Source organism: Anabrus simplex, chromosome 4, assembly GCF_040414725.1.
Source record: "Anabrus simplex isolate iqAnaSimp1 chromosome 4, ASM4041472v1, whole genome shotgun sequence".
Taxonomy (NCBI): domain Eukaryota; kingdom Metazoa; phylum Arthropoda; class Insecta; order Orthoptera; family Tettigoniidae; genus Anabrus; species Anabrus simplex.
Window position 1 is genome coordinate 197467429 of NC_090268.1, and position 144179 is coordinate 197611607.

The 144179-nt window shown below is 40.1% G+C and overlaps 1 protein-coding gene across 1 annotated transcript; it reads right to left on the reverse strand.

Annotated features, from left to right (window-relative positions):
- Positions 1 to 25821: 25821 nt before the first annotated feature.
- LOC136872564 (protein FRA10AC1) lies at positions 25822 to 115601 on the reverse strand. Its single transcript, XM_067146364.2, has 6 exons — positions 115342 to 115601; positions 101385 to 101461; positions 60622 to 60751; positions 42947 to 43112; positions 38155 to 38314; positions 25822 to 26279 (listed from the first exon to the last, which is right to left on the reverse strand). Exons 1-6 carry the CDS (start codon positions 115599 to 115601, stop codon positions 25987 to 25989), a joined length of 1086 nt encoding a protein of 361 aa, XP_067002465.2. The 3' UTR covers positions 25822 to 25986.
- Positions 115602 to 144179: the final 28578 nt, after the last annotated feature.

A 144179-nucleotide genomic window follows, 5' to 3' on the forward strand; every position in this document is an offset into this window, starting at 1 on the left:
CTGAGTATTTAGAGTTCGACGATGAAATATCTTCTAACGGAAATGTTTCAAGCGATGACGAGGCAAGGTGTGGAACTCACGTAGCGCAGAACGAGTCGTAAGTTATATTTGTGTTACGGGTGTAAATATTCTAAATATTGTAAATAATGCAGTGTTTTATGACAACTGGGTTATGGACAACAGTGAACCTAGGTTAGAGGATTTTGAAGATGCTCCTGGTATAAAGGTATGGCCTAATGAATCTGGAAACATAGGACAAGTAGCAGGACTTATGTTTGGTGAGGAATTTTTTCAGTATGTAGCTGAAAAGACAAACTTACACTATGAGCAGAAATCACATTCTCATAACTTATTCCCTAAAACACTAAAGTGGACTAATGTCACTAGCAGGGATATTAAAATATCAATCCTCTGTGTATATTGATACGGCGGGTGAAGAAATTACTGGAAGATTACTGGCCAACCGATCCCCTAATAAAAAGACCAATATTTCCGAAAACTATGAGCCGAAATAGATTTCAAGAAATACCCTGCATTTCAACAATTATTCAGGAAGGCCAATAGAAAAATGCACAATAGTCCTTCAAAAGCTATTGAAGTTCTGACAGTTTATTTGTATGCATGCACTCCAGCTTAGAGGTAGTTAGAAAGTGGCCGGGAACAGGGCTGTGCATGGGGCGAACGGCATCCGGTCCGCAATGTGTTAAGAAGCCGTTTGCAGTGGTAAAGATGACACATGACATGTTTATCACTGCTTCGCCTTTACTGGATAAGATAACGAAAAGAACAGTCTCTGATTCGAAGCAAAAGGTATTATTAAGCAAGATTACATGTTGTAAAATCAGTAAAGACGATCCATTTAGGTTACTTTTCAAGTACTCATACTCTTCTATTGAAGAGTATAATTCTGTAGATCTCAGAACGTAGTAGTGATAAAAAGGGGACTCTGGGCCAGGGGCTAATGCGCAAGATGGCCGCCGCACGCATTCTACCTCTAGGGCTACCGCGCAAGATGGCCGCCACGCGCCATCTACCTCTAGGGCTACCGCGCAAGATGGCCGCCACGCGCAATCTACCTCTAGCTACGCGCTACGTCCTCGGACACCTTCAGAAAATAGGATGCCGTTATCTTATGGAATACTGTCGAAAGAGGCTACTAAAAGGGATACCTGACTTGGAAGAGAAAGTGTTAGCGAACTAGGGGTCATTAGCTGAGCCTAGGTATGATGTATGCTAAGCTGTTGTGTATAACCTCCCTTGGCCAACTCCTGTAGGTCACTTTATTCCGAGGGGGCGGGGGTTGATCAGAGTAAAGCTCCTCCAGGGGCACCGAGCAACCTGTGCTGTTGTTGTGTCTGCAATGGCAAACTTAGGTTTTTTACCTGAGTCTAGCTATGATGTGTCGTCTGTTTAACCTCCTTGGCTAACTCTTGTAGGACACTTCATTCTGATGTGGTAAGGTTCTAGCAGAGTAAAGCTCCTCCAGGGGCACCCTTGCCTTAGGTAGGAGCCGAGCAACCTGTGATGTTGTGCCTGCATTAGCGAACTCGGGTTTTTTAGCTGGGTGTAGGCATGTTGTGTGCTAAGCTATCGTCTATCCAACCTGCTTGGCCAACTCTTGTAGGGAGTACTTCCATTGCTTCCAATGCATGTAGTCCCGTTCAAGAAGAAGAATAAGAAGAAGAAGAAGAAGAAGAAGATCCACTTTTTTATATTCCTGATTATGATTAGGTTAAGGTACAGGATTAAGTACCTGTAGGCCAACCTCATTATTGCATTTGTTGATATATTATGTATTATTTGTTTGTAACAACACTTTCCTTATCTATATTATATAATTTATTGCTAGAATTATTTCTATTTCCCTTCCATTTATCACAAAGTCAGGTAGGTATGTTACAAAACTAACACATGTACATTGAGTATACAACTTTCCTTAAGTTCATTTAGCTACTGCATCGCTAGTCTGCAATAAAACAATTTAAAATTGCTATGAAAATATTTTCCTGAATGTATACTTTGATTTGATGTGCAATACACCAGGTAAAATTAATGCAGTATATTTTTTTTGTTCCATTTGCAAAACTTAAATTTTCTCCTTTCAAGCAAAGTGAGGGTTAGACTGTTTTTGCGAGCATGTCTTCAATTGTTCCAGTACTGGGCCTAGGTGGCCACTATTAGAACACAAGTGTGTTCTGTAATAGAATGTTTAGTTTTCAGCTTAAGTTCTGACAATACTTTCTGTATAACTCATTATGCAGTATTACAATCAGAACCAGTAGTGGGCCACTGTGGTTCACTATTGGGGCATTACTGACCCAGTACTAGGCACACAGATTCGTTTGTTGACCTGCTCATTTAATTAAATTTTAGGACAATGGAGGAAAGAAAAGAGCAAAGCTACACCGAAGATCAAATTAAAAAAAAGCAATAGCTGATGTTGAGAAAGGAACGAGTGTTCGCGCAGTTGCCAAAATGCATTGCACTCCGAGAGCAACTTTGCAAAGGAAAATCAAAGAAGGGGCCAAATTGGCGATACAGAAACGCCCAAGCACTGTGTTCTCAAAAGATCAGGAAACTGATATTACTGTGTGGATAAAAACCATGGCAAGTGCTGGCTTTCCCATTACAAGAGAAGCACTTATATACAGCATAGCGAATTTAGCTAAAGAATTAAAAGTAAGTTTCCCTGATGGAGGCACTCTGCCTGGGCAAAAGTGGTATGGAGGGTTTTTAAGACGCCACCCAGAAATTTTGCTGAGGACAAGCCAAAATCTTACCATAAGAAGACAAGATGTGTCTCAAGAAAAGTTATACAGTTGGTTCCAGGAGGTGGAGATTCACCTGAAAGACAATAAACTGGACAAAGTCCTAAACCTACATAGGGTTTTTAATTCTGAAGAAAGTTCATTCTTAAATCCAAAACCAGGAAAAGTCCTTGCTGAGAAAGGATCGAAGAAGGTTTATACAGCAGCTGGAGCATATGAAAAAGTGAATATGACTGTTCTGGTTACAGCTAATGCAGCCGGTGAAATCGCACCACCAATGATTGCTTACAGTTAAGTAAATAGGCTTACAGCAGAAATTAATGGCTATGTATGGTTGAACAGATTTGAATACACGTTACAGCATATGTCTCAAATCTGTTGTCTTTTCATGTTACAGATATACAAGAATCCCGCAACAAGTGGCAGTGGCCATGCCTGCTGACTGGGCTATTGGGAGGTCTGAAAAGTGGATGGATGACTCAGGAGACATTTTATGAATATATGACAAACATCTTTGAGCCCTATTTAAGACAGCAGAATATAGAGAAGCCGGTAGTGTTTTTCATTGCTGGACATACTCCCCTTTTATCTCTTGCACTAAGCTTCTTCTTCAAGGTCCACAGAATTGAGCTGGTGACCTTACTCCCGAATGCCACACATCTGATCCAGCCAATGGATGTTGCTGTCTTCCATACGCTCAAGTTCGCTTGGAAACAGGAAGTGGTGAACTTCAGAATGACACATGGAGGTCAGCAAGTACAGAAGCACGACTTTCCACGGGTACTTCAATTGGCATTGTCCCACTGATGATGATAATGCTGGTTGTTTAAAGGAGCCTAACATCGAGGTCATCAGCCCCTAATAGTACGAAATAACAAAAAATCAAAAACATCCACTGACCAAAATAAAAAAAACAGTCATGAAGAAGGAATGGATAGACATGAACCAAAAAACAACAAAAAAAATCGAGCAAACAAAAAAATACTGGATCCAACTCAAAAAAAGATCATAAATAATTTATTACTGACCAAGGGACCACTCATAAAGCACAATCCTGAATCGAGGATGCTTGATGTCTGAAGGGGTCCAAAATCCAGGTCTAAGGCCCCTCAGAATGGTACATGACGCGAGTAAAGTAGAACCATGGTATTTGTCATGTTGGGGTACTAATCAAAAGTAGCGAAGACTCACGGTGTTCCACACATGATGGTACTACTCACAAGTATTGCACTTCATACAGGGAACGCAGACCTATGGTGTTTCTCACACAATGGCGCCACTCATAGCCAACGCAAACCGATAAAGTTTCTCACCTGCGTGTACTAACCACAGGCACTCGTACTATCCCGTGGTGTTCCTCACAGTGGGAACTAATCACAGGCAACGCAGACCCACGGTGTCGCTCATATAGTGGTACAACTCACAGGCTACGCACAGACCCGCGGTGCTGCTCAAATGGGTACGATGCACGGGTACTGGAAACCCCCAGGCCAGCCTCTTTACTGCTACTACAGTCCAGCCGCTGGCTGTCCGGCCCTGACAGAGTGTGATGAAAAGAAAAAATAAGAGTACAGAAGAGTATTGCCAACCTGCGGCGATTTGAAACTATACATATAACCTTGAAAACACTATTATAAATTTACAATGTGCCGTATGATTTTAATATTAAATCATTGAAACCTACACCATATGTTAATTTTAAGGACACTTCCTCTAAAGCATTACTTTGTCAATTTTATACATTTTTCATCTAAACAGTGTTATGTGGCTGAAGATGTTGATAATATACGAAACATGTACCACTTTTGACCATTAAAAATTGCCTTAAGCAATCATTGTATCGACTAGGTGGAAAATAAATACTTAATTGTGAATCTATTGAAGTGCGATACGGACCATGAAGCTGATTTTATGTAAACCTACACCCCTCGTCGATTTGATATTATTGTTTTAATTAAAGTTATGTTACCAAAAAGAATACTAAGAGTTCTGCTAGTGGTAGAATAATCGTCACGGTTTGCAATGCCTGACGTCACTGGCGCGTCAGATTTAAGATTTAACAGCAAGCACCAATCACCGTTCATGTCGCCATGACTCTCTTGTACTGCTGATGCGGTGATGCCACTTCTTTGAAGAGAAACACGTGGCCTCAGTTGCTCGCTAGCCTGCATGAAGTGTATGCGTTCACTGTGTGTGTAAGCTGTTTGTTTTTGTTATTGTGACATGGCCAGTGGATCATCGGAAACGACTAAGAAAAAAATCAGTTGTTATAAAAGCCAAAGCCGTGAATTTATATACTGGCTATGTGAATATTTTGAGAAAGAGCGTGAAAACGGTGGGCCTCTTCTTCCTGTTACAAAAGTGGTGGATCGAGTTTGTGACGCTTTAAAAGTAGGTAGGACAACCGTGAAAAGTGTTACGAAAGAAAAGTGTCCAGTGGATCTTAATACACCTTCTGAAGTGCTGCGTACTCCTGAAAAACGAAGACCAAGACATTGTCCCAAGACATCACTAGATGCGTTTCAAAAGGATGCGATAAGGCAACATATTTATAGTTATTACAAGAGGAGGGACTTTCCCACGCGTGGTAAATTACTTGACTCTTTGAAAGAATCTCGCTTATTCAGTGGAGGAAAGACCAGTTTAAGTAAAATACTGAGAGAACTTGGCTTTCGTTGGAAGAAATTTTCAGGGAGAAAAGCTGCGATGGAGAGAAGTGAAATTGTAGCATGGCGAGGTAGATTTTTGAGGGAAATTCTGAAGATTACTCCTGATAGAGTGGTGTGGTTAGATGAAACGTGGGTAAATGCTGGACATTCTAAAACGGTGGCCTGGACAGATGAAACTGTAGCACCTATTGGGAAGGGAAGTAGGCTTATTTTGCTTCATGCAGGTGGCATTAATGGATTTGTTCAGGGAGCTATGCTTCTTTTCAGATCAAAGAGCACTCGTGATTATCACGAAGAAATGAATGGGATAACTTTCACAACGTGGTTTAAAAATTCTTTGCTGCCAAACATAAGTCCCAATTCCGTAATTGTTATGGACAATGCCCCCTATCACTCTGTGCAAGTAAACAAAGCACCGACAATGAAAGACAGAATAGATATCATTCTTCAGTGGTTGGTGGGAAATAATGGGCCGGGGATATCTGCAGAAATGACAAAGGCGGAGCTACTACAAAGTGTAAAACTCCATAAGCCTAGATTTTGCACCTACGAAGTGGACTCCATCGCTAAGGCTCAGGGTCATAGGGTAATTAGGCTTCCTCCTTACCACTGCCACTTTAATCCAATCGAATTAATTTGGGCACAAGTTAAAAGGATATGTTGCCGAAAATAACAAATCTTTCCGTCTGACTGATGTTAAATGCTTAGTGCATGAGGCAGTCAAACTTGTTACAGTGGATAAGTGGAAAAGTGTTGTGAGTCACACCTGGGAAGATTTACACAAGGCAAAAGAAGCTGATGGAATTGTTCAATGTCGAGTGGAAGAAATTATTTCCCTGGGTGAGGATGATAGCAGCGACTCCAGTGACATTAGTGAGAAGGACGAAGGCACAGATATTTTCGGAGAGTGTGGCTTATTCCCTTTGGATTAGTCCCTGTGAGTGCATAATTTGTTTCATTTCATTACAATATTTTATTATTTCGACACTACTATTCCATGAGCATGGTGAAGTTTTGTTGTAACAGCGACAGGTTTTTTTTGCCACGTTGATACTATTTTAAGTTTTTTTTTTAAATTCTGACTTATTAAAATTACGGTGATACTATTCACACAGTTCAGTTTTAATGTTGTTATTTTATATTACGTCTATAGCCTACTGTTTTTGAGTTACGGTTATTCCATTCTCTGAGTGTGCTTAATTTTGACTGCAGTGTTTTGTTATTATTTTTACGCTGTTCTTGGAATGTGCATAACTTCGACTGGAATGTTTTGTTATATTTACGCTGTTTTGGAGTGCAGTTAATTTTAATTGGAACGTTTTATTATTATGATTACACCAGTGTTGGTTTTCAATATATTAGAGGTAATTTTCGCACATTTCCGTCGCATTAACACAGAATCTGATCTACGTATACGTGAAATATTTTAGGTGTGGTGTTTGTTTATATCGTATGGTTCAAAATCGGCAACACTGTCTGAGAAACGTCAGGGCCGGACAGCCAGCGGCTCGACTGTAATCACAAACCTGTTTCGTACCTAATATAGTGGTACTACTCGCAAGTACAGGCAACCCATGGTGTTCCCCGTGTGATGGTCTGAATCAAAAGTAGTTTCATGGTTCTAATTCAATCATCCCTTGGTCGCCCCTCACGACAGGCAGGGGATATCGTGGGTGTATTATTCCTCTGCGTCCCCGACCCACACGGGGTGAAGAGAGAGAAAAGAAGAAGAAAGAAGGGATCCGTCACTTCAAAAGATGAAGGAATGGACGAAGAAAGGCAAGGGCCACGAAGGGTGAGAAAATGAAAGACTCCCTAGGCCTCGAGTGCTCCAATACCGTCGCGGTCGGAAAAGAACAAGAGTTGACCAAGGGATGTCGGACACGATAGACGAAAGTGAGGAGCCTGGCACAAGTAAGTGGAAGCAATGCCAAGACTCAGCTAAGGGCCCTGTGGTCACCAATCCACACTCCCAAGTTGAGAGCCCCTTGGGCCCCTTTTAGTCGCCTCTTACAACAGGCAGGGGATACCGGGGGTGTATTCTTCATCTGCGTCCCCCACCCACAGGAGGTCATTGTCCCACTTAACATCTGAAATTATTACTAACGGTTTCAAGTCATGTGCGCTAGTTCCATGGGACCCCAAGAAAGTAATTGTATCCAAAGGGCCAAAGTCTGTGAGAGAGCCAGCACTGCCATCACAGAATAGAGAAATGGCTTCCTTCTTCAAAATTATGGAAGAAAAAAATTGGAGAAGAGAAGTTAAAGAAATTCCAGGAGAATGAATGTGAATTGAAAGGTCCTGTAGAACGAACAGATCTCTACTATTTATGGCTGGGGAGTAAGGATACACAGAAGCCAGAATCAGTTTTCCAGGTAAATTAAACACATTTCGAGCTAAAATAACTTACATTTGTTCATTTTATATTTTATTTTATTTGACATACGCTTTATTTATTACAGGGTGTCGGAAACAGTCCCACTGAAGTAGGCCATGAACAGGAAAGAGTCGAGCCTGCAGGAAATGCAACATCTCCTGTACCACAGTACAATCCCATTCCTACTGCTGATACATCAAATGTACCATCTCCATTCAAGAGAGCTCTTTTCTGGCCAGAAGAGGAAGACAAAGATAAAATAAAGAGAAGAAAACGAGAAAAGCTTCCTGCTGTCGTCACATCTCCTCAGATGATAAAATATTATTTAAAAAAGGAGGACCTGAAAAGAAGTAAAACTGCAGAAATTGAAAGAAGAAAAATGGAAAGGGAGGAGAAGAAACGAGCAGCAGAACACAAGAAGAAAGAAAAACAGAATCCCTTAACGTCAACAGCCATTTCTTCGTCATCTGAAGATTCTGTGCTAGAAATGAGTCAATCAGGAGATTCGCCTTGGGAAGAAAGCGAGGATGCATGGAGTGAAGAAAAGGCAGGAGAACCTGTCAGAAAAGATTCTAACATTAAGGAAGGAACATTTGCCCTTGTGTCATTCCTGGGAGGAAAAAGAAATGCCACAAGATATGCATATCTTTTTGTAGTGCAGGAAGTCATAGGAAGAATGATACGTGTCCAAGGTTTGAGGTCAGCAGGGAACAGAAAGGACTTTGTAGAAAATGATGTGTCTGATATTTCTCTATGTGACATTGCATTGGTATCACAACCAGAACTCAGAATGCAGGACTGTCAATTAGTGTATACATTTCCTAAGAAATTATCTGTGAAAGAGAAACTGTAATTATGTGAGGTCTATGATCCACTTTTCAGATAGCAAGATTGTGTTTTATAGGGTCTAATTATATTTTAATAATATTTTGTAAACATTTTTCTTGATTGTAGCTTACATTTCTATGGCCTTGTATAGGGGGGCCCACTATACGTACGTATTCAATTTTGGGTGCCTAGTAATGGTACATGGTTCGGGTTCAAGTTTTTAATTTTTTAACTACTTTCAGTATGCTGTCTTGCAAAAAATGTTTGATCATTAGAATAAATGTGTGTTTAATTAAGGGAGAAAAAAATGCCTTCTTTGAATTCACGTAAGTTTCTGAGATAACTCACTGAATGTCCTTAAGTGGCTCACTACTGGTACTTCTACCTTACTGGAGTAATTTGCTTGTGTTTGGGCAAAAGGGTATAAGTAAAAAAATAATACAAGAACTGAGATTATGCAGTTGTTTTGTAGGGAATGGTCATAACTTTGTTTGTGTAAAAGGTTGTAAGTCTACTATGAATACTCTGCCCTTCATTCAAATGTACATTTTGGGTTACGAAGTAAAAATGCAAAAATATAATTGGGCAGAAGGATACAAGTGACATCCCTCTTTTGTTCATTTATTCAAATTTGGGCAGTAGGGTAGATGTCGACTTATACCCTTCTACACAAATTGAGATAGTACATTGCTTTAGATATAAGAGGAGATGTTTTGACTTCCATTGTTGGTTCTGCTGCAGTTCTGTTCCCGCCACATTCTGAGTAATAATATTGCATTATTAACCCCTTAAGTGGGTATGATGTCTTAAAGACGTTTTTGCACTGGGCTTCCACAGTGGGTATGACGACATTAGTCGATCGTAGAATTTATCGCGTATTTATCTTGAAGGCAAATGCATATGGTGTTACCATGGAATCTAGCACACTTAAAAAAAAAAAAAATTATATTTGTTCGTGGCGTCGACCTCTGCAGATCTTTTGCCACTACTTTAACCATATGATAAGAACCTGCATGTGAGTGTAATTGCGGGAGTGTAGAGTGTTGAATGTGAGGAAAGGAACGTTATGGACGACACAATGACCCAGTCCCCAGGCCAGGGATATTAATCATTTACAATTAAAAACCCCTGACCCAGCCGGGAATCGAACCCGGGGCCGCCAGGTGACAGACGGACGCATTGCCCCCCTACACCGCGGGGCCGAACATCTGTCGCATTAGTTGATATTTTTTCCACAAGATCACACTGTGTATTGTTTTTCAGAGCTGTCACAGCTTCGCGAAATGTATCTGTTTTGGCATAAGTTCCAGCGCAGCCATTTATGTCACGAAGCATGGCTTCCAAACGTAAAGTAAATCGGCTTGATTGTGCGGGTACTTCGACAGTTTTAGAAGCTGAGAGTGATGATGAGGTATCTTCTTTATCTGATGATGATGAATAGATTCATACTGATGAAGAGGACAGTGAAAGTAATCCTGAAAGTGAAAGTGAAGTTGTTCCAGACGAACCAAGTGACGTGGACGACGTTCATAATGTAACTCAGCCAGCTCACTTCGTTGCAAATGGTGCCCCAAGACCATGGTTTGCTCTTACAGGTGTAAGAAAGATAAATATAGACTTTAGTGATGGGCAGAATGTCGCAGAATACTTCAGTGCATTCGGAGGTGATGATATATTTCAGTTATTAGCTGAACAGACTAACTTGTATGCTAGCCAATTTTTAGCTGCTAACCCTAACCTAAAACCATGTTCTAGAGCGAGAAGCTGGAAAGACACAAATGCTGCTGAAATGAAAATTCTCCTTGGACTTCTCCTTCTACAGGGTGTCGTTCACAAACCAGAAAATGGTCTCTACTTCACAAAACGTGAAAGTATAGCTACCCCCCATTTTCCCAAAAATATGACCAAAAAAAATTTCCCCCTGCTTTTGAAATTCCCTCACTTTGTAGAAAATTCCAAGTTTGATCCTCAGATCCACAAGAGGAAACTGTAAAAAAAATACAGCCAATCCTCGACCATCTCCTAAACAAATTTTCTTCCATCTATACTCCTGAACAAAATGTTTGTGTTGATGAATCCCTTCTCCTCTGGAGAGGACGGCTAAGCTGGGTATAGTTCATACCCTTGAAACGCAGCAATGTTTGGAAATTTGCTGTGTACATGGTAAGGATACTCTATATGGTCAGAACCATCCAGGAGAGAGTACAACTGCAAGAATAGTTCTTGAACTCAATAATAATAATAATAATAATAATAATAATAATAATAATAATAATAATAATAATAATAATAATAATAATGCTATTTGTTTTACGTCCCACTAACTACTCTTTTACAGTTTTCGGAGACGCCGAGGTGCCGGAATTTAGTCCCGCAGGAGTTCTTTTATGTGCCCGTAAATCTACTGACACGAGGCTGACGTATTTGAGCACCTTCAAATACCACCGGACTGAGCCAGGATCGAACCTGCCAAGTTGGGGTCAGAAGGCCAACGCTTTAACCGTCTGAGCCACTCAGCCCGGCAGTTCTTGAACTCAGTGATGAGTTACTAGACAAGGGATATTGTTTGTACCTTGATAATTGATATACTAGCCCGACATTGGTAGATAAGCTTTGTGAAGGGAAAACCGATGTTGCAGGGACCATGAGGACTAATAAAAAGGAGTTTCCAGACTATGTGAAGAAGGCAAAATTACAGAAGGGCAAAACAGTTTCAGGTTATCGAAAGAATAGATGACAATGAAGTGGAAAGATAAGCGTGATGTCACTCTTGTAAGCACTTTCCATGGTGATTCCATGGAGAAGATGAACTCCAGAAAGGGAGTTATTGAGAAACCAGTGGTAGTCCTGGACTATAATAAGAATATGCGAGGGGTGGTTAAGAATGACAGTCACCTTCACAGCTATAAAAGTACTTGGGAATGTCTCAGGAAGTATTACCAAAAGATGTTCCGATACTTGACTGATATGGTTTGCCTAAATGCCTACGTCCTCCACAAGAAACAAGGCGGGAAACTTCAGAGATTCTATTTCCAATCGACACTTGGTGAGATACTGTTATCGTCTGGAGGGGTGGTGCAGCCAACAATGGTTCGACCTTCTAAATCACCAAGGCCATCTCGTCTCGTGATGATGATGATTGATGTTTGTTGTTTAAAGGGGCCTAACGAGGTCATTGGCCCCTAATGGTACGAAATGAGACAAAATGAAATTACAACTTAAAATTCAAAAATCCTCCACTGACCAGAATTCAAAGCATGAGGACGAAGAATGAATGGATGGAGATGAATTTAAAACGATCAGTCGATCCGACCCACAGTGCCTCACATGCACAGAAGCTGGCACAAAACAATCGTATTACCGACCAAGGGACTGCCTCTATAGTATGATGCTGAATCGATTGTGCGTATAGTCAAAACGTGTCCAAAATCCAAGTCATAAGCCCCTCATAATGGTATTTATCACTAGGAAATACTCGCGGTATTCCACACATTATGGTACTATTCACAGGTAGTGTAATGCGCACATGTAACACAGACCTATGGTGTTTCGCACATTGCGGCGCCATTTGCAGGCAACGCAAACTTACGGCGTTCCTCGCATAAGTGGACTAACCACAGCGACCCGCACTATCCTGTGGAATTCCTCACATAGTGGGAACTGAGCATAGGTAAGGCAGAACCATGGTGTCGCTCATATAGGGGTACGAATCACAGGTACTGCAGGACCCCCATCCTGATTCACACACTCACACACTGTCGCTACTAATCACAAACCTATTGCGTACCTAACATAGTAGTACTACGTGCAATTAAATGCAACCCATGGTATTCCCTGCATGATGGTACTAATTACAAGTAGTTTCATGGTTCTAATGGGATCATTCCTTGGTCGCTCCTTATAGTCGCCTCTTACGACAGGCAGGGGATACCGTGGGTGAATTCTTCGTCTGCCTCCCCCACCCACAGGGGGTGTGTGTTTGGTCCGCGAGAGGTATTTTATTTCCCTCAAGTCCGCCGGCAAGCCGGTTAGGACCCCTCTATCTGCCACCTGGGACGCGCCACGTGGGAGTATCACCTCTTCCCCTGCTACGCCTGCGTAGCAGGTTCATGGCCATCACATCTCCTCAGGCACTGTTTTCCGCAAGATATTCCCAGCAGAGTGTGAAGGATAAAACCTCTCCGAACTATGACGAAAAGGCTTTGTGTGCAACACCTTGTTTCCAACTGTATCACACAGATAACAATCTACAAAACCTACAATCATCTGGATTCATAACAATGTAAATAATGTACATAATGAAAAAATGAAATGGCGTATTGCTTTTAGTGCCGGGAGAGTCTGAGGACAAGTTCGGTTTGCCAGGTGTAGGTCTTTTGAAGTGACTCCCGTAGGCGACCTACGCATCGTGATGAGGATGAAATGATGATTAAGACGGCACATACACCCAGCCCCCGTGCCAGCGAAATTAACCAATGATGGTTAACCCTCAACCCGAAAGATCGGTCTGTCAGGCCGCTAGATAATTTCATTTCTACGATATTGGCAACAATGGTAAATGTTGTCCTTCGAGTTGTGTGTTCTTTGACCTTTCGTCTAATAAGCTACAGCGTGTTTGTTGTCTCAAAACTGTTTAGTGCATTGTTATCGGGGTTATTTGTCAAGTGTGTCATTGTTCCGTGCTAAGCTTGTCAGTCTTACAGACCGGTATGTCTTATAACGTAGTATTTATCAAATACAACATAGCTGTAAGTTCTATTTAAGAGATATTTCTCTTAGGTAATTGTACTTATTATATTCCACAGACATGAAAAATGTCTCTCGCCGTATTGCAATGGCAACGAGGCCAACTGATGTTGATTTTCGCGCATGATTGGGGGAATGGTTGGAAGACGATAACGATGAGGTGGAAGATTCGGAGACTGATGATTCTGACCAACATCCAGATTTCATCATCAGCAATACAGGTGAGTGTAACATCTGATTCCGACACCGAGGTGTTAGAAGAAGAAATGCTGAACCCTGACGAAGCCAGCCATGAAGATGAAAATATAACAACCACAACCGCTTCAACCGACACTGCTACAACCAATAATAACAATATTTTTTGTTGCTAGGGGCTTTACGTCGCACCGACACAGATAGGTCTTATGGCGACGAGATAATATTAATAATTATAATAATAATAATAATAATAATAATAATAATAATAATAATAATAATAATCGTATGGCCTCAGCTATCTAGGTAAAAATAAATTTGTTTGGTACAGTCAGCCGCAAACTCAATCTAGAAAAACACCTACACACAATATTATTCGAGGTCTGCCTGGTCTTACTGCCTCTGCTGAAGCCTTGGGTAATAAAGCAGCTCCTACAGATATCTGCAACCTTCTTTTGGATGATCATATGATTAATGAAACTGTTCTATGGACAAGCCAAAAACTATCAAACGTACGGGGTAAAATTCAAAATCCATCAAATCTTTCTAATTACAGGGACACCAATTCTGTTGAAATTAAAGCTCTTCTTGGATTACTGGCATTATCTTCCATTTTCAAGTCAGGCCGCGAGAATATGCACTCCTTGTTTTCTACTGAACCATCAGGATGTCCAATTTTTCGGTGTACAATGTCAGTGAAGAGGTTCGAGATCCTTCTACTCGCTCTGCGTTTCGACGACTCTAGAGAGAGAGAAAACAGGAGGAAGACAGATAGCGCGGTTCCAATCTCCACATTCTTCGAGAAATTTTTGGGCAACTGCCAAAAGTTGTTCGTCCTGGGGAGAAACGTTTGCGTCGACGAGATCAAAATCAAAATCTCTTTATTTGCAAATGAGGTGTCTACCTCGGTGGCAAATGGTACACTAAAATACATTATTGTCAAGCACAAAGATGCTTATACCATTCAGGGAGAGATGTTCATTTAAAGTATACATGTCAAAGAAACCAGGAAAATATGGAATAAAGGTAGTGTACTTAACAGATGCTAAGTGTTCGTACCTGTATAATGCCTATATTTATACAGGTAAAGATTGTGATGGGATAGGTCTTACAGGTGAAGAACGTAAATTAGGAAAGCCAACGCAGTGTGTCTTAATAGTTACAAAGGTTGTGCAGAAAAGCAATCGCAATATAACAGGAGACAATTGGTTTTCATCTGTGGAATTGGCAAACGTTTTTAAAAGAGAGATTCCTAAGGAATTCCAGCCATCACCTTCAAGAAATGTTAATTCTGCTATGTATGGATTATTAACATGGAATTATTGTTTAATAATGTAGCGTCTGTACTCCAGAGGAGCGGCTACGAAAGGCGTCTGTCTCCATGTTAGGGGCGGCCTAATTTTGAACCTGGCAGTAGGTATAAAATGCCTTTGGGTGTGGCGAGCCCATCGTAACAATAGCCTATATGGACAAAGCAAATATGGTGCCTCGGAAAAGGTTAGGGCGTCCCCTGCTAAAAGCGACGCGCAGCTCCTCAGGTGCTGGGGGAACTGTGAAAAATGGGCAACCAGCACCAAACTACATCAAAATTGCAACAGTTAACGTACTGACACTGACGGGAAAGACAGAAGAACTGGTGGACTTCATGATAGAAAAAGATATAGCCATACTTGGACTGTGCGAGACCAAGAAGAGAGGTACAGGGGAGATCCCTCTGAGAGAAGGATACAGGCTGTATTACAGCGGAGGACCTGAAGCAAAAAATGGAGTGGCCATCATACTTAGAAGAGAAATCCAAGAATATCTGGAATATACAAAGTACGTCAGCGATAGGATGATGATGATGAGACTCCAGTTTGAAAATGGCGTGAAAGATCTATTTCAGTTGTATGCCCCACAAACGGGTTGCATAGATGAACATCTAGAGGACTTCTTAGAGGAAGTGGAGAGACAGATAGAAGATAAGGAAGTACTATTGATGGGAGATCTAAATGCACAAGTTGGAATGGAAAGACAAGGAAAGGAAGATGTTGTAGGGCCCTTTGGATATGGAAATGTAAATCCAGAAGGCGAGTTGTTGGTGGATTTTTGCATGAGGAATCAAATGATTGTTGGAAACACCTGGTTTAGGAAGAAGAACAGTCAGAAGATTACAAGGTATGGCTGGGGAGACAGACGAACAAAGACCATGATTGATTATATAATCGTAGAGAAAGAACACCGGAAGAACCTTGTAGATGTAACAGCCATGCCTGAAGAAGCCTTTGGTGGAGATCATAGAGTTGTGATAGGAAAATTGAAAGTTGGAAAGATTGAAAAACCCCAATTAAGAAGAGAGAAAAGAATTAAAGTATGGAAGTTGAAGGAGAAAAGCGTACAAGAAGAATTTCAAAGGGAAATAATACCCTTGGTACCCAGGACAGAGGTGGGGAATGTTGAAGAGGAATGGAAAAGATTTAAGGAAGCACTAGTTGGATGTGCAGAAAAGGTGTGTGGTAGAACATCAGGAAATGTGAAAGACAAAGAAACACACTGGTGGAATGATAGGGTAAAGATTAAAGTGAAGGAAAAGAAAATGGCATGGAAGGCATGGAAAACATCTAAGACTGAAGAAAGTAGAAGAAAATATGTGGAGGCAAAGAATTTGGCCAAGAAAGTAGTGAAGGAAGAAAAGAGGAAAAGCTGGGCCTTATTCACACAGAAATTGAGAGATGATACGCAGGGCAGCAAGAAATTACTGTATGGTATCTTAAGAAACAAAAAGAGAGATCAAGTAAACACCAGATTTGTGAAGGATGAAGGTGGCATAATTTTAACAAAGCCAGAAGAAATAAGAAATAGATGGAGAGAGTATTTTCAGAAGCTGCTGAACATAAGAACGGATGACAGTCATTCAATGGACGACCAGGAAAGACAATTAGTTGACGAAGAAATGGATAAAGAAATTACAATGAATGAAATTGAAATGGCAGTAAGAAAGATGAAGAATGGAAAAACTGCTGGAATAGATGAAATTTCAGTGGAGATGATAAAGGCAGCTGGAGCTGTAGGCCTGCAGTGGACATATCGGGTTCTCAGGAATGTCTGGGAGAATAAGGAGGTCCCTGAGGATTGGCAAAAAGGAATAATCATCCCAATTTTCAAGAAAGGTGATAAGAAAGTTTTGAAGAACTACAGGGGAATTACTCTAATATCCCATGTTGCTAAGATAATGGAAAGAATACTGGAAAGTAGAATAAGGTTGAGGCTTGAGAAGCAGATACAGGAAAATCAGTTTGGTTTCAGAAGTGGAAGATCAACAATAGAGCCCATTTTCATTATGAGACAACTAATGGAAAAGCATTGGGAGTACGGGAAGGATATGGTGATGACATTCATTGATATTGAAAAGGCATATGACAGTGTCCCTAGGACGAAAGTTTGGGACAGTCTGGTGCAAAAAGTAATTGGACAGGGATTAATAAAAATGATCATGGCATTGTATAAGGAATGTTGTAGTTGCGTGCAAACACAAGTTGGCAGGACAAGTTGGTTCAAAATAACTAGTGGGCTGAGACAGGGAAGTGTTCTATCACCAATCCTGTTTACAATAGTAATGGATGACATCATGAGAACAGCAAAAGCAGCATATGGAGGAAGAGAAATGAACATGATGTTATTTGCAGATGATATTGTGATTTGGGGAGAAGACGACAGGAAGGTTCAAGAACAGTTGAATGTGGTGAATGGGAAGATTGAAGAATGTGGATTGAAAATAAGTGTAGAAAAGAGTAAAACTCTTGTTATGACGAGAGGGGAGAAAGAAGGGAAAGGTCAGATTAGACTTGCAGACAAGCCCCTGGAAGTAGTGGAAACGGTTAAATACCTGGGGAGTGAATTAATGGAGAATGCTCGACTGGATGCTGAGATTAGTAAAAGGATTCAAGCTGGAAGTTGTTTCTATCATAGTGTAAGAAATATGTTATGGGACAAAGATATGCCAATGGAAGCAAAGGATACTATGTACAAGATGTATTACGTACCCATAACAACTTACGGAGCAGAAACTTGGACAATGACAAAGAAGGATGAGAGTCGAATACAGGCAGCCGAAATGAAATTCTTGAGGAGTATGATACAGAAGAGTAGACGAGACAAAATAAGGAATGAGAAAATCCGGGAAGAAATTGGAGTGGAAAAAATGAATGATAGAATAGAGAAGAGCCGACTAAGATGGTTTGGGCACATAAAGCGAATGAGCGACGAAAGAATGCCAAAAAAGGTGATGGAAATGCAAATCCAAGGAAGGAGAGGCCGTGGACGACCTCGATTGAGATGGAAGGATACCATCCAACGCAGCATTATAGAAAGAAACCTGGACTGGGACACAGTGTTGGAGGAGGAGTGGTGGAAAGACCGAAGAAAGTGGAGAGGAACCATATTTGCCCCTACCCGGCTACAGCTGGATAAAGGGAAATGATGATGATGATGATGATGATGATGATGATGGATTAGCTAAGAACTTGACACTGTTGTTTATTGTTCCAAAGAAGAATAGAGCTGTAATCTTTATTTCATCAATACATCACAGCAGATGTGAAGACGAAAATGGAATGCAAGAAATCAACAGTTACTACAATGCAACTAAATCTGGTGTGGATACACTTCACATGAAGTGCACAAATTATTCATCTAACAGAAGAACCCGGCGATGGCCCATGGCAGTATTCTTTTCTTTGTTCAATATAGCAATGGTCAATAGCTATATTCTATACTTGTGCTACTCGGGGAACAAAATTGTGAAGAGATTTGACTTTGTTCATGAACTTGGGATGGAAATGGTGAAACCTCATCTTGCCGAACGAGTTTCCATGCCAAACTTCCCACTTAAATTGTGGAACATTATTCGAGAAGTCCTTAACCTCGAAGATGACCTGCCTATTGCAGAAGGCACTATAACTGACAGACTTGAGAAGAGGAAGACTTGCAGCACGTGTCCATACCAGAAGAAGAAGAAAACGGCATACAAGTGCATTAGAAGTGCAAAAGCAATATGTTTGGAATGTTCTTTCAAAATCTGCCGGTCTTGTTCATAAGATCTAGGTAACTTGTCAGCTGCAGTGCTAACTGTGAGTGAAAGGATAATATCTCCATAAAAATAATTTGTAAAATAACACTGTACTAATCCGGTAATCTTGAGCTTGAAGTTTGCAATTGTGACTATTTTCTCTACCTCTTAATACCCTTAGAGTGTACTAATTGATTGTAAAATGTGCTTTTTATGGTTTATAATATATATTCATCAACTAAACATACCTGGATTTTACAGGGTGTTAGTAGTTAAATAAGCCCGGTCTCCGAGACCGGTCTTACTCTAAGTATTGTCAAATACAGTACAGACAATACGCGACACTTACGGACTTAGCCTTGTTAAAATGGGAGACAATTCGGCGGTGGCGCTCCTAGTGACTTGACCTGAAAAGTCGCGCTAAATTCAAATATCAATGGAAATACATATATGAAAATGGACAAATAAATTATGTCTAGAAAAGAAGTATTACTGAGATATTAACTTCGAAGTTGCTAAAGCAGTTCTGGATAAGTGAATGAAGAATTATTTAAAAGGTTATTATTTAAAGACTGAAATTAGACATATAAACAAGACGTGAAATGGACTGCTGTGAAATGGTTTGATCTTTCATTTATGCATTACTATTTTTGCTTTAGTATTCCTGCCTGAACTTTTATGGTTAGATTTGTCTTTTTTCTCATTTAAAAAACATTGTATCATCACATTAAGACACTTGTCAATAAAAATATCAGTACATTCCTTTCACACACGATACAATGAATTAACATTCAAAAGCTGGACAATTTTCCTCTTAACACGAAGCCTACTAACAGAAAGAAAATCTATAAAATCTCGGCTTTAATCTGAGAAGAGGGATAAAAGAACGAAAAGTATGAAAATGTTGTCGACAGTGATGCTTTGAGGAATATTTACGTACAATTAGAGTAAAAATGTAACATACCCTTGGCTGTATAGTCGAGGATTTCTAAAGTCGCTGGCCTAGAAAAGATCTGAACAGATCTTATAATTCTTATATAAGCGTAAAGTCCCTTCTTTCTTGTACACCTTATCCAAATCACTTCTGTGACATTTCTAAACCCACAGATCACACCTACAACAACACATCAGTATTGAAGGTTAACTGCTGCACTATACAATAAAATATGTGTATTATATTTTGTTTGATCATCAGACTCAAATTTCCCTGTTTGCTTCCACTCTAATTTAGCCCTAATTTAGCATGCCCTCGCCAGAGGTCAGATGGACAGTGCTATTTGTATTGCCACCAGGATGCGGTAGACTACCTGCCACTTCCGGGGACGAGACTGGTCACTGGTGGGAGGGAGTGAGATGAAGCGGATACGGACAGGCTGTCGCGTAGTGAGGACGATGACATAGTAGTCAATGCAACTAGCACATTCGGAGTATAAGTATGTAAATATGTGTAGCGAGTGGTCTTGCATTGTGTATTTAAGTGTGTAAATATATCTTGTTAATAGTTCCACAGGAATCCAGTGATATGAACCGGCTACCTACCTCGTGTCCTATACCTACAGTCCACTACATTCCTCATGCTATCCTACCTAAACCTTGTTCATATCCTAATTCAGTCAATTTAACTCATCCACATTCCTATCCCACCTCAATTCATGGTCCTCCTAGACCGGATTTCTGTGGATTCTTCGTCAATGTACAATGCGTGTATTTGTGGCGGGATCGAAGTGTCATAGCAGCCATCTTGGCAAAGAATACAACTGCTCCTGATAGCAGCCATCCAGCCATATTTGCAAGGAATACTACAGCTCCAGTCAGTTCGTCCGCCATTGTGATTTCTACTTCAAACGTCGCCATCTTTGATGCAGTTTATGGCAACCAGTGATCTGTCAGCGCCAGAGGAAATACGACAGCCACGCAGACCAACTTCGATGCAGTACCCTACGCAGCTACTGTAAGTACATACTCAGTTCTGATTCCTATTCTTCCCCACTATGGATTCCAAAGAAAAACAACTCCTTGTTAAGACCAGAGGCCTAGCAAAAGCCAGTATTACACATGAGTACAACTTCGTAGTTAACTTTAAAGCAGGGTCAAGCATAAATGCAATCAAGGCAAGACTAGACGATCTACCCAGAATACGAGAAAGGTATGAAAATGCCCAAGATAAATTAGAACTGGAAGATGAAACTGAAGATCACAGTGAAGATCGTGATAATTTCAAATCGTTGTACTATGCCATAGTAGATCAAATTACAACATTAATAGAAGAGAGTACAGAAGCATGGTTGAAACAAGGCAACTTTTCCGGTGCAACAAATGACACTCACTCTGGTTCATTCAAGAAAGAACTAGCTCTTCCAACTATTAAATTGCCATCATTTGGGGGCAATATTATTGACTATCGTCATTTTTCTGATACTTTTACCAGTTTAGTTATAAACAATGACTCACTTGAAGATATACAAAGGTACCATTATTTGCTATCCTCACTTACAGGTGAAGCACATGACCAAATTAAGAATCTTCCCATAACCACCACAAATTTTAAGATTGCGTGGCAGTGTGTTAAAGATACAATAACCCTAAACTTATTGCAACATCTCATATTAAGAACCTGCTAAACCCTCCATCTGTAAGTAAAGAGTCATCAACAGATCTACGATCACTTCTAAATCAAGTTTCAAGTAATCTAAATGCACTTGAGGCACTTGAACTTGATATTCCTTTGCATGAAATTCTCATATCACAGTTGATTCTGCAACAAATTGATGAGACCAGCAAAAAACAATGGGAGCTGTCGTCATCAAAATTGAAATTTGCGAGACTAGACGAATTATGTCGATTCTTAGAAGACAGGTGCCATGCCCTTGAACTCATTAAATCAGATCAGACACCCAAACCAACTGTATCGTCTCATGGCATGCTACCGACATCAAATACACCAAGGCAGTAAGACAGGCTTATGTCTCTACTGGCAATAGTTGTTTATTTTGTGATGGTGTTCATCCTCCTTACAAATGTTTAGATTTTTCTAGCAGCAAAGAATGGATTTTGTCAAACAGCATAGATTGTGTTCAAATTGTCTTAGGCCTGGACACATCGTTAGTAACTGTTCTTCAGGCTCCTGTTATTCATGTGGCTTGAAACATCACACTCTACTTCATCGAGCCAATCAACCAGTCCCGCGAAGGCGAAGCCCCGCCTGGAAGACACAGCAGCGCTGATGTCAACTAGCAACAAACTGTTACAGAAACGTATTGTTCGTTAAAGGCAAAACATCAAACCCAGATATTACTTTCCACTGCACTGGTTAAAGTATGTGATGGATATGGAAGATTGCAAACTTGTAGAGCACTCCTAGATTCATGTAGCCAGTCACACTTCATTACAAATGCCTGTGCAGAACGTCTCAGCTTAAGGAAGGTTCGAAACCGAATACCAATACAAGTATAAGTAACGCTGCTACAGAATCTCGTCACAGCGCTACCGTTAATGTTCACTCCATGCTCAGCGATTACCAAGTGGAAATCAACTGTGCTGTGTTGCCAAGAATTTCGGCTGATCTCCCAGGATCGTATATTAACTTTGCTGACTGGTGTATACCGGAAGAGCTCCCTCTAGCCGACTCAAATTTCAACCAACGTGGGCGTATTGACATGCTAATTGGTGCAGCGGTATTCTTTAAGCTTTTTCGACTGGAGAGACGGGTGAGACGAGGTGACTATCCTGCTCTCCACAACACGGAACTTGGGTGGATACTTGCGGGGCGGTTTCAGATTAAACAGAATGGCTAAAGCACCTCCACAGACCATACAGACCTTCTTCACCGTGAGTGACAATTCGCTTGACCATCTGGTTCAACGTTTCTGTTTTGTTCCTGAAGGTAGCCTAGCACTGGCCCAACTACCTGCATAGTTGGTTTGTGATTGCACAAGCGTGTGTAAAATTGTGTTCTGAAGTGTAACCATGGCGTGTAGGGACAATATAAGTGTTGACGAAATTGCCGACATTCTTTTCAATGAAGACTCAGGTGGTGAACTGATTCCTGAACTAAATGAAACTGAAAGTGACAGTGATGACAGTGAAGACGATTCTCCTGGACACAGGACAGAAAACACAGTACCGGTACCTGAATGTTCGCATTTATATTTCGCCCCCCACCCCCACCCCCCAGCGATACCATTTCTTGCTAAACCAGGTATAAATATTGAAACAGAAAACACTAACGAGATGTCATTTGTAAATCTATTTCTTACAGCTGAACTTCTCGAATACCTATGTGAGCAAACAAATCTGTATGCCAGTTAGGTAATCAGTGCTGCACCGCGCCCCTTCTCTAAACACTCTCTTGCTCAAACGTGGAGTCCAGTGACTGTTTCAGAAATGAGACAGTTCCTGGGTTTGATGCTCGCTACCGGCATCATTAGTAAACCATTTCTCAGAATGTACTGGACAGAAGATCCAATTTTCTCCATTCCCATTTTCTCAAAGACAATGTCACGAAATTGCTTCGAAAATATCCTCTCATTTCTCCACTTTAGTGACAGCAGTGAATACGAGCAGAACACTGACAGATTGTATAAAATCAGACCCATTTTACAGAAACTTTCCAACAGATTTACAGAGCTTTATATCCCTAAACAGAAAATTGCTCTGGACGAAGGAATACTAGCCTGGAAAGGGTGCCTAAGATTCTGCGTATACAACCCCGGTAAAATAATAAAATATGGCATTTTAGTGAGGAGTGTTTGAGAGTCTGCTCTCTTGAAGTTTCCACCATCAAATAAAGTCAAGTTCCCCTCAAAAAGGTGCAAAGTGTGCTTCAAAAATTAAAAAAATTATTATTGAAACACGCTATTTTTGTGGAAAGTGTGACATTACCTACCACACCCTACAGAGATACTAGAGGACTTCATTAAGGTATGTGGAAAATTTTGTTTCCATATCTTGTTTAGTTTAGAACTTATTGTGAAATGAATTTGTTGTTTTTTGCTCTGCCACTAACAGCTGGAATAGCTGGGCCAACCCTTTAAATAGCCAGCTCAGATGATGGGCGTCAATGTGTTAAGGTTACAATCAGCTCACTGCAGATGAGATATTCAACATCATTAACAGTGGAGAGGTGTTAGGTTTTGATAGTGATCTGGAGCAGGATGACATTGTGGATAATTTAGTTGATTGTGATGAAGAAATGTGTGAAGCAGTGCAGGAATAATAATAATAATAATAATAATAATAATAATAATAATAATAATAATAAGAAGAAGAAGAAGAAGAAGAAGAAGAAGAAGGTGACGAGTGCCTGGAGATGAATGTAATGGAAAGAAGAAGGAAGAAGTGAACAATTGCAACAAGCAGAAAGTGAAATTGTTAACTCAGTTCTATCACCAGTAATGCCACTGAAAAGAAAGAAGTGGAGGAAAAGTGAATCATTTTCTTCTGAGATACCTATCCATGATGAACCCATTACAGAAGCCGAAATTCATAAGGATTGGAGACCACTACAGTACTTCTCACAATATGTAAGGGACTCAACCATTGATAATCTTACAGTTAATACAAACATAAGAAGTGTACACAAAAAGAGAAAAAGTTTGGCAGTAACAAACTCTGAAATGAAGAAGTTTATTGGAGTGGGGCTTATGATGGGAGGTTTACATTACCCAAGACTCAGTATACCTGTGTCTTACAAAGGACAGAAATTGCTTTGTTAACTTCCATTCCCAGAAACAGATGACTTACTTTACTTAATGCTAGTGCAATAGAACAATTTTTGTTGTTAATCTTCCAATAAGATGATTCTAAAACCATCTTGATAGACAAAACATTTTTGTAATAACTTGTGATCTAACGTGCTCCACTGAGGACATTACAAAAATGTTTATTACAATCTATTGAAATGTTATACTAATTTATAAGGTGGTGCTGTGGAACCTTCATAGATCAATAAAAGATAATTTAGTAAGTAACAATATATTTGTAACAAAAAAATTCCGGTCTCAGGTGGTTATATTAATCCCCAAAAAGCAGTAACAGAAAGAGAGGTTTTAAGTAATTTTTGTAAACCTCCATAAATCACTATCTTAATTTTGACAATGGTTAATATGCAGAATGTTAACCTTTAGAATGCCAATATTAATCCAAGAGAAAGATTTTTAAAAAACCTGCCACATACAGTCTTGTGGTACAATTAATTTTCTTAAGACTGCTCTCCTGTCACAAATCCGAGAATGCTGCAATGGTTTCATGGCCAACTACAAGGTCACGTTTACCTTCTTCTGACCATAGCTTGATTTGAGGGTCATGGAATAGGACAGAATATTCTTTGAAGCACTGTCAATAGTGAATGTATACAAGCAATGATATCCACCAGAAACCTAAGTAACAAAGATTACAGTTATTTGATTAAATCTAATGATGGTGAGCTACTGGAATTAAACATTACTGATGACTGTGGTTTGGATCATAAGAATGACAGTGAAGATCACAATATTTCTCATGTTGTGAATGTTTGTGAATCATATGAAAAATCTATGATTTTGAGGAAATAATAGGTGGTGATAAAGGCAATTTCTACTTTTTCACATTCTGAACCATCTGGGCTTTAAATATTGAACCCCATCAGTCACTTCAACCTGTTCCTTACACATCATCTTCTAAAAACAAATGAGAAGGAAGCTACTAATGTATGTCCAGCAAGTCATTCATTTCTATGGAACATGCTCACCATCTTCCAGACTCAAACAGTTGAAATCTACAAAAGTGACAAAAATGAGGGCATGTAGTTTTGAGGTCCTGAATATGGGAATAGACAGGAAGCTAAACATGAGTCATTATTGGTCTACATATCCCTTTGTGCGTTCACCATGATTTTCAGTGATATTTTCACCTTTAGGAACAGCTCATGTTTCACATGGTGGATAAGAGTTCTTGTTTGTAAAATAATCCTTCAGCTTCAAAATTAATAGAGATATACCCAGTAGTTCCTGACATATTTAAAATAAATGAAGAGAGTGCATTTTCAGATAAAATAGCATGGTAATTTATGCAGAGGAATCTGCAACACCAGCTGGCACTCAAAGGGTTAAATGAGTAATGGATAATCAAGGTTTTCTAAAGTAGGGTCTATCGAACTGACTGAATTGTATTATCATTACAAACAAGACAACTTCAAAAAAACAGTGACAGTACTCTCATACATTTTTTGTTATTTTAACAGAGTATGCATAAGAAGTGCAGTTATATACAATTAAATACATACAGTATTACTTTCCAAACTTGGACACAAGTTAGCACTTGCAGAATATTTCTATCTACCTGTATCCTTTCAGCACACCCAATATTCTCGGCAAGTTTTCACAAGAAGAGGTCTTCTAAATACTCTTCAAATTCTTCTTCCCTTGTCTTCTCCTCTGCATCCTGGCCAACCTTTCTCCATACTTTGCCTTCATCTTGCTCTTCACTTGGTTCTTCTTTAATGTTCACAATTTTTTCTTCAGCACTATTACTTTCATCAGTATCAGTCTTTTTCAACTTTCTATGCACCTCTGCATCAGCCTCACTTTTTGAAGAACTTTTTCTCTTTCCTCGGATAACCTCACGCTTTTTATGACTGTAGTTCAGCTTGTCTGAACACTCTGGACACAATCCTGTAATATACCAGAATATCAAATTAGCACAGAATAGAGAAAATTATAGAAGTTGAAAAAATAAGATGATGTTTTAGAGGCAGGGTTATACCAAAATTATATTCCAAGATTAAACATAATTATGTTCAAACTAGGATGAAAGAAAACAAGGGTATGAATATTGACTTTTCACGACCCACAACCACCTGATTTTTCTTCAGTTGATCTATTCGATTAAGCTATGGTGACCTAGATCATATTTGTTCTATTGGAAAGGATCTAAGCTACAGGTCTGGTACTACTGCCATCACACTGTACAATGCGTGCAAGTTGCCCATTGTGGGCCAACTCAATGAATAATTATTTTTAACTTCCAATATATTAGATCGTGTTCAGCACATAGAATAGATGTTAAGTACACAACAAAAATAGCCATTCCGACACCAGTGGGATCCAAACCCACAACCTCCAGGATCTAAGATACAGGTCTGATGCTACTGCCATCACGCTGTAGAGTGCGTGCAAGCTGCCTGTTGTCGGCCAAGTCAAGTCAATGAACATTGAATTTTCACAACCACATTGTACTCTAAATAAACTTTAAACATATTAGGTCGAGCCAAGTTATTTGCCAACCTTTTTATAATAAGAATGAACCCCATTTCCGGCTCTTCAACTCAACATTGCCCCACCCCCTCCCCTTCCACACCCTCTTTGCACTTCCCTCCCTTACTCCCACCATACAAACACAGCTGAACCGGCCACATCCACGACTAGCAGAAACGAGACCTCTAAACCAACAAAGTCAGGCCATTCGAGAGGGCAAATGTTTAATTTCTGTAAATCACATGTTACATTTCATTCTTGTTTCTTGTCTCTTAGTTCAAGCTTTTTATATACATTCATTCACCTTCTTTCCATTACAGATTACATCTGGACTTTATATGATACTGACGGATTCCATTATTTGAGTCACACAACGCCGTACCTGGCCTTTGTTTCACTTGTCCTATGTTCACTAGATTCTGTTGCCCTCCAGACTATGAACATGTGACACTGAAGATGGACTGTTCCAAATTTTTAATTTGTGATTTTATCCTAGTTTCAGAATAACATAAAAAACTTTGAGACATAGAGGTTTCCAACCTTGTAACAACCTTCTTTGTTTTAGATTTATAATCATGTCTCACTTGGCTTTTATATAATCTTTCTCAATGGTTTTAACGATACTCTCTCAACACCAATTCATGTAGCTTTTAATATATTTCTTCACTGAAGATGGTTCAAAATGAACCGAAACATGTTTGATTAAAAATCACTCCATCAAAAGATGGATACATGTATTGAACAGGAGGATATAACAAAAGCTTTTCTAATGTAAAGTGAAAAACTGTCAATAAGGAATGATACTAATATCTTATAACCAAATTCTGCATTCGGGAGACAAGAGGGTTCAAACCCTACCATCATTAGCTGTCTTCAGGAAGGTTTTCTGTGGTTTCCCCATTTTCAGTTCCAGGCAAACACCAGGACAGTCTGAAGATATGTTAAGTACAAAACAAAAAGAGCCAACCGAAAGCAGTGGGATCCAAACCCACAACCTCCCAATTTCATGTCCGTTGCTCTATCCAAATGAGCTACTCTATGGTGGCCTGGGTAATCCTGTACATAAAATCATCTTTCTGTCTGTATTTTTCAACATTAACTTGATATGTTTCTTCTTTACGACCGAGTGGAGCGACCACGCATGTTAACATGCTATGGTTATGGAGCCAAGTTCTGCATTCAGCAGACAAGAGGGTTCAAATCCCAACTTAGGCTGCCTTGAAAAAAAGTTTTCTGTGTTTTTCCCATTTTCACTTGCAGGTAAATGCCACGACAGTCTCTATTCATAGGCCACAGCCAATTCCTTCCAACTCCTTATCCAATTTTGTTCACCACCATCATTCATTTCATCTTCATTAGCTCTGCAACTGAAGTTGGCTTCATGAAGGGAATCTGGCTGTAAAAACATGCCATACAACATCATCTCACCTCATCCCAACCCAGTATCAGGAAAGAGGACTAAGGGATTGACATACATGGTTTTTATACCAGATACGACAAATAAGTAACAAAGTGGATCAGAACAAAGATCTAAGAAATACCCCAAAAGCAACGCTCATCTGTTGTTATCTCCATGGAGGTGCAAGAAGTTGATGGAGGCCAATGATCCATAGCTCGACACAGGAGCTCCCTGGATAAGGAAGATGGAAGAAGAAGAAGCCTGTCAGGTTCAGTTCAATTTTTGTCTGTTACAGCATCAAGGGAAAGCAGATAAGAGGGATTTTCATAAAGCTTTGGTATTTAAGTGTAGAACAAGAGCGTGTGGGATCTTAGCTTAACGTTGTACAAAAAATTCAACAGGAGAAACTTCAGAGGGGGCCTAAAGATAACATTCAATGTGTACTTCTTACGGTTGGTTTTACAGGAAAATTATTCATGACAAAATTGATTTAGAATACACTAGCAATTTCCCCGCCCGCAATGTACAAAGTATGGTGTTGTTCGTTACTATCCTCACAGATGTATTTGCAAAGTTTCGAGTTAATGAAATAAAGCACATGATCTGCTGTGGTAATAGAATGTAATATTATGTCAACAAAACACTTGAAAATACATCACACAAAGAAATTGAATTAAACGTTCCTTGGAACAACACTATGCGCTGAACTGTTGAAAAGTCCTTCAAAGATCTTCGTCATGGAGACAAATGTACTCATAACTTTTCTCAGAATCTATCAATTTGAACAGTTAAGAGCTGAAATGAAAGAGCTTGATCCACAGACTGTTCTTAGGCCAAAACGAACTCCGTGCCTCAATCAGAACCAAAGATATGATTGCTTCAAAGAGACAAAAATTGAAAAAAATAAAATACCGGTAATTTGAGAAAGGCAGAAGTTAAGTGATTTATAGTACCTCACGACAAATCTGTGCATGGATATCTTTCCATTAAAAAAGGAAGAATCGACCGGATAGAACGGCCGGACTGACTGACACTAGTTTTCGTTAATTTTGTTAATATATAGATTATGCAAACATCTTTGTTTTAACCTTCTCCGATACAGTAAAGATAGTGGCATATGTAGAAGTGACGCTAAGTGTTATGGGCAGTATTATAATATTTTTGGTGGTAACGAGTGCAGTGCAATACTCCAAAAGTGCTATAATTGCTCCAGATAAGCTTCCTGGAGACCTGGAAAACACAATTCTATCGGAAAAACTATTGGTGAGTGAAAAATGTACCCTTAATTGTTTGTCATGGTGCAGTGCTGAAAGTCTGTGACTGGCAGCCATAGGTTGGCCATGGCAAAGGGATGGAGCGGTGTTGTCAGACTGCCTGTAGCTGACCGGCCACTATTTTGCTTGGCACTTGCCCTAATTGGGGACATCGAACTGAACCCCATTCCTCAACAGTGCACAATTTGCAGAAATAGTGGTACGATGAACCAATTATTTGTCCATTGTAATAACTGCTCGCTAAATGGCCATAGAACCTGTGCAAACCTTATAATGTTTAACTTCAGCAAAATAAAGATCGGTTCCTGGACAGGGTTAGGTTGGCAGTGTAAAATGCTGCCGTTATCAAGCTAATTCTTTAGAGTTACCAGTGATACACCCAGTGACTTAGTGAATGATTCTAAATGAAAAAAATGTAAATAAAAATCTATCACTTTTCGCCTGCAATGCGAGCAGTATTATGCAACCTGAACAGTTACAAAATATAAACGCATCACCTGAAAGCCTTGACCGGACCATCGTATGTGTGAGACGTGGTAGTACAGCAAAATTAATGACTTGGAAGTGCTTCGTGAATCACTAATACTGTTAAGCAAGGACCGATCCCATGGCTGTGCAGGGGGAGTTCTAGTTGCAGCCAAGCCAGAATGACACCTAACTCTAGTTCATCACCTGGAGACAAAAGCTGAAGCACTGTGGGTAGAAGTGAGATGCTACAAACACAAATTCCTTATTGGATCAGTTTATCGCGCCCCTACATCACCCCCAGAGATGAATGATGAACTAATCCCCTCTCTCGAGCATGTGCAACATGTACAACAAAATTAAGATGCCATTCATATTGTCGATTTCAATCTAGAAATTATGTGGTTCAGACAATAGATTCCTTTCCACTTCCTAGGATTTATTCCTTCATCAGTTAATACTCTAAGCTAAGCATATTATGCAAACAACACACTCAACCCTTGATCCTTTCCGAAGTAACGTAACACAATCTGTCCAATCCCTTAATATTATTCTTGGATTCTGTGGCCATCAGGCAATTCTTGCAACACTGACCCAAAAAAAACCATCCCCCTAACTCCATACCAGAACAGCTTATAATTTTCCCCGAATAAACTGGAATAATCTTAAACTCTTTACTATCACACCACCTCCCTGTTCTCACCTCAAAATTCACTGGCAGTACAGTCATAAACAAGATATGGCAGGACTGGAAGAAAATTTTCTTCCAATGCCTTGAAGAAACCACACCAATAGTAAAAAAAACCCAGCAAATGAAAATCTCCATGGATCACCAAAGAGATAGTATGAGAGATTTTAGAAGGAGGGATCGCCTGTACCAAAAATGGAAAAGAAAGCAACCCAACTGTGAGTGGGAGAAGTACAGGCTTACTAGTAACAAGGCTAAACAATCTGTCAAAGATTCCTACGATTCTCATATTCATAGTCTCAACAGCAACTCCAAGGAACTGTGGGCTTTTCTCAGACGTAAAAGTGGCAACAGAGCTTGATGATGATGATGCTTGCTGTTTAGAGGGGCCTAACATTGAGGTCATCGGCCCCTAAAGGTACGAAATGAGATAACAAAAAAATGAATAGCATCCACTGACTAAAAAAATAAATAAAAAAATGTCATGAAGAATGAATGGATAGACATGAACACAACAAAAACAAAACAAAAAACAGTGGATCAGACTCAAAAAAGATTGTATATAATAGTATTAGTGACCAAGGGACCACTTATAAAGCACAATGATGCTAATGGCACTTATCGGTAGTAAAGGAGAACCATGATATTTCTCAAGCTGCGGTACTAATCAAAGGTAGCGTAAACTCACGGTGTTCCAAACATTAAGGTACTACTCACAAGTATTGTACGTCGTAAAGGTAACGCAGACCTATGGTGTTTCTCACACAATGGCGCCACTCATAGCCAACGCAAACCGATGAGGTTCCTCACCTAGGTGTACTAATCACGGGCGCCGGTATTCCCGTGGTGTTCCTACTGAGTGGGTACTAATCACTGGCAACGCAGACCTACGGTGTCGCTCGTATACTGCTACAACTCAAAGGCTACGCCCAGACGCGTGGTGTTGCTCACACGGGTACAACTCACAGGCAACGCCAGGCCTGTGGTGTTGCACACACGGGCACAACTCACGGGTACTGGAAACCCACACAGAACCCCACTCGAGTGCTACGAATCACAAAACTATGGAGTACCTAACAGAGTGGTACTACTCGCAAGTAAAAGCGACCAATGGTGTTCCGCGCGTGATGATACTAATCAAAAGTAGTTTCATGGTTCTAATACAAGCATTCCTTGGTCGCCCCTTTTAGTCGCCTCTCACGATAGGCAGGGGATACCGTGGGTGTATTATTCGTCAGCCTCCCCCACCCACAGGAGGGGTGTGTTTGGTCCGCGAGAGGTATTTTATTTCCCTCAAGTCCGCCGGCAAGCCGGTTAGGATCCCCCTATCCGCCACCTGGGACGCGCCACGTGGGAGTATCACCTCTCCGCCTGCTACGCATGCGTAGCAGGTTCGTGTCAACAGAGCTTCATCTGTATTTAAACATAATGGTACGGCATTCTCTTCCCCCCCCCCAAGAAACTGCATACACCTTCAACAGGAAATTTAAAAATAACTTTCTGCCCTTCCTGAGGAAGAGAACATGCTTTATTCAAGGACAACTCTTTTCCCTCTACACAACATGTATTTCTCAACAAGCAAGTCAAGGAGAGCATCCTCAAGAAAAGAAACCTGTTGGACTCAAACCAGCACAGCTTCATTCCTGGAAAATCCTACACAAAACTTTTAACAAAAGTCATTGATGACTGGCAGTTCTCTCTGGAGCAGACGGATGTCTCACAAATAGTTTCCTCTGATTTTCTGTTGTCGGGTGCCATGAAGGAAGACCCTGTAGTATGTGCCGCACCAGGGAAATATAAGCCATTCGTACTTCTCTGCGGTATAGCTCTGTGGTGTGATGTAAATAAAATGTGTATAAATGTTAAGAAATGTAAATATATAAGACTAAGCAGAGCTAGACAACCACTCCAGAACCAACCTGCTCTATGTGGAATCCAACTACCGCCTTCTAACTCCATCAAACTGCTCGGTATTCGTATCATGGACAATCTAAAATGGAATAAGCACCTAGAGGAAGTGAGGTGTAAGGCATACAGAGCACTAGGTTTTGTCCGTAGATGTCTCTCGGGAGGAAGAAGTACAAAGACTTATATTTTCCTGATGCAGCCCATACTACAGGGTTTTCCTTCCTGGCACCCGACGACAACAGGAAATAAGAGGAAACTAGGTGTCCAGTGATGAGCAGAACATATAATAAACAAACACATCCCTCTAAACACAGCCAGGTTATTGCCACCAGTGAACTCGTTATGTAAACAAATAGACGTAGCCTTCCTTAAGAAATCCCTGACAGACCACACACATCTCTCCCTTTTCCACTTCCTGCAGCTTAATTACTGCTCTGTTAAAGGAGGCCAAAGAGTTACTCTCGTTCCCCCCTTCACCGGAACAACCTCATATATAAATGGATTTTACGCACTGTCTGATCATCTCTGGAATCTTTTACCATCCATGTAGTAAAGAAAATAAATATGTAAATACAGTATAAGTCCACTATTGTGAGTCTCTTCAAAATTCCTATATTAAACAGTGCACTATCCTCCGGTGATTGTGAGAACCCATCACTGATACATCCGTTATTATGAGAGATTAAGCGTGCGTTATTTCCATTATCAATATTTATGCATTCCAGCGATTATACTGAATGCGATCGATCATCTTCGGTATAGTTCTCTTGCTGTGTGTACTACCGAGCTCTCTCGTCGACAAACTCTAAGGCAATGTCGGTGTCAATCAGTAATACTTGTCGACTGATGTTGTGCAAACACAATTTGAAATGAAAAGAGTAACAAATGCGTAAATAACGTGGCTGATAGCAGTAGTTAACTCGTTCGAAATAAAGGCTGAAGTAAATGATTGCTTAATTTTAATGCTATGTACCAAAATTAAGTAAGAATATAATACACCTCAAAATATGGCACACAGTGGATGACTGATTTCAGAGGTTAGTTCATTCAATAAAACCTCGTTAGGATGTTTCTGCATAGGATAACGAAAGGTAATGTGTTAAGTGAGAAAAACGTACTATTGAATACACAAAAACTACCCAACAGTTATATGTAAACGCTTGATATGTTTGCTTTTTTCCTCGATATGCATGCATTTTGCATTGTGTATGTACGGGTACAGTGAAAGATATAGGCTATCTACCGTTTCTAAAGATGAAATGAGAGTATTAAAAGAAGTGAAAAAGATGAGCACACAAATACAGAAACCTTTTGCACTGGGGATTATTAAATAACAGTGTAGTAAAAGGTGTGCAAAATTGCACTGGGGCCTATAAAAGTATCGATCAGCATAATTGCAGACCACACTCTCTTCCTAAAACAAATGTCAGCTGAAGCTTTATATTCAGACCAGTGGGTAAATAAACATGTTTTCTGGTCACACTCTTCGGGCATGAATTATTTGGAGGTTAAACTTAGCCATGTGCGAGAGAATAACCATCATCTTCAATACAACACTTCGATCAAAGATGCTATTATCAACATACGTGCCGCCGTTGAAACATGCGGATGCCTGTCAACTTCCTGAATTTTAATTTTGTCTTCACTAGTCAGCTATTTCACGACTTTTTCAGTAGCCATAACCATATCACAAAACAAATATACACCACGCTAGTCAACTTCACACGAATGTGTTCTGAATCCGTACATAGGCTATCACGCAACAAATATTCCTTACCCTTCACAGTATCACTCAACAATTTCTAATTTCTGAATGGAATGCAAAATACAAGCACATACAGGTTTACTGGATTATTCAGCAATACCAATGAAAACCAAAGAGTAAAATTAACTTTCCTGAGGTTAATGGCTTGCTTCCCGAAGGTGTAATTTACCCGGTAAAATTCAGGATTTCAAGACCATTTGCCGCTATCGTGCAACTTTTCCCGACCTGCCTCCTGTGGCGAGAGCTCTAATCTGTGTTGGAAATGACATTCCTTTCACAAGGGATGACTAAGAACATTTTTAAGGCTTGGAAAAATGTGATCATACAAAGCAGTAATAGCGAAAATTTGTGATGCGATAACCGACTTAATTTTGTATAGATTTAATACGATGTGAATGGGAGACTCGAATTTACGATGTGCTAAGCGAGAAATTGTCTTAATGAGGAACTCACTAATGAGATTTCACTGTATTTTCTCGTGCCTGGTTATAATTCCAGAAAGAGCCGATGACCTAGTTATGCGGCCCCTTTAAACAACAAGCATCATCATCACATTCCATAAAGGCTAGTTCCAAGTTACAGTAGGTGACGCTGTTTGAGATATGAAAAACTGAAACGTTTGCCACAGAACCCACTGGAGTGATACTACTCGACGTTTTCAGAATGAAACTGAACACGCACATTCATGCTGTCTCGGACTTGAGTAAACCGTAGAATGAAAATATGCGAAAACGGAAGTTTTAAACAAACTAATTGCCGTCTCGTATCTATTTTAATGTGTGGGAGATTTATCAGACTTTTACGAAAAATCAGATATAACGACAATCCGCTATACCAAATAAAATAACAGACTTCTACTGTATGTATATAACTTGTATAAATTAAAATTTCAATAGTGATCATGGAAAATATAAGTGGCCAAGAACACCCCCAGATAGGAAAGTATAAATAAAATATTTATTGCAGCTAATAGCCAAAAGAGAGAATGATACAGACAAGGTAAAAGTGAATATACAATACATTATAAGTGCTAGCAGGCTAGTCGTTACGACAGAAGGACGTCAACGATTCAAGTCTATGTGTACAGTGTGTCGCATGATACCTTTCACAATATTCGCCGCAGTGTTCGCACCAGGTGGTTCAGATTATAGAGGAAGTTGAAAGAAATCCAACAGAAAAAAAAAAAGTTGACATCGCGAAACGTTTAGGCTTACCTGCTTCGACACTGAATACAATAATGGCGAAAAAACAAGAGATACGTGAACAAGTAAAAAAATGTGGATCCTCCGCAAAGAATAGAAAAACGGGGAAGGAATCGAGATATTCCAAAATGGAAGCAGTTTTCTTTTCTTGGTATCAGCAAGCTCGGGCGTCGAGAATTCCTGTGGATGGTAACATTTTGCGCGTAAAAGCTCGAAGCATCGCTGCAAGAATGGGTGTCAAAAATTTTTCCGCTTCGAATGGATGGATTTCCCGGTTTAAGGAGCGTCACGGGCTGGTGTATAAAAAGCTCACCGGCGAGAGTGCTGCAGTTGACAGTTCGGCTGTGGAAGATTGAGGGAAAAATCCCCCAGAGCTGCTTGAAGGATACGAACCGAAGAACATATATAACGTGGATGAAACTGGCCTATTTTTCAACTGTTTACCGGATCGCACACTGGATTTTTAAAGGAGAATCTTGTCATGGAGACAAAAATTATAAGTTAAAAACATTTTCCCGTATTGAACTGAGATTTACAATTAGAATTAAGGAAGGTTCAACCTTTTCAATACAAAATGTGTTGTACAAGATGTTCACAACATATTATTTATTATATTATTAGTACCGGTTTTCGACGCTTATTGCGTCATCATCAGCTAAAAAATCACAAGTGGGCAAAGTACATATCACAAAATTTGTATAAATAATTCTTGCATGGCAAACTACAAATGATAGACTGCTTTTCTCCTTAAAGGCTAAAAGAAAAATTGGTAAAATATGATATAATATGACATATAAAAGCGTTATAGTCTAATGAAATGAGCGAGTATTATGCAATAAAATTGGTCTGATGATTGAACATAAAAGTCTGAATGTGATGACAAAACGATGTAGTAAAATTGTCCACTCTTCTGTTGATATTCAGTGGAGACACATAAGTCCGGGTCCGATGTTATGTGAGGTTGGCAAGACCATCAAAAGGTTTTTTGTCTAAGGCCGGGACACCTGATGTTAGGCGATTGAATAAGGTTGATCTTTAAGTTGTCTCAGCTCAACAAGGGTGGTGAATCTTGTTCAGCGTGCTGTGTGTGTAGTGTGAGAAGAGTTGTGGACAAGTGAGATGGGTGTGACAACTTAGTCACGGTAAAGCTTGGATGACCACAGACATTTTTTTTTGGAATTTCTTCATGGACTGGATGCTTCTATGGGTGCTCAAGCGAGAAAAATAGTTTTGTTTGTAGATAACTGTGCCGCCCACCCGCAGGAACTTTCTTTCTTACGAAATGTTAAAGTTATTTTCTATCCCCCGAACTGTACCAGTGTCCTTCAGCCTCTGGATGCAGGAGTGATAAAGTGCTTTAAAGGGTACTACTGCAAGCAGCTGGTGCAAAGGGCTGTGTGTATGTTGGACGCCGGGAAAGAAGTGAAGACAAAGTTCAGTATTCTACAGGCAATCCACTTTGTTGTGTCAGCATGGTTCCACGTTTCGCCCTCCACCATTCAAAATTGTTTTCATAAATGTGGCTTTGGCGAAAGCAGAGACACGAACGATACCAACACCAGCAGCGAAGAACAACTTATCAGTGAGGACTGGGAGAAGCTCGCGCCGAGAGAGGTTAACTTCGAGACATACTCTACAGTCGATAGTGAGCTCGCCACTTGTGGTGTAAAGAGCATAGAACAGCTGTGTGATAATGCTACTGCCACAGCCATTGCAAGTGCAGTGCATGAGATTGCGAGCGAGGGGGAAGACGAAGACGAAATTGAACCACTGCCAACGTTTGCAGAAGCATTAGCCGCCTTCGACAAAATTTGAGACTATATTACTGCGTATGACACAGACAGCAGCGAACTACAGAACGTTGTAAATACTGAGCACTGTACCGTGTTAAGGCACAACAAAATAAAAAACAACTGACGATTAAAGACTTTTTCACTACAAAGTGACTACTGTATTCTGTGACTGAAGAAATGACAATTTAAGTGTTTTGTGTGTGTGTTGTGTGTACAGTACGTAACCTATATGTGTGCGATGTGACACTTTATTTTTGTGAGTGCAAGTCTGTTTCATTACATCTTCTGGGAATTAATGTATTTTGGTATCATTTTTGTATTTGAGCGTTGTGATTAGCTTACTTGATTATGTGACCGGACCTGTTACAACCTATGCTTATTTACATGCTTTCAGCGATCTTTCCTAACTATAATACCACAGGTAGGTTCATGCGAACTGCACCAGTAATTATGCCTATCATGCAAGCCACATTTCTCGCCTGTTTATTGGTCAAAAAAATCATTAATGGAAAGTACTGAGGCCTAAAACATGGGCGAACTCGAAGTTAAATTTCGCGCCGTAATCTGAAGAGGGTAGCATGAAAATGGTTTGACAAAGATCTAGAGGGAAAGTGACCTAGGGGCAGGCCGAGGACACGATGGATCTCCCAAATTAAAGATTTTCTGCAAAGACGAGGAGTGGAATTGTGTAAGTTTGAAGAAGAAGTGTACTTGCATAGGCAAAAGTGAAGAGCGCTCTTGCATCGCACCCGGGAAACTGGAGATGCTTAAATGATGATGACAATATAAAAATACTTACTAAGCTTAACAAGGGCATTTTTTTTCTCTCCTTTTTCAATATAACCAAAGTTGACTTCCCATGTGCTCAGTCCATCTGCTTCAGAGCACTGATTGGATGCACATGAAAACTGACCTTTGCCAGTAACCACTTCTTTCTCAGTTCTCCATCGCATCGCCACCTATTAATAAAATACATTGAATTATAAGGATTCAAATTAAACATTAAGAATGGTCAATATTACATTAACTAGATAAAACCACTACAGGATTGTCATTGCACAGAAACTGTCCAAAGTTATTAAAATAAAAGTCTATGCAAAGATAACCATACCTAACAGTCAGAAGCACACATTTCTATTTTTTTCAGAATTGGATTAAACATAGTTTTCTGAGAAGTTTAAAAAAAATCAGGATGCTAGGCCAAAAAAAATGAATTTTTAATGAATATTTGAAGTCTGGGCACATGAGAATCACACTACAGGCTAATAAGTGTAATACTTGGATGTTTTCAAATAAAATTAATATAATGAACCCAAAATGAAAGTAAAAAATACAATCAAATTTTATCCTTCTTCCACAGCTTACCACTTTTCCCAGATCTGATAGGGTCAATGGGTGCAAACTGTGTCGCACAAGTGGCGTTGGCTCTGTATGTTGGCCAAATGCCCTTGCTGACACCAACCCTATTCATATGTGTATATTAACATGTTATTTTACCTATATTTCAAACTCTGACTACGGCCATAAGCCATCAACTGTCACTTATGATAGCTCCATTTTTAAGTGTACCATCTAGAAACTACTATTGTAATATCATTTAAATGTACTGTATATCTTCATTGAAATGATTTTATATGATTTCCACTACATATTTAAAACCTAATATTTGCTAAGGCTTCGAGCCATCTAATGTCGTCCTATTCATTAAGTGTACTACACATTGTTCATCATTATATTAGATTCTTAGTTGTTTTATGAACATTTTTATAATAGCTGTAAAATGTTTGAAATGTTGTCTGACAAAAGTTAATAAGGTTTTGATTAATGACTGAAGATGCCTCACAATAAGGGACGAAACATGTCTCAATAAAATTAGAAAAATGTTTTGACCTAAATGTCAACATCTTGGATTGTATTGAATAAGTGGTAATAAATCTTAAATATTTTCCTACATATTTTCTGTCCTGATTATCAAGGAAATATTTTAACACCAAGGGCACTGCTACAGAAAATGTGCTGCAATATTTGTGAAGAGCGTTGCATGACAAATAAATGAACCGTATGTAATTATGATGTAAAATGTCTGATGGAAACTGACTGTGACTTTTCAAAGGAAGTTAAATGGAAACAGTGGATCAAGACCAATGGATGGGCAGCTGGTTGTTGAAGAGAGAACAAATCTAGAGGAGCTGGTTACAGAAATAAATACCTCTCTTCCCACATTCAAGATGCACATGTACGTAAAGAATGAGCACGCAAGCTATTTTGAGGACAAGAACAATAATTTGAAAAGGTGTGAAGCAGTGATGCAGGTGGACTATGCCGAGAATTACAGTGCTATTTCACAAGATGAAGTGCAGTCAGTTCACTGACAACACACTCAAGTTTCAATTTTCACCTGTTGCTTGCGGTCTGACGACAGAACAATTTCTTATGTGGTTGTAAGTGATTATCTGAGTCATTCTAAACAGTCAGCTTGGACTTTCATTAAGACAATAGTGTCTCATTTTCAGAGCAAGTACTTGAATGCCCCTTTATATAATCTGATTATATTTTCAGATAACTGTTCTTCCCAATTTAAGAGCAAGTATACAGCTTTCAATATGTGCCACTTGCCTGATGATCTCAACGTGGAAACTGTTGAGTGGAACTATTTTGCAGCTGGCCATGGCAAAGGAGCAGCAGATGCCATTGACGGGCAAGTTAAATGAAGGTCTGGACAGCAGTAAAATCACGATGTTGTACTGTTCAAATGCTGAAGAATTCTTCAAAGTCGCTGAAGCTCAATATAAGTCAATTGAGGTTATTTTTGTTACCAAGAAAGAGATAGAAGGAACTTCAATATTCTTGAACAAACGATGGGAGTACGTCCAAACGGCACCAGGAATACGAGAAATACATCATATCAAGAAAATTGATGATGTACGTGTAGCTGTTAGCTTAACATCAAAATTTGTCAAACAAGTACAAGTTGCCTTTCCAAAAATAGTGCCACAAAGTATGAACAGTACATTGTGGTGGCATGATGTGTATTCATCTGATTCTGGCAGTGGTTCTGAATCATATTCTAATTATGAAGAAGATTCCTCTGTTGAAAACAACATAAATGAACTTGGACATGATTCGAAATGAAATAGCGTATGACTTCTGGTGCCGGGAGTGTCTGAATTTATGATTTCAGAAGCAAAGTCTGCTTGTAGGAGTAGTATTTTTTAAGAGAAGTCTTTAAAGTCTTATTCAAATGTTATAATTACAAATTGGATAATGACCACCCATTAACCTTTTCTTTAATCCATGGTTTCTTACATCCAATAAATAAATGATTTGCACTGATTTCTAATTAGAAACCTAATAATGTATTACTGCATAACTGTGTTAACTATATAATGTACAGTAGAACCTCATAATTCGAAATCGGTTAATTCAAAATCCCGTCTAATTCGAAGAAGCTTTCGTTCCCGGAAACATGAGATACAGTTTTGCATGGTATTTAAATTGTTTAATTCGAAATACGGATATTTCGTAATTCGAAGTACAAAGTCTTATTCAAATGTTATAATTACAAATTGGATAATGACCACCCATTACCCTTTTCTTCAATCCATGGTTTCTTCCATCCAATAAATAAAATGATTTGCACTGATTTCTAATTAGAAACCTAATAATGTAATGTAATTGAGACATGTTTCGCCCCTTATTGTAATGTAATGTAATGTATGTAATGCATTATTTGAACGTTGTAAATGCACCTTGTTGGATACATTTCGGAAATAGTTTTTTCCATTGCATTTGAAAGGTGTAAACTGTGAATCGAGGTGATTGTATGTATTAATGGGTCTTAGAATACTTTGTGACGCGGCAAGTGTTTACAAGGATAGGCCCCATTACCGAAATTCAGACTTTTAATTCAAAACTGCCTTTACATTTTAAAACAATAGTATGTTACAGAGTAATTTCAACTCGAAATGTATCCGCTCCGCGTCATAATAGAATGCGTGTTCCGGAACGTGGAAGGGTAGCTTTCCGCACTTACACTCACTTCGGTGGATCTACAGTGCGCTTCATGATTGCTAAGTTGAATGAAATCGGAATTCTTTTGTATTCAACCTTTTAAGGAACGCCGTAATATCGCGCAACAGGCAGTCTGCAAAAAAACAGAATCCGTGAACACTGGTGATGCTGACAGTTGACGAAAAAGCGTAGCTCAGATAATAAATTCGTAGGCACCAAACAATATTGTCATTGCCGGTGAAACTGCATTGCTTTATTTTAATGCAAGCCCAAACGGTCTTACGGTTTTAAATGGGTCATAGTAGTACATATTTAAAACCTAATATTTGCTAAGGCTTCGAGCCATCTAATGTCGTTCATTAGCATTTACTGCATTTCATGTTTAAAAAGTTTGCAAAATGCATTTACATTTTAATGTTAAGGGCTTTAAATTAGTAAACACGTAACGTCCGTGACAACTAGAATGGCTGAGGGTCTCTCTTGCAAACCCAGACTGAGCGCACGGTGTTAGTACTCTGCGCTACAGCAGCTGCCTCAGCCCAACTTACGTCGCTCGCGGCCACCCTGCTTTAAGCGTGTATACAATCTTATATGAAATCTTAGCTTATAAAAGATGCTGGAAATGTCATCCTTCATAATGAGGGACTTCATAAACACCATTAGGATTTTCTACGCACCAACAGCGAGAGTTCTGACTATTCACACAACCATTAAGACGAAAGCAGGCCTCATCCGAAAAGAACACAAGCTGTGGGTCGAATAAACGATCATTCAATGATGCAAGATACTACTCACAATAACTCACTCTTGTGGCTGAATCAGCAGGTTTTAAACAATGGGCCCGTGTAAACCTGTACGGTTTGATGTGTAACAGCTTTGTAGCTCTGTATGCAGAAGAAACCGAAACCCCTACTTGTGCAAATTTTGTGAGTGATTTATTCGGTGACCATTCAAAATTCACACCCATGTCATCCAGCTTTTCCTCCGTTAAAACTGCTCGTGTGCGTGCATGTTTTTATTGAGCAGTGAGTCAGTAGTTTCAAATTTATTTACAATTACGTGAATCTGTGCTCGTGAAGGTGACACTTCACCAGGAAACTGCTGAACAAATGCATCGATTACATGTCGAGCCAACTCGTACTTAAAATAACTTTTACATATGAAAATACGGTGAGCGCGCGCCTCCCGTACAGCTGCTTAGGTCCCTGGGAGTAAAAACACTGCTGGACGGTCTGGGTTTGTAAGGGAGACCTTGTATACATTTCTTTTTACCAGAGAAGAATTGTTTTTTGTTCCTCCTGTAAAGTGAGGGAAAAAGTCACATGCGGTATTGTAGTCGCACTGATGATATGAACATAAATATTAAATGCTGGTGGGTAACCTGCAAATATGTTTAACTTATTTTGATGAGTGTATTTTTCTCTTCTCAAAGACAACATAACATAAATTATAATACTATGCAAGTATACATGTTGCAAAATAATCCATTCCATAAGTACCTTTACTAAGCAGATACTTCAGCTTGTAGATTAATATCCTGACTTGTTTTGACAGTACTAAGAGGAGGAATGATGCCTCACCTTGTTTTCCTTGTATTTCCGTAAATCACAGACACAGTATTCTTTGAAGAGTTTGTCATAGTATTTTTTAGCTAATCTCTCTTCCCATGTTCTAGGAGTGTCATCTTCATCCCAGAGGAAGCGATGATTATCACGAATTACATCAATGTCATGTTTGTCTCGGGACCTGCCAAAAAAAAAAAAGTAGTAGTTTGAAAAGGAAATTAAGGTTTATGCTGTGCAAAGGGATACAAACTGCATAAAAATAGACATTTCACATGCTCCATTTTCTCTGCAAAGTACTATCCTGCATTTACTGTTTTTTTAGAGACTGCTGGTATAACAGATGCTACAGTGTACACTTATAATGATCTTTGTTGGGGATTAAATTTTACCACCCTGCATCTTGCAAATTTAAGAATAGTCAAATGCCAACCAACTGTCCTGGGATTCAATCCCGAAACTTTAAACCCAACTACACTGATCAGTTTACTGTCCTGACAAATTTAGAAACAAATCTGAAGATATTATGAAGCGAATATAGAATCCATCATAGACACAAAGTACATTCATTACATAGCAGATAACTGGTTTACTTAAATATCCTCAGTGAATGATGAACCTGCCATTTTACTGCAAGTTAAGTATATTCTAAAACAGTAGGGTTGGGCACTATGTCCATGTTTCGGCACAAGGTGCCGGTGCACAGTTATGTTCCGCTGTTCCAGAACACCAAGTGTCAATTGTTCCGAAACATTCTCAAGCGAGCTGGAGACACTGACTCGCTGTCCCATCAGAAGCGCCACTATGCACTGCCCTCCGCCTACTAGCTGAACTGTGCAGCGGGCGCACGGGACGCGGGACTGTAACTGCGCAGTGTAGAGAGAACTTCGAGAGGCAACATTACATACTCCGCGCCAGTGGGAACTGGGAGTGTGCCTGTACGGAACGTACTGTGTGGTGTGTGCCTGTGTGTAGTTATGGCCATGGTCCAGCATAAAGCTGCAGGGAACGTGAACGAACAGTCGGAACACTGAAATTCGCGCCCAATAATCACGTTAAAGGCTGCTTTTAGGTTAAGATTTTTCCGGTCAATATAAAATACACATAACACGGTTACAGTGGCAGTGCAGGTGTTTAAAAGTAACCAATTCAAGAATATTTTCACCAGTTGAATGTATTGGCCTGTATTGTGAGTAATTAGTGAGTAATTAATATCTTGAAAATTTCTCTCAACACTTTCTCGGGGATTGACGTTAAACATTAATTTTGACTTTAAGGAAACTTTTAAGCCCAATAAAAATATGGGTCGTCGCTTTGGAATTAAAGATATAACTGGATGAAAAAATGTTGACACTCCAACACAGGGCGGCACACAGCCGGTATCGACAGGCAGACAGCCAAGGCCAACTAATCTATCTAGTGCGGCCTTGGCACAGCACGTTCGGTTCAGGCACATTCCAGCTGAAGCGGAGCATGTCCTGTTGCCTCTCAAAGTTCTCTCTAGGACGCAGTTGCAGTCCTGTGTCCCGTGTCTCGGCACTCTGTACCGAAACACTCCGCCTCAAGTTCCTAATGTTGCGGAACAAGTGAATGTTCCGGTCTGCCCAACCCTATAAAACAGTGCTTCTCTTCCTGCAGACATCTCAATCATTTGGTATATATCCTATTATATGTTGCTATTCAAATTTTTTTCTGTGTATGGCATGATTTGTCAGTTCATTTACAACATACACCAAACGGAATACAGTCCACTTGATTGGCTGAAATTTGTTTCATACCTATCCCCAAAAGGGTATATGTCAAGAGATGTAATCATTTCCAACTGATCACAGCCTAATGAGCCATATCCTCAAACTGTTTCTGAAAATATTGCACTACAGACTGCAAACCTCAACTATTGAAGAAGACAAATCAAATGAAAAATGTCTGGAATCTATGGCAGAAAATATACAGAAAATCTTAGATTTCATGGAAAATGGACTCGAGGAAAGAATAAGACAAGAGATAAGAGTCACATTAGAAAAAGAACTAGTAAGCAGAGTGCCTAGAAAATCTGTAATCATAGAGGGACCCACACCTCAAATTACAAGGCAAGATGTGAATACTGGAAAGTGACCAGCTCCAACTCCACCCGTCATTGTGAGTCCCCAACAATCTATAGTAGACCACAGCGAGAAATTCTAAAAGAAAGCAGTACAAATTATCCCACGAAAAAAGGAAACAAATTAGCTCCAGATTCAGCATCAGAAAATGAAGACAGTAGGATATGTGATACTCATGATGATGCAGGATCATGGACTACTTATCAAAGAAAGAGGAGATCAAAAGTTCAAGAAAATAATTATAATCATAAACAAGGGAACGTATTGATTGGTACCAAAAAGACCATGGAAATTCAACTATATGCAGCTCCTAGGAAAGCATGGTTATACATGGGTGGACTGCAAAAACGAAACCAGAGGCAATAATAAAATTCCTCCAAACAAACTGCATTGAAGAAGATACTGAGTATGAGATGCTCCCGACCCAAGGAACCAACAAAGCCTTCAAAATAGAAGTAGACTTTAGTTACATCAGCTCTCTACAAGACCCAAACTTCTGGCCTAAAGAAACAATAATAAGTCATTTTTCGAAGGTACAGATTGGATGTATCTTTATAACCCAGACTTCAGAACATCAAAGAATAAGTTTACGGCAAGGAATCTGGATATTATACTTTGGAACGTGGAAGGGTTGAGGTCACTTACCCTGCAAATACCAGATACATTCTGGCAACAGTTCAATATAATTATAGCCACAGAAACATTCTTAATAGATCATATAAGTTTACTTCACCTATACAGCAAACATGCCTTAGCCACCCTGAAAGAAGAAGGAAGACCGGAAGGTGGAGTAAGCATCTTTTACAAAAACAGCATAGAGATAATAAAGAAAGTAATTATAAGTATGCTAATTCAAAGAGAGAAATTAAATATCATAGGACTTTATATCAGCCCAGCTAGGAAAATAGACGATGCAGTTGAGAAGCTAGTAAAAGCGGTTACAACAGTGAGTGGTGACAGAATTATAATTCTAGGTGGTGATTTCAATTGTAGAATCAATAAACCTGATCATAAAGCTTAGTTTCATGATCAAGTTTTTACTAGACGAAGGCTTCACTTTGCTTAACATAGCTGAGAATGTAACTTACATAGCTCCTAACGGAAAAAGCAGAATTGATCTAATTTTTTCCGAAAGGCGACTGCTTCACAAATTACAGCCAAGAGGTCTTGTACTCAACCTAGTTGCTGCTCTGAGGAAACATATACAGTGAAACCTCGTTAGTGCATTCCTCATTAATACGTTTTCCCGCTTACTACATCGTAAATTTGAAGTCCCGACGCTCATATTAAATCTGTATAAAAAAATACCTCTCTTATCACGTCAAGATTTTTTGCCTTTACCACTTAGTACGATCATATATTCCCCGGAAATGAAAATGTTCTTTGTCATCCCTTGTGTACGGAATGTGATTTCCAACAGAGATAAGAACCCTTGCCACGAGTCGGTCGGAGAAAGTTGCACGATAAGAGGAAATGACCTTGAATTCTCGAACATCGAGTATATTGTGCCTTCAAGGGGCAAGCTGTTAGCTTCGCTAAAGTTGAGTTTTGCGTCATTGATTGACAACAAAGACTTTACACTAGAACAAGACAGGACAGTGCTAAATTAAAGCACAGTAATAGATTCCACTGCAGCTAGGAGCGCTGAATTCAGACAATAGCGCAGTCAACTTCAAAGCTCTCAGAGGAACGTTTTACAAAAATTGAAATTTGTATTTTTGTCAAAAGAAAATAATTACTACACCCTCAACAAGTGACATTTAATGAAAAATTACTACAAATGTGAATCTTTAACTGCCAAGTTCATCTCGTACTTGGGTTTAGAAATGTTATATGCATTTTTAAAAGTTTGTGTCTGTCGAACCCCAACTCATGTTTGTACTACGCTCGTCCTATGTGACATTTAATGAAAAAGTGACTACAAGTTTGAATCTTCAACTGCACATTCATCTCGAACTTACGAAAAATTTGAATGTGTTATATGTATTTAAAAGATAGTGTTTATTGAGTCCTAACTCGTGTTTGTTATAATTTTATTTCACCCTTGATAGACTGTTTTGAAGTGACATTTAATGAACAGTATCTACAAATTTGAATCTTTAACTGCCAAGTTCATCTCAATCCTAAGTTTTTAAAAATGTTATGTGCATTTTTTTGAGACGATTGTGTTTGTTGAATCCTAACTTATGTTTGTACTACACTCGTGGCAGGCGACATTTAATGGAAGAGTGTCTGCAAAATTTTGAATCTTTAACTGCCAAGTTTATCTCAAACTTCCGGGTGTTTTGTTGTGTTGTATGTTTTTTGGGGGATTGTGTTTTTGAGTCCTAACTCATGTTCGTACAATTTTGATTCACCCTTCATAGACTATTTTGATGACTGACAATTTCTGAACTTGTAATTCACTATTTTATGTCTCTTTTACTCTTAGTTAATGATAATGTTGTAATATTTTGTGTAATGTACATGTCTGCATGTATACGCCTATGCCTATTTCTCACATTTTGGCTGAAGATGACACTAAATAGCATTGAAACTAGTTCAAGTAAATATGATGTAACTTAAACATTATAACATTTATTTGTATTGAAAAGGTGGACCCGTTAAGTTACCTCTCTTACGTTCTCACTTCAATACGAACAAAAAATGAAATTCTTAGATTTAAAAGAATTCAGTTTTCATGCTTTTTTTTCCTTCTGTTGACATACATGGCTTATGGCTGGGAGTCATCCGAAATTATGCATCACGGAAGTTACCGCCACAAAATGTGTAACGGAAGTATAACTCTAGCAACTGTGCAGCCATTGGTGGATGGTCATGAAAGAGAGGCATATCTATGATCATTTGATTTTCTCAAGGGGAAAAGTGGTTTATTTTTTGTTCTTTGTTCTATGGAAAAGTCTTTGTTGTCAGTGAAATTGTTGAATAACCCAGTGCGCTTGATTATGCTTGTAGCCTATTTCGCATTCCAATCAGAAGTTAGAAATTTATTGTGTTGAGTGCTAAAAAGAAGTAAAGTGATTATTTGCCACGTGACAGCCTACTTACGAACTAATAGGATAATCGTGAGAAGTTCAGTAGTGCGGTACCCAGACTAGCTATGGATAAGAAAAGGGTCATGAAACCACTCACTAATGATGACAAAATTAAAATCCTTCAGGATGTAGATAGGAATCCACATTTTAAGCACGTAGAGTTGGCATGAATGTTAAAACTAGCACTTTGAACAGTATTGTGATAAACCGAGGTAAATTGAAAATGCGTATAAGCAAAACAGAAACGGAAAAAGAAAAAGAGTTCACGAAGGAAAGTTTCTGAAGTTGGAAAGAATGATTTTTAAGTGGTTCAACCAAGCACGTGCTGAGAATATCCCAGTAGATGGAACTATACTTCATGAAGTAATTGCCAACAAAATTGGACTGACAAAGTTCACTGTTTCCAACAGATGGATTGAGAGTTTTAAAAATAGACATGGTCTCGTTTACAAATGTGTGAGAGGAGAAGCAGCCAGTATTGATTGCAAGACTGTAGAAACATGGACTACAGTTACACTTCCGTCACTGCTGAAAGATTACGATTCCAACGACGTCTTCAATGCTGATGAAATGGGAGAATTTTTTTTGCCTACTTCCCAACAGGACTCTCGCACACAGAGGAGAGACCTGCCGTGGTGGGAAGCTAAGCAAGGAGAGATTAACTGTCCTGCTCTGCTGCAACGAGAGCAGCACAGAAAAGTTGCCACCACTTAGCATCGGCAAAACCATAAAGCCTCGATGTTCCAAAAATGTTAGGAGCTTGCCGTGCCAATATAAAGCCAACGGCAATGTTTGGATGACATCATCCCTTTTTGAAGAATTTTTTGCGTGCACTCAATGCCAAAAATGGGGACAAAAAAATCGTAAAATATTACTGCTAATCGATTGGTGTGCTGCTCATCCTGTAAATATACCTATCAGGAACGTAAAGGTGGTATTTCTCCCGGCAAACTGCACGAGCCGACTACAGCCCCTCGATCAGGGTATTATCCATTGTGTGAAAAAGAAGTACCGCAAAATGCTGGTACAGAAAAGGTTGGCAAATATCGACAGTGCTCGTATGAGGAAGATCACGATCCTAGATGCTATGCACTTTCTAAAATGTTCTTGGGACTCGGTTGATCAAACTACGATTAGTAACTGCTTCTGTAAGCAGCATTTCGAGTGGAAAACGAAACTGTTGATAGAGTGGAAAATTTCGTTGAAATCGCTGAAGAGCCTGAGGAATTTCACAGGTTTGTAGAGTGTGATAATGACGTTGCTATTTGTCAGCCTCAGACAATCAGCAATGTATTTGAAGAGCATGTGGAGGAAGAAGAAAAAGAAAAAGCAGCCACATCTACCCTAGCAAAGGCATTGGAAGCGATGGAAACAGAAGCTGTGTGTCGAGGTTTGAGGTTGACGAAAATGTCATGAACATCCTGTCACAATTGGACCCTGTATACTTTGGGACAAAGAAGCAGAAAACAAACCACATTGGATACGTTTTTTAAAAGTCAGTAAGACAACTTTGTGACTTCAGAGCCTAAGTTGTGTTTTATGTTTTTTAAACATCTGTTCGCTGTGGACAGTGACATAACGCCAAGTGTTCTGTATATAGTAATTATTATTATTTTATTACAGTACCATACTGTCAATAAATGTTCATGTGATGAAATGATATGAATCTGCAGACCATCGTGTTATTTCTCCTTGCAAAAAATTTTAAACGCCTATACAGCAAACTTCGTGGTTGAATTTTTTTCTTTTGAAATGCCAGTATGATGTGGAGAGTGACAAAAGCTGTGTGTTCTGTATGTAGTCATTATAAATATGCACTGTACTATGTTTATATAAGGTATTGCCAATAACTGTTCTTATGGTCAGGTGATTTAAATCTGTGTGGTACGACTGAAGTTAAAATGTCTTCTTCTTGCTTCCGAATTTGACTAACTGTGGACCGCGTGAAACTTAATGCTTTCTGGCCAGTCTTCTTCTTTTCTCTTCCCAGAACTTCTTAAATCGTCCACTCCTTATTTCTCTCTGCTCCTCAGATATTACAAATTTGGGCCTGTTCTTCCACTGCTCTTCATGGATTTTGTGGTAGTCTACTCGAGTTCTGAACTACTTTCTGTTGAGAATCAATTCTGGTGTTATTTTAATTTCTTCTGCATCCTTCTTAACCTCCTCCGCCCATTTCGTTGTCCTCCTCAATCCAATTATATATTTAAATATTCTTTTAGTCAGGCGGTTGTCATTCATTCTGACGAGATGTCCATAGAATTTCAGTCTGTTTTCGCATTGTGTCCGTGATCTTTCCGGAATACTTGTCGAGATCCTCATTTCTCCTTTTCCTCCATGTGCCATCCGCTGTTTTCTGAGGTCCAAGAATTTTCCTTTGCTTCTTCTCGATTTCTTTCAGTTCCCCTCTTTTATTTAAGGCATTCTGAACCGTACAGTCTCTCTGGTTTCACAACAATGTTGTAGTGTTTAATTTTGGCTGTGTAGGATATTGCCCTTTATTGTACCTGTCCTGTGTCAGTCTGTAGGCCAGTTCGAATTTTCTAGCTCTTGTTTGCGTCCTTGTCTAGTCCATTTGGGTTGGATCTGTTTCGCAAATACTTAAACTTTTCTACTCTTCTAATCTTTCCGCACTTCACTTCTATGCTTTTCTCTCCCTGATGTCGGTACTCCATGTACTTCGTCTTTTTGTAGGAGACTTTGAGACCTGTTTTCTTTGCAATGTCATGAAGAAGCTCCAGCATCCTTTGGGCATCCTCTTGTTTTGAGCTAAGAGAGCAAGATCATCAGCAAAAGCCAGACATTTAATTTCCAAGTTCTGTCCCTTGCATCCAAGATGAATTTCCTGTATGCCTTCTACTTTCAGGGAGTTTTCCCAGGTTCTTATGACTTTCTCCAATACAATGTTAAACAGGATGGGTGATAATCCATCTCCTTGTCTGACTCCTGTTTTTATTTGGAATGGATCAGAGATTTCTCCAGCAAATTTAATTTTTGAGCTGGTGTCTCTCAGGGTTTGTTTTATTATTTCTCTTGTTTTCCTGTCAATTCCAAACTCTTCTAGGACATTAAATAATGTCTGTCTATCAATTGAGTCATATGCTTTTTGGAAATCGACGAAGATTACCACTGTGTTCTGGCCCCTCAATTCTTTAGTCCTTAGAATACCCTTGAGGTTAAATATCTGTTCTGTACACGACCTCCCTTACCTGAAACCAGCTTGGTATTCTCCAATGAGGGAGTCTATTTGTTCTTCGACTCTGTTCAGTAACACTTTGGAAAATATTTTGTACGCAACTGAAAGTAAAGAGATACCTCTGTAGTTATTAATATCCATTTGGCTACCTTTCTTGTGGAGTGGGTGGATAAGCGCACATTTCCAATCGTTCGGAATCCTTTCACTTTTCCAAATCTGAGGTGATGTATTCATTCTGCAACCACTTCTCCTATCTTCCACATTTCTGCCACAATGTCAACTTCACCTGGTACTTTATTGTTTTTAAGCTCTCTCATCTAGACTTGGTGGTCTGGAATTTGGATTCTCATTGGATAGTTCCAGGGCAGGCAATCTTTCATGTGGTTCTTCACAGTTGAGCAGCGTTTGGAAGTAGTCAGCCAGGAGCTGGGAGTTATCTTTATCATTTGTTGCTATGCTACCGTCTGTTCGCCTGACACACAGATTCAGTTGTTCGTAGCCCTTTAGGTCTTCTTTGAAGGTTTTTTAGAACTCCCTGGTGTTGTTCTTTTTAAATTCCTCTTTTAGCTTCTCTATCCTATTCCTGTCATATTTTCTCTTCTCTCTTCTTATGATCCTAGCTGTTTTCTTCCTTGCTTCCTTGTCTCTATCCTATTCCTGTCATATTTTCTCTTCTCTCTTCTTATGATCCTAGCTGTTTTCTTCCTTGCTTCCTTGAAGTCTTCCAAGTTCTCCCTGTTGCTGTTCGAATGCCATCTCTTCCAGGCCTTTAGTCTGCTTTCTAATGCATCGTCACATTTTTCGTTCCACCATATATGTTTCCATTTCCTCGGAGGATTCCCCAAACCTCGAGCAGCTTTGTTCATGGAATCTGATTTCATCCCAGCTGGCCATCCGTAGTTTGGAGAGGTTCTGCTGGTATTCCAATTTAATCTGCTCCAGAGTCTCTACATTGATCCTGGGCTTCCTTTGCTGTCTCGGTTTAGATCTATTTGGCTGGAATCTTACTTCTATGTCAGAGAGATAGTGATCCGAATCAATGTTCAGGCTTTTCCTTACTTTGACATTTAGGACTTCTTTCTGATTTCGTGCTGTTATTGCGACATAGTCAATCTGAAATTCACCCAACATTGCATTAGGAGACACCCAAGTTTTCTTCTTTTTTTGGGAGAGCTTTGAAATATGTGGACATGAGTTTCCGGTTGAATTGTCTACATTGTAGTCAATCAGTCTTTCGCCATTTCTGTTTATTCTTCTGTGTGCCGAGTAATCTCCCATGACTTTTCTATATTTCTTTTCTTTGCCTATCTGACAGTTGAAGTCCCCAACCAAAACTTTTACATGATGTTGCAGAATTTTGGAAGTTATATCTTCAAGAGTTTCCCAAAAATCATCCACCTTTTCTGGACGTTTCCTGTTATCTTCATTTATAAGGGCATGTGCGTTGATGATTGTGTAAGCTTTGTTGCCAGATCTAAAGGAGAGAAGTGAGAGCCACTCTGTTGGTGAGATGAAGTTTATGATGGACTCACTAATTCTCCTTTTGACTACAAAGGTTGTTCCTAGAATTGGCACATTAGAGTTGTTTCTTACTGCAGGTTTTCCTTTATAGATTCTGAAACCATCTGACTCGAATGAATTTTTGTCCAGAAATCTTGTCTCTTGTACCGCTAATATGCAGATATCCCGTTCCTTTATAATACTGGTAAGTTGTTTTAATTTCCCGGCCTGTAGAAGAGTGTTAATGTTCACTGTTCCCAAAAAATGTTTTTTCTTGGGTCGAGTCTTCTGCATTGAAGTTCTGGGAAGCTCCGACTCTTCCCTACATGATGTTCCATGCTCTCCAGAATCCGACGGCCTGGTTGCACTGCTCTTGGCAGTGGGGGATTTCCATTTCTGGGTACCCCCTGGAATAGTTCTTCCTGAAGACATTTTCATCATGTCTTAAGTTGAAGTTTGGTGGGAGGGCAGGAACAGCCTGCTCCTCAGAGTGAAGCGTTATTTGGCAAAATACGCTAGTTATTGATATAATTTGCACAATCAACTGTCTATGCGACATATATTTAAATTGTGTCCCTTATCAGCACTTGTAATCTTTGGTGAATTATTGCATTCTGCTAATGGGACCTTGTATTCGCGGCCTAGTGCCTGTAAACTGAGATGATGATGATGATTGTTGTTTAAAGGGGCCTAACATAGAGGTCATCGGCCCCTAATGGTACGAAATGAAACGACAAAGTAAAAGTTCAAAATTATCCACTGACCAAAATAAAAAATGCCATGAAGAATAAATGAACGAATGAATGAATGAATGAATGAATGAATGAATGAACATGAATTTAAAACAATCAGTGGATCCGACTCAAAAAACTATCATAGTTAATAGTATTACTGACCAAGGGACCACTTGCAAGGCAAATCGAGGATGCTTGGTGTCTAAATGGGTCCAAAATACAAGTCAAAGGCCCCTCAGAATGGTAGTTCTCGCTAGTAATGTAGAACCATGGAATCTGTCCTGTTGCGGTACTAATCAATGGTAGCAGAGACTTGCGGTATTCCACACATTATTGTACTACTCAAAGCTTATGAAATTCGACATTAATACAGACCTATGTTTTTCTCACTCTGCGGCGCCATTCACAGGCAACGCAAACCTAAGATGTTCATCACATAAGAGTACTAACCACAGGGACCTCTCCCTATCCCGTGGTGTTCCTCATATAGTGGGTACTAATCACAGGTAAGGCAGGTCCATGGTAGCTATCATCCCATGGTCCCGCTCATATGGTGGTACTAATCACAGGTACTGCAAAAGCCGACCGCGCGGTGCTCCTGTGTGCTACTAATCACAAACCTATTTCGTACCTAATATAGTGGTACTACGCACAAGTAAAAGCGACCCTTGGTGTTCGCCGCGTGGTGGTACTAATCACATGTAGTTGTATGGTTCGAATACAACCATCCCTTGGTCGCCCCTTTTAGTCAGCTCTCACGACAGGCAGGGGATACCGTGGGTGTATTATTCGTCTGCCTCCCCCACCCACAGGGGGTGTGTGTTTGGTCCGCGAGAGGTATTTTATTTCCCTCAAGTCCGCCGGCAAGCCGGTTAGGACCCCCCTATCCGCCACCTGGGACGCGCCACGTGGGAGTATCACTTCTCCTGTAAACTGAGATGAGACTGGAATTCAACACTATTTGAAGTACTGGATGACTAAACTTTGTATCTGGTGGACTCTGATAATTTAGTGCTGCTCTTTTTTTCTTTTTTTTTTTTGGGGCTTTACGTCGCACCGACACAGATAGGTCTTATGGCGACGATGGGATAGGAAAGGCCTAGGAGTTGGAAGGAAGCAGCCATGGCATTAATTAAGGTACAGCCTGGTGTGAAAATGGGAAACCATGGAAAACCATCTTCAGGGCTGCCGATAGTGAGATTCGAACCTACTATCTCCCGGGTGCAAGCTCACAGCCGCGCGCCTCTACGCGCACGGCCAACTCACCCGGTAATTTAGTGCTGCTAATACTATGCGTTTGCCGACTGGTATAGGGTGATGCCCTAAAAGTCACCCCACCTGGGAAATGGGGTTTCGTTATCCTTTTAGTTTTGTATAATACGAGTTGTTCTTTTAGCGTAAATATGTAGTTTGGTTTTATTTTGTACTTGTGAAGAGGTAGTGTTGGGTCAAATACGAGGTAAGTTATTTAGGCATATGTCTTCCTTATAAATACGTTTAATGAATTATTTCTGTTACAATTATTTTACTGGTGTATGATTTATATTCTATTTGGTGTTTTTATATGGACGTGATGGACATCTCAGTTTGGTGATATGGAGTTCTGGCTTCGAGTGTGTGTGTGGTATGTAACGGATGGCCATTTTTGTGCTTAGATAATCTTTAAAATTCTCCGCTGCCTTGTTTTTAAATTTGTCGTTTTCTTCATCTGGCTTTATTATTCTGCATATTTGCGGGTGATTTTCTGTGCTATGTCTTTATGCGTGTGCCATTATCCTTTGAAATTTATTATATTATATATCTCCTCTATCGTTGATGTATTGTAGGCACATATTCATGTTCATTTTTGTGGTTACTCTCTTGTGTGTGATTCGTGCTTCTTGTCGGGTGTTTTGGCTTTCGTGTGCCCGTAATTGACCTAACATTATGCTTACACTTGTCTTTAAATTTTTAAAAATTTACATTATTATTATTATTTTGTAAAATTGTAAATTGTTTTATCTCTTAGGGAATAATTTATTTGCATTTGGTTAGTTTATTTTCATTCCTATTGCGTGCGTTTAATATAATATTACTGTATTATTAGTGTAATCCTTAAAAATATCCTCTATTTTACTCATTCTTTTCTCGTTTCAGACTCATTTCAATAATCTAACCACAACTCAACTTCAACTACGGTTGTTTTATCAAAAGTTCCCCCGATAAATATACACCAAGAAAATCTTGTATTTCTCCAATTTATCTTCAAGATTAACAAAATGTACACGTCTCAAACATGAAGAAGAACCTTATCGCCGATTTTACTTCGTCATTTGAACACTGACTTGTTGAATTTTTAACCAACAGGAATGAACTTTATTTCATCATCATAATTACATGTTTTAATCTTCGTGCCATTTTATCATATCTTTTAGCTTTTGTATCATCATAATATCAATGTGTTTTAATTGTCTTGCCATTTTGTCAAATTTTAGCTGAAGATGTTCCATAATCGGAACGAAACATGTACTAGAGATTAAGATGGTTTATATTATGTAATTAATAAACCTATTATACAGAAATTGATAAGTACTGGAAGGTGGGAACCTACTCATAACTTAACCTTAGTAGAATTTCACTTCCGGAAGGGACAGTAAAAAATGACACTTCCTTCCATCAAATTTTTGGTATTGTTTGTATTTATTCGTGAATATACATGTTCACTGCTTGGAGAAAATCTTCACACAGACATTTTTTTATCAATTACACCGAAAATGTCAGTTTTACTAATAGTAGATTGCATCTAAACGGTAAATATCATATTCCATACATGGACTTCATTGAGGTTCTGGATCTGCCCAGTGTTGCGTTTTTGCAACAAGTAATTCTGAACACATAGAGCTTTATTACTGTGTAATTTTGAGTTATTTATGTTTATTCTTAACCAAGTAGTCAAATTTGTAAAAATTATCAAAATAGTAAATAAAAAAAGTTCTGGCCACAAATGGGTTAAAGGGGCCTAACATCGAGGTCATCGGCTCCTAATGGTACGAAATGGAATGACAACAGAAAATTCAAAATCATCCACTGACCAAAATTTTTAAAAAATCATCATGAAGAAGGAATGGATGGATATGAACCAAAAAACAACAAAAAACGAGCAAACAAAAAAGGAGTGGATCCAACTCAAAAAAAAAAATCATAGATAATTCATTACTGACCAAGGGAGCACTCATGAAGCACTAACCTGAATAGAGGATGCTTAATGTCTAAAGGGGTCCAAAAGCCAGGTCTAAGGCCCCTCAGAGTGGTACATGTCATGAGTAAAGGAGAACCATGGTATTTGTCATGTTGGGGTACTAATCAAAAGTAGCAAAGACTCACAGTGTTCCACACAAAATGGTACTACTCACAAGTATTGTACTTCATATAGGTAACGCAAACCTACGGTGTTTCTCACACAATGGTGCCACTCATAGCCAACGTAAACCGATAAGGTTCCTCACCTAGTGGGTACTAATCACAGGCAACGCAGACCCACGGTGTCGCTCATATAGTGGTACAACTCACAGGCTACGCCCAGACCCGCGGTGTTGCTCACATGGGTAAGACGCGCGGGTACTGGAAACCCCCAGGCCAAGCTCATGACTGCTACTAATCACAAACCCATTTCGTACCGAATATAGTGGTAAAACTCGCAAGTACAGGCAACCCACGGTGTTCCCCGCGTGATGGTACGAATCAAAAGTAGTTTCATGGTTCTAATTCAATCATCCCTTGGTCGCCCCTTTTAGTCGCCTCTCAGGGGATACCGAAAGTGAGGAGTCTGGCACAAGTGGAAGCAATGCCAAGACTCAGCTAAGGGCCCCGTGGTCGCCAATCCACACTCCCAAGTTGAGAGCCCCTTGAACCCCTGTTAGTCGCCTCTTACGACAGGCAGGGAATACCGCGTGTGTATTCTACGTATGTGTCCCTCACCCGCAGGGGGTAGTGTGTTTGGTCCGCGAGAGGTATTTTATTTCCCTCAAGTCCACCAGCAAGCCGGTTAGGACCCTCCTATCCGCCACCTGGGACGCACCACGTGGGAGTATCACCTCTCTCCCTGCTACGCCAGCGTAGTAGGTTTGTGGAACCTATATTCTGATAAGATATTACATGATGAAGATGGCATCAAGGTTAATGGTAGGCACTGGTGACACTGTCATTCCTTCTTCCGTGGCTAATGGACAGAGTAACAGCTCAACTAGATGTTCTTGGTTTTGAAGTCAACCCTGAAAAACACTAAGAATATGGTCATCAGTCAAAACAATGACACTCGCACCTGTCTGAATATCTATGGCAAGAAAGTCTAGGAGATTTGGAAGCTTGGATATCTAGGCTGTTGGATGGTCAACAAACTAAATCCAAACTTACGAGATCAGAACTCTTGGAAACAAGATATAAACTTGTGAAGTGCTATATACAGTCCCTGGCCAAATTAATAGACTCAGTCACATTTTCTTTCATGTATACAGTTTGAAGCACCGTGGAAGCCTAGTACATGCTCAAAGAGGAGTAATTTTGATTCCATAGGTATTTACAGTTGGTAATATGACTTTAACATATGCGTTATGTTAGTCAGTTGTTTCTTGGGCTGCTGATGTGCAACTGTTGACAGCTTGGCAATATTTGGCGCCAAATATGTAACCCCTTACAAGTGTTTCCACAGTGTTTTTCATCACAATAACTGAGAGGGTAAGTTGTACTGCTCGGTTTACTTTATTCTCTATACAAGAGTTAATGATTTAGGAATATTAAACTTTAAAAACCAGAGAAACGTTGATAATATAATGACATTTTGATATTTTTAAGGTTACGATGTCTGGTGACATAACCCCTCGAAAGGGGGCACAGATAAAGATACTCACTGAGACAGGAACGTATTCCCAGCGTGAGATTGGTAACAAAGTTGGTGTTTCACAATCCACAGTGAAACGCATTGCTAAGAAACTGGCTTTTGGTGAGGACTTGAATGGGAAACGGAAAGGTCATTGTGGCAGGAAACCTCTCTTTACTCAGCGTAGTGAACGATGCCTTCCAAACTTTTGCAAAAGAAACCGACATTCTACGGTGAAAATGGTAAAAACTGAACTAGAAGCATCTGGGGTACATGTTTCAGAAAGAACAAAACGGCGGAAACTGAAGGAATTGGACTTCATGGCTCATACGCCATGTAAGAAACCATGGCTTACTCCCTGTGTGATGGCTAAGAGATTCAAATGGGCCAGGGAATACAAGGATCATGGTATAAACTACTGGAAATCGGTAGGTAATAACATATAATATTTAACAAAGGGTGCTGAAGAGGATTTTGAAGTTAGGTGAAGTATTTACAAATTTCTCTATTTATTTTCAGGTATGCTTCAGTGATGAGTCAACTTTCGAAGTTCTTTCCCAGAAGGCAGCATTTGTTCGTCGCAGGTCAGATGAGAAATACCATCCAGACTGTCTTTCTCTGACAGTCAAACACCCTGATAAGATAATGGTGTGCTCAGTAATTAGCGGGGAAGCAGTTGGAACTCTTTATTTTGTCGATGGTATAATGTGCCAGGACCAGTATAAGGAAGTTTTGCGTACTCAGCTACTACCACAGATACGCGAATGGTTCCCTGATGGAAAAAAATGTGACTTTTATGCAGGACAGAGCACACTGCCACACAGCTAAATCAAGACTTCCTGAAGAAAAAATTATCCTTATTGTCATGGCCAGAGCATTCTCCGGATATGAATCCTATTGAAAATGTATGGGAGGTGGTCAAAAGTGAAATAGCAAAAGAAATGATCACAACAAAAACCAGACTCATTGAAAAACTAAAAGAAGTTTGGCATCGTAATCCACTAATAAAAGAGACTGTTCAAAGCTGTATTGAAAGCATGCCCAGGAGGATTAAAGCACTAATAGATGCAAAAGGTGGACCTACAAAATATTGAAACTGTGTACATTTGAAGAAAAGTGTTACTTATCACCTAAAATTTTGTGAAAGAAAGGAAAAAGAATGTCTGTACATAGTCAATAAACATTCCTTCTGTAAATAACTGTAATAAATAAGTTGTAATTCTAAGAATGCTTCACATATCATGGGTTGATCATGCCACCAATAAAGAAGTCCTAAGTCGAATGCAGAAGGGTTGAGAACTGATTAACAGTCAAGAAACATAAAATGGCATAACTTGGGCACGTCATTAGGAATGACAAATATAACCTTCCAGAGACAATTTTAGAAGGCAAAATTAAGGTCACCATGTCCAAGGTCGTAAAAGGTATTCATGGATTATAAACTTACGAGACTGCTCAGGACTGAATTCCCATGCCCTTCTGCAGAGGACTGAGCTGATTTCACCAGGATTGTGGCCAACCTTCATTAATGGAGAAGGCACCTAAAGCAGGAGGAAAGTATTTGCTACAGAGTACCATTTATTTTGCTTATGGTTCAACAACTACAGAAAATTAACGCAGCCAAAAATGTACAACTCCCGACACAAAAGCTTAATGCACTTTCTCCTGTGCAATGATCTTTCGTAACAAAATATTTCTTGCCACACATTCAATTAAACATCTGCCCAAAACACACTTTGTCGATAAATTTGGCTAGTTCTATGTCAGGAAAGTGATAAGTAGATCAGATGTGGAGAAGAGAGGACACAAATGGGAGGATGTACTGGAATAGAAGATGTATGAAGACAGAAGGAGATGGCGAGCGCTTGTACACCACACCTGGGAAACTGGAGTTGGGAAATTATGACGAGTGTTTACGCAATTTGTAGTGAATATTACCATTTACACTCGTAAAGGCACAGAAGTGCACATTTTTATTGGTGAAGTGTGGATGAACCTTTGCACATTAATTAGCCAAGAAATATCCATGACAACGTGGTTCCTTGCTTAAAGTTGTTTTTGTACATAAATAATATTTCAAACACCTTCACAGTTCCAGATCAAGAACGTTCTTGAAAATAACCAGTAGCCCTAACATTTTCAGATATATTGCTAATGGAATTTTAGCTCATCTTTAGTCCTGTGATTTTAATCACAGAAACAATTTTTAAGATAAGAATTTTTCCAAGCAAAGAGATAATTCATCAATTGAGTAATTTTGAATCAACTCACGTATCTCTCTGCAGCTTTGCTGTTGCTCCTCGACGCCACAGAATGTATTCATTGATGAGAAGTTTGTGAGCATCATAAGCCGACAGAGATGAGAGTTTAGCCCGTAGAGAACCTGATGCAGACATTCTATCTGAAACAGATATAGAGATGTTATAGGTTTAAAAACCAGAATTACTAGTCTTAAACATAACCATGTTTTAATGTAAGCCTTTCCCCAGACAGGAATTAATTTATTATGAAATAATGAATAATGTTACCAGTCAGATTTAAAAAAATTTAAACGTCACCATTTCACCATCTGACGACAGAGTATAAACTCTGAAAAGTGATAATTTAAAAATTGTGACTGGTAACAGTATTACCTTAATACTAGAGCATGTCTTGGTGAGTTTCACTGCAATCTGATCCTAACTGTATTAAATTCAGATATGAATGAATTCATTCATGATATAAGTCACTAAAAAGCAGAAATATGCAGCCAGTTCACAAAACTTTTATAAAACCATCCAATGTAGGCAGAAATATAGACATGGTATGCTGCCTTCTTTAATAAATTCCAGGACAGGAAATACACAGCAAGTCTTCTTTCTGATCTTTTTCACAATTTATTGGGGTCAGCACTAGGCTGTTTACTTTTGTGTGGCTACCGTTGAGAAAACGATTGGACAATAGCACAGAGAGGAATTTTCTCTGAAAGCAGCAAGTTGTACATCAGCAAAAGAAACCCCAATGTGACTTACTGGCTGCCATTTTACTTTTAACCCTAGAACACAAGCCCTCGTAATTTTTACAATGCATACTTGGCAACATGGCTCTATCTGCTAGGCTTTTCACGTCACGTTGCTGTCCTACTCAGTACCTTCCTACAATACTGCGAGCTTCGTCAATGTGCATGCATTGGTATAGTGAATCCGTTGATTTCATATTTAAGACTGTTGCGTTGTAAAATTTACGACGATTTGTGACTACGTATGCTAAACTTAACAAGGTAAGTTCTGTAACAAAGTTACATTACAGCACTATTTTGAATGAAATAAGTATTTCGAACCACAGAACTTGTCATACACATACTGGTAAGTAACGCGTGCCGTTATTGTTATTGCAGATGAGTATTATACAAGGAGAAAACCCAAATTTCGGAAAAAAAGTTGTGTCATTAATTTTTGAAAACGAGGAAGAGTGTGATTCGTGTAATGATTCCAGTTCTGTTGAAGAGGTTGATAATGTACACATTGATGACATAACGCTGACAGATACAGATGAAGATATACAAGCACGGAATACGGAAATAATCCCAAGCAGTCATGACGACTCCCGTCACTGTGCAACGAGGCCGTAAGCGCAAAAGACTTGAATCTGAGAAGTCCACGAGTTCAACATCTGAAAATGAAGACTACCGAGATATTTACTCCCCACTGAGAAATGTAAATATCGTGATTGCCCCTAGGAAGATTCTAAAAGGAAGGAATAATCATCGCTGGTCTGCAAAACCTGGCAGTCGGTCACGAAGTCGCACTCCAAGAAGAAACATTTTGTTCAGACCCTATTGGAAATGCTAAGGAAGCAACAACTCCTCAGGATTCATTTTCTTTGTTCTTCACAGATGGTATGATAAACACAATAGTAGTCTATACAAATGAAGAAATAATTAGAAAGAGGTTGAGGTACAAGTCACCAACACACACACAAAACCATACTTGCATGGAAGAAGTAAAGGCACTCCTTGGAATCTTTGTACTAACTGCAGCTTTGAAAAATAATCACCTTTCAGTCCGAGAAATGTTCAATACAGATTTGTGTGGTACTAGGTACAAAGCCACCATGAGTTCGGAGAGGTTTGAATTCCTAGTATCGTGCTTGCGGTTTGACAAGGAAACTCATCAGGTAAGGAGGGAAAGTGATTATATTGCCCCAATACATGAAATTTGGGAACAGTTTGTTCACAATTTCAGAACGTGCTATAAAGCAGGCCCATTTGTAACAGTGGATGAGCAACTGGTGGGTTTTTGTGAAGATGCCCTTTCCGCATGTATATCCCGAGTAAGCCAAACAAATACGGCATCAAACTAGTAATGGCCTGTGACACAAAGACCAAGTACTTGATAGATGCTATGCCTTACTTAGGCAAATGTACAAAGACAGATGGAATGCCTCTCGGGGAATTCTATGTCAAGGAACTGACCAAGACTCTATGAGGATCAATTAGAAATGTCACAGTAGATAACTGGTTTACCTCAGTAAAGCTTGCAGATCTTTTAAAGGACAAAGTGACGTTAATTGGTACTATTCGCACCAATAAACCTGATATACCACCAGAACTACTGTCGACAAGAAACAGAAATGTTGGCACATCTATGTTGTGCTTTGACGGTTAAAAAACTCTGGTTTCATTCAAAGCAAAGCCAAATAAGGTAGTTGATTTATTGTCCACTGCTCATGACCAACCTACTATCAGTGACACTAGTTATAAACCACACATTGTACAGAATTACAATGCTACTAAGTATGGAATGGATGCTCACGATCAATAATGTGCAATTGCTATTGTTGTAGCCGGAAAACCAGGCGGTGGCCACTGTGTGTATTGTATGGGATGTTGAATAGCACGTGTGAATTCGTGGGTTATCTACTGTAAGAATAATGAGCGTCAAGGTGGCCGCAAGTTGCTGAGAAAAGACTTTCTCATATGTCTAAGTGAAGAACTCACCAAGCCATGGACAGCGAAGAGACTGGAATCACCGAGCTTACAAACACATCTACGAGAAATTATACAGGGTGTTCTAAGTGATAGTTCGTCTACCCAACGTAAAGGATTGGTTACTACTGGCAAGAGAACTATTTGTCACATCTGTCCTGCTCAGAAATGGCGAATGACGACAACATACTGCAGTGAATGTCACCGTGTGCATTGCAAGGAACATAGAGCAAATCTTTGCACTAACTGCTATAAATAAGACACCAGGGACTTGAAAAACTAGGAGTTAACACTCTGTAAAATAACTTACATGTTAATACATGCTTCTTACATTACATTTTGTATGCAATTACATTTTATCATCATGGAAATAAATAGTCGTAAATTTTACGAGGGTTTGTGTTTATGTACTACCAAATTAGGGTTTGTGTTCTAGGGTTAAGATTCCTCCAACTGATAAGAAGCAAAACCCAACGAGGATGTGCAGGATGGGTAGCAGTGTACACGATGCTAGAGGAAAGAAGGCACGAACGGAATCCAGATACTTGCGCAAGGAGTGCGATATAGCATCGTGCGTTGATCCTTGTTTCAGGGCATTTCAACACAGCCACCAACATATAAACAATATCTATCTAGTTCAGTATTGAATGTCATGATGTCTTAGTTGTCTACTGTTTTGTCTCTATTTTACATGAGCTTTCAAGAATAACCCATAAACAATATCACAAGTATACTCAGGATTTTAAAACAGGTTCTCAATAAATACAAAAAGTCAGGTAAAAGAGGATAACAATTTTGTAACTAAAACGGTATATTTAGAGGTTAAAAATGATTTGGTAGAATCTGAGGATGTTCTTGTTGGATGAAACATGTCATTCTGTTACTAACAGTCTTTTCTATAAGTACATTATAGTGCTGTATTTTGTGCTTAAACAGACTGGAAGAACCTAAGTTTATACTTCCTTATCAGGCAGCAGAAATGAGCAGCTTCAGGCCTTGCAGTATTCATTCTCCTGGCCTTATTGACGTCGATTACGTTCATGGCTGTAATTCTTATTCATTGAAGTTTTGTTTATATATTTATGAAACCACAGCCTGCTATTCGACCGGGTCTGGAATGGAATGAAGCCCCCATCTAGTGGCGAGGATAGGAATTGTGCCGGCTGCCGAAGCCTGTCGCACTCCTCTGGGGCAATGATTCATGAATGATAGATGAAATGACATGATATTGGAGAGTGTTGCTGGAATGAATTATGACATGGAAAACTGGAGTAAAACCTGCCCTGCCTCTGCTTTGTCCAGCACAAATCTCAAATGGAGTGACCGGGATTTGAACCACGGAACCAGCGATGAGAGGCCGGCGCACTGCCACCTGAGTCACAGAGGCATTTATATATTTAATATGTATACAATTGAAAGTTGACACTTTATGGTATTTTGTTCTCTAAGTTGCACTATCCTGAAGGGGATACAGACACCTAAATCAAGTTCTTAGTTGCAATTCTTGTCCTTTATAGCTCTGATTATAATTATTTTGTTGCTGATAAATACAGACATCTTCGCTTTCAAAAGCCAGAATCCACTGTTTTTGTCCATTACCCATTTTCTTATCGAAACAAATAACATATTGCTTGATGAACTGATGAGAATGGATTACTTTTAATAAAATACCAGCCATGAATCCACAAAACAATCCACCATATGAACTCGACTTTAAATTCAATTAGCTTGTATGCTAAAGAGAACTGCCTATTAATTAACCCGAAGAAAACGCAAGCAATCATAATAGGACAATCTAGACTTTTAAATACGCTAAACATCATACAACAGCCTAACCTCATGCTCTGTGGTGAAGCTATACCTTTTCAGAAGTCTGTAAAAAACCTAGGCGTTGTCATGAATGACACATTAAACTGGAATGACCATATAACAAGTGTCTGCAGAAAAGTATATGCATCTCTTCACCCCCTAAAAATGAAACAATACATTCTTCCACACAGCATGAAAATAAAACTTATTCAAACCCTCATTTTCCCAATAATTTATTACTGTGATGTCATATTAACCGATGCAACTGCAGAACAAACTATGAAACTTCAAAGGGCAATGAACTCTTGCATACGATTTATATTTTCTTTGAACTTTAGGACACATATTTCCCCTTATTATGAGAAGCTATCCTGGCTGAAAATTGATCAACTAAGGAATTTACATACTGCGACACTAATTTTTCGACTTCTGAATGAATCTACACCTGAATACCTATCCTCACATTTTAACTTCCTCTCATCTTTCCATGGACATAATACCAGATCGACTTCTACCCTTATGGTACCGGTTAATCATTCATCTGTATACAGCCACTCTTTCCAAGTGTCTGGGGCAAGGCTATGGAACACACTCCCTGTCAGTATACGTAATAGCACTTCAACAGTCTCATTTAAACGGTCTTGTCGAGATTTCCTCTTAAACACGTGACCAGCTTGTATGAATGTTAGTGTGTATGATTGCGTGATTTAGAACTATTGTTAGGTGATGTAGATGTAGATAGGCTAGATAATATTAATCATTAAAAATAACAATTATAATCTGTTATAATATTACTCCATAAATTGAAGTAGCTCCTAGGGTCTGCTAATGTTATTTTACCAAAGTATGTGATTATGTACTGTACGTAGTGGTTAAGTGTAAGAGAGGGCCGTGAGCCCTAACTTCGCCACATACAAAGGCATAAAATAAATAATAAATAAATACAAGCTTCATGCCAGAAAATGCATTTTTCATTAATAATTTTGAATTTGTTAGGCCAGTTATTAGACCACACATTCAAATTCTTAGGGGGAATCAACTCAAGTAGATACACACTAGATAAGTAGGCCTGGATAAGTGGTCAAGCCATTCATGTTTACACTGGTGTGCCATTGCATTATGACCACCCCAACCCAGGAACATTGAGCATGCCTTGAGCAGGGAAAGTAACACTTGACATGCTGGTAGCATTGTATAAATAGGGCAGGTCTACAGAGTTGCTGTTAGTAGCGTGTCGGGCATTGGTGGTGGTGGTGATTATTGTTTTAAGAGGAAGTACAACCAGGCAACCATCCTCTATATAACACTAATCAGAGAAAACAAATGGAAGAGATCAAATACTTCGAAAAATGAAGACATCGGCCATAGGGAGATAACAGCCACGAAGGGCGTGAAATGAAAGACTCCCTAGGACTCCATACATAATACCGTCGGATCAGATAGGATAGATGCAAGTGAGGATCCTGGCACAATAAGTGGAAGCAATGCCAAGACTCAGAATGTGAAAAGCAGCCGATCTCTCTGCATTTGATAGGGTTCAAACCTGTGTTGGCATAGCACCTTCGTACCAGCATCTCTGAAACGGCGCAGCTTGGCTGCTCTCATACCACTGTTGTGAGCATGTACCAAACGTGCATCGATGGGCAAACAAAGACACATTGTCGAGTCACTTATCTACAGCGACTCATTTATGGCAGAGGCCAGCCGAGGCTATCGCGCATTATTCAGAGCGACCGCGGGGCCACAGTTTGAGGTATCACAAACACGTACAACGGTGATGACCAGGCCAATATTTCCCAGCACAAAGTTCATCGAACGCTGCTGTGCATCAGAATGTGGAGTCTACATCCCAGTCTTACCCCAATGCAGACTGCACTTCACCAAAAGTAGCACAAGAGATGGGCATAAAATCATCACTACTGGACTGTGGATGACTGAAAAAAGATCACCTGGTCCAATGAATCCAAATTCCTGATTCATCATGTCGACGGCTAGTGGAGATGGTATGATGATCTCGTCGATGTTGCCACTGTGAAAGGTTCTAAAGCTCAAATGAGAAATCATCTGTGTCATTACATCTATCAGGTATCCAGACATTACTGGGAACAAAGTCCATTCCATTCAGCAAGGTAGGGGATGGTATCCTGGGGTAACTTGCCACAAGCACAACAGCAGGTCCTCCAGTTGGCGTACACTGCTGGGCCTTCAATGGATCAAATCCCACGCACCACACACTGTCATATGACAACTTCTAATGAGAGGAAGTTGAATAAAGATTTCTTCCTCCCCTGCCTTGGCATTTTAATTCTTCAAGTCAAAGTCAATCTTCAAAATTATCTTTTCTATAGCTTAACCCCCAAGCAGTCACGCTGTCATTTGTAATTTTCTTTCTACGATATTCAAAATGCTCATTGCTGTTCAACTGTTGGTTCTGTATCTTCAAACTGATTGTTTACACATGATCAGTGTTAATGATAGAGCTGGCAGAAGTCACACATTAATTTCATTGGTAAGTTATTGCAGGTCAGTTTAGTTAATGCTCACGTTGATAGACAGTATAATTTACCTCGAGCAAGTTATTTACAATATCAGTGTATCTGCAGATTTTCTGACAACACTATCAGCAGCTATTTCTCACTTCCGCTATAAGTTATTTGTGGGAACAAATTCAGAACACACATTAATGACGAACCAGGAAAGCTCCTAAATTACGTCGATTTGGTGGAAAATTCCAGAAGAACTAATGAAGAGGACCGACTCTGGTCCAATGGAGAGCAAGAGAAAATAGAAATTAGTGATCACAGTAGAGATTTAGAAATGAAATAAGATCTTTCAGAGGGGAATAAAAATGAACCTGGAAGAGATGATGAACATAGTTTCTACGTCGGTAAAATGGTAAAAGTAAATGGGCTGATGAGTTTGTGAAATTTGATGAAATCTCCTAATCAAAACATTTTCTTCAATAACTAGACCACCAGCTATCCATTGGCTATCTATCTTTTGCAGAATCAGGATCATTTGTATTGGAACCCTGAAGAAAAACAAAAAACAAACTAGAAATCCCACCAGATTTCCTGCCAATGATGCCCAAGAAAGCCGAGTCGTCGATGTTTGGGTATCATAAAAAAGTTGCAATAGTGTCATTCATACCAAAGAAAATAATTCTATTAACTTGCTAATGAAGGCACTGTTGATGGAGAGATCAAGAAACCACGCACAGTTTACGAAAAGGCTAGGAAAACAACAGATATGGAATCTGCCGCCTGCGCGACTGCCTTAAATGCAGATCAGTAGTGATTGATTGATCGCTGTTGTGCAGTATACTAAGTATCCTTCTTCTTGTAAAAACAACACAATGTCAAGTGCTTTTAGCAATCACAGAATCAAGGAAACAAGAAAATGGATATTGTAACTTACAATCAGAACAGGTAGCCTACTTATCACACCTCACTCTCCCGCTGTTCGGTCCAATGTCACCTTTACCAACACCATGCTGTGCTGGTCTAGTGCTCTCAAATAACTGCTCAATATACTCCTTCCAGAGTTTCAGTTTGTATATAATATCAGTCGCTAGTTCCTAGGTGATTGTGATTGTTGATCAGTCCATCCGCTTTGTCTTGTAGCGACCATCGAACTTCCATCCTGGCATCTTCCTGTTTGTTCTAAATGCAGCAGCATGTGACTCCAGCCACGTCATATCACCTGTTGATTTCTCGCCATTTCTAATGATGTGATACCTTCTCTGATTGGCCGGTTCTCTCTCCTCATGTTACATCTCACTGGTATAGTGAGCTATCAATTTGTCCACCGTCATCACTTCATCGCCCAGCAAACAAAGAGTGGAAAGGCTGTTGGACAGATCAGGTCCAAATTTAATTGATTGCAAACCTGTACCAACTGCTTTTGCGACATCAAAAACGCTACAGAAATCAGACATTTGGGAATTATTCTTCTGAAATGGGAATTAATCTGCAAAATATGTTTTTAGCCATATACACTGCAACTAAACATAGTGCAATATAAGACTATTCATCAGGGAACACAATAGTATGTAATATAGTTTGTTAGGCACCTAAATGACCAAATGACTTGGAGAGAGTAGTGATGGTGGTGAGTATTGTTTTAACAGGAAGTACAGCTAGGCAATCATCCTTTAATAACACTAATCAGAAGGAAAATTGAAGAGCTAGGGCAATTCAAAGAATGAAGGGTCAGTAAAAGGAAACAAAGGACCATGAAGGGCATGAAAGACTCCCTAGGCCTCGCAAACCTAATACCATCAGGATCGGAGAAGAACGAAGGTTGACCAAGGGAGGTCAGACATGAAAAATGAAGGCGAGGAGCCTGACACAAGTAAATGGAAACCATGCCATATTCAGCTTGTAGATCCAGGGTCACTAACCCACGCTCCTAAGATGAAAGCCCTTCGAACCCCTATCAATTGCCCCTTACGGAAGGCAGGGGATACCAAGGAATTACTCTACCATCGCCACCCACAGAGGTTTAATGTGGACAGATTTGGCGGTGTGAGGAATTACGAAGAAAACCATCTTGGTGTATTCATCATGTGAGGGAACAAACGAGAATGAAGTAGATAAGTTTTATGAAGCACTGAGTGACATCACTGTTAGAGTCAACTTCAAGGACAGAATACTGTTATACAACTGGGAGATTTCAATGCAAGAATTTGAAATACCGAACTGGAGATTCACAACTGAGGCAACCATCCTCTATTAACACTAATCTGAGGGACAAAATGGAAGAGGTCCAACACACTGAAAAATACAGGTATCAGCAAAATAAAGGGTCACGAAGTGCATGAAACTGAAAGTCTCCCTAGGCCTCGAAAATCTAATAACGTCGGGATTGGGAAAGAACAAGAGTTGACCAAGGGAGGTTGGAAAGATGAAGGTGAGGAGCCTGATGCAAGTAAGAGGAAACAATGCAAAACTCAGCTAGGCGAACTATGGCCGCCACTCCATACTCCCAAGTTGAAAGCCCCTGGTCTCCCCTTTGACTGCCCCTTACAACTAGCAGTGATACTGTGGGTTATTCTACTTATTTGCTCGCATATAACTTTCACTTTTTGACAAAATATAAATGTGAACATTTTTGGTGCATGGTATATACGGGGATTTGTGTGCGAAAGATCGCATTCCCAAAAAATACTTGCCAAAACTCTACCACAAATAACATAGGACTTGCGATGACTTCCTTCGGCACAGCGGCTACTTTTACAGATGATGGACAGACCAAGCACTCAGCACGGAAATTGCCTCTAAAACTTAATGCGTAAGAATACCCTATTTGCAACATTAGCAAAAAAGTGGCCAGGCAAAAGTGCTACAAACATACAAAATTATTGTGTGGAGTGAATGCACTGTGGCTCATAAGAAATTACTGGAAGCCATTGAAAGGACACTGCAGGACCTGAGGAAGAATGATGACTTACTGGGAGGTTCTCCACCGATTCTTTTTTTGCTAGTGGCTTTACGTCGCACCGACAGAGATAAGTCATGGTGACGATGGGATAGGCCTAGGAGTTGGAAGGAAGCGGCCGTGGCCTTAAGGTACAGCCCTAGTATTTGCCTGATGTGAAAATGAAAAATCACGGAAAACCATATTCAGGGCTGAAGACAGTGGGATTTGAACCCACTATCTCCCGAATGCAAGCTCACAGCCGCGCGCCCCTAACGATCTACCAATTCTTGCTGGCGACTTCTGACAAAATCTCCCAGTCATACCAAAATCGACTGTGACAGATATGAGCTCAATGCCTGCCTTAAAACGTTGCCCTTGTGGAAGTTTGTTAAAAGATTCACATCACAATCTAACATGAAGGTTCAGCTCTTTGGAGATGAGACAGCCAACATTTTGCACATAAACTCCAACAAATTGGTGAAGGCACATTACAAACGGAATCAAATTGTGAAATTACCTTTCCAGATGAATTTTGCACTCATGTTGCAACTGTTAAAGAATTTACTAACAAAACTTATCCAGGCAAAGTCAAAAAATTACAAAAATCATGAATGGTTATGTGAAAGAGACATTCTTGCAGCCTAAACCGATGCTGTCCATGACCTGAACAGATGAATTAAAGATACGATACCAGGTCCTATCACTAAGCATAGATCTGTAGTGTACCATTACGCTATAGTTAATGTGGAAATATAAAGGAGATCGGGAAAGACAAAATGACTGACAGCGACTTCAAGCAGAATAAATGAACGCAAAATGTCACCGAAACTCAGATTGATTTCATTATAGAACGCATGGAATCGTGAGGGCCATGTATAAAAACCTCGGGACATAATCTGGATTGTTTTAAAAAATAATTAAATTATAAATCATTCTTTACTGAGAGAAAAAAAAGATAGCACACAAAAACTGTGAAGAAGAAAATATCATATCAAATCGTCACTGAAGATCAAGAGAATTATTTGAAAGGAAGATTGAAGAAGAATTTTATTCCAAACAGCATATGAACAAAAGGAAATACGGAAAGAAAATCTGATATTTCAAAAAGAAATAATAATAGAAAGAGAGATCTGGACCATTGCATCGAGAAGAAACAAGGGGGCTATTTGCACCTCTAGGCTATCTACTACAAGAAGAGAAAGAACTGGAGTAACTACTTAAGACTCATATTAGCTGAGAGAAATTATAATTAATAATAATGTTATTTGCTTTACGTCCCACTAACTACTATTTTAAGGTCTTCGGAGACGCCGAGGTGCCGGAATTTAGTCCCGCGGGAGTTCTTTTACGTGCCAGTAAATCTACCGACACGAGGCTGGCGTATTTGAGCACCTTCAAATACTACCGGACTGAGCCAGGATCGAACCTGCCAAGTTGGGGTCAGAAAGCCAGCGCCTCAACCGTCTGAGCTACTCAGCCCGGCAAAATTATAATTAATAAGCAGAACCTACATCCATATACTTATAGATATACACGTCACAAGTAGTTCAAGAAATAACAATATAAGAGGCTAAATGAACAGTATAATTATGTATTCTGTAATTCGAATGTTGTTTTGTGATTTCATGAACGAGTGTGAGACCATGGAGTCTTTCTAAGACATGGTAGTGGATTGCCCAGGATTGCATAATGAGGTGCAAGATGACAATTCATTGTGACCAGGGATGACGTACAGAGGACCAGTTACCGGCCGCAAGGATCGCATGTAGCAGCTGAGAAGAAGCAGCCAACTCGGAGGGGTGACGGATGCAAGATAAGTTTCTTGTTTTCAATATTCTTTGTATCATTTGGTAGACAATGTTCTTTTTAACTTATTTAACATATTTAATCCAAGTGCCAAACATGACGAACAGAAACTAATTTATGTAATGTAAAATGACGAATGATATCTGTGCTAGTCGATATGTATATTGGTGTAGGAAGCGACATCATTTTAAGTAAACTCTAACCTCAGCCATGGTTGTGTTAATGCCATAAGAGAGTGTATTACATATAGATTAAGATCCCAATTTATATGGAAGGGCCATGCTGTCGTAATTCAGAAAATATTGGCAAGGATTCATGCTATTTGAGATTTTGATGGATTCTAGGAGGCAATAATATTGACAGACATGACTATGGTTATATAATGCAAAGAAGAGATAGATCCTATATGAATTATGGGCAAATGCTGAAGCAATATCATCGAGGGAAGGTTAATGTTATGATGAATGAGAGGTTATGAAGATGATTTAAGATGAGAAAAATAGTGACTACGATGAAATAGATTTGAATTGAATATTTATGGAAATGAAGAGATACAAATGTGTATGCGTCGAGAATTAGGAAGAAAGAAGAAGGTATTGCGAAATTAAATGGCACATGAGAATAGGATCGTAATGAATAATCATTGTATGGCAAGGTTTATGTCCAGAAGAGGGTATACGAGTAAGATCACAGCAGATTCCCATATAAAATAGAAACACACAGTAATGAACAATAGTGAGCTGATAGCCTCCATACTTGTGAGGTGTTGATGTATGGATTTATAGTAGGAATCATCGATATATTAAGAGTTTCTCCTTCCCAAATGTAGTTAAGACTGGGGTCATGCTGCAATTCAGTAAATATCTCAGCTGAATACTTATAGAGGTTAGTTTATAATTTACCAAAGAAGAAAGCACAATACATATTGGCAAATATACTTAGATTCTAATGGTAATTTATGGTTAATGGAAGATAGGCCTGACATATTTTAGTTTGCTAATGTGATATATGAATTTTAAAACGTAAAACAACAGGTGTGTATTAAATATATATTTATTTCATTTGGCAATGATCAAATTTATAACAGCAGATAGTGGCTGTGTACAAGAAACTTATCAAGCATCCCGAAACTCAAAAGTCAATGAAAGTCATAAGATTCCAGATAATAAAATACCAAATAATAAGGTCCCATATGATAAAATTGCAGATGATAGAGTTCCAGTTAGTAAAATTTCATATAGCCTAATAAAGATGATAAATAATGAGATTCAGATATAAACATCAGAATTATGTGATGCAGAACAATTCAGATGGGTCAATCTAAATAGATTATACTTTTTTTTGCTAGGGGCTTTACGTCGCGCCGACACAGATAGGTCTTATGGCGACGATGGGATAGGAAAGGCCTAGGAGTTGGAAGGAAGCGGCCGTGGCCTTAATTAAGGTACAGCCCCAGCATTTGCCTGGTGTGAAAATGGGAAACCACGGAAAACCATTTTCAGGGCTGCCGATAGTGGGATTCGAACCTACTATCTCCCGGATGCAAGCTCACAGCCGCGCGCCTCTACGCGCACGGCCAACTCGCCCGGTAGATTATACTTTAGGTAAGGCATTATACTACAGATGTTAACCCACTAATGCCCACCGTATCATATATCATATGCAAAACGTGCTTCCCAAATTGAGTTATATCTAAGTCACCGTGACTGTTTTGCAATTTTTAAAGGTATCATTTAGCGCATCAGGGATGCAAATAATGTTTCCTAGCTAATGGCATTGTTGTTTTCCTCCTTTTACGATGATAGTTGGCAAGAAAGTGCAGGTAGCGTAGCAGGCTGACAAAAATAACGCACCGGTGAGTATTTATAATTATTGTGGAATTGAGCTATGAAAAATTAATCATATTTCAGTATAGTTGTTACGGGAATAGTATGAGGATTTGACCTCATATGATAGTTACTATCTTCACTGATCGAGATGGCATTCAAACACAAATATCTTTTAACGTATGAAATATCATACGCTGGGCATTCACAAGATGAAATTTTTCAATTTCACATAAAATACAGTAACAGATGGGGAGGCCATTCTGAACATTCTGGATAGCTTAGAAAATGGTGATTGTGATAATGACCCATTTTCAGAAGCAGATGAAATATGATTAGTGCTTACGGGAGCTGTTGATGGCAATGACAGTGATCAAGACGATGGGCCTAGTGATGATGATGATGATTGTGCTACAGCTTGGGATGTAGGGAAGGGTGTACTTAGACAGGAAATCGAGATCAGAAGGTAAAGAAAGCTCCCTGTGGCTTAGAAGAGTGACTTGATGTATGCATTTTTGAAAATTCAGAGAGAGTATTTACTGCAGCTGATGAGAATCAAGTACCAATACAGAAGGCTCCTACAATTACAGAATCCATTGACGTATCTTCCGAATGGAATAGATCCAGGAATCCACAAAAGAAAGTAAGAAATTGGGTAAACAAGGAGCTTCAGAAGTCAGTGAAGTTTACAGAGAGAGATGTGCCAGAACCATCATGCGTTCATATTCAACAGGCAGCTACAAAGAATGCACGGTTCCAACACCTTACATACTGTACCTTGTTTTTACAACATATACGCTTCCATGATAAAATCAACGTGCATCAAGACGCATAATTTCAACACATTCTGACAAATGTCACCAACTTAAAACATCACGACATACGGATGGAAAAACATGCTCCATTAATATATTCAAGATTTCTAATAACTCCAACATTAGTAGCTGCCTAAAATATCTCCAGATATATAACTAAGTATTACCTGATCTGCAAAGCGGATTATTCAAATACTTACCTAACCGTTTTTTACATATAAATATTTTTACAGACCCATTTTATCAGAACACTATATCTAAGACTGTTGTGAAAAATTCGTCAACCCCATTTATTCCAAAACAATGTACATGTAGCACCACATATCAATAACATTAATGTAATGTGTTTTTAACCAGGCATAGATGGCATACATATACCACTGTTTTAGTTATATGTCTATTTTAACAGCATTATTTAATGCCTATACTAAGCAAATAGTTTTTATTTAAAAAATTTTAACCCTATTCCAAGACTCAATCAAGAATAACAGGCTTTATAAACTGATTTTAGTATCTCAGATATATGCCAGTAAGGTGTTACATTGATATTTCAGTCAAAAGTGTTCAAACCAATGTCCTACATTTTCATATGACTAATCAATAGCCAATTTGTGTAATTTATGAACCAACTTTAAATGTATATGTTAAACTTGCCACTGTTGATTTGCACAAATGTATGTATATTCCACATTGTATAACCCAAAAAATTGGATGGTAGTAGCATAAAAAATAACATGTGACTTCATGGATGATGCACACTAGTTAATCAACTACCTTCACACTGTGTGCTAAAAACTCAAAATAGACACATACAATAGCCCAAATGTATCAGACATACCAACATTTATGATCGGTTCAAATTAATTTAAGCTTTTACCACTACATGTGATGTTTTTGTAAAAAATACATTTTTAATGCATGTCAACTGAAGATGACCCCCTAGGGGTCGAAACTAGTCTTGACTATATTTACCAGCTCAATGTAAATTAATTTTGTATTGATAAGGTGGAGACTCATATTTATTTTGTTTTTGCAAGAGTGGAGTGTCAGTAAGTTCACTCCAGTGCTTTGTTCAATTCCATATGATGAAGTGATTCCTAAAGGGTGACGGAGAGAATCATGAAAACAAACAATACGATGTTTTCTGTGGTTACTGTTACTAATAAGTTTCTGTTGTATTACAAAAACAACAGTAGGCTTCAAAATTCACTTCAGATCATGCTAACACATCATAATTATGATAAGTGGGAATTAGGGACTTTCCCCACAAGTATTTCTTGCCCCAGAGGGTTCTGAATTATTTAAATTCCATCCATAAGATCAGCATTCTGTTTTTAGTTCTAATTTATGTTGCAATAAATTATTTTTGTTCTTAGTAAATCATAACTATGTTTGGTGTAATATGTTACCCCCTACTGCCCAGCGTATGATATATCATACGCCAAAAAAAAAAGTCCTTAAAATTGAAATATTCAGATTTTTTAAGTATTCTTGCTTTAAGGATCGGTTATAGATGTAATGTTGAAAAAAGTACAAGAAAACTCAAAAAAAAATATTTTCTGGGCATTAATGGCTTAAACTCCAATTTCCTGATGGAGGTATAGACCAAAGATTTGAATGAGGAAAGTAGGTTTTGAATCTTGTGTAATGTCAAGTTTAGAGGATGACTGACCAGTTTAATTCAATGGAACCTATTTCAATTATGATTATGAAGGAGATGAAATGTAAACACGGAGGACTATTGAACAGATGAACATTTTCAGTGGGTGTTTATGTTATCAGAGAAAATGACCTCTACAGGACCGCATTGTTCTCTTCCCATATTTTCTTTTTCTTCAAATTATTATATTTAATAAATACGTAGAAATAATAATTAATTAGTTCTATTATTTATAAGGAGTATGATAGAATAAGATAGATAGAATTAAGGTTTCGTATATACAATTTGACTCACTGCCAAGGTGTGTTGGATGGAGACGTCCATCAGCAGGATTGTGATTGATGATATAATATAATTTCAAAATGATAGGAAGATGATCTTTCTCGGATCCCACGAGAAAAATGAATCGAAACTGTGACATTCCCCTGAGAAGCTGACCAGGAACCCTTTACGCCTGGACGCAGGCGGGGTAGAGTAGAAACAGTAGTGGACAATGGTGGTGCAGTGAATTTTTCCAACGAGTTCCTGAAGTCGCATGACCCTCCACAAATGTCACCACATAATCTCGAGCTTAAAATCGGTTCTGCCAATGTGCTGTTATATAATTTAGACCCACCAAAACTTTGCAAGAGTACCACAGGCTTAGTGTACAAAGATTGTTAGCTAATATCATAGAAGCTACAATATTAACAGGAAAAGAGAAAGGGCAGGACATTTTTATTCCTCGGATACCATTAATCTCAACCAATCTACCCGTTAGTTTCAAGCAATTTCCTGTTAAACCTGCTTTTGGCATAACAACTAACAATTAACAAGGTTCAAGGATAATCAATCACATGGTGTGGTGTTAACACGTTACTGCCAAGCTACATTTGGCGATCCCCACTTAAGTGCCATTTTGAATGAAACATGCTATCTCCTTCTTTCCTATTTTTTTGTATGCGTGTGTGTGTATATAAATATATATATACTGGCAATAAACCATAAACGAGACCCGATCAGGCCAATAGTAATGTCACATATTGCATCATTTTGTAACTTTTCTATGCTGCGTGGCTGACCGAATTGGGTAACAGTTACAAGGTATTAGAATCATTCCGTATTGACGGTTTTCACTTTACAAAGGAAATTTAATATGTCCTCCTATTCAATACATACAATCTGAGAAGGTCAGGCCATTCAACAGGACAACTATTTAATAAATTTGAACTTCATTAGCAGTTTCCACTATGTGTCAAACACATTTTACCTGGCATTTGTTTTCTTCTCAAACACAGTTTCTCAATTTTTTGCTGCCCTCTTGACTATTTAAAAATAAGGCAAACACAGCAGAGCCAACAATAGACACAATCAGTGAGAACGGGACCAATAAATTTGAGGTCAGGCCGTTTCAAGAAAGCAACTATTTAATAAATTTGAACTTCATTGGTGGTTTGCACTACGTATCCTACATTTTACCTGGCATTTGTTTTCTTCTCAAACATTGTTTCTCAATTTTTCCCTCTTGACTATTTGTGATGTTGACTCAACGAAGACAGACTGTCATTTTTAATTTTAGCACAGTGAATTTGTCCCCTTTTTTTTTAACACACTGCACAGTTTATATAAGAGGTCCACAATCTCACCATAATCACTTACTGTTTTAATTCCATCATGTCTCATTGTTTTCTTTCTTTTTCTTCATCATGTCTTAACATATTTTTAGCATCAATTATGCAAAAAAACTTTAAACCCCTTTTTCACTTAAGATGGCTCAAACAAGTTGAAACATGTATGACTATTATTACTCCATCTAATGATAGAGATGTGTACATACTGAATAGGAGGACATATTAAATTTCCTTTGTAATGTCATATCGATACAGACATGAAGTGGATAGTTTGTAATATAGAAGCCATCAGAGTTGTAAACATGTTCTATGAAGCTACGGTACTTAAGAGGGGAGAGGGTGGAGTGAAATTGTGATGCAAATTATGAACATAGAACATAATTTTAAAAGTGTGTATTGGGCAGGCAGGAGAAACTAGACCAGAATTACTCATTACTGTATTATTCCTAACTGAAGAAATTTGTCATCCTTACTTCACGTGATAGTGGGTGAGCTACCTCTGACTGAAAGTTCAACCTCGGTGTCAAGACGACTCTCGCATAGTAGCCAGAAGCCATGGGTGTTCAATGGCACTGTGTGTGGTATATGTATTGAATAGGACATATTAAATTTCCTTTGTAAAGTTGGGTGACCGTGTTATTAATAATCTTGACCATAATGGCCAGTGACAGTGTTATGTCATTGTGTTACCAAAGAGTCTCTTGAAATACTACGGTTCAGTATTTCCATGCTGGAATGCGTGCAGTAAGTGTAAGAGTTCCGATCGGACCGGCATACGTATTCATAAATCCACATACTGCCAGTCCGATCGGACCCCAATGGCTGCTAACGTGTTAACCTAGAAACCCTGTTTTTTCTCACGGACAGCTGTATGTAGCATGTTCCAGGGCTGCTTCACCGAAGCATCCCTTCATCCCAGTTCCAAGAGGAAGAACAAAAAAACGTTTACAGGCAAGCATTGGATTAGTCTAAGTCTTTGAAGCCTTGAACAGTGTTGTATTGTAGTTTGAAAGCAGTGTTTATTTCAATGTATATTGTATATTTGGGCAGATTTGTAGAGTTGCATTACCTAACTGTATATTGTAAATTTGTAAGTTTTTTTTACTGGTATGTGTCTTCATATACAACTTATGGCCGTCTGTAGCATCTTTCTCAATGCTCATGGTAGGATTAATTAATTACTTTTACATAATCATATTAAGAATTGTTTGCATCCAAGGCTCGTATAAGTGTTAAAAGCGATTGCAGTTTCTGTCCAACTGACTTGCTAGGCCTAACGTTAAAGAAGATTTTCTGTCAGGTTTATCTCCCTTAGCCTTTAGCAGACCCCTATCATGAGTGCAAGGCAGCAGCTTCCAGTGGAATTTGTGTGTCATTTCCTACACAGTGGCTTCAACAAGCCCCCTAAGGGTGAGCTCCTCTGCCCACAGCCATTGGTACTCCCTTAGTTTGTCAGGTTTGGTAACAGCCGCCCAACCCTTGGCCAGACAGTCGCAGGTAGTACCGTCTACTGTCGCATACGGTAGCAGGATGTACCTGACCTGACATAGAGATGAGAAATGGAGTAGAATTGATATTGTCTAAAGAGTTAGATAGTATTACAAAGATCCAGTACATCAATGAGAGGATAATAAAGGCAACAGTTCACCTTGCGAAAGAGAAGCTGACACTGGTGCAAGTGTATGCCTCTCAGACAGGTTGCAATCAAGATAAAAAGAACAAGTTTCTCGAAGACCTAGAAGAGATCATCAGTGAAGAGAAGGCAATCATCATCGGGGATCTCAACGCACAGCTCAGAACAGACAGGAATGGCTATGAGAAGGTGATGGGACCACATGGCTATGGGAGAAGGAATTCGGAAGGCGAACATCTCCTAGACTTCTGCATAAGAAACTGTTTGGTAGTACGAGTAAAAAACAGTTGGTTCAACAAGAGTCAGTCACAAGATTACCCGTTACAGCTGGGATGGAAAGAGCAAGACCATCATTGACTATGTCATTACAGATAAAGAAAGAAGTAGACTTGTGACTGATGTCAAGGTGATTCCAAGTGAGAACCTCAATAGCGACCACAGGTTATTAGCAGCAGATCTGAAAGACATTAATGTACCAAATATAACAAGCAGGAAATTACCTAAGATTAAGGCGTGGGAACTACAACAGATTGGAAAAAGGGCCGACTATCAGGACCGTATAAGAGGACAACTGCCTATGGAAGAAGTGGAGAGTGGTGAGGTAGAGTGGACAAGATTTAAAAACACCTTGATAAAAGAAGCAATAGAGGTTTGCGGGAAAACAAGTGTGAGAGTAAGGAAAAGGGAGACACCCTGGTGGAATAAGAGAGTAAGATCCTCAATAAAGGAAAGGAACATGGCACAAAAAGAACGAGATAGAGAAAAATCCAAGCCAGAACAGGTAGGGGGACGAGGAGAAAATCAGAGACCTCAAGCAAGTTTACCGGGACAAGAAATTGAGAGATAAAATTGTAGTAGAAGAGGAGAAGATAAAGTGCTGGGAGAAATTTACTCAAACATTGAAGGAAGACAGCAGAGGCAAATGAAACTATTGCTCAGAGTGATCAAAAACAAAAGGAATTCAGTTGAAACCATCAAAGCAATTGAGGATCCTAATGGAAACATGGCCAGGAAAGAAGAGGACATCAGAGAGGTTCTGAGGAATCATTTTGATCACCTATTGAACAGGACAGAAGCAGATCAGAGAACAAAAGAACCAGCTGTTGAAACCTGCACAGAAGTACCACCTATTACATGGGCAGAAACAGAAGCAGCCCTTAAGAAGATGCCACAAGGGAAATCCCCAGGAATCGATTAAGTCAGCATGGACATTATTAAAGCATCAGGAGTCCACGGTTTACAGTGGCTACACAGTGTGCTCAATGCAGTTTGAAAGATGGCAAGATACATACTGATTGGAGCAAGGGTGTCATTATCCCCCTGTTTAAGAAAAGAAATCGCCGAAAATGCTCCAACTACCGGGGCATAACACTCCTTTCTCATGGGCTTAAGATTCTTGAGAAAATCTTAGAGAGCAGATTGTGAGTCATCTTAGAGCCACAGTTTGAAGAGGAACAGTATGACTTCAGCCCTAACAGGTCCACGACAGACCTAATCTTCAGAGTACGTATGTTAATGGAAAAATATTGGGAAAAAGGCAAAGATCCTCTTTATGGTTTTCCTTGACACTGAGAAGGCATATGACAACATTGAAAGAGAGAAGATATGGGAATGCCTGAGAAAAAGGAATGTGCCAGAGGGACTGGTGAGGAAAGTTCAGATGCTGTATGAGAACTGTACCAGCTGTGTGCGATTGGGTGATGGACATTCATCCTGGTTCAAGACCGAAAGTGGAGTCCAGCTAGGCAAGGCAGTGCACTATCCCCATCATTGTTTATCACTATCATGGATGACATAATGAAGAACATCAAGAAAACCTCTGGTGAACTAAATGCAATGGCCTTTGCTGATGATGTTATGATCAGGAGAGAAACAGAGGAACAAGTACAGTCGAGACTCAATGAATGGAAGGTTAAGTTCCAGGAGTTCAATCTCATGATAAGCAAACTCAAAACAGTAGTGATGACAATAAACAGAGAGGGACGACCAGTGGACATCATGCTAGGACACCATCCACTAGACGTGTGGAAAGCTTTACATACCTTGGCAGTATAATATCTCGAGATACACTAGTCCCAAAGGAGGTGGCAAATAGAGTGCAGAAGACCTCTCACTGGGATCCCAAAGTACCAACAAAATCAAAGCTGGTGATGTTCAATCAGTACTTCATACCAATCTTAACCTATGGTATTGAAACCTGCACCCTCACTACGAAAGACTCATCAAGGTTGCAGGCATCCGAGATGAAGTTCTTTACACCCACAATTCAAAAAACCGAACTGGACAAGTTGAGGAATGATGTGGTTAGGAAGCAAGCTGGGATTGATATATCACTGTTAGATCGGATCAGCATGTCCAGACTGAGATGGTTTGGGCATGTAACGAGGATGGAGCCAACAACAACAGCATATGTTAACTTGGAGCGACATGTGGCAGGGAAAAGGATGTTGGGAAGACCACGAACCCACTGGATGGACATCGTAAAGATGGACATTGCAGATCGAGGAAGGACACTGGAGGACGTCATTAACAACAGAACGTATCTCAATAAGACAGAATGGCAGAGGCTTGCCAACAGTACCCGGAAAACTGGAACTGTAAAATGATTATGATGATAATGATGTATAGTTGCATTAGTGATTACTGTGTACACTGTTTGAAAGTTTAAAATAAAAATTATTTCTTCAAAATCATTGTACACTGACTGACAGTGACAATGCAACACCAAGGAGGAGTGGTTCGAAAGGGATGAAAGTTGGGGAAAAAACAGAGACGGCACGGACGAATAATTGATGTTTATTTCAAACCGATATGCAGGTTACACAATGCGCACGGCATCGACTCAGTAGGATGTAGGACCACCGCGAGCGGCGATGCACGCAGAAACACGTCGAGGTACAGAGTCAATAAGAGTGCGGATGGTGTCCTGAGGGATGGTTCTCCATTCTCTGTCAACCATTTGCCACAGTTGGTCGTCCGTACGAGGCTGGGGCAGAGTTTGCAAACGGCGTCCAATGAGATCCCACACGTGTTCGATTGGTGAGAGATCCGGAGAGTACGTTGGCCACGGAAGCATCTGTACACCTCGTAGAGCCTGTTGGGAGATGCGAGCAGTGTGTGGGCGGGCATTATCCTGCTGAAACAGAGCATTGGGCAGCCCCTGAAGGTACGGGAGTGCCACTGGCCGCAGCACATGCTGCACGTAGCGGTGGGCATTTAACGTGCCTTGAATACGCACTAGAGGTGACGTGGAATCATACGCAATAGCGCCCCAAACCATGATGCTGCGTTGTCTAGCGGTAGGGCGCTCCACAGTTACTGCCGGATTTGACCTTTCTCCACGCCGACGCCACACTCGTCTGCGGTGACTATCACTGACAGAACAGAAGCGTGACTCATCGAAGAACACGACGTTCCGCCATTCCCTCATCCAAGTCGCTCTAGCCCGGCACCATGCCAGGCGTGCACGTCTATGCTGTGGAGTCAATGGTAGTCTTCTGAGCGGACGCCGGGAGTGCAGGCCTCCTTCAACCAATCGACGGGAAATTGTTCTGGTCGATATTGGAACAGCCAGGGTGTCTTGCACATGCTGAAGAATGGCGGTTGACGTGGCGTGCGGGGCTGCCACCGCTTGGCGGCGGATGCGCCGATCCTCGCGTGCTGACGTCACTCGGGCTGCGCCTGGACCCCTCGCACGTGCCACATGTCCCTACGCCAACCATCTTCGCCACAGGCGCTGCACCGTGGACACATCCCTATGGGTATCGGCTGCGATTTGACGAAGCGACCAACCTGCCCTTCTCAGCCCGATCACCATACCCCTCGTAAAGTCGTCTGTCTGCTGGAAATGCCTCCGTTGACGGCGGCCTGGCATTCTTAGCTATACACGTGTCCTGTGGCACACGACAACACATTCTACAATGATTGTCGGCTGAGAAATCACGGTACGAAGTGGGCCATTCGCCAACGCCGTGTCCCATTTATCGTTCGCTACGTGCGCAGCACAGCGGCGCACTTCACATCATGAGCATACCTCAGTGACGTCAGTCTACCCTGCAATTGGCATAAAGTTCTGACCACTCCTTCTTGGTGTTGCATTTGCTCTGTCAGTCAGTGTATTTTTATTCAAACCATACTACTGTAGGGTAATAAACATTCAGGCACACCACCAATGAAGGTGAGCTGCATGTACCATTTCAACCACATACCAGCTCTCCTGCCATTATTAAATTTCTAGCAGCACCGAGAATCAAACCCGGGCCTCCGACAATGGCAGCTAATAACACTAACCATTACGCTTTGGAGGTGGACATAAACAGGCTAATTTTAATGGTTAAATTCAACAACAATGAATGCAAAACAAATTCATGTTTGTTGTGGAAAGTTAGCGACTTTTATATAAAAAGTGGATAGGTCTATGAAAAAATAACGACCCCAAGCAACACCGGGTATATAAGCTAGTAATAGACTATATCATAACTGACTTTCAGTTCAGGAAATCTCTTAGAAATGTTCCATGGAATTTTCAATGATACAGGAGAGGAAATCATGACTCTTGAGATTTGCCAATGATATTGGAATACAGAAAATAAATAAATCCAAAACAAAAGTAATGGAGAGTAGTCGAACGAAGTCAGGTGATGCAGGATTTATTTGATTACGAAATGAATTCTTAAAGGTAGTAGATGTTACCTGTGAGGCTATAAAATGCAGACTAGCACAAGCAAGGAAGGCCTTTCTTAAGAAAATAAATTTGCTCACTTCGAACAATGAAATAGGAATTAGAAAGATTCTTTTTTTAAGACTTTCATATGATGATGATTTTCGTTTAAAGAGGCCTAACACCTGGGTCATCAGCCCCTAATGGTACAAATGAGACAAAATGTAATGACAAATTAAAAGTCCAAAATCCTCCACTAACCAGAATTCAAAACATGAGCACAAAGAATGAATGAATGAATGAATGGATATGAATTTAAAACAATCAGTGGATCCGACCCGCAATGCCTCACATTCACAGAATCTGACGTAAAACAACAGTATTACTGACCAATAGCACAATACTGAATCGATGATACTTGTAGTCTAAAGGGGCCCAAACTCCAAGTCATCGGCCCCTCATAAAGGTACTTATCGCCAGGAAAGTAGAACCATGGTATTTGTCATGTTGCGGTACTAATCAAAAGTAGCGTAGATTCGCGGTAATCCACACATTATGGTACTACTCACAGGTAATGAAATTTGCACATGGAACACAGACCTATGGTGTGCCGCTCATTACAGCACGATTTACAGGCAACGCAAACCTATGGTGTTCATCACATACGCGTACTAACCACAGGGATTCCTCATATAGTGGGGACTAATCATAGGCAAGCCAGAACCATGGTGTCGCTCATATAGTGGTACTAATCACAGGTACTGTAAAAGCCGACAGTGCACTCTGTTGCTACTAATCACAAACCTATTTTGTACCTAACATAGTGGTACTACGCGCAAGTAAAAGCGACCCATGGTGTTCGCTGCATGGTGGCACTAATTACAAGTAGTCTCATGGTTCTAATTCAATCATCCCTTGGTTGCACCTTACGATAGGCAGGAGATACCGTGGGTGTATTCTTCGTCTGCATGCCCCACCCATAGGGGGTAGGAAGAGAAAAAAAAGAAGGGATCCGTCACCTCGAAAAATGAAGTAACGGACGAAGAAAGGCAAGGGCCACGAAGGGCGGGAACATGAGACTCCCTAGGCTTCAAGTGCTCTAATACCATCATGGTCGGAAAAGAACAAGAGTTGACCAAGGGAGGTCGGACAGGATAGATGAACGTGAGGAGCCTGGCACAAATAAGCAGAAGCAATGGCAGGACTCAGCTAAGGACCCCCATGATCGCCAACTCATGCTCCCAGGTTGAGAGCCCCTTTTAGTCACCTCTTATGACAGGCAGGGGATACCGTGGGTGTATTCTTCGTCTGCATCCCCCACCCACAGGGGGCACTTTCATATGGAGCACGGCATTGAATGGAATTGAAACATGGACAATATCTAGCTCAGAAAGAAAGAGAATAGAACCTTTTAAAATGTGGTGTTTCAGAAGAATGCTGCAAGTGAGAAGGGTAGATCGAATCATGAATAAAGAAATACTGAATCAAATTGGTGAGAGATCGATTTGGGTAAATTTGACATGAAGCTTGCTTGCTTGTTTAAAGGGGCTTAACATTTAGGTCATCGGCCCAATTTGACAAGAAGAAGAGATAGAATGATAGACACATCTTACTTCAGTTGGGTTTTGAGGTAAGTGTAGGTGGTAAGAACAGTAAGGGTAGACCAAGGTATGAATATGACAAATAGATCAGAGTAGATGTAGTAGTTACATAGAAATGAAAAGGTTAGCACAGGATAGGGTCGCACGGACATCTGCATCAAACCAAGTATGGACCGAAGACCCAACAACAACAACACACAGACCCCTATCTGATCACCAGCAAACAAGATGATGATGATGATGATGATGCTTGTTGTTTTAAGGGGCCTAACATCGAAGGTCATCGGCCCCTAATGGTACGAAATGAGAGAACAAAAATTACAAAGGCATCCACTGACCAAAATAAAAATAAAAAATGTCATGAAGAATGAATGGATGGACAGGAACCCAACAAAACACAAAACAAACAAACAAAAACAAAAACCAGTGGATCGGATTCAATAGAGAACGAAAATAACATTATTACTGACCAAGGAACCACTTATAAAGCACAAAGATGCTTGGTGTCTAAAGGGGGTGCAAAATCCACGTCTAAGGCCCCACAGAATGGTACATGTCGCGAGTAAAATAGAACCATGGTATGTGTCATGTTGAGATATTAATCAGAAGTAGCGAAGACTCACGGTGTTCCACAAAAGATGGTACTACTCACAAGTACTGTACTTCGTACAGGTAACGCAGACCTATGGTGTTTCGCACACAATGGCGCCACTTACAGCCAACGCAAACCGATGAGTTTCCTCACCTAGGGTACTAGTCACGGGTGCCGGTCCCAAGGGCCCCGTGGTGTTCCACACATAGTGACTACTAATCACAGGCAACGCAGACCCACGGTGTCGCTCATATAGTGGTACAACTCACAGGCTACGCCCAGACCCGCGGTGTTGCCCACATGGGTACAACGCACGGGTACTGGAATCCACCAGGCCAGGCTTTTTACTGCAACGAATCACAAACATATTTCGTACCATGTTAGTGATACTACTCGCAAGTACATGCAACCCATGGTGTTCCCCGCAAGATGGTACGAATCAAGAGTAGTTCCTGGTTCTAATTCATTCATCCCTTGGTCGCCCCTTTTAGTCGCCTCGCACGACAGGCAGGGGATACCGTGGGTGTATTATTCGTCAGCCTCCCCCACTCACAGGGGGTGTGTGTTTGGTCCACGAGAGGTATTTTATTTCCCTCAAGTCCGCCGGCAAGCCGGTTAGGACCCCCCTATCCGCCACCTGGGACGCGCCACGTGGGAGTATCACCTCTCCCCCTGCTACGCCTGCGTAGCAGGTTCGTGGCAGCAAACAAGAAAAACTGGACTAAGGATCGAGAAACTTAAGTCTGTCTCCACGCAGATAAGGGCAGAAAATCTCCAAGACAAGGAAATTAGAAGTACTGTACATAGAAATTATCAGTGGAAAGTTCCAAAAAACTGACATTAAGCAGGTTCAGGATATGTAGAAAGAGAACATGTGGCATATAGGGATGCTCTAGTAAAAGAGGCAAAGGAATGCCCAAAATCAACTGTGTGTAAAAATGGGAAGAAGCGAACGTCTTGGTGAAATGATAGTCACGGCAGCTTGTAAAATTATGAATAAGACACATAAAAATGGGTCCAAACAACAACTGATGTAGATAAGCATTTAGAGGAAACTAACAAAGCAAAACAAATCGTTGTATTGTACAATTCAAGAATAGTGGGAAGATTTTGATAACCTGGAAAGACTTGGTCAAGTGGCAGGGAAACATTTCTGGATTGTACTTAATCTTACAAATGGACAGAAAATGAATAATGTATTGGATAAATCAGGTGAATATAGAACCTACGGAATCACTGGGCAGATGGAACAAATATTTTGAAATTTTTTTGAATGTAGGCCTACAAGAAAATATATCTGATGGAAGTCCCCAACAATGGAGTTCATATGGTGGAGAACATCAAAGGCAGAGAAAATGTAGTGGAAAGAACAGCAAATAAACTACACTATCATAAAGGAGTAGGAATACATGGAACTTGACCTGAGGTGAAATATACCTATAAAAGGAAGACAGGGATGAAATGGCCTCAAAGAGCAATGAGAAACAGCATGGAACGCGAGTAAGATACATTCCGATTGGACAATAGGCAGTAATTGGACCAATGTATATGCAAGGAAACAGTAAGGAAAGCACCAACTTTTGAGCTATTTCACCGATCAGTATACCAGGGAGTTCATAGGTATTTAGGAAAGGAGAGTGCGATTAGCAGATGAGAGCAAGTAGAATGAAAACCAGTGTGGTTTCAGACCAGAGAGAGGCTGTAGGCCTAACTGAAAAATGCTGAGAGGACAGTTAGGCCTACATTAATATTTCATAGATCTAGAAAAAGCATTTGACTTGAAAGGATGATAGTAATACTGGGGAACTATGGTATTAAGGGTAGGTTATTCCAGGAAATTAGAGGCATTTATTTTGACAATTTGGCCTCAGTGAGAATTGATGGTAGAACTAGTTCTTGGTTTAAAACATTTGCAAGAGTTAGACAAGGCTGTTTTCCGTGATGGAAGGATGAGGAAGGGCTAGAATTGGAAAGAAAGCGGTCGTGGCTTTAATTAAGGTACAGCCCCAGCATTTGCTTGGTGTGAAAACGGAAAACCATCTTCAGGGCTGCCAATGGTGCGATCCGAACCCACCATCTCTCGAATGCAAGCTCACAGCTGCACGACTGTAAATGAACGGCCACCTTGCTCGGTAGACAAGGCTGTAATCTATAACCATTGTTGTTCATACTTTACATGGACCATTTACTGACCATTTTCTTAAAATGGCAGAGACGGATTCATTCGGGTGGCAATGTAGTAAGCAGTTTGGCCTATGCCAATAACAGAAAAAGTTCATGGCAGATTGTGCCGAAAGACTGCAATCTAATTCCTTGGACCTTGAAAAGAAGTAAGTTAGAGCAAATATGATATAAAAATAAGCACTTTGAAGACTGAAGACATAGGCGCACACATACAGGAAGAAGTTGAGATTGTAGATGATGATGATGATGATTTTACGTCCCACTAACTACTTATGACGGTTTTGAAAGAGACCAAGTTGCCAGAATTTTGAGGTTGTAGAAAACACATGAACAGTACCTTCATCGTGATCGTAATGGTGTGATATTTCTGTAGATTTCATAATGAGACTTTAACACAACTTCTTTCACAAAGAACACTGCTTCACTCCAGTACCTATGTCTGGCAGATACTTCCTGATCCACAGATGAGGTGGAAACACAAATGATCAATTCTTAAGACAATGAACACCTCAAAAGTGCACTGCTAATCCTAAAACAAGCCTTAGTTCAATTCTAAATGAATGTCTTCGACAGGCAATGATTTCTAACAACTGGAGGATAACAACCATTAGAATGCTACATAAGAGAAGGGAAAATGCAGAAGACCCAAATAGTGTCCATATTCTGGAAAGTCAGGGGAAAAAAATTTGGTCAGAGAAAGTCAGGGAAATAGACAAAAAAAAGTCCGGAAAGTCAGGGAAATCTTCCCCACTGATGGACCTGAGAGGATATTTTTAGGCTCTAGTCTGCTGAAACCCAGCCTGTTGAAGCATTTCTTTTTTAGGTATTTTTTCACAAGAAGTGCACAACAATTCTACAATTTTTGTTGTCCCCTTGGGTCATTTCTTTCAACCATATTTATGTTATTTTTTATTCCAGTTCTAGGATGCTTTCTTGAAACTCATACCAATGGCTAACAAGCAGTGTAGATTTAATAAACTTTGGCTAGACAGTAAAGTGTTTCCCGAACTGAGTGGCTGGTTGGACATATTGGTAAATGATTCAACTTCTCATGCTAAACGACCTAATCATATAAAATACATGAAAGCTAAGTCTTCCCTGCCAACAATTTCTTTCTTTGTAAAGAACACCTCTACTCCATCTCCCCTCAAAGATACGCAGCCAAGAATTAGCACTAGATCCACAACTAGAAAGGAATTAGCAGTGCCAGGAACAAGTCAAATGAGTTTAAAGACTCTCAGTGTCAATGAAGATGATGTTACATTGGCTGAAGCCATATGGGCTCTCCAGGTTGTCACTGGAAAGATGTCTCTCAACTCTTGTGATGAAACCTCCGCAGCATTCAAAACAATGTTCCCAGACAGTAAAATTGCTCAAAACTTTGCTATGGCAAGACCAAGGCTTTCTTCCTATGTTTGCAAAATTACTTAAAACAGTGCTCTGACTACGGTGTTTGTTTTGATGAATCATTAAACAAATTTGTCCAAAGAGGACAAATGGACTTGTGTGCAAGGGTTTGGGATGTAAATCTTCAAAAAATTGCAACAAGGTATTGGAACAGCGTATTTTTAGGCAGGGTAACAGTGGATCACTTCACTTATTAGATAGGTTTATTTATGGACTCTCCTTACCAGGAAATATTTTGCAAGTCTCAATGGATGGTTTGAATGTCAACCTCGGTTTTACTGTTTTTTTTTTTTTTTTTTTTACTTGAAAATTATTTGCAAGTGCTAAACTCCGAGGGCAAATCTATTCTTGATATAAGCATATGCAGTTTGCATACAGTGAATGGTGATATGAAAACTGGGATCTCCGAAACTGACTGGGACCTTTTTCATTTTTTCAAGTCTCTGTACAATCTTTTTAAAGATAGCCCTGCTCAATGTGCTAAATATAACAAGCACTGCATTTCCTTACAAGTTCACTGCAATAAGATGGTTGGAAAATGGACGCTGTGTTGATCAAGCTCTTAAAATATATGATCACATTGATAAATTTGTGAAAGAGTACACTGAAAAAAAAAGAAAAAAAAACTTCAATACCTTAGAGAAACTGTGAAGAATCCACTACTTAAGACAAAACTAAGTGCTTTTAGAAGTACAGTATTTTGTCAGATATTAAACCTTTCCTCAGAATATTTCGAAGTTAGAAACCGATGGTACCTTACATCACTTGAAGAAATAAAAAACATTAAGATGAGATTTGTTAAGTCTGAAAAGATAGCTGAAGCAAGTACATCCTAAAAGATAAAAATATTTAGGCTTACAAGATAGTGACAATCTGCTTTCAGTAGAAAAAGTGGATATTGTTTATGCTGCCAAGAGCTTACTCAAACAAGTTAAATGTTCTGAAAATGAAAATGTTACTTGTAAGAATGAGTTAAAAAATTACCATGTTAGAAAAACTTAGAGCGAAAAGTCCTCAAATCCAGTTTGGCAATGAAAAGGAATGACGTCATTCTTCAAAAAAAAAAACACCTTCAATACCTTATAGAAACTGTGAACAATCCACAAGAATATGTGATAAAAGTGCTGAAAAGGCCAAATGACAGTTCTGTCTGCTAACCGAGGAAGCTCAGAACAATGCAGGAATCAATAAACGAATTAATGACTTCGGTTGTAAAAAAAGGTGATAGAAAGAAATGTACCAACTACAGAGGTATAACTCTGCTGCCACATGACCTCAAAATCTACGAATCCATCCTTGAGAGCAGGATTAGAAAATATGTTGAACCTACACTTGAGGAGGAACAATATGGATTTAGACCTCATAGATCAACTATAGACCTCATTTTTGCCACCTGAATGCTCTATGAGAAGTATTGGGAGAAAGGTAAAACACTTAGGCCTATAACTGTTTTTCTGGACATCGAGAAAGCATATGACCATTTACCACGCTGGCATATATGGGAATGTTTGAGACATAAGAAAGTGCCCGATGTCGTCCTAGCGCGAGTACAACGATTATATGATGAAACCAAGTGTTGTGTCCAGGTCCTGGATGGAAGATCAGGTTGGTTTGAAACGAAGAGTGGAGTCCAGCAAGTAAGTTGTCTTTTGCCACTTCTCTTCATAATCATAATGGATGAAGTTTGAAAAGCGCTTAAGAGAAAGGATCCAATAACTAATGCCCTCGTTTTTGTTGATGATGTAATGGTATGGGGAGAGACAGAAGCTGAGGTAGAAACTAGACTAGATCTCTGCCATGAAGCTTTTACAACCTTAGGTCTCAAAATCAGCAAAACGAAGACAGTTGGCTTGGTGATGAGTAGAAACTCTCCAATTGTTCATCTAAGAATTGGAGATGAGGAGATGGATATTGTAGACAGCTTCCAGTATTTAGGTAGTGTTCTGTCATCAGACAATACCATACATCAAGAGATTAGTAACGGAATACAGAAAGCTTCCAAATTCTATCATGCTGAACATCAAATACTTTGGGATGAAACATTTCCGTTAGCTTCCAAGATCAGCTTATAGAAAATATATCTAGTACCTATACTAACGTATGGCCTGGAAGCAGCAACACTTACTGGACCAACAAAGAGTCGTCTTCAGGCAACAGAAATGAAGTTCCTCCGTTCTTGTCTACAAAAAACAAAAATGGATTTAATAAGGAATGTGGATATCCGACAACAGCTTGGATTGGAAAGAAGCTTGCTGGAGAGTCTAGAAGTGAAGAGATTGCAATGGTATGGTCACATGAAAAGAATGAATCCTCACAGGACTCCTCGAACATACTTTGAACACAATGTTCATGGGAAAAGACCAAGAGTAACCTTGTGATGTTTGGAAAAAACAGATAATGAAGGACCTTGAAATTAGAGATGTGAACTGGTGTCACATATATGAGCAGCATCTGTGGATGGATAGAACAAACTGGAGGAGGCTCGTACACAACCGCACCCGGCTTGCTGGAGCGAAGAAATGATGATGAGTTCTAAAAGAACAGATGACTTTGGATTGGATAAATTTTACTACTATCTTTTAGAAGATGATAAATATGAAGATCTCTGGTCTGTAATGAATCTTTGTTTCATTTTATCCCATGGTAATGCAGAAATGGAGAAAAGGAAAACTGAATTACAATTGAAAGTTTTGGAGGAAAAACAGAAAAAGATGAAAAATTGAAAGAGAGACATAGGATGTTGAAATTGAAAGGAAGAAAATAGGTCTAGAAAACATAAAACAAACACCATAATCTTTTCGATAAGTACACTTTTTTTTTCATTCCTATCCTTCTTGACTGATTTGTCTTCAAATTTGAAAACTCTTTTGACTAATTGGAATTCATTATAATTCATCTACGTTAAAAACACAAATTAACTGCTTTTGATCTCAGGTGTGCTTTAAATCCACCTGAAATAGTATTAGATTGCTGTGGTAAAATAATTTTATTTTCGTATTTGAATTATATTAATTAGTTGAACTTTATTCCTTGAAAATAAGATAAAGGTATATTTTAGGCCTACATGTTGCCATATATATATATGTGTGTGTGTGTATAGTGTCAATGTAATTGTTTTTTCCCTAAATAATTGAAAAAAAAAAAAGGAAATGGAGAGAGAATTAGGTCAGCTAAGGGAATAGTGAAGGCTGGCATTTCTTTTTTTTGCTTATGTCGCACCGACATAGATAGGTCTTATGGTGACGATAGGATAGCAAAGGGCTAGGAAAGAGAAGGAAGCGGCCGTGGCCTTAATTAAGGTATAGCCCCAGCATTTGCCCGGTGTGAAAACGTGAAAATGGAAAACCATGGAGAAACATCTTCAGGGCTGTCGACAGTGGGGTTCAAACCCACTAAATCCTGGATGCAAGCTCACAGCTGTGCACCCCTAACCTGGTAACATAAGAGTGAATATCAGGTAGGAAATAAACTGGAACAGGTTGTTCATTTCGAACAATGAAGTTCTGTAAAAAAGAAGAGAGATCTCAGAGAAAAACTTTTACATCACTCTGTTTTCAGACCGAATTTGCTGTACGGGAGTGAAGATTAGGTGGACTCGGGATATCCTATTTGCAAGTTGGACGTAACGGCACGAAAGTAGCAAGAATGATGGCTGGTACAAACAGGTGGCAACAATTTCAGGAGGGTACTCAAAATAAGGAGATACAGGCTAAGGAATTAATCTGATGGATGAAGTTGTACATATAAACCAGCTTCAGTTCTGGAGTCATGTGAGGCAAACGGAGGAAGTTAACCTCTCAGTGGCATGCCCGAGAAATTCTCGAGTGGCGCACACCTGCCCATAACGTTACTGCCCAAGAAATTCTCGTTTAGTTGCAGTGTTCATTTCGCGATTGCCCAATAATTTCTCGGGTACTGTAATCTCTTTGGAAAATGTTTTCCAGCATTCTCAACAGATGGCGGGAGGATTTCCAGCTGCACTCATGAAGCCTCTGGCCTAAAATATGTCTTATCTTCTCTACTTCACATATGCAATCTCTGGCCAGCTGACGAGGTAAACAGAAATGGCCAGCGCGAAACGGAAGAGAAGTTTGTCTGAAGACAAAATTAGGAACTACATCAAAGATGAATCTCTAAGTGACATTAGTATTTCTGATAGTAGTGATAATGATTCTATTGATTATTCAGATGACGACCTTCTTAGTAATTCTAGGGAAAGTGAAGAAGATACTACATCATAAGCTAAAGGTGATGGTAGATGTTGAATATACATTCGTATGGAAAAAGTGTAAGCCTGGGGATAGTGTACAGCCTAATATAATTCCATTTATGGAAAATCCTGGTGTGAGGGTTGGATTATTACCTGAGGTGAGTGTGACTGACTGTTTTGAACTGGTTAAAACGTATAACTGACGATGTTGTAAATTTGAGTTACCGAAATATATTCACTGGCCCTATGCTAAAAGTGCATTGAAAAACTTGTAAATAAATCTCTGCATACAAGGGCACAGTTAAAAAACTTACAAAATTTTGAAATGTATTGTGTTAGTGTTGATCAGAATAACACAAAAGCCTGAAATAAAAATGTATTGCCCATGGTACAGTATTCTCAAAACACCAATATTTTAATTTTATGAAACCATATCACAGGCCTACTGTAAAACAGTGTAAACAGAGTGTAAAGTAAGATAATATATGAATGTGTTCCCTTAGTAATTGTTACTCATTCCTTGCTTCCTAAAAATAAATAATTCCCTCCAAAAAAACCTCACTTTTCTGGCATAGGAGGTCTGCCAAAACCCGCCACTAAAGGGGTTAAGTTACCTAAGAGAATAATGGTCTCTGCCGTCGAGGGTAAGAGAAGGAGAGGAACTCCAGGCAACAATGGTTACGCTCTGTTTTGAATGGTTTAATGTCCGACTCGTTGGCTGAATGGTCAGCGTACTGGCCTTCGGTTCAGAGGGTCCCGGGTTCGATTCCCGGCCGGGTCGGGGATTTTAACCTTAATTGGTTAATTCCAATGGCCCGGGGGCTGGGTGTTTGTGCTGTCCCCAACATCCCTGCAACTCACACACCACACATAACACTATCCTCCACCACAATAACACGCAGTTCCCTACAAATGGCAGATGCCGCCCACCCTCGTCGGAGGGTCTGCCTTACAAGGGCTGCACTCGGCTAGAAATAGCCACATGAAATTATTATTATTATTAATGGTTTAATGATGAGGTGTGGAACTAAACAAGGCAACAGAGCTAGTTGCAAATAGAGGATCGTGGAGGTGTTAATTAATTCACAGAAATAGTAGTAGTGGTGGTGATTACTGTTTTAAGAGAAAGTACAACTGGGCAATCACCCTCTATTAACACTAATTAGAGGGGGAAAATGGAAGGGGTCCAACACTTTGAAAAAATGAAGATATTGGCCAAAGAAAGAAAAGGGCTATGAGAGCATGAAAATGTAAGACTCCCTAAGCCTCCGTAAGTAATACCATCGGGGTCAGAAAAGAACAAGAGCTGGCCAAGGGAGGTCGGATAGGATAGATAAAAATGAGGAGCCTGGCACAAGTAAGAGGAAACCATGCCAGGACTCGGCCAAGGGCCCCGTTGTTGCCAACCCACACACCTGAGATGAGAGTCCCTGGGGCCTCTTTTAGTCATCTCTTACAACAGGCATAGGATACCATGTGTGTTATTCTACTGCCCTCACCCACAGGGGGATAATTCACAGCGGCTTGCATAAGGAAAACTGAAAGGCAGAGCAGTCAATGAAGATGTATGTGGGTCTTGGAAATCAACCCGAAACAAGTCCGTGTGGCTCTGGGCAAACGAGAGTGAAATGTGCAATACATTGGATTCAACAAGAGAATCCAGCTAGCCTCTTTCCAACATGTAACCTACAAGAGGTGCCCCTTGTTAAGCTGAGCAACCCAATGGAAGGTTGGGTAACCAATTCCAGCGGGAAACTGGGTCGGTGAGCCTATCAGTGTTGGTGGACTCCAAGGTGGTCAACAGCTTCAACGGCAGATGAGGATTGCGAATCCCAACGGGAGAGATGGTGGAGGAACTACCTTGGGAATACAAATCCACACGTCTAATCCCGCAACGGGCGATGTTGTGGTCAGCATCTGTACCCAGGTCAGGGTCGGCTATTTAGATACGCTCCAGATCTTATCAATCTGGTTCTAACTGCAGTGGGACCTTTGGGTTGTGTGAATAATTTCACACAAGCTACCAGGGTGGGAAAACGAAAATTGGAAACTATCCCAGCCGGCACAATCCGGCCAGAAAGTGTCTGGTCTAAGCAGGGCATCCGATTCTGGCCCTGCACCATAATGCTGGGATCAGTCGGAGGATCCCTCACCCCACAAGCTGAGAACGAAGAAGAAACACTTCTTTGGCACCGTCAATGTCAACACCCTCCTTAAGATTGGGAAAAAAAAAAAATGGAACTGGTTAAAGTACTAGAAGAATATCAAATTAAGCTCCTGGCAGCCCAAGAAACAAGGTTTATTTCAGATGAAGTGGCCATGATGAGCAATTACAGAATATTGAAAGGATTACCTGCAATCAGGGAAAAGAATCCAAGTAAGAAGAGAATGTAGCCGTCTATTCTGGGAACAAGCTTTCTTTGTTCACAAATCAAGAGCAGATGCCATTATTGAATTTAAGTCATTATCTCCTACACTTTCAGTCTTAACCTTGAGAAGTGGGAACAAATACTATGTGATCTTCAATGCCCATGCTCCTATCAACGAGGACAACAAGAAAAATCCAGATAAAGTTGAGGAATTTAGGTCTCTTCTCGAAAGGGAACTGATGCCAGTGCCGAATCACCAAGTGACAATCTTAATGGGTGACTTTAATAAACATATTGGAAGAGAACGAAAATTCAATGGAATAGTTGGGAGATACCCAGGACACCAGAGAACCAACAGAAATGGAGAAAGACTGATTGAAGCCTGCAATTCGTCCAACTTGAAACTAATGTCCACACGATTCAAGAAAGAACCCAAGAAGATGATGACGTGGTGATCCCCAAACCCGAAATTAGGTGAATTTCAAATCGACCCCATGGCAACTTCCAGCCCTCAAGAAATAATGAATGTCAGGGTCCAGAGAGGAGCTAATGTAAACTCTGATCACTACTTGACCAGAGTTAAGATCAGGTTTATCCCCCGCTACACCAAGAGAACTCCACCAAAAATCAAAAAGTTCAAGATAGATGAACTCTGAATCAATCAAGAAATCGTAGAGAAGTATCAGAAAGAGCTTGAAGCCATGGAATCGTATGAGTGGAATGAAATGGCTGGAAAAATACAAGAAGTAGCTGAACAAACATTATCCTTGAAAAAAAAAAAAGAAAAAAAACAGCCCTGGTGGAATGACGAGTGCGAAGAACCACTACAGGAAAAATTGAAAGCATGAAACAGATGGTGCTCTAACCATAAGGATTTTCATGAATTTAAAGAGCAGGGAAAATGCACAGCCAGAATCCTCAGGAATCGAAGGAACAACTGAACTATATTGAGGAGAATTTTCAGAAGAATAACACCAGAGAATTCTATCAAGTTTTCAAGAACAAAATTAAAGGTTTCACACATGGAAATCTATGTTTCACGAATGACCCGAGAAAACTCATCATGAGCAACAAGAAAAACTGTGACCACTTGGCTCAGTACTTCCAAAAACTTTTGAACTGTGATCCCCCTGAGAAAGGACTATGCTACAAAACACCTAGAGAAATTGTCCAGAACTCCTGTCCCCCTGATAGAAAGGAAATAAGAACTATAATTACGGGACTGAAAAACAACAAGGCACCTGGGGAAGAGTTCATCACGTCAGAATTATTTAAATATGGTGGTGAAAACATAGTGAAACAGTTGGAAATACTCTTTAGGCATATTTGAGAAACAGAACAATTCCAAAAAGAGTGGAAGAACGCGCGCATTCACCCTCTACACAAGAAAGGGGACAAAAAGAACGTTAATAATTACACTTCTTTCCGTCGCATATAAGATATTTTCAAAAGCACTCCAGCATAGAGTGAAGCCTTATCTGGACAAGCAGCTAGGTGAATACCAAGTAGGATTTCGAAAAGGACACTCGTGTGCAGAACCAATTTTCATCTTGAAACCATTGATAAAGATAATGGTGATGAGACAAAAGAGGTTTATCATGACCTTTGTAGATTACAGTGCATTACGGTTTTCAAATGTCCACCTATTCAATACAATAATATTTTATTGTGAGACAATCACGCGTCATAAGGATACTAGTTTTGACATCTGTAGATTTCAAGAAAGCATACGATTCTATAGACCTACAACACTTATCAATATTCTCAAGGAATTTGGATTAGATGATGAATCCATAGCTCTGATACAACAGACTCTCACGGACACATACTCCTGAGTAAAATTTATGGGGGAGCTCTCAGAAAAGTTTGAGAACAAAACAGGGCTCAGACAGGGGGATGGCCTCTCCCCACTACTTTCCCTCAACTGAGTGCTGGAGAAAGTCGTCTGGGAATGGAGGAGAGAAAGACTATCAAAACGGAGTAAGAATTGCTTGTAAAACTACCGGTATTACAGCTGACTGCCTGGCCTTTGCTGATGATGATGTGCTCTTTGCCGACGATCTTTAAACGACAGCAAAGCAGACTGAAGTACTCCAAGATGCAGCTGCTAAGACTGGTCTAAAGATCTCGCTCGAGGGACTCCGAAAAGACTGATCCTACCCGTAAGATAGTGACCATACGGAATGTCGAGAGAACTACAAAATTCAAGTACCTTGTTGAACTTCTAACCCCCAATAGTAATGAGAATGAAGCACTGAAGGAAAGAGCATGGAAGATGGAATTGGCTTTTAAACAGAGTCAGAGTATTCACAAATCCAAATCCCTCTCTTTCGAGGCAAAACTGAGACACTACAGCACAGTAATTACACCAGCATGTCTCTATGCAGATAAGATCGAAGATAGAAGACCCCTTAACTGAGAAAAAAGAAAGTTCCTCAGGAAGATCTTAGGACCAAAGAAAGTCACTGGAGAATTTAGCTTCCATCTGAGGTCCAACAAGGAAGTGTATGAGAGGATTGAGAAGATAACCACCAAAATGATGAGGAGGAGATTGACAATTTATGGCATTTGAAGAGAATGAGCCCAGACAGACTGGCATATAAATTAATAAGTCTATAAATTAATTATTCTTCAAGAAAAATGGAAAACTCATCCCCGCTGGTTGAACGAAGTGCATAAAGATCTCAATGAAGATAGAAATTCAAAATAGAAATATCTTCAGACAGAAAGTTGCAGAACTGAATGATAATCTGGAGAAACAACCCGCTAAACTACGGAACATCTCGGTGCAAGAACGGCAAACGAGGAGCCAAAGGTTAAAGAACCTTTGGAGAGAAATATAAAAAGAAGGGTATTACCTTTAGGAAGAAACGTGACAGGTAGCTGGTGTATTTGTAGCCCAAAGTTGGCTGTATTGAAAGAAAAAAGATGTATGTATGTTAAATTGGAAGAAACTGAAGATGAAGCCAAAACTCCGAACAAAAAGAGGAGTCGTTGCACTATCTGTGGGGGAAAAAAAGAACGTTACGATTCGATGCAGCACATGCCAGGTTGAGAGGAGTCGTTGCACTATCTGTGGGCAAAAAAAAAGAATGTTACAACGATTTGATGCAGCATATGCCAGGTTTTTGTGTGCAAAAATAATTCTTCAAATGTTTGTAACAATCACATTGTCAACACCTCAAGTATAGTAGATGATGGTGGAGGTGATTATTGTTTTTAAAGTAGTACAACTGGGCAACCATCCTCTGTTAACACTGATCAGAAGAGAAAATAATAATGTTATTTGCTTTACGTCCCACTAACTACTTCTACGGCTTTCAGAGGAGCCAAGATGCCGGAGTTTAAAGTCTTGCAGGAGTTCTTGTACGTAGCGTACCAGTAAATCTACGGACACGAGGCTGACGTATCTGAGAACCTTCAAATACCACCGGACTGAGCCAGGATCAAACCTGCAGAATTGGGGTTAGAAGGCCACTGCCTCAACCGTCTGAGACACTCAGCCCGGCAGAAGAAGAGAAAAAAAGGGAAGAGGTATAATGCTTCAAAAACTGAAGGTATTGGCAAAAGAAACGTAAGGGCCACGAAGGGCGTGGAATGAAAGACTCCCGAGACCTTGGAGACCTTAATACTGTTGAGGTCGAAAGAGACCAAGAGAGGTCAGATATGAAAGATCAAAAATGAGGAGCCTCACACAAGTGGAGAACCGGGGTCTCCAACCCATGCTCCCAAGCTTACAGCCCCCTGATCCCCCTTCAATTGCCTCTTATGAAACAATGTACTTTATCAACTCACCCACATGGGGTTTAGGTAAGCCTATAGTAAAGAATGAAGATGAAATCGGGTTTGTAACATTTTAATGCCATAGAAGAACTGAATTAGTACAACACAAATAACTAAGATACAATTCTACGACGGGGGCAACGGAGAGTAGAGATGGAGACTTGGCACCAAATTAAAAATCACTGAAATTCATAAGCAACGAACATAACACAGATTTGGTAATTATGAAGTCTCGCCTATATCATTAGATGCTTCAAAATATTGATTTTGCTTTATTTTACAAAACAGTTACCAAATGAAAACTGTTAGGTTACTTTTAACACGCAATCAGTAGCAGTTTGTGCTTAATTAAAGAAGCTAATGATCGACCGAATTTAGTTAACATGTATACAGGGCGAAGAAGTCAACAATTCTGAGTAAAATTTCCACTGACCTTAGTCTTAATTAAAAATGCACGAATACTTCATTACCCAACCATATCCGCAATACAACTGGCCTTGAAGCTACATGTCTGTACACTTCCGCCGAAATTCCATTTAAGCTTATTGTCCACCACTAGGACAAACAAGACACCCAAAGGCAGTTATTGCAACAAATAAAAATTAATAATGAACATATGAATCCCAAATCTCAGAAACACATTGAGAGACATTGTTCACGCAGCGCCATTTTATTTGTTTACCATTTAACACAGCAGCGTTGCCACGGCCGACTTGTCCACTGCCTGCTCCATCTGCTTCCGATGGCTGCTTATACTGCCTGCTCATAAAAACATTTTAACATGGCACTAAATGAAACACACATCAGGTGGCAGCACCAACCGGCTCCAGACCTGTCGGAATGAAATAGCGGGAAATAGGATAGTACTGTACTTGTTTTCAGTGAAAATGGTGTACTGCTGCGTGCCTTTCTGAAAAATCAAAGAAAGGGAAACCAGAATTCCGTGATACCTTCAAGTACACAATTGCGTTGAAAGTGGTTAAGTATTATATCCAGGGAAGGAAACAGCAAGGGAAGTAAATGGCTTCCTTCTGATTATTCCGTGGTTTGCAGTCTACATTTCGTCAATGACGATTTCAAAGTGAACAGCAAAACGCGAAAATTAAAAACGGGATCTGTACCCAGCCCTTTCCCTGATTATCCAGCTTATAAACAACCGCTAATTTCAGCGATGACCAAGAGAAGGGATTCAAGCACAGAGACGTCTAACAAGAGCTCTTCAAATATCATTGCAGAAAATAGTAAGCGTTACATAAGGTTTGAAGTATTACATACTAAGTAATATAATTTCTGGGGACAATTGTACTGTTAATGTGAAGGTACAAAACAGAATAATATGCTGTCATAGATTCCATTGTCCGCCTCTGTGGTGTAGTGGTTAGTGTGATTAGCTGCCACCCCCTGAGGCCCGGGTTCGATTCCAGGCTCTGCCAAGAAATTTGAAAAGTGGTACGAGGTCAAATGAGTAGAGGTGGGTTCGATTCCCACCTCAGCCATCCTGGAAGTGGTTTTCCGTGGTTTCCCACTTCTCCACGGCCGTTTCCTTCCCTCTTCCTTGTCCATCCCTTCCAATCTTCCCATCCCCCGCAAGGCCCCTGCTCAGCATAGCAGGTGAGGCCGCCTGGGCGAGGTACTGGTCATCCTCCCCATGTGTATCCCCCCGACTCAGAGTCTGAAGCTCCAGGACACTGCCCTTGAGGCGGTAGAGGTGGGATCCCTCGCTGAATCCGAAGGAAAAGCCAAGCCTGGAGGGTAAGCAGATTAAGATTCCATTACGAGTCGTTTGCTAGCAGTATAAATAATGTCAGGTTCTCTCCGCCGATGGTGCTAACGTTATCCACAAGCAAAATTCAAAATTTTCTGCCTCAGTATTCTCTCCCGGACTTGACGAAACAGAACCAGTTGGCTGAATGGTCAGCGTACTGGCCTTCGGTTCACAGGGTTCGATTCCCGACCGGGTCAGGGATTTTAACGTTAAGTGGTTCATTCCAGTGGCTCGGGGGCTGGGTATGTGTGGCGTCTTCAGCATTAGAAATCATCCTAGGTAGGGCCTTCATCTTCACAGACATGCAAGCCGCCTAATAGGCCGTCTATTATTATTATTATTCCCTGAGTATGTACTTGATTTACTGGAAGATTTTCATGAAACCCCTGAGTCAGTGTGTGTCACTTTGGAAACTGCTTACCAGGCATTAGTGTGTGGTTATTTAGTGCGTGTAATGGAAGAGAAAACAGAATGCAGCACGTGCATGAATAACGTTTCCACCTCATTTAATGCATCCCCATTGATGAACTTAATCAAGACAGTCGGATAGAGGAAGCCTGCGCTATCCCCAGCAACGATTTATTGGCCTAATTATGGGGCTACAGAAATTTGTTGAGGCGGCTTTACCGTACTGCAAGAAATCTGCAAGTCTGCTCCAGACTATAAAAAACTATGTTCTACCTTCTATTTTTTCTAGTTGCTTTATGTCGCACCGACACAGATGTTCTACCTTCTTTGTGCCAATGTAAGATTTTAAAGTGTTTTTGTAACAATAAGCACCAGGAACTTGTATCAGAAACTGTGGTTGCCAAATTCGTGAAACCTCTACTTAGTAATGTAGGGAAGTGACATACAGACAAAGTTTCCAGGATTTCTTGTTCGTCGAAACCTCTTTCTCGAAAAGTGCTGAAGCTATAACTCTCTAGAACACCACTTTATACGTAAAATTCTTTAATTTTGATGTTACTTTCAGATTTTAAATTTTGCCGGTATGCTTATCTAGTTGTATTCACGCGATAACTGGGTTCGTCTGGTGCTGCCATCTAGCGGCAGATTGCTTGTAAGTCGTGTTACACGTTTGAATATGGAATGAGCAGGCAGTATAAGCAGCCATCGGATGCAGATCGAGCAGGCAGTGGTCTTGTCTTGATGGGATAATTTAATGGGCTTCGCTTGGGAGTGGTATACCCAGCCACGCATCCTATAATCAAACACAAAATATGGAGGAGGCGGAAACACAAAATAGAAAATGTAAAAACGGGGTTATGAATTCAACTACAAATCTACCACACAGGAAAATCACAAGGACACGAAGTACTAGACTTCATGTCTTTCTACTTTCTACCAATCACACACATGACCGGGTTGACGCATAAGGAAAAGAGAAAGGGACATAACCTACAGTAAACAGTTGGTGTCATAAAGGAAATTCGAGAGGGCAACTACCGTAGTAGGCGTGGGATCGAGTATCCATCAATTGAGTGGGTAACGCGAATTGTGTTCGAAAAAAGTTTGTAACCATTTACGCCTGCTAACTTCAAGTAACGGACACTGAAACAGTATATGATTAATGGTAGCAATCGACGTACGACACTTACAGAGGATAGACGCGACCAACTTCATCCGAAATAATTGATCCGGCGTGCACATATGGTTAAGCCGCATACGTGTAAGATTAGTAATATGACGTAATATGACGTCGAGTATAAGGATGTTTTGTAAACCACGGAGAACGTGGGACATTCGGAAGGAGTGTGAATAAATGCCGTCCTGTACGACACGCGGGGTTACTCCACTCAGTCTGCCAAATCTGTCGTATCGTCTCGCGACAACTGCTCCAAAACTCCACGAATGGCAACATCAAAGAAAACGCCACACCCTGACCATGCGTAGCTGCTTGAGCTAAGAGATCAGCTTGTTCATTACCAGTGATATGTGAATGACCAGGAACCCAGATTAATGTAATCTGTTTACCTCGTTGGTGAATATCGAAACAAATATTTCGAAGATTTTGATTGTACCAATGTGATCGGGAACTGGGATTTTTTAAAGCCTGAAGCAAACTCAAGGAATCAGAAGCAATGTATACATTATCGCGGTGTGAGTACTTAACGTATAGTAGGGCTTGGCGGATTGCGAAAGCTTCAGCCGTAAATATAGAAGTCTCTGATGGGAGGAAGAATTGTTTGGATAGAACAAGATCCGGGGAGAAAAACGCCGCCACCACACCTGGGGAGGGGGGTGCAAGTTTTAGACCCATCAGTATAGAATACTGGTGCTAATGCGTGAACATCCTGTGACAAAATGCGATGGACATATTTCCTAGCACTTTGTGTCTGGGCGGGCCAAATGGTTGAACACCTCCTGATGTTGGCAGTATCATGTCAGGGGGACATAATAGTTTACCTGAAAGGGAAAAATGTAGTTAGCTGTGGACGGGTTACGCAGCATAGAGGTAAGAAGATAACTAAATTGCCAATAAGCCCATGCCAGCGCGGGGAATCTGTTTAAAGGTGTACCCATATCTTGATAATAACGAACTAGCAAGGATAATTTAGGGATGAGAGGGTGTGAGTTGAGAGATAGAGTCCGTAGAAGAAACTTGGTGGCTAGCAATTTTCGCCGCAGTTTTAAGGGAAATTCCGTGGCTTCAACCAGTGTGGCATTGTTGGGGGATGATTGTAGAGCCCCAATACAAAGTTTAACAAACTGTACTTGAAGTGAATCCAATTGAGTAAGTTTTTGATTGGCCGCCGTGTCGATAAACCCCGAGTCATAATCCAAGGACGATCGAATAATGTTACGATATAACAGAAGCATCGTACTGGGATCGGATCCCCAAGATCTCTGTCGTAGGGCAAAAAAGATTGTTTTTTTGGGGGGGGGGGAAGGGACTTATCCACCAGGTATTTGACTTGGGTGTGTCATAGTAATTTCCGGTCAAGGTAAATACCTAGATATTTAGTAGACTGGACGATCGGGATCGAAAACCCTTGGAAGCGAATAGGGGGGTGTTCCGTACGCTGAGCCCAAGAGAAAACAATCGCACGACATTTGTCGAAGGATACTTCGAAGTTATGATCAGTGAGCCATTTACCAAAATCCATAAGCGTCATATGCAATGACTTATAAACTTCTTCAAGTGATGGAAGACTGAGATATATCACGAGATCATTGGCAAATTGGATCATACGTGCTCTGCGTGTAATAATGTTCTCGAGGGACATCGAATAGATTGAGAATAAATTGGACTTAGGATATCCCCCTGAGGGAGCCCGTTAGAAGTCATACGTGCTGAGATCTGTGGGAAGTGTTTGAGTTGAAGTGATCTGTGCCTTAGCATGTTCAATAGAAGATTAATAAAGAGAGGCGGAAAATTGTAATTGAGCAACTTCTGGAGTAAAATTTTGAGGTCAACATGATCATAGGCTCCCCGTAAGTCAAAGAAAATTGCCAACAAGGGTTCCTTCCGTCATCGTGCTAAACTGATATCTGTAACCAAAAGGTTAATGGCATCAGAGGCAGAACGACCCGGTAGGAAGGCAAATTGATATTTTGGTAGCAAGTTATAGAAATCGAGAGACCATTTGAGGCGTTCCAGAAGAATCTTTTGGAGAAGTTTTCTAAGGCATTGTCCCAGGTAAATACCCCTATAACTATCAGGAAGGACAGGATTTTTACCTGGTTTCAACAGGGGGACTAGATAGAATGCGTTCCATGTGGAAGCGGGTCGAGCCGTCTCAAGGCAAAGATTGAAAATCTGTAGTAAATACTGCCCAGCTGAAAGGGGGAGCTGCTTTAATACGGAATACGAGATAGCATCCCGTCCAGGTGTCGAATTTTGTGATGTGTTGATGACCAGATTTAATTCTTGGATGTCAATTGGGCTCATGAGCGACGAAAATTTATTAGAGCTAGGAGGGATAACGAAACTATACTGAGGGTCTACCGAGTCCGGCGTTAGTTGATGAAAAAAGGTTATCAACGAATCCATATTGAAATGTATTGTAGACGGGGAATTAATTAGGTGGTTGGATAGACCGGCTATTGCTCGCCATATATGTTTTAACGGTGTCTGTCTATTTAAAGAGGCAATGAAGTTTTTCCAAGCTCGTCGGCGTTTATCATTAAAAACCTTTTTCGATTGTGCTACTATGACTTTATAGTGTAAATAAGATTGGAACGTACCCAAACGTCGAAAGGAGCGCAGAGCCGCTTTCCGGCGTGATATTAAGGCTGCGCATTCCGCGTCCCACCAGCGTGCATAATGGATAGATTGGGGTCGGAAATATGGTTGTATTGGATGGTAGAGATCTAAATATTCAGTGATAATAGCTGTGAAGGAAATGTAGGACACCGGTTGACCTTCTAAGGCAGTAAACTTGTGGACTAAAACCTGCTGAAACTGTGAAGTATTGAAGGGGCGTATTCGTCTGCTTGCTTTAACCGAGGGCGGAGTGGCTGGAAGACTGTCAGCCAACCCAATAAAGATAGGGAAATGGTCGCTGGAATGAGTGTCCTTGACGATCTCCCATTCCACGCGGTGCGCCAAATTGCTCGAACATATTGTTAAATCTACTGCACTCTTATTTGTAGAAGGGGGCGTAACGCGAGTAGGTGAACCATCATTCAAAATTCGTAAATTATGTCATGCCGCTATTTTAGCTATTTTATTGCCTTTAGGGCACGAAACGTCACATCCCCAACTCTGACGGGGCCCGTTTAAATCTCCCCCGAGGAGAAAGGGGTGCGGTAGGTGTGAGAAAAAGTTCGCCCAGGCAGCATATGTGCCTTGGATTCGTGGGGGGGGGGGGTTACGTTCGAGTATTGTAGGCTGTTTTCTACCAAAATACAAGTCCCGTCAAAACGATTTGATGCGTCGCTCTAGCCAAAGGGAATGGCTAGCGCAGAGAGATCTTCTTCTTTCTTCTTCTTCTTGTATGCTGTTGGGCTTAGTTTTAACTCCGTACCCAATAACTACACCGTTTGGTAATACATTTGTTTGCGTTGAGTTAATATCCGTAGGTTGGTAATCTTGGGAAGTGCAAGTCTTGAAATTTAGTTTTCGTGAATAAGGTTGGATAGAAGGAGTAAGCTTGTGCTGGTAAAGGATGATTAAAGTATTAATTTAACCCTGTATGAGGTTGTAGTAAACAAGGTTAGTTTCACCTATATGTGATATCAATGATAGATATGGATGTTTTTCTATTATCGGTGAGCTGAGGTTTTTACTGTTGTTTATCGTGTGCAGGGTAAAGGGATAGCCAGGTTATGAATTGTAAGTGTGAGAATGTTAGTGACCTGTGTGGTCGAATAAATGAGTGACGTATAATGCGATTTTACATTCATCAAGGAAATTAGTGAGCATATTAAGTAATGGCTCCGTAGGAGTATGAATGAGACAAGCGACACTTGTTGGTAGAGGAACTTTATGATTTATTAGTGCTTGGAAAAACGTTTTTCGTTGGTTAGAATACTTGCAACATTGGAATACTATGTGATGAATCGCGCCACTTGCTTGCTGACAGGCGCAGGTATCTGTGTCACTGATATGAAATCTATACTTATATGCAGGTGTAAGCGCATGATTGAATTTCAGCGGATTAGTGTAGTTATATGTCTCCTAGAATAACATAGTGAACCAGGGGGTTCGTTGCAGTTCCGGTTGTAGTTGATCATAAGCTTTACCCTTCGTTTTTGCGGAATTTTTCCAGAGAGACCATTTTTGAAGTACGTTCTGTTTGATAGCAGGGGCATAATCCGTGTGTGGAATGGCGAGGTGATAGGGAAGACCTTGACCTTCAGCTGCGGCTTTAGCTAAACGATCAACCTGAACATTACCGGGTATGCTGCAATGACTTGGTATCCAAATTAAGATTATATCATGCTGATTTAAGGCAAAGTTGTGTAACAATTTACGGATGTTCCATGTATACCAACTAGTAGGTTTCTGCGGGGTTTTGATACTTTGGAGGACACTTAATGAATCGGTACAGATGATGGCATTGGGAATATTATATTGCCGTAAACATAAAAGAGTTTGTCGAATAGCAAAGGTTTCAGCAGTGTATATGGAAGCGTTGGTTGGTAACGTAAATTGTTGCTGGATGTTGAGGTGGGGGATGTAATAGGCTGCTCCAGTTCCCTCTGAAGTCTTAGATCCGTCTGTAAAGCAGTTTGTGTATTGTTTATGCGGATTGAGAAATGCTTGTAAAGTTTTATTAACTAGAGTGGGATTATTCTTCAGATTACCCGGACGGTGTTCGAAAGTAGTAGTAATGATGGAAGGGTGGTATGTAGATAAGTTGTATTCGTGAGAGTATGCTGGTAATGATCTTGTCTGCAAAACATTATTCCTTAAGGGAAAAAGTACTTCATATGCCAGTAGAAGTGCCGGTATGTCGCTGGCTTTCAATTTTTGACAGATTTGGTACTCATTTAAAAGTTGCAGTTTAGGTAATATGGGATGACGATACAGAGCTATCTTTTTAAGTAAATATTTAGACGCCAGATATTCTCGTCGCATAGCCAAGGGTAGTTCTGCTGCTTCAACCAATAAGGCATTGGTGGGTGTTGTCCGTAATGCACCTAATATGATTCGTAAAGAGGTGAATTGTAACGTGTCTAATGTTTTTAGGTTGGTCAGTGACGCTGTATCGAAGAAATGGCAGCCATAATCTATCCTTGCCCAGATTGATTTTTTATATAAAAGTAGTAACGTGGCCGGATCCGATCCCCAGTTTCTACGAGTCAAGGACTTAAGGATTTGGATTGTATTTTCAATTTTGGACTTAAGTCGGGCAAAATATGTCTTCCAATTTAACTTATTGTGTATGAAAATCCCTAAATATTTGGTATAGGTTCGAATAGCAATATGGTGGTTGGCATATGGTAGTGCAGATTTGTCATATGTTCGTTTTTGGGTAAATATAACCGCGGCACTTTTGGTGTGTGTGATTTCTAAACCGTGGTGTTCCATCCACCTATGTATATGGGATAGGGCTTGGGAAATGGAGTGACGACATTGGTCGACGTTATCTTGTATGGTATAGATCACTATGTCGTCTGCAAATTGCAATATACGTGCATGAGGAGTGACTATTCGTTCCAAATCATTTGTATATAAAGTAAAATGTATGCCACGTAATATATCCCCCTGCGGAATCCCGACATTGGCCTTTCGTGCACAAGCGTTAAGTCTATATTTTTTTCAAATTTAATGTTCGATTTAGTAAAAGGTTTTTAAATATATGAATAAGGGGTAGTGGGAAGTTTAACTTGTGTAACTTTTGAAACAAAATGTGAAGATCAACATTATCGTAAGCTCCTTTGACATCGAGAAAAACCGCTACAGTAGCTTGTTTTCGGCAGCGTGCTAATAAGAGCTCCGTTAGAAAAATATTTAAGGCGTCTGGGGTACTACGTCCTTTTATGAAAGCAAATTGACATTTCGGTAAATCATTATGATACTCTGATTGTCATATTAATCTGCGGAGTAGGATGCCTTGAAAGGTTTTACGTAGACAGGACCCTAATATTATACCTCTGTAATTTTGAGGTTGTAAGGGATCAGTGCCTGGTTTATGTATTGGAATGATGTCAAAATTATTCCAGTCTGATGGTATTAAGGCATCTGTTAAAATTTTATTTTACCGGTGAAGAATAATGGATTTAGCCTTAACTGGTAGGGAGCTGAGCATCTTGTAGGTTATAAAATCTGGTCCTGGGGATGTAGATTTTTTTATGTAGGGCGACTTCTAATTCCTGATATGTAATAGGATTCATCAAAGTTTGATATTTATTAGATGTGTATGAACAACTTAAGAGATATTCAGGCTGAACAAAATCGGGTGTTAGATTGCAGTAGAATTGATATAATTGGGGCGGAGATAAAGCGATAGGTTGGGGTGTGAGCCTAGAGTTACTAAGAGAGCGAATTTTGGTCCAGATGATCTTGCTGGATGTAGTACGGTTAATACTCTCTACAAAGGTTTTCCATGCAGTTCGACGTTTATTGTTAAATAAACATCTAATTTTTGGACAGATTCGTTTATATTGTACATAATTAGTAAAAGTAAAATGTTTTCGTAAATTTTTCAGCAGGTTTCCCCGTCGTCTAATCCAGACCTCACATTCTTGATCCCACCAACGGGTGTTGAGCGTCGGATTATGGTTGTTGAGGTTTAGTAAATGATTGGATGATAGATGTCGAGATACGATTTTATACAGTGTAAAAGTGAATCATATTCCGCGGATGTCGTTTTAAAGGTATGACTGAAATAATCCTGAATAAATTGCGAAAAGAGATCGTAACCCATATTATTCAGATTGCGTATAGGTATTCGAGGAAGCGTGTGAGGTGAAAAAGACTTGTGATTAGACCATGTAACGAGAATGGGGAAATGATCACTACAGTGAAGATCCTTAATAGTTTACCAAGATAATTTATGCGCTATATCCGTGGTACATATAGTTAGATCCACCGCGCTCGGAGCATTTGTAGGGGCTGTTAGCCGGGTGGGTGATCCATCATTAATTATGGTGAGATTGACTTCAAGAGAAGAGGTTAAGATATGAGTTCCTTTGACGCTATTGCTCTTGCTTCCCCAGGTTATGTGATGAGCATTGAAGTCTCCAAATATATTTTGCTTCGCACCGGTAAATTGGTTTAAAAAATTGGATCAATTATGGTAGGAACCATGTATATCGGGAGGACAGTAAAAGTTAGAAAAAATAAAATCGTTTATGTGTATGCGCTGAAAGTAAGTGCCTGCTATAGCCTGTTCCTATTGTAGAAGATGATAGGGTATGCAATTCTTAATTAAAATTGCAATTCCACCATATCCTGGACCATCTAATCGTTCGATAGTATATCCCTTGATGCGAAAGTTAATACAATTTGAAAACCATGTTTCTTGTAAGAAGATAATATCTGGTTGGAATTCGTTAATGAGTAAGATTAACTCATGTCGCTTGTTTACCACACTCTTACAGTTCCATTGCAGTATCTGCATGCTTAGTATCTAAAATGGGGAGGATTGTATCAAGTATCAACTTTAATAAATGTCTCCATTGGACATTTGGACCCATTAGTTCCACCAGATTAACAAAGTCGTCCTGGATCTCTTTACGTATATTTTTAACAGGGGTTACTTGTGATGTGGAAGGGGTTATTCCCTGATCGTTTTTGCTAGCAAGATTAGTAGGGACCGCCGGTGTAATAGTATGGGTGGTCGGAGTTTGGGTAGCTGGTGATTGTTCCGTTGGGAGGGGGGTTCGTATTATGAGATAGGTCTCCCTATCATAACCCGGACGTGGGGGTGGACGTGGTTCATCCTCACCTTTAATCATGCTGTAGCGGTATAATTATGAAGATTGTGTGAAATTACCGCTACACCGCAAAGTTCCTCGTGTGGAAATTAAAAGACAAGATAAATGGAAACTTGTTGACAAAAGTGCTTATAATGTAACGTTAACACAATTTAACACAAATGCTCCAATTTATTTACATAAAACAAGTTTACAATTCACTGCACTGACCAAGAGATACATTGTACGCCATGATCTACACCACAACCAAAGATTACACAAACAAGATAAACAGTGTTGTGTCACTTGTAATGTTCATAGATATGCCAGTAAGATATGACACGGCAGTCCATGGAATAAATGTGGTTCCGTAACATCCTCCCACCTTGCAATTGTTATTTTCAATTGCAAAATACTCCGTACCACAACTGAAACAAAAACACATAACACAATAAATAAATGAACACAAAAGCAAGGTCACATCAAGAGTATTCACAAATCAAGTCTTGATGGCACTTTAATTCTCCGCCCCCCTTTTGACAATTTGAATTCTTCATGTGGAGGTTTTGTCTCAGGCGAAGTGATAGTCACAGTTTCAGGCTGCTTCCACTCCTCTGGAGTTGTGTGCACCTCCAATGGATAGAGACGCTGGAGTGGTCTGATCAGCTCTCCCTCAGATGTCTTCAGTTTGGCTACTCTTGCTACTTCATCCTTCCCTGGATACACTTCCACGACGACCGCGAGGGGCCAGTTGATACGTTTTGTGGAATCTGCTCCTATCAATACCACATCTCCCACCTTGATGCTGTTGGTCTTCCTCTGGCCGTGGTGAACTAGGAGCGCCAAGTATTCATTCCTGAATCTTTGTCGTAGGTCCTCACGTAGTTTCTGGAGGTACCTACATCGTTTAACATAGTCAACCTTGTCAACTGCATCCAAATCTGGAGTCTCATTTGTAGCAATACCCTGCAGAAATGTTGCTGGTGTCAAAGGCTTTAGTTCAGACGAATGGTCCGCAATGTATGTAAGTGGTCTAGAGTTGATCGTCGCCTCGCAATCACACAACACAGTATATAACTCTTCATAGTACACAGAGGCTCGTCCCAAGATTCGACGCAGTAGTTCTTTCACTGTTCTGATTAGTCTCTCCCACCATCCTCCCCACCAGGCTGCTGTAGGTGGGATAAATTTCCAAGTAATCTTTCTCACAGCCGAGTGGGTGACAATCTCATCCCAATCCAACGCTTTCAGGGCATTATTAAGTCCTATGAAATTGGTCCCGTTGTCTGAGTACAGCACAGAAATTCCTCCACGCCGGGCAATGAATCTTCTTAACGCCAGAATGAAAGCATCAGTTGTCAAAGACTGCACCAGCTCCAGATGTATCGCACGATACACCGCACAAGTAAATAATACAACCCACGCCTTTTCTCCAGACTTTAGGTACAGCGGTCCAGCATAATCCACTCCCGAGACCTCGAAAGTTGCTGTTGAGCCCACTCTATCCTTGGGCAAAGGAGCAAAAGCTGGTGCTGTAGGACTAGCCTTGTACCTTTTACATTTGACACATCTTGCAATAACTCTTTTTGCCACTTTCCTAACTCCAAGAATCCAGAATCTTTCCCTGAGTCTAGCTAACAGCGTCAGTAGCCCTGCATGCTGTGACCGATGATGTTCGTCCCAAACCCATCTGGTCACGATGGCATGGTTTGACGGCAACAAGGTGGGTTTCGTGAATGCTTCACTTTCTTCCCCAAAGGTAAGTTTTGTTTCAACCCTCAGAACTCCCATTTCGTCCTTGAATACCCTGACTTTCTTCTCAAGTTCCTGCTCGTGATCTCGAAAGCATTCCTGCTGCACAACTCTCAACAAGGTGTTCTCGGCTTGTTGCATTTCTTCACCAGTGAGTTCACCTCTTCTTGCTTGTTTTGCCTTAGTAAGGTTGCGGAAGAATCTGATGATCCAACCAATCATTCTGACTATCTTGACATGACTTGAGAAATACAAGAGACGCGAGCAAAAGTCAGGTGAACTACACGCCACACTCGATGTAACTGTCTTCCGTTTCTCAATATTGACTTCGTCTTCAGGTGCGGCAATTTCATAAAAAGGCCACTGCTCTGGATTATCCTTTAGCCACCGTGGTCCTTCCCACCATTTGCTCTCAAAGAGTGCCTTTGGACTGCATCCCCTTGATGGAAGATCTGCTGCGTTCAGAGTCCCCGGTAGGTGGCGCCAATCCTCAGTATTGGTGTACTGTCGTATTTCATGACAACGGTTACCCACGAATGTACTCCAGTTGTCCGCCCGCTTTATCCAAGTCAAGGCTACTGAGGAGTCGCTCCAATAGAATGTTCTGCACCGTTGTAGTCCCAACGCCTCTTTCACTTGGGTAGAAATTCTGGTACCAATGACTGCTGCCAACAGTTCCAAACGTGGTATAGTGACATGTTTGACAGGAGCAATCCTCGCCTTAGCCTGGACCAACTGGACCGATACCTCTGCGCCTCTCCTTGCCCTTAAGAACACACAAGCTGCATAAGCAAGTTTGCTCGCATCACAAAATACATGAAGACTGATATCTTCCGCTCCCCAGTCCACTTGTACCATTCTCCTTGGAAGGCGACATCTAGCTAACCATTGCATCTGCTCCACCCAGTTCTTGAATTTACTTGTAATGCTATCCGGAAGCTCTTCATCCCATCGAAATTTGTGTTTCCATGTTTTTTGCAGCATCAGCTTTGGTAGTAAGGTAGACGGACATGTGAAGCCAATTGGGTCGAAAACACGTTGAGCCACAGACAACAGATTCCTCTTGGTAACTCGACAAGTGGTCATCGCAATGGTTTTGACATCACAGAGAAGCTCATCTGTAGTGACATCCCATAAGAGACCCAGGACTGGAACAACTCCATCTTGCATCGCAGATCTGTCTTCTTGATGAACGGGGCTGCTGATCCATCCGCGAAGATCAAATTGTGCTGTAGACATCAGTGCAGTAGCTTCCCTCACAAATTTCTGCAACTGTTCTTCATTGGCTACACTGGTAACACAGTTGTCCACGTAGAAAGAGTCTCTGAGTCGCTCTGCAGTACTATTCAGTTCCTCAGGCGCATGTCTCAAGTGATGTGATATAGTCGCACCCAGTAGAAATGGACTAGACGACACTCCAAAGACAACTCTGCAGTGCCTGAGGATTGCCACCTCTTTGTTACGACAGTCCTTCCACCAAAGAAATCTTAAAAAATCCTTGTCACCTTGGGCTAGCTTGATTTGTAAAAATGCCTTTCTGATATCAGCTGTCACTCCAATAGCATGTTTTCTGAATTGTATCAACAGCTTGGGTATTAATTCCACCAAATTGGGTCCCTTTTCCAGACAGCTGTTAAGTGAGTTGCCTCTTTTATCTTGGGCTGAGGCATCGAACACAGGCCTAATTTTGGTGGTCATACTAGATTCCTTTATTACTGGCTGGTGAGGGAGGTAGTGACCATCATTCTTGCTGGCAGAGGGTATCATTTCCACTATGCCCTCCCGCAGCCATTCACGAAAGATTTCATCATACTCTTGCAACTTGCCAATGGTTTCTAGTCTTTTGCTTGCACTCAATAATCTCTTCTCCGCTAGATCGTAGTTGTCCCTCAGCTGCGGGTGCCCCTCTTTCCAGGGAAGGCAAAGCTCGTATCTTCCTTCTTGGTCAACTTTCACTGTCTTCTCGAAGAATTCAAGTGTCTCTGCTTCTAGTTCTTTGGTTTTGATATCTGCCGGGTCGCTAATGCCTATGGCTTCCAGACGCCACAAATCAGCTACATTAAAACCTGCCATACTAAAGAGGTCAGTTACTGTATTGCAATTGCTGAATATTCTACGCTGCCCCATCACCGTCCAGCCCAGCTTAGTTTCGAGAGCAACCATCGTGTCATCTAAAACTAATCTGCAGCCTGTTAGCAGTTGCCCCATTACGTCTGCCCCAAGTAATATCTTTACCTCAGGAACATTATAGCCTACATCTGATAAGATTATGTTGTGGTTTCGAAGCACTGGGTAATACCGCTGTGTCTCAAGCCGGGGTACAAAATCACAAATTTTCTGTTGGTCCAACATAGGAATGGTGCACTCAAATTTGTCATCTAAACTTCTAAGAGTAACTTCATAAATACCATGCACTTCTCGCCCTGTCTCTACTCCACCAAACAGATTATGTATTAACGTCTCTTCCCCTATCTTCTTCAGCCCAAGCTTGTGAACACTGTCCTTCGTGATGTATGATCTTTGAGATCCCGAGTCTAGTAACACTCTTGCCAACTTAACAACCTTGTCCACCGACACTTTAACTACCAAAGTTTGCAACAATGTCTGACCCTTTTGATAAGACAGTAAGTTCTCTGTTCTACCTGGTTCGTTTCCTTTCTCAACTGAACTTTTCTTGCTGCTATCGACTGGAATTATATCCTTAAACCCTTGCACATAATAGTGTGATGCCCCTTGCAACAAATCAAGCACTTGAGCACAACTTTGCACTTTTTTGCACTATGGCCCACCTTGACGCAATGGAAACATGCTCCTTTCTTTTTCAAAACTTCTTGTTTTTTCTCTGTAGTGAGACCTCTAGCTTTAAAACAGTCCTGAGACATGTGGTTCCCTTTATCGCACCAAATACATGCCCTATCACCCCTTTTCTCTTCACTCGAGAAAATTACTGCTGCTGTCGGTAACTTTTCTTTGTTGTTTTGCGATGCACTCCCACAGCCACCTAGGAAATTAGAACGAGCCAGAAGGAGACGTTCTTCACTTTCTACCTCTTGTCTCAAAAATCTCAAAAGTGTCTCGAGATAATTAGATTGGTCACCCTTCTTACATGCCTGCGACATACGAGACCGCTCCCATGCTTTCAAAATGTCATCTGGTAGTGCTGATTCTACAAGCGGGTAGAGCATTGCCGCATATTTATCGCTAGTAACCCCTAGTGACTCTAGTGCCCTTAACTGGGTCTCCAGTTTATCAAAAAGACTCCGTAGACTTATATCGTTTAGCATGCTACTCTTTTGAAGTACTAATTGCAAGAGTTCACGAACGTAAATCTCAATCAGAAGTTCATCTCTTGCAAACCTCGATTTTAATTGCTCTATAGCTTTCTGATAATTTGCAGCTGAGGGTGGGAAACTTTCCACGAGTTCTCTAGCTGACGTCCCGGGTACAGTAGCCTGGCAAAGGTATTGGAATTTATCCTCTTCCTCGATTTCATCATCCTCATGTATCTTTCTGAACTGCCCCCAGAAGGCTATCCAGTTGCGCACATCTCCATCGAACTGTTTAAGTTCTAATTTCGGCAATCTTAAATTTCTTTTACTCCTGGATTTACTAGAACTAGTACTAGCAATACTATTTGCCCCATTGTCACTGAGTGTGTCATCATGCAAAAAATTCTCATACCTGGTCTTTAAGGTTAACCACCTTTCGCGGTATCCCTCCATGATTTCGTATTCGGCAGCGATCTCTTCTTCTTCGTGCTCTCCGGCGTACCAAACATCACGAATTTTTTCATCGAGCACGAATAATCGTTCAGCTTTGTCCTCGAAGATCTTGAATCCTGCGGAGACCTCTTCTCTTGTGGGTTGTTCTGCATTTAACTTCTGTTCAAAGTAATTGCCAGCACGTGTAAACAATCGGCGCAATTGTGTTCGTTCACTTTTCAATTTCGTAATTTCTGCCATATTTACGCGGAAACTTGTCCTGCCACGGTCGCCAGATGTTGACAAAAGTGCTTATAATGTAACGTTAACACAATTTAACACAAATGCTCCAATTTATTTACATAAAACAAGTTTACAATTCACTGCACTGACCAAGAGATACATTGTACGCCATGATCTACACCACAACCAAAGATTACACAAACAAGATAAACAGTGTTGTGTCACTTGTAATGTTCATAGATATGCCAGTAAGATATGACACGGCAGTCCATTGAATAAATGTGGTTCCGTAACAGAAACTATTGTTTAACCTTGTCCAAGGGAACTGAACTCTGCGATAACTAATTGTTGGACAGTTAACGTTCTTATTGTTGTGCGATTGTACTATAACGGTGGGCTGATCCACTGCCATTGGATATTCCGTGGAGCCTTGTTGTTCTGAAGTTGGTATTGGTCAGCGCTCGAATTGACTGACGACTGTTTGAAACAGAGTTCCTTCGCGTAGCTATGAGTTCTCTGGCAGTTGTAAGCAAGCTTCCCTTGAAGGCAACATGTCGTGCTTACGAACTCCTGTGGCTATGGCCAGCAGACGGCTGGTGTGTATGTGTTCAAACCACCCTAATGTGGGCTTCGTGGTGTATTAAATTACTGGTTGTGCTGGGTGGATTATAGAAAATTACTAGTTTGGTGTGGAGATCTTATTTTTAAAATTTTGAGAAGTGTCGGTTCCATTCACATCCAAGCATGCCGACATTCTGTGATATTACATCGCCATGGACGTAAGTTTTAAAATTTAACAATGTGAAGAAGCCTCATCACCTCGGTAAGTCCAACCTTATATGTTATATTATCCGTCTCAGCGAGATTGATGTGCGTTGCTTCGCCAAGCTCAGCGGTCATCGAAATTCAAAATGTCGGATCGGCATAATAATAATAATTACGTTTCCTTGGACCGAAGATACCATTCGCCTTCGATCATATTATGTCTTTGAGTGAACTTTTGTGGTTTAAAATTATTAATCCCGCAAGAAAGAACTATGCCCAAGCTGTTGTGTCATTTTCGGGCAAGATGTTAATTTAAAATGTAAGGACATATTTCTTCGTCACGAGACCGTGTGTTTTAAAACAACCTGTTCCTTTAACTGGAGCTGTGACAAGTTAAATAACTGTATCTGTTGTTATTAATTTAAAATTCTTCCCGGTGGAAATGAAAGAAACCAAATGGAAGGTATTTACTAGTCTGGTTGTATAGTTACCCTACTAAGGGCGTCTGAAATTTTAATATTAATGTAACTGCTGCTGATTTTAAATCCAAATGAATACTGAAGCGTGTTTTGGGTCGAAGCGAGTTTAATTTCATTTTCTTTTTAAATTAATTTTCTTCATTATTATTATTATTTATTAAAATTTTCCTTTCTTGAATTTTGATTTATAAATTTTGTTCTGAAGCTACAGTCTGTTTAATTACATTGTTGGAGGCATGCTTCCATCTTTTGTTTTGTTGATAACAGTTTTGATTAGTTCGCATTATCGCGGCGTGTCAGTGTTGTAACAATGCTTGAGTCGTGTGGACGTTCGTTGTTGTGCGCCGTACTTGTGCTCTTGGTGTGATGAACTGTCACGAGATTAGTTTTAATTACTTCCATATTATTGTGTTACTTTATTATTGATATCATTTATTGTTTTTCTCTTGATGTGGGCTCCTTTTAAATTTTACTTTTTGCCTTCCTAATGTTACTTGTGGACATTGTTGGTCTGTTAGGAGACGCGGTTAGATGTTTTAATTTGAAACGCTTCCGTGTTCACTGAGGGAACTCAACATGTAATAATTATTGTATGAATGCCTGTCGGCTTTTAATTGTTCAATAACAATGTGGTAAACTGTTTGGGTAATTTGTAAGGACACGCTCAGACCTAGGAGCACCTAAAATATTAATAACTTGTAATAATAATAATTATTATTTCTTCATTTAAAGAGAGATGGTTTCGAGACAGGCAAATTGTAAAGAATAAAGGGTAAATTGTAAAAACCCTCTAAGTTAATCTGAAGTTAATTCCATCCTAAGAATACTGCTGAAATCTTAATATTGGTTGAAATAGTTGGTATTCATGCTTGGTTACCACACTTGGTAATAATATGAAAATGAGACTAATTAGTTTTCCTTTTTTAGAAAATTTAATTGTTTTCTGTTTGTTTAATTTATTTTAAATTGCACCACCCACCTGACTTATGTTCTTCATTCATTATATTAAATTTTGGTCTTAAGTGTGACGGAGAGTGTTATTATAGTGAATAGCTCTGCCCTTACAACTTCCACCCTCTGTTATGGTCTTTGATCTATTGCCCCTTGCCCTGATCCCATCGCTTCCCTTTCTGTGTTGTGTTTTTATCGAGGACCTTCTCTCCGTAGCTGGCGTAATTCCGCGCTGAGAAGGCGCCTCTTATCTCTTTGGTGGTTGCGCTGACAGTCGTGGACTTAGGCTGCGGTGTTGTGCCACCTGTTGTTTGATTGCCCTCGTCTGCGATTGTTAGTGTGCCACAGAGACTGAGTGGTAGCAGCTGTTGCGTGGTTCTGGCTACGCTGTTGCTATGACTACTGAAGTGAGCGACATTTCACTTTGAGGAATGATTATTACCGAAACTCAGTAAATGGTGGTACGCTCGTCGTTCTTGCTTCCTGACCGTTTTCTGCCTGTATGTTCACCTCACCCATTACTTTGGTGGAGTAATTCATCGTGGGTAACAGTGTATTTTTGTAAAAAAAATAATACTGGCCAGGTGCACCCGCTTATTGTTCTGGTAATTTGGTACATATCCATCCATGATGCCTGCGAGACCTGTACCAGATCCCCGAATGCTGAGGCGTGCTGAACTCGATTACGAGCTGAAGATCCGTAATTTGAGCAGCACTGGTACTATTGCTTCTGACGCGGTATTGCTGTCTGGTGTTGGTGATACACCTATTGCTATTCCTGATCTTAGCCCTGAGGATATACGTGAGCATACGACCTTCATTAAGCATTCTTTGGTAGAAATGAGTGAGATTTGTAATCACTTTGAGGAACTTGAACCTTCTAAATATCAGTTAGATAAGATTAAAGCACGTATCTCACATCTTGTAGGTCGAGTGCACGACTTACTAGATACTTGTATTGTACCGTACCCAGGGGTAAATACCCAGTAGGACGATGCCTTCATTCCTGTATGAACATCCGACTAACTCAGGGTTGGGCAGAAAGTGGGTTGGTCGTCAATTGGGTCAGGCTAAAAGTCGAGGTTCTACACTTAAATATAAGTAAATGACAGGAAAATGGAGGTATAACTCGAATGAGAAACAATAATGTGGGGTAGGATGAATTTATTCATAAATATCCCCGAATCATACTACTTGGAAATCAATAGACTCAAATAATAAAACGTAATTACAAAATCTCAAAATAAAAGAAATAACTGGACATTAACAACGTTAATTGTTTAAAGAAACAAAGTGAAATAAAGTATCAAGCACAACATTGAATACTTGTATACTTTCAGAAATAAACTTCTTCTTATTGTCCATTGGTCATGTTATATGGTAACAAGTGTACGCATACACTGATATGTAGTTATTTCGCATGGAGTCACACTCAAAATCATCACAATGATACGGGTTACGAATTTAATTTAGACTGAGAGTCGCCAAAAATTTACCGTTAAAGAAAGTTACAATATAAGGAAAAGTTAGGATGAAAAGAAAAACTAAGACTCAATGGGACATGATATGAATTATGTAAAACACTAGTGGCATTTCCCTACGCTATATTTACAACAAATCAACAATAAGCAAAACTATCACATCTATTTACATCGGATAAAGAGAAAAAGTCTTACATACTACACAGATTCTACATGAATCGCGGTTCACCACAAAGGATTTAGTGAGAACTAGATTGACCATCAATATAACTCAGCACTCGGGCTATTCCCAAATAACAACGAGACAAGATATTCAAACAACATGAAACATCATAAAACATCATCCTGTAAGGGAAAAACATATGATTATCCATCAATATCATGTAGAAAGCAATGGGCAACATTGCCTCCTTCTGATGCATTTGCGCACTCAACAGCGCGATCTTCCGTCATGTATTTCCTGGTGAGCTGTGAGCTGAAAGGAAATGTAGAACTCAACACTGTACTAAGGTTTGGATTCTGTCTCCCAAGATTGTAACACGGAAATACCATCTCATTCGCGCTATCTAAGAAACTCGGCCAATATATCAGCTTGCAATGAGATGTCATCTTTCGTCGGCTATACGGAAACTCACGTATAATCATTCCTTCCTAGCATGCTTTTACAAATTAACACACATCAGACTCATTGGTCTGGAATCAATTCCGTCAGTTCTGATAATAATATACTCTCAGAAGACAAACGCAGGTACATATCCACTGCACATTATTCTTTCACATATCAGGCATACAATCGGCCTGCATAATCACTTTATAACTCCGCATGCATCATAACTTCTCATATCTCTCACAAATCACATCAGCCTTCTACATTATGAGACCTGGTTCGTTTCCTGTGCAAATCATTGGGCAAAAACAGATTCCAACCTAAATTCGAAGATCCTATTCTTTCAACGTCGTTATGCATCTCCTTACGTACAGCTTTTGATATACCATGCGTCATGCAATTAGCTATAACTGTCTCTCTAAATGACCAAAATAAAATGACGTACAAAGTATTTAACTTTGAACTTGGATGAACTTGTCAATCTAATTCTCCTAGCACTAATATACAATGAAAATCGGAATAATCTACATTAAGGAATCATACATAAATGAATAACAAACTAATCCTAACAAATCCCTCATTATCCCAACTATCTAGTCATAAATCAAAATAAAAATAAAAAGAACATGCATTACTCTCTTATCCGTATATACAACAATATGAAGGTGAATCAAACACATGCCGTCAGGCTTACTTTACGTTAAATAAAATCCCTATTTTAAACTGCACCAGTATTTTAACATAACACATATAACATTCCATAATTAACACATGCGTATTATCTTAATTTTCTGACGACTCTCTGGATACATGGCAGCAGCTCACATCTCAGCCATATTAGGTTATTACTCCATGTCGATCACTGCTTCAACACGTAGAAATACACTTCCTTCTTCCATAGGCGAAGCCATCTTCTTGCTGGAAAGGTTATTTAACACTGGAACACAGAAGGCTTTGGATGAGTATCTCTTCACCGCTCAATTCTGCACGTGCCGAACAACCCTTGGTTACAAACTCAGCCACACACACTGACACATTAATACTGCAAACTTTATATTTAAGGGTACATATACACAGTTATTGAGAGCGGCACGCGGTACGAATCAAGAGTTCCTCGCGAAACGCGACCGACACGAAAATATGAGACAATGGCACGTCTCTCCTGCACTTTCTACACTGCGGCTAATTATCACCGTCTATATGTGTATAATGAACTTTGCTATAATATAATCTGCAATTTACTCTGCGTTGGTTACTATATCCAACTGCACGACTGAAACACTTGTTTAAAATCATATACTGTTACTGATACAACACGTCAGTGTCCGCGATCAAAATGACACTTCTACTCTCTCCAAACTACCCGATCAGAGTACACTTCTACCCTGTCCAAGCGGCCCGATCAGAGTGACGCTCTCCAGAGCTTGGGGTGCTAAAGAAGCTTCGGTAACGCCGTTTCAACTATGGGGTTCCCGCTTGTCTAGACAAACCACCAATCAGAATGCTTGCCATATGTATTGACACAGTATTAATTATAACACATTAATAAAACACAGTTCAAATAATAGCGAATCTCTTTCTATAATTTTTATATCGTATTTCTGATTATATTTCACTTATAGACCTGTGGAAATCCGACAAATGACAGAATTTAACTCAAGCAACTATACACGTTGGTCAACCTGGGATTATGACTTGGCGCGATGTAGACTCCATGTTTGCCATATCCTCACGTTCTCATTGGCTGAATATTTAGCTTGGTCAGCACTATGTACACGTGCCGATCTGTGCCAACGCTTGGTGACGCTAAGCTATTCTCACGGTCCCGAGGAAGTGTTGGGCAATATCCAGCGACTTGATGTCTCCATCGACTTCCTGTCTCAGCTATCTTGGGATTCATTACTTTTCCATATATGACTGATATTTATATGAAAAAATTTATATATTGTGTCAAATAATACTCTGAATATTTCTTATGGGCCGGTAGGATACGGCTCAGTATGAATGTGCAGAGTTTGAAGGAGTGTTCTGAGTTGCTTTCTCTCGTGTGACATTGTCCGATCTTATTGGTATCATGCTTAACTCACTTGGAATTAAAACTATGTCGTTTAAGGTCACTCATGACAATGCGGACAAGGGTGTACACTTTGAAAATGTCAGTGTACCCCTCTCGTCTAACGATCTTGTACCTACTATAAGAATGTTACACGAACACTGTTCAGCTGGTAATAACATTCCCTCTTCTGTTAGTGATATGTTCAAGGGTCGGAATTCTGATTTCAATATTGACACCATTGAATAGGTCATCAGGTTCCTAAGATTTTTTGTGGAGCTAACCCGAACTGCCAATGTGTTTGACATTGACAATAAGGGGATTTTCCGTGCTTTGTATCCAAATTGTCTTGGTGTACTTAAACATGAAGTTGCCCGGGCTATTGATGAATCTGTGTCAACTGATAAGTTTTACGATTTCATTTTGCGAAATTATATTCCAGCTACGGCGTTAAGGACCTTGATTCCTCAATTTTGTTTTAGAGTCCAAGCGTCGAAGGAGAAGCTGAAACCTATATTCTTGATTTGTGCTTATACTGCGAAGTGTTCCAGCTGTCTGTCCCAGAGTCTGAGATGGTTGAGGATGTATTGGAAGGTATTACTCCTCAATATAGGTCATATTTGTCCGTCATCGACACTCCTGGCTCAATTGTCGATCTTAGAGCTGTGTGCGTGAAAGCTGAGAGTATCAAATATGCCGACACCTCACGTGTAGTTGACGTACCTACTCCATCGTTTGACAAAACTAGTCAGGACCGTCTTCTAACTTCATCCAAACCTAAACCTGTCAGGAAGTGTTATACCTGTGGCGCGCAGGACCATTTGCGCAATAAGTGTCCGTACGTTCGTCGTACTAATGTGTCATCTCCTGAAACCCTAAACCTGATTGTTATGTTTGTGGATCTCTGGAACATTTTCAAAGGTATTGTCCTTCCAGAAGGGTTAACAGCAGTAAACTCCCTGACCGTGCTAGAAAACAATGACTAGACTTGATAAAATCTCTAACCCGAGAGCTCCGAAAAAGGGTTCGAGTAGTGTTAAAAGGTGTTATACTTCTCCGAAAACGAAACTTCCCCCATCCTGTGATCGTATCTCTGCCAGTATATCTATATGTGTGCCCATGGTGGATATCGAAATTAATAACGAACCTGTTGGTGCTCTAATTGACACTGGTAGCGTTGTATGTCTGATGGACGCTGAATGGTACGAAAGGATGTCTAGCCCGTGTAAACTTACTTCTATTCAACCCGAGGTCCTCAATTGTGTTAGTGCTGATGGGAGACAGTTGAGGATGCTGGGATCTGTTTCGATTAAGGCTCGATTCTTCAATTTTACTTGGAAGATTAAATGTTTCGTTGTACAAGATCTGTCTTGTCCATTTATCATTGGCGCTGACTTCATATCCAAGGTGGGAATGCTGTTGAATTTACAAGACAAGTGTCTTGGTTTTAAATTCTGTCAATCTCTTAGCTTTCCTATGAGCGTCACGTACTCATGTACCGCTATGGCTGTCATGGATGTTGATGATTGTGTTGAGGCGGAGCTTGATTTAAATCATCTAAACGATGACCAAGCTGACAAAATTTGGGAAATGTGTGATCAATTTCAGGATGTATTCACTGATCGTTTGGGTTGTACCAATGTACTTACCTACAAGATTGATGTTTCTGATAGCATTCCGGTTCGATCCGCACCATATCGTTTGGCTCCTCCTAAAATGAAAATTCTAAAGGATATCGTTGATGAGATGCTCCGCGAAGGCATTATTCGACCCTCCACTTCTCCCTATGCTTCGCCAATATTCTTAGTACCGAAACCCTCTGATGGCTTCCGTCCAGTTATTGATTATAGGCAATTGAACCGTAAGGTGATACTTCAGTCTGCACCTCTTCCTGATCTACACTCATATTTTGCATGGTTTCATGGAGCTAAATTCTTCAGCGCATTTGATCTCAATAAGGCCTAACATCAGATTATCTTCGACGAGGAGAGCAAGCATCTCACTGCCTCCTGTACTGACTGGAACTTGTATGAATTCAACCGTTTACCGTTCGTGCTCTCGACTGGCGCTGCATTACTTACCAGACTCCTAGATTCTATTTTGGGAGTCATAAAATTTTTAACTGCGTATACCACTATTTGGATGATGTCATCGTGTACAGTGAAACTTTCGAGGATCATCTCATTCACATCAAGGAAGTATTGCAGCGATTCAGGAAGGCTGGTCTAACTGTCAATTTGTCAAAGGTCAACTTCGCCCGTAGCCAATTTCCTTTTTAGGGCACATTGTATCCCAAAATGGTGTCTCTATCGATCAACCTAGAACTAAGGCAATTCAAGATTTTAAGCCTCCGAAAGATGCTAAGGGTATTAGCAGATTTATTTGCATGGCTGGATTTTTCAGGAAATTCATCCCTAAATTTGCAGATATGGCTGCACCCTTAAATTGCGATTAACTCTATCCGCAAGGGAGGGACAAGGGTAGTAGGCGGTAGTCGTAACATGGGAGATAGACAGTTCGAAACAGAATTTCTTAAAGGTATTACACCGAAAGGCTCTAGCATTATCAGAAACAAGGAATTTACAACCAAAACAAGAGAATATGGATGTTAACTTAGATAGAGTGGTCTGAGCGTTAGCAAGGCGAGTTGGGAAGATCCAGGAAAAACGAGTAAAACCATCTACCCACACAAGAGCAAACTGGTGACCCAAACGAGACCCCGGGAACGGACCCACGAAATCTATGTCTAACCTCTCCATCGGGCGTGTAGCAGACGAAGAAGACAGGAAACCAACACGGGTATTCAAATTCGATTTGCTTATGGCACAAATTTTGCAAGACTTGACCCTTTCACGCATTTCGCGTGACAGTACGGATGTGTATATTTTGTATGTTGATTAGAAGCGTTTTACCTACCATACACAAAATGAATCACTTTTGTTGCAATTATTTTCCACCTCAAGGTGCTTTCTCACTTATTTCTACTGTATTACAGTGGTTATTATTTGTAAACCCACATTACGTAGTGATAACTAAAATCCGTAATTTAATAGCTTTTTAGTCACGTTTTATCTCTGGCTTATGAATACGACACACTGAAGGAGTAGATAGTTCGTGAGTCCTACAGCAAAGAGTATTCAAGAAGAACATTTCAAATCAAAGAGTACATATTCAAATGATTCACATTTTGTCATAGCCCGCACCCCCCGCTTGACGATCAACACAAGCTCCATCGCTCAACACAGCAAATCTACAGCCGCTATTATTTGCAGCGATGTTCTTTGGAGGTCAGTGCCATCCGAATTACAGCGAAAGGAAAACGCACGGGGGTTCGAAATATAGCTGCCAGACCTTTGAACATAAAGGAAAGCAATATGTTAGCTAGTTCTCCGTCGGTAACAGCTTCATTACCGCAAGAAACTGGTCTCACTGTCGATCATATATAACCTTCGTCAATAATAAGAGAGCCATCCTTTTCCTGTTCCATCGAAGGTGTCTTTAAATCTGCTACCATCTTACTTGTTATCTCCTTTGTAACACCCATTTCTATAGATGATCTACAAATTGATTTCATCAATATACTGTTGTATGGAAAATGCAATGTTTCCATCCACGCAGAAAATTCGTAGCCTTTTGGTGATTTCCTCTGTTACAGAACAAAAATGTTAAAAATACCTTCTGCATATTACACCTTCTTGCGAAATACATTCAATTGCTCTAGTAAAAATATGCCCTACGCTTCACCAGAAACATGCAGTCTGGCAAGGGGTTTATCTACAAACGATTTTCTGTTTGATCTATTTACTTGGGCACTAAGCAACCGTACGTTCCTTACTGAACTTCAAGGAAGGCGATTTCGTTGGATAAACCAAAGGAAAGGCTTGCCACAAGGAATTGTCCTGTTCCCTGTGCTGTTTAATATACGCATATACTCTATCAACGACCACCCAAGACCCAATAGCTTCCAACAGTTTATATATGCCGACGATTATTCTTTAGCAACTTAAGCAAAGAAATTTGAGGAAGGAAGAAGTTCTTACAAGACACTGAGGACAATCACTGAAGATTATATTAAGAACCATATGAAACCAAATCTCCAGAAAACTCAGGTCTATAGTTACCACCTCAGAAACAAAATGGAAAATAGGAAACTGAATCTTAACTGAGAGAGCACCAATTTGGAACACTGCTTTATGCCAAAATACCTTCGCGTCAGTTTAGACAGGACTCTAACATATCGCAAACTCTGTCTCAGTACAGAGCAAAGGATGTCAGCCTGAAAAAGCATCATTCGGAAACTCACTAGCAGTCATTCGGAAGCCCAACCTCAAGTCATCAGAACTTCTGTCATGGCACGTTGTTTCTCTGCAGGGGCGTATTCATTTCCTGCCTGGAATAGCTCCTCCCGTATAAAGCACTGGATATCACGCTAAACGAAACTGTCAAACTGATAACTGGTTACCTGAAACAACACCTACAGGCAAAGTTTATTGCTTGGCAGGTATTGGACCATCTGATATACGACGAACACTAGCTGCAGATGCTGAGAGTAGGAAGGATGAAATAAATCAGTTAAATTTCAGCGCTAACTATGGCTCTGCAAAAAGCCAGAGAACAAGTTTGGGTACTAGATGTGAACACATGGGCCGCTTAGCTGTTAGCTTATACCGGCCGTACCGGCGATCGCTGGTACAAGTAAACAAAGAACACAATGACCATAAACCCTAAAAGTATTAACCATAAAATTGTCTGTAAATACTCACCTACCAGTTAGCCGACGGCTCATAGTTGGATCCAAAATTAAGCATAGGCACGTTATGAAATTAACAAAATTTTGAAAGAAAAACACCAAAATTTCTTTCTCCAAACAATTAAAAGTTAATTAATAATTCATTTGCAAGAACTTTACAATTATTTGAAAGTATGCCTTTTCTTTTTCTTCTTCTTTAAAACTTACGGTGCACCTTTTAGACGTTAAAATTAAAAAGAGATTAATTCAATAAAATAATAATGGATTAAGTCAAAACATTTTCCACTGAGAAGAGAGACGCCCACTAAGTTAAAAGCTAAAATTAATTTTAAAGAATAAAATAATTAAAGGGAAAAATTATCTCCTGGCAGAAACCCCTAATAAAACAGTTTTCCAGCACAGTTTTTTACAAGGATTTCTTGCCCTCCAATTTATTATCGGACTTAAAAATGAGAGGCCACGGATTCACTCGAAGAAACCAGAACTCAAGGGGACTCCACGAAAAGTAAAAGAAAGTGGATCGAGTACAAGTTCAAACCCAAAAGAAACATCAAGGTTAGGTTAAATAGGTCACCAACCCGACCCAAAATTCACCGCGCTTCACAAATATACCAGGTACCTCCAATTTTGATGGACAACCCGCGCAAATTAATCATCAAACCCCAAAGATATAGGGTTTTAACACCTCAACACAAGAACCACGGGCAAATCAATCAACAAATCAACACAATTACATATATCATAAATATAGAGCGAATGCACTCCAGTAAAATAATAAACGAAAGGGAAAGAGCAACAGCTCAAACTTCAGGCCACTGCTAAATTATCTCTTCAAAGTTTTTCTTTTAATAATAATCATCAACATCATCCAACAACTCATCACCAAGGGCAACGGTTGCCATAGAAACAAACAAGAAAAGCAAGAACCATAATTATTTTTTAAATATATACTTATATATATTGCATACAGAAAAGGATAACTAGAAAATGGAAATTAAAAGAATAAGAAGATTCGGGTTTCCTGAGAAAATCACGTGGTCTCAATTATTGCAACAGACGACTACGCGTTAGTAAAATTATGTCATTTCTTATTAACAACATATCTTTTACATGATCCGAAAACAGTTAAGATTTACAATGAAGTTATTTCTCGCAGAAAAATGCAGAGAGATAAACCGGTTTTTATAAAGTTCTTCCTCCGGTACGGAGTTTGAAAAGGTGCAGTCAGTAATCCGAGTACTTTTCACTTTACAAAATTTCCAAGTTCTTCCTGAAGAAGATCAATCAGAAATGTTATTCGTAGGACGGAATAATATCCACAAATTTAATCAAGTTTTGAGGCGAGGCAATCCAGGAACAGGAGAAAAGAATATAAAATAATGTTGAAAAACATAACTTACTTTTGGGTCCTCGCACATAAGCTAACGCACGGCGTCACATACTCACAACTTTCCAAATGAATGAAATTAGTACGTAAGTTGCGGACGTCCACTCCCAGAGAATCATATACAACCTTTGAGGGCATAAGCCCTCATATCCTTTATGAATTACCCAGGCATGTTGTGGTATTTCAAAGCTCTAGCAATGAGCCAACGCAAAACACATCCAACATCTATCCATGATGGACGACAATGAACTCGCCGCACACCAATAAGCTACGCGAAGCCGAACTCAGCCGGACAGCGGACGAGCCGCGGGAGACAGACTCGCTCCAGAGCCGGTCCAACACCGGACCAGGAAATAACAAGGATAAGAGCAGAATACATTGTATATGGACGATGGAGCACAACCCCGCGGGCGGAGAAGATGCGATTAAACTTAGCGACATGAGCCGCACAGGAAATGAAATTAAACAGAGTTGGGATAAAATTCCCAAGTGATACAAATTTCAAAGGTGAGACACCTAGGCCTAAAATGTTCAGGGAGAAAGGCTAAAATCGTGTCCCACCTGGGACAAGCTTACGTTCGGAGAGATGGTAGGTTTGTACCCTACCATCAGCAGTCCTGAAGATGATTGCTCGTTGTTGTCATTTTCATACTATGCTCAGTTTAATTAATGCGATTACCGCTGCCTTCCCGCGTTCGATACCGTTTAATACTCGACTAAAGTAAGCTATGGGTAAGGGACTACCGTCGATCACTTGATGGATGACTCTAGCTACGGTGACATCACTAACATCAGTAGGAAATTCAAACTCTTTGTAAAAATCAGGAAAGTGAAGAACTGGGGCAGATGTAAGGAACAATTTCAATGTAATACATGCTTCATTCTGAACTGAAGTCCACAAAAAGTGTTTTTTTACATTTACGGTTCGCTGATGGCTCGCTTATCACGGAGAATTCAAGGATGAAACGACAGTAAAATGAAACTATACCGAGAAATGCAGGGAGTGATTTGAGATTCTTAGGTGGAAGGTGTTTAACTATTGCCGAAATTCGATTGTGGTCTACACAGAGGCTCTGTTCCGAAATGACATGTCCCAAAAACCTTATAAAATTTTGCGCAAGGGAAATCTTGGTTGGATTATCCGTAAGACCTGCCTTACAGAGTCGAGAAGACAGTTATTCTAAATGCTGAAGGTGAGATTCGAAATGTGCACTAAAATTAACACACATTCAATAAACGAAATAATGTACTTGATATCAGAAAAATAGAATCCACCAAACGTTCCGTTATCTGGGACCAAAATGTACCGTAGTAAATTGATGAAGAAAACTTCGGATAATGAAAGCAGTAAGCTTGCTACTTTCAGCATCTAAAGGAATCCCATACGAAGCTGAATTTAAGTCGGAAATTGAACAATATTTGGCATTGTGAAAATATTGGACTGGAGTTTGAAATTAGGTATGGGATATGAATTATAAATCATTTTAGATTTGACTTTTCGATAATCACTAACAAGACGGAAGGAAAAATCAGTCCTATTAACCAAAAAGGCTGGAGAGGCATAATTGGAAGACGAAGGAGCGGTGGTACGATTAAGAAGCATTTTAGATATATGTTCATTAAGAAGAGACATTCACAGAATACTTTGTTTATACGGGGCAGAGCATACAGATGTAGCGTCAACAAGATCAATATGGGTTCATCTTGATTGACAGTAGCATATACCAAGGGCTGAACTTATTGATTTTGCTTTGGGTATTCACAAGGATTCAATTGGGGAAAATTAATGACAGAATCAAAAAAGAACGAAATAGTTCAAGAAGCTGAATTATAGATTAGCTTAGTTAGCTGAAAAAAATTATAGCCTAGTATGAAGAGAATGGTAAGGTCTTCAGTTACGTAAAAATGCCTTGGAAATATGTTAATTTTAATGGTTAATTAAATTTGACTACTAATATTGAAGCGAAGATGAGAAATGGAATTACATTTAAGTAAAGATCATGACTAAAAAATAGAAGATATAGATGAGAAGTTTTCCGGAAAAGACTAAAACTTATCACAGAAATAGAAGCTCCAGAATCCAAACGAGCCATGGAAGGAATATTAGAAATTTGCGTTAAAATATACGAATTGTGAGTAATGGTGGTAGAAAAAGAGAGCAGTTTTTCCTAATATAACGAGGGCTGTCATCTATCCTCGCGTATGGGGGATTCCCAGAGTCGTAGTAGGGTAATTAGGAGCTAGATGTCCAATGTCTTGCCAACGATAACAATAAAAAGAGGATATCGTACGTTAAATAGTACCAGAAGTGGTAGGCGATATGGCAGAAGGTATGCGACTAGAGATAGGTGGAAGGATATTAGTGTAATATAAGAAATTAGTATAAATATCTAATTGATCGAACCGAGCTCCCTGGTATAAATGTGCAATGGTAGTTGGACGGGAAAGGGGTTTATCGATTGGTGGAATGTGGGCGCGGCATGAAATCGAACAATTGATATTACTTCTAAGGGATGGTGTGAAATTCCCAGAACTTCAGCAAATATAGAAATAGAATCTAAGTAATTAAATATTGATTCGTCAGGTCGCTGATACCGAAGAATGAACTGTTGGCTTAAATGACGCTGAATTGCTTAGAGAAAAGTGGCTGTGAATCGCAGAAAGGAAGCGAGACCTCTAGCTGCAATTGTGAATATAATTTAGCCAAAAATAGCTCAAATGTCCCCTAGTTTTTGGATAAAGGACAATATTTGATCAAATGGAGCAAGTTGCACTTCCAAAATTTTCTGAATTGGAAACAGCCATAGAATGAAGTTCTTAGGATCTATAAGAGTAGCCTGTGAAATTGGATCCAAACATTTTTTAGGATATAAAAGTTGATAGTGCGGTTTGACGCTAAATTGGAAGAAATATTGGGCTATACATATAAAAAATTAGGAGAAGGTGTTGCTGGAGGTGTAGAACAGAGCATGTTAATCTCAAAAGAATCAGGAATATTATACTGTAACTTAGTTAGTTCGAGGAGGGGTAAGCAAGGGATTTTGTTTAGCTTTCAAATGCCACATGATGAAAGGGGGACAGAGATGATTACTGATTAACCTTTAGGTGGAGTTGGGGACAAGGAAGTGGCCGAAGTGTAGAAAATTAGATTAGAGTGTAAATTCGGCATAGAAAAATTACAAGGAGTAAGCGCAACTTTCTCAGATGAAGCAATTTGTGGAAAAGTATCAGAAGCACAAGCCATAATGTACTATTTAAAACAGAGAAAAGGGAGAAAAATGTCCTTCCGGAATCAAACAAAGTAATAACGTGGATATCTTTTTAGTTCTGCTACCATGGAAAAACTATTTTCAGAATATCACGAAAATAAGCATTTGTGGTGTGAATAACTACTCATAAATCCTGTTCCTTTTTAGCTCTAGACTGCAATTGCGTAGTTTATATTTTAAACTGCTATAACATTTAACTTACCAGTTGAGGCCATCTAGATATATCACTTTTTCAAACATGCCTATTATCATAAAACATTTTTAGTGGAAGTATATTTAACGGAATTTGTTTCGGATATTGTACCTTTTCATAATATTCAAAGACTGGGAAATATACGAGGATTGGGGCAAAAGTCATGGCAACTATTTTTTTTCTTGTAGATATGTGAACGGATCACAAACGTATATGTGTCGTGTGGAAGTTCTGCAGGCATAGTATGTATGCAGACAACAGATGGCTCTATGATAGCTGGTAGTAGCGCAGCGAGGGCTGTGAAATCAGTCAGTTGGTGAGTGTCGTACGAGATGGAAGTAACCCGTGTTGAGCAGCGCACTTACATCAAAATAGCCGTTCTCCGAGGGAGAAATGCGATGGAATGCCACAGTGAATTAGTGGAAGCCCTTGGCAATAATGCCCTAGCATACCGTACAGTAGCATAGTGGGTAGGAAAGTTTCAGCAAGGACGTATGTCAACCAGTGATGAGCAACGTTCAGGACCACCTGTCAGTGTGCGGACCGACGTAGCACGTGCCGTCATCGAGCAGCTCCAGGATGAAGACAGACGATGAACGCTACTGGAGGTAGAGAGGGCAAGTGGCATCGAGAAACGCACTGTCCACAGGATATTGTGTAATGAGCTGAAACTGCGCAAAATCGCATCGCGGTGGGTACCGCATGCACTGACGAAAGTTCAAAGGTGGGTGCGCTATGCAATATGCTCCGACCACCTTGCACGCTGGCAACAGGCCGGCGATCAATTCTTGTCACGAATAATTACCATCGATCAATTTTTAGCCAGGGAATACGAACCAGAACTGAAACGTCAGTCCGCGGAGTGGCGACATGCTGGATCACCAAGGAGGCAGAAGGTCCGTCAGAATCCTTCCCCAGTCAGATTGATGGTGATCGTCGCGTATGACGTCAGGGATGTCATTGTTTGCCACTTTGTTCCACATGGCAGAACAGTGACCGCACAGTACTACAGGGCCTTCCTGGTGTCACAGGTACGAAGTGGCGTTCGGGAGAAACGTCCGGATCATGTGGAAAGTGCGATAATCCCGCACGACAACGCAAAAGCACATAAAGCAGAGTGTGTAGGGCAGCTACTGCGACGCGGGGATGGGAAGAATTGGAGCACCCACCGTACTCTCCCGACATTTCGCCCTGTGACTTTGATCTCATTCGAAAGATTAAGGAACCACTACATGGTAGGCGGTTTGCAACACGAGAGGACATTGCTAATGCTGTGCGCTAACAGGCGAGGCGATTCACACACGGTGCGGCAAATGCTGAGGCAGATGGTATTCAGCGCCTCCCACATCGTTGGCAGCGTGTGGTGTTAGTAGCAGGGGACTACTTTGAGGGTCTTTAGGCCCAGGTTTGTCACATCAACTTTATGTGTACTGTGTTGTCATTCTTTTGCACCGGGAAGGCCATATTGCCCTGTATACCACCGTAATAAGTTAGTGTGTTACGATATTTCAGTGCTATTAATTGTCCACAGATGTAGTTAACACCTTGTCCTTTCGTCTGTATGTGTCACATTTTCCAACCGGATTGGTATCTTCAAGAAAAAAATAGTTGCCATGACTTTTGCCCCAACCCTCGTATTTTATAAAGTACTAACAACGAAGATAAATTTAACGTTGAGTTACTAATTATTTGAATGTCATAGCTATCCGAAAGAAAATTGTATTTGTTTGTGTTAGAATTGGGCCTAGTGCATTACTAGAATAGAGATGAAATAAGATCATTGTAGTAAGAATTTTTTGATCACTTACCATGAGTTTTTTGATAAAATGTGATTGATATTTCCGAATTAACTAGAACTATGGTCTCTGTGATTTGTTAACCTGTTATTTTGGTATAATTGCGTTGTTCTGCTTCAAAATTATCCACTCGATGACTCCAGATTTTAATTGTTGAATGACTTTCATATTTTCGTTGTGGTAATACTTTTACTCCTGTCACTCAGTCTCACTGCTTGTGAATATAATACATTATTTATATTAATTATGGATTTTAATAATTAATTTGTTTGATAATTTGTAGACTAGATTCATATTATGAAAATGATGGATAGGGCGTGTTTGTTTCGAGTTATTAACCTGAAAGAAAATAAGAAAAAGAGGAAATTATAATGTTATTACAATGTAGCGACTAAAGACAGTACGTTCCCTTCAAATTATTTGCCAGGGGTGTTTATTGTAAAAATTGTGGTAGACTCCACGTTATTTTTTACGCAGAAGTAAAATAAGTAGGATTTGGTTTTGTGATGAAATAAAAATATCTTCCTAGTGAAAGTTCACCTAACAGTACGGCAATGTTTTAAAATATACACGTTACTAGTCTAACACCTTGCAACCTTATCCTACGGCAATTACTTTGTATAATTAATTTTTGATCCATCATATAATAGTAACTAAGTAACATCTGTAAATGTGCATTGTTTTATTGTAATTAAAATGAGATTTTACACTGTTGAAAACCGTAGTAAAAAAAAGATATTTATTTTATTTTGCTACATCTGTATTTGATGCTAAAAAAATTACACTATGTTTAAGGAACACATTAACAGACAAAAGTCCGTATAACTACATATTGAAATAAAACATGTGTATTGTTTAACTTGCGAGTGTCAAGAGCTACAATCAGTCCTCTTTTTATGAAGGTTTGAAAAAAATAGATTGCAATAGGTTTTAAAAAACATCTTTCTATATAATGTAGAATACAATCCTTAGCAAAGCTATGTGGATGTAAGATTGTTTTATGAGAAAATATATTTTTAAAGTTGTAGAATCAAGGCAAAGGAAAAAATCCAAGTGTTTGCTTCATGTTCAAGACGCTTGAGAGATTTCTAGTTTAATGTATGGGCCCACACTCCAACGCAAGCTTCCCTCTCTAGCAGAGCCCTCAAACAGAGGGTTTACCCTAGTAATGCTGTTCTCCTTAACAACTGCGTATAACCGTTGAGCGTATGAGGTGATACATCTACAATTATTCCTAGTTGTTTCCACCCTGCCAAGACATCATCATATAAATTTTAAAAAATATTGTACAGTACCAAATACCTAAAACTCGAAAGAGGTTAGCGGCCCTCTTTCAACAATAAAAGGATGTCATAACTTCCGTCATTATTTTTGAAAGCACACGTCTGAAAACTGGCTGGAATCTCCAGATCTCTTCCTTCTTTGGACTTCCCCGCGACCGAGTCTGAGATATCCAAGGCGTCTAATCTACGGAGGTCGCTAAGTATAAAAAGTAGCCGCCACTGTTCAGGTACCTGGAGATGCTGATGTAATTCCAGATTCTGTGAAGTGGACAAAACCATACTTTGATTGTGGTCGCTCCAACAGGTGGCTGGTGTCTGCTGCTATTCCAATAATCGACATATATCCATGGCATTCTGGTATCCGCAATGTTGAATACTCAACATGTACGGCAGCCTCTGTGTTGGAAATTAACTTTGAAAGGGTTGACATAAATCAGTGTCCCGAAGGCGAAGATAATAATGGAAACGGAGCGTAAAACTATTCACGATTGGAGTCTACGTCATGAAGGCTATCAGTGTAAATGTAGACCTTCCTTTAGACTTCTAAATTAAATTAATGTTAAGACCATTTCTAGGAGAAGTTGTCGATGAGCTTCAGGAAAACAACATTGTAATGGATTTGACTGCCGTGAAAATGGATGCGTGGACGAAATTCCGGTCCGTGGGAAAGAGCCAAATTTAATGTAATAGGAGTGCACATAGAGAAGTTGTATGAATATCGGAACTCTTACCCGGGATTTAAATCTTTGCTTAGTAGCAAGGGAAATATTGGCCATGGTGTTAAATTCAGGGTGTGATTTCTAAAACTTAGCAAAATCTATCATCTACAACATTTGACACTTCGAGGGGATGTGGCTTATGGAGCACAGGAACATTTTGCCAATTAAATTAAAATGGCTGTGATATGCTAACTTCATTAGAGCCTTTTTACAGATTTCAGACCCCATGGAGGTTTACTCTGGAGGACGAATGAGTAACAAACCACTCTCAGGTGATGAAATGATCGGAAACACATCGGCACTCTTAAGTAATGGAAAATACAAAGACATGATCAGCTGGAACTTACTGGGAGCGGAGTAAATTTACAAATAGAACTTCATTTGCTACTTATGGTAATAAAACAAACAGAAATACAAGAACTATCTGGAAAATCTAGCAAAGGTTAAAGAAACTGAAGAAGTATGGTTTCAATTTCTGTTGCAAAGGTGGTTCTTCGCTTTAAAAAATTTTCAAGAAAATAATATTACGGTTATGAGACTGGGGAAACGCTGAAGAAATATGAGCATTACCCAGATGTTAACAAAGCAGCTAATATTTATCATGGACATTTAACAACCCATACTTCAATTTTGGCGGATAATTCTCAATACGGGCATTTACGTACATTGTACCCATCTTTGATTGGGACAGCTTAAAAGTGAAGTTTTTCTGGAGTTATCTAAATCCTATAAGAAGCTCACTTACCAAAAAATGGCTGCGAGTTTTAACTGGAATGTTCCTAAGTCGAACCTTGAATGCGTCGTATGAAAGCAGTCAGTTAGCATTAGGTGGACATCCCAAAACAGTTCCTAATCTTGGAGCGAGTGGTGAAAAGCGCATTTGACCACATTTTATATTGTCGTTTATCTACACCCCCCACTGTTTGTCCAAAATAAATAATAAATAAAGCACGAGGGACTCATACTGATGAAGTAATTAAAACAACTTTTGGGCACCATGCGCAACAAATAATCACCTTATTTTCACACTGTTCTAGCTCACAATTATATACACTTGTCTGTAGACAGTACTTAACTGATATTGTGAAATCGGGGTCTCTTCGTAACACACTGTATTTTATTGCGAACCAAAAATATTTAATCATATGCTGGAACCGGGGGAAGTTTTGAAAATTAATAAAATATTGCATTTTCAAATGTTGTCCCTGTGGAACATTTTGAAACGATCTACCTCCGTAGCGTAACGGTTAACCTCATTAGGGCCCAAGGTTCGATTCCCGGTACTGCCAGAAATTCAAGGTTGGTAGGAGGGCTGGTATCAAGAGAATACCGAGTATCACATGTACTTCGTACCAGTGACAATAGATGATTAAGACGGTATTTAATACGTTGTCTGAAGGATCTCTTAAGGTTGGAAGACCGAAGCTGAGATGGGAGGAATGTGTGCATCAGGACATCAGGATCCTGGGTATGAATAACTGGAGGAGGATGCAAATGATCAGGAAAGACTGGCAGAAATGTTTGAGGAAGGTCAAGGACCACAAAGAGCTGTCGAGTCAGTGTTGATGATGAGGAGGGCTGGTATGTGTTTAAAACTGCATATTCAACTCACCTCCTTCGGCGGTGAGCCTCCGACCAGTTAATTTGCAGACATACCCCTTCTTCCTGCATCTTTCTATTTCTTGGCCGTACATGCGCCCGCAGTGCGGGCATTCCCAAGAAACACTCAGCGTCGGCTTTTCTATTCCGAAGAGAGCATTCTCTCTGCTTCTGTACCTGTGCAATTGAACTTTCTTCTTTAAGGCGGTTACAGCTGCTCGCCACCATGTCGCACGTGAGCGTACTTGGACTCTTGGTTATATTATACAATGGCAATAACTTTCTGTAAAAGTTCAACACGCCGTTTGACGGGCCCATGCCAGTGGAGTTGTCTCTCCTCCAGTTTCTAACGTTCGTTGTACGTATTCATTTGCGCACTCGAAAGGTTAGAGAAACATCCAGAGACCATCGCAATATTCGGATCTCTGTGGTGTGCATTTGCTCATCGAGCTTCTTCTGCCTTGCCCGGCACTTGGAACCACATCTGTGGGCCGATCTGACTACATCTTACAGACTTTCCTTTTAAGCTTTTATCTTACACAATTTGCTGTACGTCACACCGACACAGGTAGGGATAGGAAAGGGCTAGGAGTGGGAAGGATGTGGCCGTGGCCTAAAGGTACAGCCCAAGTATTTGCCCGCTGTGAGAATGGGAAAACGCGGGAAATCAAGTTCAGAGCTACCGATAGTGCTGTTCGAACCCATCCGTCTGTTGTATAAGACAACTATCAGCAATCGCCATGTCATCCAGCCAACATCTGTGGGGAGCTTGACATCGTAGTTGATCATGGCATCGGTGTTAATAATAGAGTCGAGATACTTGAACCTGTCTGTCATTGCCAGTGGTTCTCCGGGTAGGAAGTTGCAGATTATGATTGTATTCTGGCTTCTTATAGCGTATCCTGAATCCGTTTCTCTCTAGTGATGATCGCAACCATTCGAATGCCGCCTTCCTCCTACGGCTGTTAAATAAATATTTCCATCAGCAAGTTTCGCATACCGGAGACAACTATTCACGAAGGAAGCGTTGACATGAGTTGCAGATAATGGCATGAAGCCACGCTGGTGAGGACTTAGTATGACATACGAACGCAGTTTCATATCTAGTAGGTACTCACTCAGTTATTCTCCTAATCACCGACTATATGGTTATAAGTCTCCATTCTTTAACATCATTTATGTCCCTACCCTTACGTATTAGCCAACGGCCGTAGCCGTGTTGAAACACCGGATCCCGTGAGATCTCCGAAGTTGAGCAACATTGGGCGTGGTCAGTAGTTGGATGGGTTGCCATGCGCCGTTGGTTGGGGGTAAGGGAATGGAGGAGCGGAAAGGAACTGGCCACCCTACCACACGTAAACTCCGGCTCAGGAACACCTCTGCGGAGGTTCGGGCCTGCCTTCGGGCAGAATAACCCTTACCTTACCTTATGTATTAACATTTTTCTGGCCATTTTGAGTTTTTGTGGGTACGTAGGAGACATGAAGCATCGTGTTGCTGAGTAACGTCAGAAATTTAGTAACACCTTGAGGTGCGATAATGGACTGAATTGTAATATGATCTGGGACTAGGGAAGAATCAAATTTAATATTGTATAATACCTTATGGACATCATCTACTGAAATATTAATGTGAGCAGGTAAGTCAGTGCTTGTATTCGTAAGAGAAAGAGGAGAATTGTTATTTTCGATACCAAAAATTATTTCAAAATGATCCGAAATCGTAGTTATTGGGAGTTTACAAGAATGGGCCTTAGTAGTTTTATCCAAGGGGTGGGTTGTTTAGAGAAAATCTTATTACGGACTCTCTGTTTACGTCAGATTTGCTTTTCGTGCATTTTGGTACTTCATGCCGTTGCATTTCGGGACAGTGTTTCGTGTCTCGGTAATTCACAACTGTACTCTATATGCTCAAGGATTGTTATAAGAATATTGATTAACGGCCGCCTGATTTACCCCAGGATGGCTACGGCTGCATTTTAATGCAGCATTCCCATGAACAACATGGATATTTCTAAACCAGTGAACCTAGCCCCCCGTTTTTTGTTTGTTTTTTTTCGCCTAACAGTTGCAGTGGGATCCTGTTGCGAAGCAACGTCAGACAGAGGCATGGAACGAATCACTGAGGGGCAAAGGGGTAAAAACAGGTACTTTAAAAGTTGTGGTAGGTGGCTGAGGCGAGATCACGGGCCACTTGTCGCAGAGCATGAGGACGTCAAAATGGGCTCCAAACAGGTCACCAGAAACCAGAAGACGTTTCACACCCTGAACACTCTCCGAATTTAACCGAAGGAACCTCATGACGACATCTGGCCAGCGCCCATAAGCTCACAAGTTGTACCAAACGTTTTGAATCTCGACATGGCCGCCAGATAGTTGGGTTTGGTCCTGTGTATGTGCCAGTTTGCCCTTAAAGACCGTACACTCGGAAAAAAAATCAGAACACAACTTTAGCAGAAAGGAAAATTCCAGTAAGGAGTTTTGGCGTTAAACGCATGCCAGTTGGAGACGACATGCTGTACGAAAGCTGCACACACATGAAGTTAAAAGTGCCTCCGAACTAGGTCTATGCAATAGGTACAGTAGCTCAAAAAATGTATTCAACTTGCTACATTTCAAAGGAAGAGATAAAATACTAACATATGTACTGTCCATAACCTATTTATAAGCCTTCGTCTGAAATTACATTAAAGCATCGAAATATCTTCTAATGTTTGCAATCAGAACGCTGTAGGTTATGTTGACTTAGACGTCAAATAGCTATTCGTCTAGGGACACAGTGCCATGAATTTCTCGGAGTAGACCACATTTATACACATTTATAGTTATTCGTCTAGGGACACAATGCCATGAATTGCTCGGAGTAGACCACATTTATACGTTTCGTAAGGTATACAAGGGGAGCAATCAGCTTATTTTAATCTGTAAAACATTTCAGAAGGAGTTTCTGAAATGGAAAATCCTTCAAAGATACGGTATACAGTAAATACGCTCATGTTCATAAAAACCAGAACACTTTGAAAGACTAGAGATAGGAAGTTTATATTCACAGGTCCTCAGGTTCAAGGTCCACATCGATTTCTCTGCGCACCACCAGCGACTAGTAAAATGTCCCTGCGGCTTTCGTTGTCGCTATAAACCGAAGGTAATGGATCAATGTGACTTGAGTAAACGTGCAGGATGCCTCGCAGACGTATGCCAGAACCGTACCGTCAAACGAGTGAGGTTGCAAGAGGGCGCATTATTGGCATGAGAGAACGTGATGCATCCATTCGGGAAATTGCTGCTCGCCTGGGACGAAGTGTGCCAGCAGTGTAACAGGTGTGTTCAGAATGGTTCACAGAAGGCCGCAGAACACTACGAGATGGGTCTGGTCGCACCAACCAGACCACCCCCCGAGAAGATCGACACCTTATCCGAATGGCACTGCAGGACAGATATGCATCCTACTCGGCTCTGGCCCAACAGTGGAACAGTGTAACACATCGTACACTATCAGCGTGATAGTACATCACCGTTTATTACGGTCTGGGTTACCGGCGCGTCGTCCACTTCTCCGCCTACCTTTGACTAATGTGCATAAAAATGCTAGACTGCAATGGTGTATGGAACGTCACTGGGGATAGGAATGGAAGCAGATAGTTTTTTTTCCGGACGAATCCATGTTCTGTTTGTTTGAAAATGATGGCTGTATTTTGGTTCGAAGCAGACAGGGGTAGATGTATCACATTGCCTGCATTCGCACAAGACATACAGCGCCAGCTCAAGGCCTTATGTGTGTGGGGTGCTATTGGGTACAACCACAAATCACACTTGGTTCGTTTCCATGGCACTGTGACCAGTTTGACCTACGTGAATGGCATCCTGCGACCCGTAGCTATACCTTTTCTGCACGACACCTTAGACGCCATATTTCAACAGGGTAATGCGCGACCACATGTTGCTGCACGAACACGTGCCTTCTTGTTGTCACAGGATGCCAGGCTGTTGCCTTGGCCGGCCCGATCTCCGGACTTATCGCCAATCGAAAATGTGTGGAATATGATGAAACGACGGGTGCGGCGCTGAGATCCAATGCCAACCGCCAAAGATGAACTGTGGAACCAGGTGAATGCAGCATGGATGGCTATACCTCAGGACGCCATTCGCGCCTTATACACGTCGATGCCATCACGCATGGAACAAATTATCAGTGCCCGTGGAAGACCCAGTGCCTACTAGGCAGCAGGACGCATGCTGAACCTAGGTGAGTGAAATGCTAATCATTCCTGCAGAACATACTAATGAACATGTCCTGAGAATATGAACCTCCTATCTCTAGTATTTCAAGGTGATCTCTTTTTATGAACATGAGTGTAATTAACAGACTCATCCGTATAGTGTTAGTACAGGCTTCATCAGACTAAAACTTACCACAAGAAAGTAATATGTAATTCATTTCGTCTAGAGCAGACATAATACAGTAACACAGCTGAAAAGCTATTTATAAACCCGAAACCGAGTGTTTCAAAGAGTATAGCGTGTCTTAAGAAATAGGAAAACATGATATACAGCAATGGCAATACGACATTTTTCCAGTCGACGCACACACCTCCTGCAGTGAGACTTCCTCATATACCTCCAAACAAGATTCCTTTAATCCATTTGCTATCATCTTCCAGCTGAGTGATGACGGACGTTCCTTACAAGGGAACTGTCCATACTATCATATTGAAATCGACAATGAAAATTCAAAATTGGTAGACAGGATGAGGGGCCCATAAGAAAGCAATGTACACAAATTCAGCTGCCATTTCGATCTATAAAATCCTGAAATCGATACGGAAATATCTAATGGAATGGCACCTGTTAGCGTATAGTTCGACGTGGACAGCCCTGTTTTTTATTAACATATTCGTTAAATGCATGCTCCATTACAATTTAAATAATACTACATGCATTAGTGTTCTTTATGTAGTCGTGATTACATTTTTCTTTTCGTTATGTTACCTATACCTACGTGTCTGATTTTAGTGTGTCTAGCCCAGATACATCACGTTACAGTTCTTTAAGTGACAGTGCTCTTTCTTGACATAACTATGCCCTATATCAGATTATCAAAATTGATGCACTTCACAAATAGTTTAAAGAACTTTAAGTGTTTATTTGTAAGTTCATTCTTGCTTGTAGGCCAGGGGCCTCCTGAGTTGATTACATCTGTCTTCAGCTTTATACCTTCGTGTTTTAATAATTCACACTGATATAGGACTGGTCCATACTTTGCGTTTCTTCGCCACACCGACACGTCGCATGCTCTTGGATTTTAAATCTATGCAGATAGGTCCCTATTTTTCCATGCCCTGTCATCATAACCGTCATATTGTGGCTTAAGAGAAT

Coding starts and splice junctions, on each gene's coding strand:
- LOC136872564 (XM_067146364.2), bottom strand. CDS start 115,601: ATGGCAGGTTTTAATGTAGCTGATTTGTGGCGTCTGGAAGCCATAGGC. Junction 38,315..42,946: donor GGAAATACAAGGAAAACAAG/GTGAGGCATCAT, acceptor TTTTATTAATAG/GTGGCGATGCGATGGAGAAC. Junction 26,280..38,154: donor AAATGCCCTTGTTAAGCTTA/GTAAGTATTTTT, acceptor GGTATATTACAG/GATTGTGTCCAGAGTGTTCA.